This window comes from Pholis gunnellus, assembly GCF_910591455.1.
Source record: "Pholis gunnellus genome assembly, chromosome: 1".
NCBI lineage: Eukaryota > Metazoa > Chordata > Actinopteri > Perciformes > Pholidae > Pholis > Pholis gunnellus.
The window spans coordinates 14,480,546-14,612,664 of NC_136528.1; the positions used below are offsets into that span (position 1 = coordinate 14,480,546).

The 132,119-nt window shown below is 40.7% G+C and overlaps 6 protein-coding genes and 1 long non-coding RNA gene across 12 annotated transcripts; 2 read left to right on the plus strand and 5 right to left on the minus strand.

The window, feature by feature from the left end:
• Window positions 1-1,121: 1,121 nt before the first annotated feature.
• Window positions 1,122-4,106, minus strand: LOC306709575. The gene is made up of 4 exons (XR_013767481.1): window positions 3,973-4,106; window positions 3,484-3,581; window positions 3,121-3,197; window positions 1,122-2,256 (listed from the first exon to the last, which is right to left on the minus strand). It is a non-coding gene; the product is annotated as an uncharacterized lncRNA (long non-coding RNA).
• Window positions 4,107-4,907: 801 nt separating this feature from the next.
• On the minus strand, window positions 4,908-39,651 carry trpm7 (transient receptor potential cation channel, subfamily M, member 7; the record flags this gene model as incomplete). 2 transcript variants are annotated; one of them, XM_079186349.1, is made up of 40 exons in its annotated part: window positions 4,908-5,906; window positions 6,179-6,285; window positions 6,686-6,737; window positions 6,954-7,159; window positions 7,763-7,845; window positions 8,123-8,406; window positions 9,304-9,369; window positions 9,624-9,668; window positions 10,230-10,289; window positions 10,924-10,952; window positions 11,597-11,634; window positions 11,771-11,847; window positions 11,960-12,056; window positions 12,150-12,238; window positions 13,287-14,089; window positions 14,472-14,604; window positions 14,818-14,996; window positions 15,142-15,274; window positions 16,223-16,397; window positions 17,903-18,154; window positions 18,332-18,460; window positions 20,980-21,123; window positions 21,548-21,703; window positions 22,527-22,755; window positions 22,865-23,142; window positions 23,281-23,415; window positions 23,676-23,816; window positions 23,902-23,955; window positions 24,047-24,181; window positions 24,664-24,764; window positions 26,005-26,077; window positions 26,364-26,487; window positions 27,501-27,675; window positions 28,200-28,371; window positions 28,564-28,688; window positions 29,416-29,629; window positions 29,981-30,188; window positions 31,073-31,111; window positions 32,378-32,457; window positions 39,530-39,651. In XM_079186349.1, the coding sequence occupies 40 exons, from the start codon at window positions 39,530-39,532 to the stop codon at window positions 5,791-5,793; spliced, it is 5,739 nt and encodes a 1,912-aa protein (XP_079042475.1). In that variant the 3' UTR covers window positions 4,908-5,790. The 2 variants fall into 2 exon arrangements, with proteins under 2 accessions (XP_079042475.1, XP_079042474.1); XM_079186348.1 differs by lacking the exon at window positions 39,530-39,651 and having other exon boundaries at window positions 32,378-32,484.
• A 1,620-nt stretch (window positions 39,652-41,271) lies between these two features.
• sppl2a (signal peptide peptidase like 2A) lies at window positions 41,272-51,705 on the minus strand. 5 transcript variants are annotated; one of them, XM_079163122.1, is made up of 17 exons: window positions 51,502-51,705; window positions 50,729-50,839; window positions 50,231-50,413; window positions 49,700-49,789; window positions 49,451-49,581; window positions 48,758-48,915; window positions 47,989-48,085; window positions 47,542-47,643; window positions 46,969-47,050; window positions 46,707-46,781; window positions 46,347-46,403; window positions 45,743-45,796; window positions 44,463-44,562; window positions 44,183-44,263; window positions 43,902-44,074; window positions 42,402-42,435; window positions 41,272-41,741 (listed from the first exon to the last, which is right to left on the minus strand). In XM_079163122.1, the coding sequence occupies exons 1-17, from the start codon at window positions 51,553-51,555 to the stop codon at window positions 41,701-41,703; spliced, it is 1,623 nt and encodes a 540-aa protein (XP_079019248.1). In that variant the 5' UTR covers window positions 51,556-51,705; the 3' UTR covers window positions 41,272-41,700. The 5 variants fall into 5 exon arrangements, with proteins under 5 accessions (XP_079019248.1, XP_079019249.1, XP_079019247.1 ...); XM_079163123.1 differs by having other exon boundaries at window positions 43,914-44,074; window positions 49,451-49,584; XM_079163121.1 differs by having other exon boundaries at window positions 49,451-49,584.
• A 9,255-nt stretch (window positions 51,706-60,960) lies between these two features.
• LOC306699363 (putative gonadotropin-releasing hormone II receptor) lies at window positions 60,961-63,614 on the plus strand (the record flags this gene model as incomplete). Its single annotated transcript, XM_079163960.1, is given in 4 exon segments — window positions 60,961-60,996; window positions 60,999-61,547; window positions 61,857-62,061; window positions 62,691-63,614. Coding segments are annotated over 4 exon segments (1,317 nt in total). The 3' UTR covers window positions 63,218-63,614.
• A 3,028-nt stretch (window positions 63,615-66,642) lies between these two features.
• On the minus strand, window positions 66,643-71,511 carry wdr93 (WD repeat domain 93; the record flags this gene model as incomplete). Its single annotated transcript, XM_079160681.1, is given in 16 exon segments — window positions 66,643-66,678; window positions 66,681-66,765; window positions 66,937-67,123; window positions 67,321-67,477; window positions 67,604-67,664; window positions 67,780-67,963; window positions 68,316-68,447; window positions 68,573-68,659; window positions 68,826-68,896; window positions 69,182-69,338; window positions 69,653-69,737; window positions 70,141-70,226; window positions 70,323-70,401; window positions 70,612-70,676; window positions 70,909-71,110; window positions 71,401-71,511. Coding segments are annotated over 16 exon segments (1,785 nt in total).
• Window positions 71,512-73,239: 1,728 nt separating this feature from the next.
• On the minus strand, window positions 73,240-97,412 carry LOC306695360 (RNA polymerase II elongation factor ELL2-like). The gene is made up of 12 exons (XM_079158589.1): window positions 97,274-97,412; window positions 96,640-96,687; window positions 86,014-86,141; window positions 84,690-84,853; window positions 80,499-80,743; window positions 79,060-79,184; window positions 78,821-78,935; window positions 77,812-78,295; window positions 77,058-77,109; window positions 76,492-76,663; window positions 76,321-76,365; window positions 73,240-75,692 (listed from the first exon to the last, which is right to left on the minus strand). Exons 1-12 carry the CDS (start codon window positions 97,409-97,411, stop codon window positions 75,582-75,584), a joined length of 1,827 nt encoding a protein of 608 aa, XP_079014715.1. The 5' UTR covers window position 97,412; the 3' UTR covers window positions 73,240-75,581.
• An 18,870-nt stretch (window positions 97,413-116,282) lies between these two features.
• Window positions 116,283-117,972, plus strand: serf2b (small EDRK-rich factor 2b). Its single transcript, XM_079165645.1, has 3 exons — window positions 116,283-116,439; window positions 117,298-117,406; window positions 117,555-117,972. Exons 1-3 carry the CDS (start codon window positions 116,433-116,435, stop codon window positions 117,643-117,645), a joined length of 207 nt encoding a protein of 68 aa, XP_079021771.1. The 5' UTR covers window positions 116,283-116,432; the 3' UTR covers window positions 117,646-117,972.
• Window positions 117,973-132,119: the final 14,147 nt, after the last annotated feature.

Here is a 132,119-nt window from a genome sequence, read left to right on the forward strand (position 1 = left end):
TAATGACAAGCCACGACCCAAATTATATATATATTCAAGAAGTCTAGTAGTAGTAACGTCTCTGTGTAGTAAACAACTGTCAAATCAAATAAAGAAAGTACACAACTATATTTTAACATTTATTATTCTTATTTTTCAAATTTAACTGGATGGATTATAAATATGACATAGAAAATACATAAATAAAATGTTCTTCTCATTTCACGTAAAATAATGTCTGTATTAATGAATAAATTACGTAACAGAATTCATTTTAGAAAGATTATTTTCACTGACTTGCCTGCAGCTTTAAATTCAGTTCATTCAAGGTGAAGTGAAAAAGCTACAACATTATATTTTTCTCATCTTCTAAAAAGAGAAATTAGTGTGAAAAGAATTCACTTATACTAGTCTGTCCAGACAGAGTCTAACGACTCTGGTCTCTCTGCCCATTTATCTCTTTTGGAGACAGTTCTATTATTTTACTTCAAGAAACTTTCGCTCCAACAGCTCTACTATCTATATCCTCGTCACTCCCCCGTGTGTCACGGTGTGTGTACATCTCACTCAAGTCAGGAAACGTGTCAGAATACCCATATTTGATTGGCTGAGCTGCATCACGTGATGTGATTCACAACGCATTGGTCGGTGTTTTTCCTGCACCGCTGAATGAGTGCCGTAAATGCTGGAATGACTCCCTTCAAAATAAAATCACTTTTTTTTCCTTCTTTTTGTTTTGTCAGGCAAAGGCCCGCGACCCACCAGTTGAGAATCACTGATAAAAGGAAGCCTGGAAGTCACAATCACTGAAAAAAACTAACACGAAACATTCCAATTACATTATCAAGTCTCCACAGACGGTAGGTAAACAAGTACACTTATTCCCGTACTATAGGTGCAATGAATTTGAAATTATATTTGATATTACTACATTTCAGAGGCAAATATTGTACTTTTTACTCAGTTTCTTTTATTTGACACCTATAGTTACTACTTACTTTGCAGAATTAAAAACCTTTAATGAGAATATAAAATATAAACCCGACATTTCTGATTATGAAATAGTTAAAACAGTATCAGTCAGCAATGATGACCACACTAAAGACATTTAAAATTGACGCTCAATGATGATTTCACACTACTTATTTTTCAAAGATATTTTATTGCACTTCAGGAAATTGTGTTTTGTTGGAATTGATTACAAATTAGATAACAGCATTATAACAATACTGTAAGTTGTTTTTTAAAAACTATATGCTCCAAGTCAAATTAAATATCACATATTTAACATTTGTCATTGATTTAATGTTCATCTTAGCTGGTAACATGCTAGAATAACAGAGATGGCAGTGCTCTTTATTACAAAACATCATCCAGGTAATATATGTATTTGAAAAAGTAGAGCATATGAGGGAAGTACGAATATTAAATGTATTTGATATGTTAGAAAAGAAGTGAAGTGATAGAAGGCAGATTTTGTTGACATGAGAGCCCGGCAAGCCGATTTCCCTTTTCCATTCTTTATGCTAAGCAAACAAGCTGCTGGTGGTAGCTTCATTTTCACCATACAACCATAAGAGTGGTACCAATCTTCTCATCCAGCCAACACTTGGCAAAAAAGAGAATAAGCATTTTTCCACAAATACCAAACCAAAAAAACGTGTGCCCAATCAGGGGACCTGAAACATTCAGAATTATCGAAACAGAGAAAAGCTGAATATGAAAACATATTTTTGGCTTGATAAAGATTCCCGAGTAATGCAGCAGTAGAGACGATATATTTATGAGTAAATAGCAGACGGACATGACGAGAGCAGTTCCTCAGGCTCCAGTCATCTGAACAGCTTCTAGACTTTCATCGTGTACACACTGCAAGACTTTTAGTGTGTACATTCATAAACAGAAGTGCAGATCAGTGCCTGGCTCCTCAGAGTTGCCCTCAACATCTTCTCGTCTTTGTCTGTATTCACAGTGAAGACATACGGTCTGATCTTCTCATGGCTGACGGTGACACTTTAAGGTTTTGATTTTGGTCCAAAATTACGTTTTTGAAAATGTCTTAATGTCATATTTTAATGTTTGAATTCCCTTTAGTATTCAGATTAGCAGCCGTGAGCGAATGTGTCCTGAACCATGAAAAGAAACAAACCATTGTTCTTGCAGTGTGAATACAGCTGACGTTTTAACCACCATCTTCTAATGATAGCTGCTTGTATGTTGCCCCCCTTTTCCTCCTTGATGGCCATTCTTAATGATCTTCTTCACCTCCTCCGCTATCTGGTCACATGAAACACAAAAACAATTTTATGACTTATTTTTAGCCAAGCTAGCAATGTAATTCTGGTCCAACTGATGGATGAATTGCCATGAAATTTGCGACACACATTCATGATCCCCATCACTTTGGTAATCCTCATCTAGCGCCATCATCAATACTTTGGGTTACAACTAAACGAGCATCAGCTGGACATTAAATAACATGGCTCGAACTGTTTATTTTGAAATATGAAATAAAGTTGATTTGAATGAAATCTAGTCAAATGCTGATGTATATTCTATTGATGCTTATCCCATCAGTAACCAGAAAGGTGACCAAAGAGTCATGATCCTGGTATTCCCCCTGTAGTTTTCTGCAAACGACGGGCAAACGAAACAGAAGCTAAACTGTGTAGACCATCTTATGCCAAATCGGACCAGGCACATTAAGTGTGGAGGGTGAGTCACACAAGGTGAAAACAATACAAGCATCGCAGTCGTGCCTGGTAATTACGTCAGGTTCCTCTAAAGTATGTGGGTTTGGAGCGCAAACCACAACAACTTGCAATAGCCTGCAACACTGCTTTGAGGACAAGGTCACAAGGTTTTTCGACATTAAACATTGTTTTTGTTTGTTGAGATGAATGTTATTATGACGGTAACCCTAAGTTACGATATGAACAGTTAATTATCAATTATTAATTATTATTAAATGTTGTTGAAGAGCACCAAAATATCGAAAGTCTAAAAATGTGTTTTCATTAGCAAATTACCAGCAGTCCCTTCACATTAACTTCAGCTGGTTTTTTTTATACCATACTTTAAATAAGATGTCACTTTTCACTTAAAAAAAAAAAGAAGATAGTAGCTATATATCTCACTAACCACATTAGGATCAGGAAAACCTCCAGTTTTCAGCTTGGAGAAGATCAGCTGACCATTCACCGACACCTCAAAGCTTCCTGTGTGTTTGTGTGTGTGTGTGTGTGTGTGTGGGGGGGGGGGGGAAATGCATCAGTGTCAATTCATTATATTGTAGTTCAGTATTTACACATCATCAGCATCAACATGTTAATACGGAGTTGACATATAAACAGCCCATGTATTCTTTTGACATATCACAAGATATAATTGAACTGAAACAGTTTTTTGTCTCGTAGTTAATTAGTCATCATATCATTGTATCTTCTTTTCGCAGCAGAAACAGGCCTCCAGAGGAGAAAGAAAGAAAGATCAGCTTAATGTTACCTGCACGCCCTACGCGTCCAGTCACCTCCTTTACACCAGGAATCTTCTCGAGGACACCGGCTAGTTTCCCGTAGCGAGATGAGTAACCTCATCCGCCACTGTAACACAAAACACAACAATAAAACACGTTAATAACTATTAAACACATGAAGGATTTGCGCACGGGTCAAAGTCAAAATCTATAGAATTTGAAGCTAGAGTTCAATGCAAACACAAGTAGGCTATTTTTAGCCAACATTAATTAATATATCTACCTGGCTATAGTTTAGTAGAAAACTAACTTTATAGTTAAACTGGAAAATGAAGCTGTCGGCTACAGTCGCATACGGATATGTGGTAAACGGATATGTTACGCATGCAACTGCAACAGGAACTACGCCCCAACTTCAAATTAGAAATGCATCTACAACCCAACTTTTACGAGTTAATTGCAGTCTGTCCTAACCACAAGAGTCATCAGCACAGTATGATGTTGTAAATGAAACGTACCAATATTCTACAGCCACCGTAGCCATGGTTCTGCGGCTGATTTGTATCGGCTGAGCCTGGAGTTGATGTAGAGCTGTAAAACGCGTCAGTCCGAAGATGAGCTGAATAAAATGCAAGTCATGCTTGTTGGGACTCTTATAGGAGTACACATATGGGAGGGTAAACCAGTGGGAGGGTAAACCTGTCCGTACAGTTTATTTCCTGTCTCTCTCTCTCACACAGTATGAAGCAAGCCAACCTATTAAGAAATATTAAGTTAAGTCATAACAGTGAAGTCAAATAAAGAGGATGTTCTCTGAAGTCTTTGGTGCAAAATTCACACATTCTGTTGATGTTAATCTGCTGCAGCTCAGCAAGGAAACACTGTGGAGGAAGAAGCACATGGACAAGTTTGTGTTGTATAAAGATGCACTTGAACAATGTGAACCTGTCCTTAAAAAGAAAGGTTCAAAAGTGACTGTACAAATGCAAAATGCATGCCAACAGATAACCAGCACAGTGTCCTCAGCTCAACAGTCACTATCTCACAGGTCTATCAGGTCTATCAGGTTGCTCCGAGGCAGCTGAACAGAAGTCGTTGTGTGTGGATTCAAATAGCAGCAGCTGCCGTCCGACTGAAGAATCTGAGGCCTCTGTTCAAACACCAGACTCATTGTCTCCTTCTGCAGGCAGACGGTCAACAATCCTCCAGCCCCCTTCATCAACAGGACCGCTCTGGTGATGATGGGCTCAATGAGATGGCAACATTTTGAATCAACATCTGCTTAATAGTGAGAGCCAGGTTTTTATATCTCCACCGACAGCCCAAATATCCAAAATAAGTTTAAGTGTTTTTTTCTTCTTCATAGCGACTACTACACATCCATTAGCTTTAAACAGAATATTGGCCATGCATTGAAACACAGTAATTCTTTCAAGACTTGAGCAATGTTGCTAAAGCTTTTTTACATTTTTATTTGTTTAAAATGATGTCCAGTACAAAATGTATACAGCAATACCCTTACGTCTGTCAGTTCCCCTGAATAAAATATTTTAATCTGTTCAGCTCATGCCAGATAACAGTATCTATAAGATACACTAGATTGTAATTTGCTCATACAATAGTTGATGACAACGATATAGCAATAGTACCTTTGTAACAATAAAAACTATCTGCAATATTTTGGTGGACACACTTTCAATACAATAAAATGACATACATCGTTCTGTAAAAGTTGCATTGCAATCTGCCCATATTTTACAAGATTTTCAAATTCATGTAGCTCTGTTCATTAACTAAGTGATAAAAGGTTGTGATACAAGTCTTTACACATTTATAAAAATGATCTGGTGACAAACTGCATTGTTGCAGTGACTGAATCCTTTCTGAAGCTGCTGTAACAGATGTACAATGCACTTAGATTTCATCTTTTTTCTTTTTTTTGTTAAAACAAGGCAACTTCTCAAACTTTGTAATAAATAATAAACCCTCTGCAATGATATTGTACCTGTCGATATATCCTGTTCTCATATTCATAAACTTGTACAAAATATGTTTAAAACATCTCTTCCTCCTTTATGTACTAAAAAACAAAAAAAGGTTAAGATGGTTGAATTGTGTTCGACAGCATTTTGGCGGAATCAACAAAAACATGACACAGTCTGCATGCATGCACTGGTTTCCATGAAAATAAGGGATGCGATTCTTCCAGTTGATTGGGTGTGTCTCTCTGCTCCTTGGCTTTGACGAAAATCAATAAGAACATGATGTGATGATCATTCACTCTCTCACTCTCTATCTCTCACACACACTCTCTCTCGCTCGCTCCCTTCAAACCATCACAGCATCAGCCTCATTGATTGGCGGGACTCTCTGACGCCGCCGCCCCCCGAGTTGGGAGGGTCGTCCTGTGGGAACGTCACCTTATCTGGTGTGTAATCATTCCGCTTTAGATCTGGAGGAAGAAGGAAAGAAGTCAACATGTTGCAACAGATTACAATTAATATCATCTTAGATTTGTGTTTTGTAATTTAGGAGATGAAAAGGAAATGGAGGAAAAGTTCTCTGTGCTAAACTCAAGACGTGTCTGAGCATGGTTTTGAACTTCTGAAGGGGATCTTTAAATTACCCAAAAGCCGTCTTGAAGGTTGAAGATTTCGAGCACATTTGTGATGTCATTTAGTTTACGATTAGGTCACTGAACAGCAGCCGGTCAATATGCCTCACCAGGAAGTTTGAGTTTCCGACAGCAGGAGTTGCAGTGGTGTTTTGCTCTGAAGTTCCTAATGGCATCATCCCCGAGGTTGGCAGGTCCAAATATCATATCATAGGACCTGCAAGAGCCACACCGAGGTCATTTAGTGCAACATTACTAAAAGAAGCTGCTGGTAACTTTGAAATGTTATTCAATATTGTAAAGCTGCTATTAACATATTGTTCATTAATCTGAAGGTTATTTCCTCTATTAATTGTTTACTATTTTCTGTCACAGAATTTCGAGGTGCCCATGTTTAAAGGACTTTTTTTGTTGTTTGACCAAGCAACAGTCAAATCCAAAGAAATTCAGTTCATGATCACACAAAATAAGACAAAAAAAGCAGCAAATGTTGAGACTACAGAATGTCTGATCAATTATTAACAATTAATTCATTGTTTCAGCTTTACTATATTGAGCCAAAATAAGGATAAGAATAATAAAGCAAAACGTGTGTGAATGAGAACATGGACTCTTACCCCTTCTCACCGCTCTTAATTACTGATGGATCTGTCAGAATCTCCCCAACGCCTACAGAGAGACACACAAACACACCAGCTTCATCAGCATCATCATATTAACTTTGATAAGTGCAGAGGTAAACAGTGGAGGAAGGTAAACACATCTGTCACATGAGGAACTACATCTCCCATCTCCATGACTGATTCCTGTTTAATCCATGTAACAAAGCGTCATTTCAAACAAACTTGACAGCTTTTTAAGAGTTTCTGTGTGTTGAGTCTTTACCCTGCAGGTCGAGCACCAGCAGCTCTCCGCGGGTGTACTCGTAGGTCCAGTGGCTGAAGGCCAGCATGGTTTCCTCCAGGAGGTTGGTGGGCACGATCTCGTCTCCATTGTTGTTGTTGAACTTCCTGAACTCCCCAGTAATGCACTCCTCTATAGCAAACCACTGTCCCGCCGAGTGACAGTAGAGCAGGAACACCTCCAGAAACCTGAACACAGAGGATTCAAGTTTCATTTTTGTTCATTTAATTTGAGGCTTTAACAGTGACGTTTAAAAAAAACTGCATTGCATCTTAAGTGACTTTACCTTTCATGCATTTAGAACTGTGGAAAAGGAATTATTCATTTGAAAACAAACCATGATCAGATGATGTCATGGGTTTACAAATGTCTTGATCCTTTAGAGGAATAGGTTTGCATTCTTAGAAATGCACTTCTTCGTTTTCTTCCTGATCACTACAAACCGTGTGTCTGTTCAATACGAAGCTAGCTGACAGTTGGCTTAGCATAACGACTGGAAACATTGGGAATCAAAGAACAATGCAATGCAGAGGTGTGTTCCTCAAGTTGGGTGTACAAAGGACTTGTGTTCATGTGTAAATCACCTGTTGTACAGACTACCTCCATTAAATAAGCGAATGACAACCTGGCCTTGCCAAACCACAATGAGCCAAGCAATATTTGTGACTTGGCTGTGCATAGCATCTATAATCATGAGAAAACATATCAAAGAACTTAACTAAACCTGTTTTAAGATATGGGGGGATTTTATGCGTCAGTGTTCTGCCAACCCTTCTTAAAATCGTGCTCACCTCGGTGAGTAAGGAATCGTCTTCGGTCTGATTTGGTTGAAGGCAAACGTCAGCTTCTGAGCAGCTCGTTGTTGTTGAATTTCCTGGAGTGACGCAGAGAAACAAATGCTTTTGTCACAGCTACAGTTTTTTAGGTTAATGTTTTATGGCAGTTCATTTAGGCTTCAGCAGTATGTCGTTATAGCGAACAACTTTTATGCATTTTGAGATTACAACTTTGTAATCTTAAAAGAGGCAGAGACGGATTGTTTGACAGTGGCACATTAAAACATCAAACTAGATCTAACTGAAAACAAGCTGAACAGTACAGGGAATATGTGAATACATGGACTCTTCAGGGGACGTGTCTGTGCTCCCTACCCTGAGACAAAGGTGCAGCACAGTGTCCTCCTTGTAGATGCTCTGCCAGGTTTGAACCACCTCAGGAAGGAAAGATTTGACTATATACAAATGTCCTGGTTTCAGGATGTCGTACTCTGACCAAGTGCAGAGCACCTTGAGGGCCCGTCTGAGTCCTCCTCCCATCTCCTCCTTGCTGAGAAACTCTATTTTAGCACAGAGGCCCCGCTGGGCCCAGGAAGACATGCTGTTGTTGATGGTGTTGGGGGAGCTCTCCTCCAGACGGTACACAGTCACCGGCTCCCCTGAGGAAACACAGAGCAGCAGGTGAGTAATGCCTCGGTTATACTTTTCCACGAGGATGATCGCACGGACGTGACGCATAATCGTGACGAGAAAACGTTTGGAACTTTTATACTCCGTGCAGGTTTCTCCTTTCTCAAAGCTCCTCAAGGTTCTCCATTTTCTCCACCCATCGGCGAACATTGACAAACACAATCTAATGACCACCTTTTAAATATAAAGTAGATGTACTATTCAATTGATGTTATAATACTGCGTGTTTTAGTAGCGATTTGACCCATTAACTCTTTATTAAGGGATATATTTGCCATGCCAGGTATTTGTTTATCTTAAGTCTTTTTTCTTTTGAATATATTTTGGACATTTAGCAAGTACAACAGAGAACCAGACAGGAAATACAACAAAAATGTAAGACAATGGAGTTCCAAGGAACGCCTGACACTGACATCTGTTCCAGTGGACAAGCAAAGATTCTACTACCTGCCTCGTGTTAAACTGGCACAGAGACAGTTTTGTCACTCAGAGAGAGCCATGGAACTGTGCAACAGATGTGTGAAGGAAACAGCAGCTAATAAATATGTGTGATGGATGATTACTTCACTTACTCAGAAGCTTTAGGACCAGTGAGTTGACCCTATATTTACTTTGGTCAGTTATATATATATATATAACACGCATACATACAAGGCAGAACATATACTTTGCTCATCAACAACTTGGGCATGACTGTAAAGCAAGCAACTGCAGGTGTGAGTGGGCGAAAACAATGCAGAGAACACGTCTCTTATCTCCCTCCAAACTTCCTCATTCTCCAACTGCCGGTTGTCTTTTCTCAGAACTGTCTGCGTTGTTTTCACCTGAACTGACATGTCTGGGTATTCCCCGTGATCCAGACTTACCTCGAGGGGGCACAGGGGTGAAGGGGATACTCTGGGACAGCCTCATCAAGTTGTTGCGCTCCACAGCTGCAGGAGGAAAAGTATGCGAGCGCACGTAAATACAAAAACAGGTTGAAAGAACCGTATGAGAGGAGTCAGAGGTGAAACTACTTTGTAGAGTTATTCTTTGCCTCAGTGAAACAATAACCATTTTCATCCGCAGACAGCACTCTAAATTAAATGCATTATTTAAATATAACAAAAAAATCGACTATCATCAATTTTGGGAACTAAAATAATATATAAAAACACAATGACACTTCTTACTCTCGCTTTCTCACCTGAGTACTGGTAGCTTTCCATGGGCTTGAAAGGAGAGCCAATAGCTGTGGAGAAAAAGGAAAGAACCGTTCATCTTTTTACAGAATTAGCAGATCAAATCGATGAACATGCCAATGATAATCACTGGAAAAACATTAGGGCACATTAATGCAACACCCTGAGCTGTCTCAGCATCCACCAGTAGATGTCTCTGTACGACTTCACAACAAAAGATCAAGCTTGTCAGTTTTACTTCCTGCAAGTCATTTCTGTTGCTAGGTAAAAACTAAATTAATATTTATATGCATGTTAAACTTCTTGGAGATTCCTTTTATTCTCATAAATAATAAAACATCAAGTGTAACACTCAAGAAAAAATAGGCCATAGATGCAGACCCATCTTATTATCATCAGTTTATTTTGGGGGGAATAAATGGCAATAGATATTCATTTTGCAATGATAAAAACAATAGCCACATGGGAGAAGCTGGAACTAGCGAATGTTTGGCACTTTGACTATCAAAACAGTCGCCGCTTAATCCTCTGTTGATCAGCCAATCGGACTAAACCTGATAAATGTCTTTGAGTCGGTTGTGCTGTTTGTTCAGTGAGTTTGGGTTACTTACAGTCCTTTCTGGCTCCGAGGTGGGAGTGTCGAGGCGTGTAGAGAGAAACCGCTGCTGTAACTACAGAAGAAGAAAAGCACAGTGAAGCATTCATCCAGAAATATGAGTAGGCATACATGAAGTGTTGTACAGCAGAGTTCACTCCCCTTTCTAGGATTTTTCATAAGCAAAAAGATCCATAATTACTTGCAAAACATGCATGCTTTCTATCTCAACTGAAATACCATCTAATGCAATATCTGCAAATGTCGGGGTTTAAATAGTTTTGGAATATTTTTTGATATTGCTCACTACCCCAGATCTTTCATTAATTTATATTAACCTTTCCTGGTCTGGAATAAGTCTCCTAAAAAAATTCTGTAATATCCGGGAAGTAAAATGACACATCCTCCTTTCTGTTGCTAAAGCCAGATCACAATCAAACAACATACTGTTCTCCAGTAAAACATTAGAAAATGACTGCAAAAAAGGGGGAGAGGAAAAAAAACCCTTTTTCCTTTTTGGTGATGATGTTACAGTATGGATTTTATCACACACAAACATGCATTGGATGCCAAGACAGGCTCTGTTATCAAAGTGACATTTGACCTTTTCCCTGTGAAAATGCTGCTGGACCAGCTGCTCCAGATAGAACGAGTCTGACCAAACTAAACCACGCAAGATGGAGGAACTACAGGGAAACTAGACTTCTTACCATTTGGTGCATCTTCCCCAGGGGCTTGCCTGATAGAGAGCAAGAGAGACAACAGAAAGACATTAGTTTAACAAAACAGATGAAAGAGCTTGTGTAATGCATTTACATAAGGTGGTGTGAATAAAGTGTGTATCATTGAGTGCTGGTTTTAAATAAGTGAAAAACAAATAGACATCACAAATCAACTTAAATCAGACATTAACTGGTCCGACTTTCATTTGAGTCCCAAAACGTTTTAGAGGTGTGTGTTTGTGTGTGCGTAGCCTACTTGAACGTCTATCTTTGTGAGAACCAGATTGAAAATTAGACCTAGAGAATGAGGACATTTTGAAAAGTGAGAACATTATGACGGGTCCTCGCCTTCAGACAGAACTTCAAAGGCCTATTTGAGGGTTTAGACTTGGTTAGAATTAGGTTTGGGTTAAAAGAGAGGCGGTCTACACCCTAAGGGTTCAGCTCATGGTACACGGCCACAGGTAAAATAATATGAACTCCTCTAAATATAGAGTAAGAGGTGGGGTTGGGCATTTAGTTGTAGTATGTTTAGGGTTAAGGTCAGGAGCTGGGGAATGTCTTATGTCAATAAGGGTCCTCCTCATAGGTATAGAAGTACGTGTTGTGCGCATGTTGTGTGTATGTGTATACATCTTTAGGCTTTTGGGAGGACACTTACAGGCTGCTGGCTTGGGCTGATTTGACCTGAACTCTTTCCTGGTGGAGAAACGAGGAGTCGTTAAACACAGAGAAAGCAGCATTAATTAAGTTAACAACAGTTAAACTTTACAGAGCTGTTGTACTTTTTTTTACTTTGTAATCATGAAAGTACATACATGGACACATTTCTTACCAGTACTGCAGCCCGGGGGTCCTCGTGGATGAGGATGTCTTCAGCAGACACTCTGCTCCTGTCCTTCTTCTTCAGAGCTACAAAAACACAACGAACAATCACCGACCGGAAAATGATCACATGTATTCTAAAATGTCTTCCTTAGCAGACGTTTTCTTAATATTATTTGTGTTATTTTCGTGAGCTTACTGGAGTCCGGATGGAGGAAAGCCGGGTGTCTATCAAACTCAGTGAAGCCAGCGTAGGAGTTGACTGCTCTGATATGACCGTGGCCTTGAGGCTGAGCCTACATTAGAAAAAAATATATATACAGTCCATACACCAAATAACCATACAGCTATTCATATATTTATACACACACACACAAACAGATACATACCTGCAATCTGGTCTGTGGGACCGGGCTTTGCCGTCTGCTGGAAGTCTCTTTGGGTGTGGAGTGCTGGAGGTCCAAACTGTCTTTATGCCCTAAAACCAGAAACGTATTGTCAGTGGACATTAGGCCCATTTAAACGGGTCCGTTAGTCTGTAATAAAGTAGAGTAAAATACTTTTCTTTTTCTTAGTAATTAATGTTTGGCTCATGTAACAACATTCCACCAAAACAATCAGAATTATTTGCTAGAACTATTTGACAGAGATTTGTTTGCTACTGCCATTGTTAAATCTAAAGCAATAGTTGGTTCAAAATGTGGTGACATGCTCATCCCCACAAATGTTAAATAATCAGGTTCAAACATTTGATTCTTATGACAAACCCCCTCACCTCCACCTGCCAAACAAATCCATAAATCATAGAGCGCTCTGAAAACCTCAAACCAGTCAACCAATCACTCAAACATGGGAAGACCTCAGAACCACCCAGGAACAGAAAGTAAACAAGACAGACATAGGTCGAGACAGAGCAGAGAAGAAAAGCCACCAGCTTAAGGTCTCCTGGGATCCTGATCTGGCCCGAGCACCCGGCGGACGTAGTCCTCAACCTAAACTCAGACTGAAACTCAAACCTCTTGTGTTTGACTCTCTTGCCGTGTTCCTCCTGTCAAGCGGGATTTCTGACCCGCTTTGATCCTCATAGCAGGACGCTGGTAGGGCAGTTGGTCCTGACACATTCCCTTCCCTGCTCCTTCGTCTGTGGGGTCTCCTGAGCGCCACGGCAGGGGCATGCGCACAAGCAGGCAGGCTGCCGTTTCCGTGGGTGTCACTCAGGGATGACTCAGCTTCAGGAGCCAGTGGGACTTCAGTGTCTGTACTCTGTCCTCTCGGAGAGCCTGATCGGCCTTCGTCGTCACAGAACGCATTGTTCACGTACCCCCAACCCACCTCCCTCTCGCTCCCCCTGCCTCCCAACACCTCTGTGTTCTCAGGCTTCGCAGTGCAAGCAGGCAAGCAGGCAGGCCGAGCAGAGCCCGAAGTCTTAGAGACAATGACAACAGTAGGATACACACACACACAGTTTTCAACCTCCTCTTTAACCTCCTCATCAACACCAGATTCAACCGCAGTCTCGTACTTACCCACAAATGCCCCAAACTCGACAGTGGTGCTGTCTGGCTGGAGGGGCTGCTGGTAAAGCCTAGCTAGGGCGAGTTCTGGGTGGCTGGAGCCACTGGGCTGGGAAGGGGTGCTGCTGATGTGAAACTGAGCCCCGTGGGAGGGCACATTGGGCAGGCTGGATGGGGAGTCGAAAAGAGCCGGCTCTTGTGGACGGGTCAGCTTGCTCTGGGTGAGAGAGTGGCCTCGGAGACGCAGCTCCGGAGGGGAAATGGCCACAGCACTTTGGACAAAGGCACTGGAGTCGACACTGCCTGAGGAGCCGGCCTCTGCAGCAAGGTGCCCGAGCCCAAATAACCCCCTCCTCTCTGGACTCAATGCTGGGTTGAGGTTGGGGTCCAGCCCCAGTCCTGCTCCATGGCTGTGCCCGGCTTTCCGGCTACTTTCCGTCCCAGCCCCTCCCCCTACACCAATGCCAAAAAGAGAATCTGCAATGTTGGCTCCTGCCTGGGGAAAAGAGGAGCCGAAGTAGGCCCCCACACTGCGTTTTCCGATCGCGGACGATTTGGAGTGGGGGCCAGTGTCTGTTGCCACAGGGCCGATGCTGGGGACCAAGTTCTTGGAGAGGCTGAGCTCCCGCGTGATCTGATTGTGGACCTTGCTGGCCTCTGACGCCCTCTGAGCAGTGAGGGTCTTCAGGGTGTCCACAGTCAGTGCTGAGAGGTCCTGCAGGTGGCCAATCTGGGAGTCCAGTGTGTGCAAAGAGCGTTTTATAAAGTTGACCTTGTTGCCAACCTCCTTCAGCTGCAAACACATGGTCTCAACCCTGGAAATGACAAACAGTAGACTCAGTTACCCACAGCTCAGCTCGTGTGTTAAATGACATTATGAAATTGGTCGGGTTTTTCTTATTTCTAATCCTTTGAGGAAATGTTTTCATTTCAGAATGACTGTATATTCAGTAGGCTATGTTACTCATTTGACTGTGGAGTTTTCACCTCTAGTAGCGCTCTGGAGAAGTTTGTTATGAACGAGTTCCTGTTTAGTTTGTCTCTGCCACGAGGACGCACATGCATGCACATTTGCTAGACCTCAAGGATAGACATAGTCATGCATTTTGGTGAGTAATGCTGACTTTAAACAAAGCTTTTGTATATTTACAAGAAAACTCCACAGTGCACCTTTAAGAAGGCCATAAACAGCCCCACCTTTCTGAGGTAAGACGAATACGCTCCTCACTCCCAGAGTGAAACTGATCATCCTTTTCATGAAAGTACGTCTCCACACATTGCTCCTCAAAATCATGAAGCTTCTTTTGGTCTTCCTCTGTGAGAAACAGCTCTGAAAGAAAGCAAGAAGGCAGACATGCCGTACGGTTAAGAGATTTCCTTAATGCCCAGCAACACTTTGTTCAATTGTATTGTTTTGTACACATAAAACATTTTAATCCCAGTTGGTTGTTCTTGAAAAACACAAATATATGGCAGGTTTTTAACAATCAACATTAAGGAGACATGATGTTTCTGCCAGAAAACGACAGTAGCGTGGTCGTACTTGGTCCGTAGGTAAGCTCCTTCTTCCTCTTTCTACACGTACAGAAGAGGGAGTAGATATGGCAGAGGAGGATGAAGGGGGGTGGGAGGACAGGCTTCTCATGGTAGGCCATGATGAAGTGGTAGCGCTGGTACTTCCACACCAGATTAGAAATGGACTTCACTTGCAGATACACATTGCTGGAAAACAGAGAGTACAGAAATTACACCGGGGATGATGCTGCTGTGGAGAATCCCAGCAATATTTGATAGATTCAACACACAACCCAAAGCCAACGAGTACCCACATCTTTCTGGATTTAGCAGTGAAATGTTGTGAACTCACTTGAAGAAGGCGATGAGGAGGTTGACCATTAGTATGTACTGTACAAAGAGGTAGACTGCTTGAAGGAGAGGAGTCAGCCACACTCCTGCCGCACACAGGGGCCTTGCTGATTGTTCAGTGTTATTGGCACACACTGTGAAGAGGAGGAAACTCTTAGCACATGCATACAATCGCAAGTATGCACGGACATACCAATCCCCCAAAATATGCTGAAGATATCGCCTCCAAGTCTTGTTCATTTGTACAATCTCTAACTTACTATCTGAGCCGTGTGGGTTCAAATGTAACCATAACACGCATAAATACATACCAAGACAAAATAGGACAATACTCATTTGAAATATTATTTCTTTTAACATAAAATCTTGTTTATATTTGTAATGAATGTATTCATTGTGATGTTTAAACTGGGGATATGCCTATAAATTAATTGTTATATTGGCTGTAATAATTGTAAATCCCAAAAAAGGATGACACATCGATGTGTAGATTATCCTTTACTTCAACACTAACAGCTGTAAGCTGCGCACAGTTGAGAATAATGCACTCTAACTAGGATTGTTTATTCAAAAACAAACCTTGAGCGTTAAAATTATTTTTTAAATGTATTTGTTAACTTTACAACAAACTTAAGACTTTGTAATTGACAGACTATTCACCACTTCCAGGTCATAGTAACAGTGATGGACCATGTGCTCAATTTCAACGGTGGGTGAAACCTTGGGATTCCAACTCAGGTTATAGAGCACAACCAGGTGTTTTGTTCCACCGAAGCATCAAATGCGCACCGACTCAAGCGACGATCACTTAATCGTTGCCTGTTAGCCAGAGTCGAGGCAGTCGATGCTGTGGTGAAACAAAAAGCCCCGCCCTCCCAAAAGATACCTGCGTTGGCTGCTTCGACGTGTGACCCATGTTGCGTGAAAGACGTTGTGAGGGGGAGGCAATGATTAGGGCATCGTGGGTTTGATTTGTACAGTGCTTGTTTCGAGTGACAATCAGCCATCATGCCAGGGTGAGAAGCCTTGAATAAAACCGTTCTTACCCTCGTAATCTCCCCTACCATCCTCATCGTCCTTACCATCGATTTCATAGGCATACACTTCCCCGTACATCATCCAGTATGGCTGGAAGACCACATCTTTGGCCAGCGTCCAGCTGGGCTCCTCGTTTGGGTACAGAATGGCTTTCCTGGGTACGCCATAGCTCAACAGGACTATAGCCATTATTACCACAATATAAAACATGTTGGCCACCTGAAAGAGATGGCAGACATTCCAAATGAAACGTTTGACTGATAGCATAATCACTGCATGAAATAATATTAGACTCATTAAGGACATCAAGACAGTTTCTTTAGTGCAAACAACGTCTACTTTGGAGATACAAAATCAGCACTATTTTAAAGTCCCTTCACTTTCTATATGGCAGCTGGTTAAATAACGGGAAAATAGACCATGTTCTTCTCGTCTTTGATTTGGTACGGAGTTGCCTGTTTCAACGCAATTATTGATTGTAGCTGCCGGTTAAAAAATCTTTATAATGTCTGTATTGAAATCCCCAGGGCAGACGCATTAATGTTGAAGGGTTTACAACTACTTGACATCTATGAAGGTGTACATGATGGAAACTCGATTGTGTTCTGATCAAATCTAGATTCACTTACAGGAGGAGTTTGATATTTTAGGAAATACACTTATTTGCTTTCATGCTGAGAAATGAATGAGGAGAACACTTGAACATCTCTACAGAAAATATAAAGCCACAGCTAGCAGCTGCTTAGCTTAACATAAAGACTGATAACATGTGAATTAGCTAACCTGGCTCTGTCCAAAAGTTAAAAAACACACCAATTAGTCAATGGCTCAAAAAAGGTATAGTCCTATTTGTATCTCCCGAAAAACTCATCTAAGCAGATTTAATGAGCTGAGGACAGACCCACGGTACTCGTGTCCCCCTGCTTCCTGTCTTTATGCAAAGCTAAGCTAATTGTTATTCTAGCTTCATATTTAGACCTGTATAAAAAAAATTGTCAAACTCCTCTTATAACTAAATTAAACAACACATTTTTGACATGATCTTAACGTATATTTCATCTAATATCTGTTGAAGGTAAGCTTTCATTCAGAAGTTATATAAATACTTGAAAACTACGACATGGAGCACAACAAATGGACACAATAACAGCAGGACGGGTAAAACGTCTGTTCTATAACCGACGGGGCTGCTCAGGATAATACAGTAGGTTTACGATACCTGGTAACAGCATGTAGATGATTAATGCTGTTTAAATATGAATGTTTGAACTGATTAATACATCAATATTGATGAAAACACGTTGTGAATGCACAAAAACAACAACAACTCTCACAATATGTTCAGACTACAGTTTAACCTAAAAAGCTACCAAACAATTTGCATATAATTTAATAAAGTCTTCTGTTGTACAGTCATGGCCTTACATTACAATAACTATCACTATTAAAACATTCTAACATAAGTTCTTACTGTATATATATATATATATATATATATATATATATATATAAATAAGTGTTCTTGGCTTATTACAGTGTCACTTCAACAAAGTAGTGTATGCGTAAAAAATAGAATATTCCTGTTTCATTGCATTTCCGACCAGAAAAAAACCATTGGTTGGAAAAATAATAATAATGTGAAACAACTTTAACACGGTGTACAAAAACATTCTCGTCTGCTTACTCTACATTATGTTGCGGTGAGACTTCTCACAAGAACTCACCATTTTCGCGATCATCATGACATACGGTCCAGCTTGCTGGTTGACAGCCAATATATCCAGTAGTCGCACGTACCAGAAGATGATATTGAGACAATACACCGTCCTCCCGGGGACAAAGGCAGGACCTCCAGCCAATCTCAAGCCAAAGCCGATAAAGAAGGTAACAATGGCCAGAAAGTCAGACACATTGAAATAGTCACTGAACCACACCTTTACCTTCTGGCTTATCTTTCCGGCTTCAGACATAAACATCTGGAAAAAAGCAGAGAGAAGGAACAAAATGTGAAATAACACTGAGGAGACAAGTTCATTTGCAATCTTTGGTGAGTCTTAAAGGACCACAAATACAATGGAATCTTCATTACCCTCACTTTTTAAAACAATATAGAGCCTAATAATGTGTGCTTAACACTTGTATGTTGCACATACCTCTCGAATTTTCTCAATGGCAGAGGTGAATATGTAGAGGATGACCACCCACTCTTGAGGAGAAGGCCAAACAGGCATTTTCACCAGGACCACATACGAGTAGAACATCAAGAAGCCCAGGTAGAAGAGCTGACAATGTGAGATACACAACAATAACAGTCATAAACAACACAAAAAAACAGTACAACGAATGCAAGTAAACGATTCATTCTCCCAAGCATGGGAATGCAGTCATTCTTTTGTACTTTGTATGTCAGAATTGTGGGAAATGTGGATACACCGTATCTAAGATGTTGGACTAAGATGATAACGGGCCTGTGTTGACAAAGAGCCTCTAAATTCAGAAAGCTCCCGAGAGGGGCTTCCTCTATATTTTGAGATGAGGTCAGTTGAGGCCCTCTGAAGGGGCTGAACCTCATCATGGCACTGTGAGTCGGGAGTAAATACTCTGCCATTTTGACTCGGAGGCCTCTGAGCTCTCTGAGCTCTCTGAGCTCAGCTGGCGGTTAGCTGTGTGAGATCTTCTCCGTCTCAACTGAAAGTCACAGTTCCCAACAAAGTCTGCTCTCAGAAGGGAGGGGTGAGCGGTTCAGGGGATTATATAAGAAATGGAGATTGGAATTTTCTACTAATTCAAAGCTGCAATAGTCAGCATTTTTGTCGCAACACTGAATAAAGCTACTGCAAGTAATTGGACTGTTCACTGCTCTCATCAACCACATGTTAGTCGTAACAACTTCTACTAGGTGCGAGATATCTTGACAAGTTTTGAATGGGTCGTGACATTTAGTTCAGACATTCAAACCTCCCTCAGGAGGAAACTGTGAAAACCTTAGTGAGCCCTTAACTTTCCCTTTAGTGCCATCATCCGATAACATTTAAATTAGTCCAACACTTTCCTAACAGCCTCAGATGTACATTGTTTTTAGAACTAATTAGCAAATGTTATTCTGCTAAAACACTAAATTAAGATGGTGAACAAAGCACTGTTGTGCCAAAGTACAGCCTCACAGAGCTTCTGGCATGGCTGTGGACTCTCTCTCTTGTTTTTTTGTTTTTATCATCTCATTAAATAGTTATTTACATAAATGAAAACTCTTGTGCTTTCTTCTATTTCTGTATAGAAACAAGTAAAAACCACATGATAGTCTCCCAATGGTAAATGTATTCCCCACTATTGTTTAACCTGCGCTTGTACAAGCATGCTGCAGACTGTGGGAAAGTGTGTCTCACACACACACACACACACACACACACACACACACACACACACACACACACACACACACACACACACACACACACACACACACACACACACACACACACACACACACGCCCAGTTTCTTGGTACAACTTGGGATTACAAAAAATTGCTGAACCTTGACATGCGAGGTGTGAACTGCTGGAAAATCAGCCATTAACACTCCCGTCTGATCGGTAAGCTATTGTTGTGTGCTGCATTGATGTGTTGAAATGGGAATGGAAGCAGGTACAGCAGATGTAGATAAGCTTGGGCACAGGCTATATTACGCAGAATAGCAGTTTCAGTGATGGTATCAGCACCTCTCGAGTCTTGACCAGCCTGAAAAACGACCCTGTTCCTGAAAATAAAACCCTCAATGACGTCGCCCGGGCTCCTGAGAACCGGCCTCAGGCTTGTAAATAAACATAAGAACAGGCGAGAAAAGAGGAGTGAAAAAAAAGAAGCTTTAACTGCGACCACTGCTTTTTTTCCCTTGACAAATCTGTGGCCCATAAATTAGTATTCTTAAAATTAAGTGTAAAGTCATGCTATCGATTTCAGATTTGCCCTCACTCCACTAAACCAACCAGGAGGAGTGCTGGTGCAGCGGGATGGAAATGGTCCCTCATTTGCATACCATTTGTGAACACTTCCAATAGGCTTTAATGGAGAGCAGAAAATGTAGTGGCTTATACTTTATTAAAAAAATGTAATTAAAAAAAGGTGGCAAAGGGTGGTGTTTCAACTTCACATTGCTATGCCACTCTGGGAAAGAGATCATCCGACTGCTGAGCATTGGATTAAATACTTCTCACAAATAATGGAGGGGTCTAACTAGATGTTGTGGATCGTGAACTGCATGACTGTGTTCGCTGAGGGCGGTGATGTGGGAATATCTGTCCGCTCACAGAGGAAGAGAGCTGCGTTTCCATTCTTAGTGTCTCGCCACTTTCAGTGTGGGCGCCCGATAAGACAAGGTTGCACCTTGTCCCCTTCTCCCATTGGTGATATTCATGGCCAGACTATCGATCACAGCTAGCGTCTGCAGGGCTTTGCGTCCGACCATGCTGGAGGAGGGAACCATAAACATCAAGCAAAGCAAAGCTCAACCCCTTTTTGAGTAAACTGTTCCAGATCCAAAGGAGCAAAAGCAACTAAGCTTTGCAATAAAGTCCCTTTTGCTCATTTATGTTTGCATTTCCACCACATCTGAACCATGAAGATCAGGCGAGTTATCTCGTTTTCAGAGCAGAAATATAAACAATCTGCGTTAAGCGACTGCTCCTGGGTAGCAACATCCTCTTACCCAGAATCCTACACAGCTAAACAGCCATAAAATAGATGGCTGGATGGATGTGTAAATGTGTGTGTGTGTGTGCATTCTCGTCTGTAATCTCCATACCGTGTTAGACCAGAACTTGACAATGGGAGCGTGGTAGAAGGCATATATTTTCCTGGTTAAGGGCAGCTGTCTGGAGCGAATTTGTGTCTCCATGTCATTCTTTGCCTCCACGTGGTCGTGGGATCTGGCCTCCTTGAACACATCCTGCAGGGAGGTTAAAAAAAAAAAAGGCCCAAATTAGACAACAGCAGGCCACAATGTGGAGAGAAAATGAGAGAAAGAGAGAAAACAAGCAGGGGAAAGAGAAGAATGTGAGGGAAAGACAGTAAGCAAATAAATGACTGAGTGAGCAAAAAGTACTTATCAACAATCCTTTTATGTGAATATCCGTCTTGCTACTCTTGTTATTACACAACAGAACTACAACCTGTTCACAGCTCATGAACCCTTTAACACCATCTAAACTAAGGACAATGTTTCATCTTCATGAATTTGGACATTTTCAAAGATGTATTTCATTGTAGGGCTGCTTTGACGCTGGGGAGATGCCATATTTTAGAGTTTCGAAAGAAAAGGAACAAAGTGACGGTATAAAAATACAAAAAGAGAGGGACGGAGTAAATCAAACCATTTGGATTTCTTCAGTTGTGTTCTGGAAGTTGTGTTCGCTGTCCTCCATGGTCATCTGGTGGTCGTCCTGACTCTGAGGGATGTGAGCCATCTCAGCCTTGGATTTGTACTCCAACAGCAGGATGGCAGGCGGCACCAAGATACTCAGGATCACCTAGAGACACATACACACTCAGGTGGGTGGATGCTTCTATATTTGTCAAGAACGTCCTTTGTATAACACGCACTAATGAATCCCAAGTGTTTTATTGCCCAAGTGTACATATAGTATAACACAGGCCTAGCCCTGCTGTGAAGGTCTCCACACTGATGCAAACACTTGAGACGGTTTATCATTTGTCACCAAACACGAAGAAATGACAGCATGATCATTTCATCCGAGTATTCAAATCCAAATTTAGAAAAATAACTTTAGGGAAGACATCTAAGAAGAAGATCAACCCTTTTTCCAGCAGCTTATTTACTAAAAATGTTTGGAGAAAAAGTAAGAGTCTTTTGTAACAGAACTTGAATTTGAAACCAACAAAGTGTTTTTGCAGTGCAGATAGTTCCTCTGGTTTTATGAGAGGGTTTTGATCTACAATTCAGGAAACGCTAGTAGGAGGTCACCTGCGATAAACAAGTTTAAATATTGTTTAAATTCTGTTCCTAACCATGAATCATGGTGGCAGACTAACACCTCAACGAAGTACTTGAAATTAGGGATTAGATATGAAAGCAGACCTTTGTTAAGCCCCAAGAACACTGCATCTGTTGACAAAACTTTACCAAATACAAATATTAAACTACATCATGGTTTAATATTTGTATTAAGCGGCACATAGACTAATAATTCACAATGTCAAACTCATATATATATATATATATATATATATATATATATATATATATATATATATATATATATATATATATATATATATAGCACTTATATAGTCGTTTGTTACCAAAAATAAAAATCTAAATGGATCATGAACCTTGTACCAGGAGTTCTTGCGCATGTTTAGCCGTCCCATCCACATGTCTGACAGCAGAAACTGGGTGCAGGTATGAGCCACAAAGGGCCGTAGGTGGGAGGAGACGGCCAACTTCAAACAGGTGGAGTTGCTCCAGTTTTTCAGCTCGTAGGTGAGCAGCTTCATGGCCATGGTCTCATCCTGCTTGAAGGACTCCTCCAGCAGGTCCACTGCCAACGTCCCAAACTCACTGAAATACGTCAGAGCACAGTTTGTTTAGTCCTTACCTGTTACTGTTATAAAGAAATGTGACAGTTTTATAGCTACCTGACACGAATCAAAGCCACAAAAAAACGTACTTCGAGTGCTCCTTGAGCTCCTCTGAGGTGTCGTCCACCACGTCGCTCTTCTTGGCCTCGTAGGCCATGGATCGGCAAAGCTTACAGGCCACCAGTGCCTTTGCCATGTTCTCCTCGCCGTGCTGCCAGAAGAAGAGGGACATTTTCTGCCTCTTCATCAGCACAGCCCACACCAGCAGCTCATTGAAAGGGTAGGGAAACCGCCGCGTCTCTGGGTCGTCTATGTCCACAATCTCTTCTTTGCTCCTCTTTTTGTTCTGCTCGATGGAAGATTCAAGCTGGGGGGAGAGGGAGACTGACTTAACTTTTACCCCATTTGATGAGATGCAGAGCTTTATCACTAGACCTTTTCATTTTTAGAGATGTGGGATGCTCCAGTCTAAAGGAAGCCCTGTTCCTTTTATTGAAATATTTACCTTAGGTTTGTATGGCTGTGCAGTTTTGATGAAGTGGTTGTGCCTGGTCTTCTCCTTTTTGTCAGCCTGCATGCTAAAAGACTCATGACTTTTCCTCAAATGAGAACCAGGACCTGCAGTGTGGCGCCCCGACCGCTGTGCAGAACATGAACACATTTTCAGATTAGTTGATTTTACTCAGCCGACTGTTACAACAACAGTTTGAGGCCTAACATCAGTAATACAATGCATTAAATGTTACTGTAGATAGTTTCATTTTTTTACTACATACACACGACATTCCAGGTTTTCACTCCAGTGCATCGTACCACTTTAAATAAAGTTAAAACACAGACCAGAGTTTTAAATATCAAACCATAAAAAGACGTTTTGGACATTGCTTCGAAGACACTCACCCTATTGTTGCCATGGAGGTTGTTGTAAATGATTCGGAAGCGTTTCCTTGTGTAGTTGCACCTGTAAGTCCCGCCCATCAGGTACTCAATTACCAGACCCACATCAATCAACGTGATCTTGTAGTTTGGAGGCAGATGACTCTGCAAGCAGGCACAGTGGTGGTGAATGAACAGACTCTGGTTCAACATCAACTGATGAAAACGTTACTTTGCGGACGGACTATACCTGTTTAACATCTCTAACCAGGTGGAGGAGAGTTGGGTTGCTGGGAGATTGTTTCTAAAAATGAAAAAGATACAAAAACATTTATGTGTATATTGTTTACACACGGCTCATCTGGTAGCGGCTGGTAGGCATTTCATAATGTTACCGTGTTGTAGAGCTCCTCTAACCGACTGATTGTCAGGAATCGATGCATGCTCACACCGTTTTCTATGAGCAACTTGACAAAATCCACCCTGTCCATCACGAGTGCATCCAGCATTGCTTGCTCCAGGGAGCTCACCTACACACACACACACACACACACACACACACACACACACACACACACACACACACACAAACATGCTGTTATGAACCATATTTCAATAGCAAATGATTGTTTATAAAACAAACGCAGTGAGGGAAGAGACCAAAAATGTGTACGTTACAAAAAACACACACAAGCAACAGAATTAAATATCATCCATCCTCTCATTCACGGAAAAGCCAGGATTCCCCCCCAAGTTTCAAAATAAACATAAGCACTGAGGGCAGCTTCTAAAGACAATTGTAATAGAGTTCATGTTACAGTCAAGACAAGCAGTTCATGGCAGCCTGCCCGAGTCCAGTCCCCCGGCTCCTCAGACTGCAGATTGTGGTAAGCGGAGGTTCTCGGGGTCATTTTGGGCAAGTCCAACGATTTGGAGCTAATGCTGAGCGAAATAAACATCCATGAACAAAAACACACACACACACACAAGACAAATAAACGCGCAGACGTACCAGGAGCTGCTGTCCATACACGAACACGTGGTTCTTGGCTATGTCTACCCGGTCCCAGGCCAGAGTCAGGACCAGCTGATCGAAGGCTGATGCGTTTGTGCCTGAAACGCAAAAGGTACAGCCGTGTGTAAACAACACATACACAAATATTAATTCCCAGGAGAGTAAAACCTTATTAACTGTGTATTTCCTGTTAGCCAGCCAGCAGGATTCGAGGGGGTTAGTAGAGCAGGGCCAGAGCAGTAATACAGTCAATCACACACTCACACAGCAACGCAGCAGATTAGACGACAAAGTAAAATCCTAGTTCAGTCTGCTGCTCTCTTCCACACTAATCTGCTTATTGTCCTCTAGGAGCCATCGCAATCAAATGATCATAACCACTGTACACAGAGTTGATTGCGTGCCTGTCAAATATGAAACTGGGAATTTGATTGGACTAAAACGACGATTTTAAACTCCAGATAACCTGAGCTCTCAGGTAGTCTGTCTGCTTAAAAATCCACACGTAGAGAAGAGGATGTATTCAGCGATGGAGGTTTCAAACTTCCCTTAATATCCAGCCTGCTAAGTTAATTGAAACACAGTTGAATAGAGTAAGATCTTAAAGCAGCACTCTGTATTCTGTAGCAGGCCGGAGAGCCTTTGTACTCGAGGGTCCTTTTGAGGATGAGTTACTGTTTCACCACGAGGACTGCGCCTTAGGGAGACAAATATTTGCCCGAGTGGACATTTTCAGTCAGACTGTTTGTCAGAACCATTTCCTGCAGTCACTCGCAAAGCCTTTGCTTTTGTCTAAAAACACTTGGATTACAAGAATTACTGCGCCCAACTACATTCAGTACAAAACACTTCTTTCGGGTGAACAAGTTGCTCCACACTTGAGAAGAAGAATGCCTTTGTTCACACAGCAGCTTGTCAAGAGTTTTTTTTTTAAAAATCATTAAGTGGGAATTATTTTTTTCCAACTGCATTCATACAAAATATAAAAAAGGTCCTCTACCGCATCATGACAAAAGGTGAACTTTTTCTCTTCCTCTAACAGAGTGTAGAGAAGAAGAGGTTTAAGACAGACGTGCAGCTCAGTGACCGACAGTGTTGGAATGAGGAGGCCCTGTGAATGTGAGCAACATGATCTCCTCAGGAACACAAAGAGAAGGGCACACAGGGGGAACGCTGTTCTCAAAGCATATCTTTATCACAATGAAAACATTACAAAGTCTTGAAATCTTTATCTCCCAATGCCAACAACCTCAGCACACGAATAGACTGAATCAACGTCATGTGACTCAGTCCCTTCGTGAAAGAAGTTGAGGGTTCAGAGAGAAGTCATCTACTAACCTTGGAGTAAAGCCCTCAGAATGGCTACGTCGATGTCCTGGTGCTCGTCGGAGCTGATGTGAAACACAGTGATCTGTGTTCCAAGAAACAAGATCGCACTTATCAACATGTTCCCACTGAAAATTATCCAGATGTCTCAAGAGTTTGTGATATATCACTTTTTGCAAACTAACAGTGGGACCATCATAGCCGTTTATGCTTCGGTTCTATTTCCTCTTTTTTTTCCTCCAGAAGCTTTTGTGTTTGGTTTCCAGGAATTTTATTAAATGACTCTGATCTCTACTCTCATTTAAATGGGAGTAAATAACTAAAAACTTAAAAGATAAGAAGAGTATGAAAGCAACTTAAAAAAAAAGTACCAATTCTTTGCTTTTCATGCACTCCATCAGAGTCTGAAAGAGGTGGATGGCATGGCTCTGGCTGAAGTTGAAGGTTTTCTTGATGGTTGCGATGATGTCGGTCTCCACTCCAACAGGAAGACTACTGTGGAAGAATTACAGAACAACATGGCTACGGTCACACTGCTTTAAAACACAACACACAGGTTTGATTCCACCACAGAGTGCTTTGATCTCTGGGGAACACATTATGAGAAGGTTTTCAACAGTATATACTGCAGCCGTACAATTCCTCTGGGATTTCCAAAGGTTTTATTTGTTCAATGATGCTATTGTGTACTATTTTTGTAGATCACTTTTATATGCTAGCTGCCTTTTGCTGTTGACTAACCTTCAAAGGAATGGTTGAACCTTAATCTCACGTGCACGTTTCCTGTATCTAATCACTACCTTCTTGTTGATCACCGTTAAGTTAATAAAGATATTGGTCTGCTAATAAAAAGATAGATCTTAAATAGGAGCAGCGCAGAGTTAAGTAGTTAAACTGGATCACTGTGTTGTATAAATCAAACTAAACACAGCAGTAATGTTGGCTGAGGTGGCATTTGCAAGAGAATGAGGGTATTGTTTCAAGTTCATTGACAGACGCATTAAAACTTAAGACAAAGTGTGGTCTTGTGTGATCGTTTGTGCAAATTTCACGGGCTAATTAAGCCCGTCAGCAGAGTCCTTTTAACTGCAGTCTGTCACAAGCTCAACTATGTTCAGCTCTCTTATAACAGACTGGGTTGCGGCTCGGTTGCTGGAAATCCTTCTGGGACAGAAATAGACGAGAGCCACCGACGACGCTGGCATCAGAGGAATTGTAAATAAAGAAAATGAAAAAAAAAAAAAGAACATCGCTGTCTATGGCACGGTAAATGATTCATCACTAACAGCATCATACTGCAAAACACTTGCTGAAACCTTGATCACTCTCTCTGGGTAAATCAATACTACTGGTTCTCCATGCATTCCTTTCTTTGCAATCATCTGACCATTTCTATTGTGATTACACAAACACTAAAACTGTTTTTGGAAAGATTGGAATTTCCCCGCCCACCCCTGTCCTGTGTGTGTGTGTGCGTGTGTGTGTGTGTGTGTGTGTGCGCATCCTACCCTCCCTCCTCGGTCTGCTTGTGGACGTAGGCCAAAATGTCAGCAGCACGGCCGGTCCCCTCACACACCACCACTGGGACAGGAGGGCTCTCCTGAAGGTAGTCCAGCACGGTCTGGATCACATTGGGACCCCCCTCAAAGATCAGGGCCACAACGGGAACACCCTGACCAATTCCTACAAGAAGGAAGACGAAGAGTGAGCTTAACGTTTCGGTTTATGTTACATTATTACTTTCAGCTTCAGTGTTATTCCCTTAATACAGCTCCACCCAAGTGACAGTTCAAGAGGTTTAGATGAGAATAGCCAGCTCACTGTTATCATCTGGTTTCCACCAGACAAAGACAAACTGACTTCTTAATGACTATACCTCAGAGATTTGTCCTATCAGAAGGGTATTTAATGGTTAATTACGAGTATACATAATGTCTAATATAGGAATCAATGATTCCAAATAACCACTCCAAGTTTGGGTAGTTTCCCTGTGATCTGTCTCAAGTTGTATTGCTTGCACCTCAACCCAAGACACATATTACCTCACTGGTGAAAAAACTATGCAAATTATTATTTGGATTTCTTTTGACCTACGACTTGTGATGTACGACTTTCAGAAATGTTAGACTGTGAAGTCTAACAAACATCCTAACAACATATCTGACACTAACAATCTCTTGTTGTAGTGAAGTTACAGTTGTTCTTACGTGCGTGTATTCTTTGGAGGTTGATGTGCTTCTCCAGCTCCCGCCGCAGTTGGACCTCAACGCCGTACTTGCCCACTGTCCCGTCATCCACCAGCAGGAAATGGGAATGCAGGTTGTTGAGAACGTTGAGTTTGCTGAGAGGGTTCAGCAGCGTCTGATACGGAGCGACAATCTGCAGTGTGGACGTGAGAAGGTAGTTCAAGGGAAGTGGATAGGAGAGTTTAGTTAAGAGAATAAAAAAGACTTACGTCATGTAATAAAACCAATCTAGGACAAAATCCAAGGCTCAAGATTAAATAGATTGAGAGGTTATTAAGTATTTTAGGAGATAATAACAAAGGGGATTGCAAGAGCTGTATCTTACGTCTCTGCCAATGAGATCGTTCCGGTTTTCAATGACTCCCCAGGGTGCGATGCCGATAGTGCAAATTTTCTTTGATGATCTTGAACAGTGTTCTTTGAGAGCGTCTCCCACATGCTTCGCCACACCTTTAGGAAGGATACATTAAAACAATCAATACACGTTCAAGTTTTTATTGCCACTTAACCGTTGGCATACCTCAGTTAAATTCCCCTTAATAAATATATTTGGTTGATTTTGATGCAAGTCTCTGTCAAGTAAACGTGTGCTAGATGGTGTAGATTCCATTAACCATGCATGCTTAAAGAAATAGCCAAGACACTCAGGCTTCTGTGACCAAGTCCTCAACAAGTACATTAGTCCCGGGGTTGTTTGTGAACCACAGTCCTCAGCTAATGGATCTCATGGATTCAGCAGTAATTTGTGATCCAGGAGACCATCCCGACTGGTCAGGGTGCCAGAGGCATTAAGAGTAATCACTGGTCTGGGTAATTGACCCTGTGAGTAATGATTTAAACACTATGATCAGACCACACCATCTTAACGTCGCGCTGTGGCTGCAGACACACCTCGGCCACGACACACAGCCAAATGACACGCTTAGAGCCCGGTATTACAACTTCTGCTACATCAGCGCATTACCCTCTGATGGTGTGTGTTTGTGCAGGTTTGAGTACAATACGAGTGTGTGTGTGTGAGTGTTCCTTTAAAGAATATGTAAGTGAGCAGGGGTGGAAAGTAAGAGTTGTTTAGCTGCCATGTCTATTCAACAATACCGATTCTTTATCACACTCGGGCAGTTTAACATTCACACGTGACCTAAACGTTTGTTCGTTATGTTTCAAGACTACAGACCTGTGTTGACCCCTCCGGTGAGGATCCAGGCCCCGGTGGTGACTGCGGCTTTGATGAGGCCCTTGCCCACCACCTGCTTGAGGCGCGGGTGCAGCTCAAAGTTCTGAACTCCTCCATGGACAGAGATGAGGATCTTAGGAAGCTCCATATGCCACTCCTTCAGCATCAGGCGCAGGATGCTGTCCGGCCGCGAGTCGTGGGACAAACGCACATACTGCCCACAGACGCAGGAAAAGCATGTTCACGTGAACACATTAGCCGGGGAAAGCTAGCATAACGATGTTTGGTTGAAGAACTGCTAATTGATTGATCGATTGTGTCAGCACAAACATTTTGATAATTAATAATAAAGACTGGGGATACACTTTTCCAATGATCCTTTTCCCCCCTCTTTTCTACATTTTGTTTGGTGGTTAACGAATGCATATGAACATAATATATAAACATAATCACATTACCACACAGGGTTAAATGTATGTAAAACACCTTCAAATACTGCGTAAGACTGTTTTATATCGATATCACAGTTATTTGACATGAACGGCACGCCCTCCAGCCCTCCTACCTTGGCTCTGTACGAGTGAGACCCTCCCTGGAAATTGATGACACCATAGGCATCACTGGGGCTCGCCTCTGTGTGTTTCTCCACCGACCACTCCTCCTGCTCGGGCATGGACAGGTTGGAGTTATCACCCAGCTTCACGTCCGAGTACTTCGTGGCCAAGCTGGCTGTGAAGCCAACGTGCTGCCGCACCAGCCGTCCACAGCAGCATCTTTAAAAAGGTGAACAGATACCATTTTATATTGATATAATAATGTAGCTATGTTGCAGAACACAGCAGATACAACTGAATATTAACAGTAGCACATTTAAAGTGTGTTTAATTTATGGCACATTTATAAATCACTGTGAGAAACATATTCAACAGCAGGGAAATAATATTAATGGAAAGTTTTCAAACTATCCTGTATGTATCAAGTACATATTTAAGACCATTTAACATGCGTCACACATCTGATACAATCTGCTGCTGACTGTCAACAGTCGCTGGGTTGAGAGGGGAACCTGTTTCTGTCTCCCTTTCTCTGAAATTCTTAGTAATTATGAAACAATGCGTCTTATATTTCAAACATTGGACTACAAAATAAGAGCTTTAACGACCCCTCTCACCCAGCGAACAACCTTTTTATTTTCCTAGAGGGTCATCTGATGTTGCTGCTAATAAAATGTCATCTATGGTGTTCTTATGTGTTGGATTTTATCTTACCCATTAGTTTTGTGCTTTTATGATATGGATCTGTATTATGTGTTTTATGAGTGAGTGGCTTTACCATTTTGACTTTCTCTGTCCTTGTTTAAGATATATATATATATATAAGTATTGAATATGAATGCCTAATCTAAATATCACCGTTAACTGTATATGCAACATGTGAGAATGTGCTTTTCTAGTTCAAGCGTTCTAGTTTCCACACCTCCTTTAATTACCTGAGGTGAGAATGTGAATCCTGACATAAAGCCAGGAGGTAAATTGTTTCCGTGGAATTTGCCTGCATTTCTTTGCTGGTGTAAAGTAAGTGGTTAGCATAGACTCTCTCAGGCTAATCCTGTGAGGTAACAAAGACAGAAGGGAACAAAGACCAAACAAATAATTACCGGACTAGCTGTTGGCAAATCTGGCATCCTGGAAGGCATCTGGAAGGAATTTAATTTAACATAATTAATCATTGATTTAAATAAATACAAAATGTGGAGTACATTTGACAAAGACAGTAATAACGGCCGGATCTCTCCTAGTGAGAAGCAAACTCTCGGCAGACATCGAGGACATTGTGGAAGGTTATCGGTCAGCTGGGCAGGACGCCCGGTTAGATTGGCCTTTAACCGAGAGAGGGTTGTGAAGCCTGCCAAACTCTCACTTCCATCACAGTCACATGCAGGCCTTTGGCCTAATGTTAAATGTCTGTGTTCACTAACACCTTTGAATCATCTTTGAGCAGCAGCACGTACTGTAGTTAGCGAAGAAAACCCAGCGGCAAATAATTGATGTAAAAGAAAACACAGAAGTAACCAAGTGTCATTGTGAGTGTACAAGAAGAATGTTAGGACTGTGACTTCTGGAAAGTGTAACTTAAAAACAGAAATGGCTTACACACACAAAGAGGGGGTTAAAACAAACATCACTGCTGGAAACTTCTTTGCCTCTTTCCTTATAGCTGGATGCATTTTATACCAGCTGCTGTACCTTTAATTGAACTATTTCGTGGGTGCTTCTCATGCACACATGGTACATTGTGAATGAGTGGGCTGCATGAGAAGTCAATAAGAAGCCTTCGCCATACTAGTTTAACACTGCTTTGTAAGATTCCAGTAAGTCTGCAGGAAAATCCTGCTTCACATGATATCTCTCTCACACACACACACACACACACACACACACACACACACACACACACACACACACACACACACACACACACACACACACACACACACACACACACACACACACACACACACACACCTTTTCTTACAATTTAAAATGAATAATAATTCAAATTTAACAGTAAACATGACATGGGAATCGGACTTTATAGAATCCAAACGATTAAATCCAAACTCCCTGAAACAGCTGACAGATAAGAAGATATGACACACAGGTTCATCCCTGGTCTCCCCTCACTTAACGCTGTAATTACAGTGACAAACATATACGTCAAAATTATGTGGAAACAGACTCATTTACTCTTTGGAGAGTAGTGGTTAGGGTTTGGGCCTACTTTAACACACACACACACACACACACACACACACACACACACACACACACACACACACACACACACACACACACACACACACACACACACACACACACACACACACACACACACACACACACACACAAACAAACACCATACAATTACATACGGGCACACTACAGTACCTCTGAGCACATACCTGTGGGGGTCCTTTGACACTGGAAGTATGTAGACACATTCCCGCTTGGTGAAAGTGCTTTCTATCCAGGGTTTCTGGGACTGCGAACAAAAGAGAAACAGTTTCATATTGAGAGCAGTGGACTGATGTTCTGTTGTGTTCACAGCTTTATTTTGTTTGCATTTACAGAATTCATTCCGATAAGAAAACGGTCGCCTGCTCATCTGCGTAGCTAGCGAGTGCTCCTACAAAGAGTGCCGACATGATATCCAACAGAGTTTCACAAAGACAAACATGAGGATAAATCAAAAGTGATAAGCTGTCTGTTTTCTCTGAAAATAACAGAACATCCTTCTAAAAGAGGGCTCGTAACCCCTTAATCCAGGATTTAGTCTAGGAAAATCAAACGGATTAGAAGTTTTAATAATCAAAATATAAAATATATAAAATTAGGATAACTATAGTCATCAGCTACAGGTGCCTGCCGATTTTCTAAACCACAATCAAAGAGCATTCTGCATCACTATTCCTTTAAAACAAGGATTTATGTCCCAGGAATTTTCAATTAAATGCCTCATGCCTTATTGTTCCCACCAGTACGGCTCAGAGCGATTAGCACCATTAATCCCTCCGAGCACAAAAGAGGGAAACCTGCAAACACCGTCACCTGCTTCCCACCAAAGCGTTTCAACTACTCCTGAAACTCAAAACAATAGTATTGCAACAACCAGGGATGGAAAGGCTGTGAACCAGGCGGCTACCAGCAAGTCAACAATTCCACAGAGTTAAAAATGTCTAAATTTCAATCATTTCATCTCTCCCAAAAGTCTCTTATTTCTCTGGTGTCAAGACTCCCGTCCGTAGTGACCCTGGTTCTATGCTGCCGACAACAAATGGTGGTTTTTAAACGGAAACATCTTAACCGACAGGTCATCCCACCGCTTTGACCAGTGTCACCGAGCCTGTACCTGGATCTCATCCTCTTCATCTCTGTGTTTAAGGGCTTTGTACAGAAACATGCCAAGGCTCCTTCATGCATCTCCCGGACAAACCACAGTCGCCACAGCTTCTTCCCCCTGAGCACTGGATCATCGGCAACAAATCGCTGCACTTCCCTCGACCTCCGTCTCTCAAAAGAAGATTTCCATACGGAGTCTCAAAGTCTACAGCGACGCCGTTGCCACACAGATCGACCCGAGTTAAACGCTGAGCGATCCGTGAAAAAGGTGGCAGCCTCCAAACGCCATCCACGGTTAATCTGTAAGAAGCCACTCGGGGGGGGGGGTGAATGTGTCTGAGACCAACTAGATATTATACTTTGGTGTGGGGAGAAAGAGACGAGGGAGGCGGGGGTGTGGGAGAGGATTAGTGGAGAGGCCTCAATGATATATACCTAGTTGTCTACTGAGGACACACCACCAACTGTGACTAACGCAGTACACACAAAACCTCTCCCAACAACATGGGCGTCACACTTCTTTTGAAACTCATTTCCAAAAAAAAAAAGTTTACCCCGTGAACTAAAGAGACATGGAACGTGGGTTTATACGGAACAGTGTTTTTCTTATTCAGACTGAGTCTTCCCTCTGGAAGAAGGCTGCGTCGGGTGTGTCCACACATAGAAATTTTGAGAGATTACTCACTCTTCTTCCCACAACAATGCTGGAGAACATGCATGAGTTGGGAAATGAGTTTCAACAAAGTTTGCCTTCATAATAATGTAAATACTACGTTAAGACAACAGCATCTTGACGAACACCATAGGAAAATGCATGCAGTGATTTGGTATCAAAAACCTTTTGACATTTGGACGATTTCTGCAAGAATTGAATTTCCAGCAGTTTGATGGCGAGCACAGAAAGATCAGAAACTCATTTTTGTTTATATAGACTGCCGCTCAAAAGTTTGGGGTCTCCTGTTATACTGATGTTTTTCTTCTTTCGCTGACTATGAACTTGACTATTTACATTTAAAATAGCTTTGGCCCCAAAAGAAGAAACCTGTGTTTAGTCATGAGGCTGTGATTATCCAACAGGTCATTTTATACGGTGATGTAAAGTGTTTTTAAAAAAGGTCTCACGATGTGAAATGAACAATATGGGGACAAACGTCATCATACATGAATACAATTAGTCTCATTGGCTCAACAAGAGTCTCAGCTTTCCAGTCATACGCAATTAATGCAAATAATGCAATTCCAGGACTGTTTAGCGACCAGTGTGCGGAAACCATTTTAGAATGCTGTAACAAAACCAGACGACAGAAACAGTCTGTGTCGGCCAATATGGATCACCGACAACTGGTATCGGCTTAAAAAAACTAACGTGATCGGGGAATCTCCTAAAGTTATATCTGCTCCCTTTGGTTTAGTTTTTTGTTCTGATCCATGACTCCGTGATATGATCCGAACCGTGAGTTTCATATTCGTTACAACCCTAAAACTTCAATGTGTTTATACGTGTTCATACATTTTACTCGGTAGCCTGCCTAACATTGTGAACTTTGTTATTATCATCACATGCGGCCTCGTATGTGGTCGTTGACTCTTCAGTGGCCCCTTGTTCATTGACTTAGTGACCAAATCAAGGTCTGTCCTGCGCTGTGGAAGAGTGCTTTCAAAGAAAAACTCCGGTGTCGTCGTCTGGATCTAACAAAGTGTTAATGAGGCAGATGAAGCAGGACTGTGCTCTGCCAACCTGTAACCATGGAACCTGAGAATGTCCTGCAAGAAAAGAAGTGAATACTTCAGAGCTCCTGCCAAAAACACCCGTACACACACACACACACACACACACACACACACACACACACACACACACACACACACACACACACACACACACACACACACACACACACACACACACACACACACACACACACACACACACACACACACACACACACACACACACACCACTTCCTCGCTCCCTCCCTCTTCCTCTCCGAGCTCCAGTTTTTATGATTACTTTGTTACTGTAGGAAATGTAACCCAGGACCTTTCCATCTCGCTGGGTTCAACAATGTAGAACGCTCAACGTTATGTCTCTCTGTGTGTGTGTGTGTGGTCATATTCATCTGCACAAACATGTGTTCGTTGAAGTGAATGTATCGGAGACGCACACATCTGATCACAAACTGATGCTCTATCTTCCTGCTGTCACCTCCCAACACACACACACGGTCTCTCTCTCCCACACGCAGTCTCACGCAGTCTCTCACACACACACTCACACAGTCTCACAGTCTCACACACGCTCTCACTCTCACACACACACACACACACACACACACACACACAAACACACACAAACACACAAACGAAACCTTCCTCCTCCTCCCCAACAATGTGACGGGGCTGGCTGGTCGACCCATCATTCCTCTGGCCCTGCCTGACGTAATACGGGCTGAGATAACATCTGGCTTGGCCATTCTACTCCCCATTAGAAAGAGTGGAGGATACGGGGTCAGCACTTAAACGTGAGCAGTAGCCAAAGAGGAGATTGGTTCTCAGAGAACCAACAGAAGCTGTTTTTCCTATTTATTTTGAGAAAGTGTAGTTTGCTGCGTTGAGGCTTCAAGGAGTTAAAATAGAGGACTAACACACTAACTAGTAAGAAGATCATTTAAAGCACAATAAGAGTAGGCTATGGGTTTGTGTTTTGCCTCACCTTTCTGATGCATATTTGATTTTATATTTATATATATATATATATATATATATATATATATATATATATATATATATATATATATATATATATATATATATATATACACACACATATACACACACACACATGGTATATGGCTATATTTATAAGCATGGACACAGAACTAGGGCACTCTCTACGCTACAGTGAACTCCTGTCATGAGTTTTTCAAAGCCATAACCTTAATTCCTCACCGCTGCTTCTCTTTGCATTGAGTCACATCACAGGGGAGCTGCAGTGGTGCCGCACAACCCCCAGAGGTACTAAACATCTGGATATAGACTCAGACATATATTTTGGATTAGTAGATTATTCAATTAGGTGATTTTGATAATCAATTAATAATTTAAGCAATTATTAAAGCAAAAAATCTGCGGTTCCAATTTTTTTTTTTTATGTGAACCTTTGCTGGTTTCTCAGTTTTACATGACGGTGAATTTAATATCCGACGGTTTGTTGGACAAAATAGAATTAATATAAAATTGAAGATGTTATCTTGGGTTTTAGTAAATTGAGATGGAAATGTTTTATTATTTTCTGGGAAAGACCAAACAATTAAATCGAGAAAGTAACTGGCAGATAGTTTGTTTGGTGTCTACAGAAAAGCAAAGTATACCAACACATATGCTGGTGTCAGTCTTTTAGGGAGGACCAAGTTAAATCACCAGTAATGTGAGATCAACGACAAGTCGTTCTTGTGCCGGAGCAGGTCTAGAGTCAAGTTTACCCAAACAAACTGCAAGTCAGGACTCTATCACGTCTCTGAATACCGACCAGTCACATTGATAACATGGCAGTTGTTCAAACATTTGAACATTTCCTTTCAAAGCCGGTTCCACAGTGTTTGTCAATGGCCCGGGCTGTGTTTCAAAGGAACCTTTATTTGACAAAATGGCTGTGCTATGACTTCATGCAACAAAAAGAAAGGATGAATACTCCGAATGTTGCACACTAACCCTCTAAAGGACACAATGTGAAAGGTCTGCTTCAGGTGAATACAACCTTCAGATAAGAAGCAAATTGGTATCAAAGTGTAGCGGCTGCAATAAAGACAGGAAAGCCAGCTAATACAGTCATGAGACCAAAATGTGACCAGCTCTCCCCATTGTGCCCCGTAGGCACAGCTCTGAAAGACTACGCAGCATGAGCCGATACCATGCTGGCACGCCACCCCGAGTCTTGTAGCGCCAAGCAGCTGTATGACGTAGTAATGTAAAGCGCGTGATGGCTATTCCTCTCAACATCTGGAGCTCATGGTTATGTGAGCCTATGAAAACCCAGGTTATAGCAGCAGGAACAGTGCCAAGTTACTGCTTCTAGACCTCTTTACTTAAATAACAGAGAGAGAGAGTGAACAAAAGAAAATACCAAACCTCTCAGTGCACATTAAACACTAATAACTGCAACATATTAAACTGGTATTCCCTCCAGTGTTCTTCGGGTAGCACAAAGCACATGCAAGTCAGCTGCACGCCTGCCCAGGAGCTCCAGCTCTGCAGGGTGAGTGGAAGCAGTGTGTGTGGGTTGGGGGGGGGGGGGGGGGGGGATCAGCTGGGTAACATCTACAGGGGAGCACTCCATTCATAAAATCAACAAACTGATACTGCGACTCCAGAGCCGCTGGAAAAACTTTATCAGTCCTCTTCAAATGGGCTTGTGTTGGATTAGAGCGTGAGATAACAGAGCTCAGAGAGGCATAACTGAGTCACTCCACAGGCTGAAACACGCAAGCAGCTTCACACAAACAAACACGGTCAGTACACACACACACACACACACACACACACTAGTACTGCTAGAATCTATTCTGGAGCACCATGAAGTGATGCAAGACCCTTTTCTACCAACTCACAGAGCGCTAAAGCCCGAGCCGATGACCAGCCACTGTTACGCAAGAGACTGTGACTTGCAGTAACGAAGCTCTATTACGGATTGATGATGAAGTTCAAAACGAGCCGGCTGCTCTGATGAAGCAGACCTGCATTGATGCATCAGCATTAGTTCATTAGACTGCTCAGAGCAGCAGCACAGAAGTCTCAATCATGTAAGCTGGGGCATGTGACCGGGCCAGCACTGTGGGAAATAACTCAGTTCTGCACTGAGGCAAAAAAAAAAAAGCAATGGCTGCTCTGGCGTCTCAGCTAATAAAAAAGGACATCGGCTATAAATCAATATCGCATTACGAAGTTAAGAGATCATCTGTAATGATCTGTAATACACTGTTGGGCTAAATGATACAATCTGACTGTTCAACCTGAGTGAAATCCGTCACATCCCCGTTATACATTTGTAAACGCGGTGAGTTTGTCTTTAGATAGCTGCATAAAAGTGTCAATAATGTCAATAATGAAAATAATGTTAGAGACCATTGTGGGCAATGTTGTAAACGAGTGAGCCGGACTGATAGATTGATCGATCGATTTGATGAAGAACTGTTATTTGTCAGGTCTTCCCCATCTGGTAATTGATTTTCTAGATAATGTACTTTACTACAACATACATAAATATCATGATCTAAAATGACATGTACAGGATACAAGGTTTTGTCCACGGCCGCTCGCTCCCGATCTAAACTTCATATCCAAGCACCGGGTATATTGTGATAGTTGATTTTGTCCATATTGCCTCGTTTTCACACTGTGTAATAACAATAATACTGACTTTGGCTTACATGTCACCTCCTCTCTCTTCAGTCAGCCTGAGCTCTTCCAGAGAAGACTAGACAGGAACTCATTAGTGAAAACATGAAGGCCGTGCTCGTCCCGGAGAGGAAGAGGAACAGTTATACCAAACAAACACAAACGTTGAGACAATGTCTGAAGCCTAATAAACAGTCCACCCTCACCAGACAGCACGCAGTCACGAGTGGGCGTACGGAGCACTTGGCAGCCACACTCAAGGCGGCATTGACTTGTTACTGGCAGTGACAGCGTGTCTTGTCCGACATCCGAGACTATCCGGTAGAAATGTGTCTGAAACTAGTGCCAGCTGCTCTGACGTGCACTCTTATTGTTTGCTTGTTGTTGTTTGTCCGGTGAGGAGAGTCTCTGTCTCCGTCGTTTCGTGGCATAGAAACGACGCTACCGGGAGCTACCGGGGAGCTAGTTAGCTTCCGTTAAGTACCTTAGCATTCAGCGCTAGCGAGCTAGCTATTTAGCCTGCTAACGTCAACGTTACGCCCGTGTGTGTGGGGTTTTTTTTGGGGGGGGGGGGGTTTGCAGCTAAGACAGCGTTGTTTACCTCACTGAGAGAGTCACCGTGTTTTAACAATACAGACAGGCGAACACGACACAAATGCCACCGGGATCTCTGCTGTCTGACAGACAGGAGGCAGCATGCATAGAGAGGGGGGTTGGGGGGGGGGGGGGACCGGACCTGCCACTCAAAACCACCGATCAGTCACGACGGCACATAAAACCCAGAGGAAGGTAGTCCACTGACTAAAGATCGGATCACGTACCATTCTCTTCACCGTTGAGACTCAGGAAGCGCTGCGTGGTGGCTCTTATCCATCTATCGGCGGTGCTCTCTGTTAGCCTTGGAAGGAAAGCCCGGTGGACGTTGGAGAGATCCGCTTCGGCTGCAGCTCCAGCGGAAGGTTGCTTTTTCATAATTGTGCGACTCCAGACTGACGCGGCGTGACGAGCCGGCTGAGTCAGCCCGCACGCTGTCACGTGGCCGAGGCGGAGCCAGCGGGCCACATGTGCGCTTTGTTTTAGTTCCTAATAGTGACGAACGGCCAGAAAAGAGATGCATTGTTTCAACGTCCCTCGTCCTGTGTCACTTGTTGAGCCTGTCTGACTGATAACAGGGTGAATGGCTCGACAATAACAAAGCACGGTTCCCCTTTATGATAAGGTGCCCTTACTTAAATACTTATATTACTAATGGATTTAAATTGAATGGCTTTTAAAAAAAAATCATACAGAAGTTATTTAGAAGAACAACGTTGTGGATGGTTTTAATTCTCCTTTTTTACAACTATTTAATTCATTAGCAAGACCACCTCCTATGTACCCTTAATAATAATAATAACTTTATTTATATAGCACCTTTAAAATTCCCAAAGTGTTTTGACAGACAAAGCAGCAAAAACAAGTCAATAATAACAACAGAAAGCTCTGAGAATAAACTAATAAATAAATAAAATAAAATAATGAAAGTTAAAAGAAAAATTACCCTCCTATGAAAGATTTGAAGACATCTCGACCAAAATCCATGTAATATAGAACAACTTTTACATTTGCAGACTTAAGTATTATAAATATCCTGTATTAATGATTTATTGACATATATAACTGTAGACTTTAGAACCTGGTAGAAAGAGAGAGGGCCATTAACATGTATTAATATTTACCTACATTTATAACATGTTATTCAAGCAGATAACAACAAGACGGGCACATTTTGTTTGAACCTAGTTAACTAAACGTGTTATGACTGGCTTCTAACTGATATAAAAAGCCTTCATAAATTAACCATTAATATTATATCAGTCACGAATGAGTCATGGCACAAAGGAGATATTTAGTGTTTGGCATAAAGACCGTTCCTACAGGACATGTCATGGCGGTCAGTTGAGTCTTTTTTCCCTCATGCTTATAAAAGGACAAACAACTGATTGATTAAAAAAAATACAATTATAACTGCATGATTTAGAGTGTATCTAATTGAAATATGATTTAGTGTCACAAGACTCATGAACACAAGCACAATGTGTGCAATATAAACACACTAATGAGGCCTGAAGACGTCAAAAGAATACAGAAGCCTGGTTGGAGGGATCGTGCTCCTCCTCCAGACAATAAAGGTCTTTTACCATTTTACATTCAACATATTTATAAAAAACTGTTTTCAATGAGCTCCTTAGCACTAAGTCTGTGAGACACAAATAGTGATCTGACGGTCTTCATGGTACCAACTGTTTTATCCTCTTCACACCGTCGACATCCTTTGTTGCAGAATGAATTCAAAGAGCCTATTGATTGCTGCTTGGCCCCGTCTGGCCCCCGGCTACCTCACAGAACATAGAAGGCCCCACAAGTCGCTTAATAAGCCGTCTTTCCTCACAGCTCGTACACTCAATAACAGCTGCGTGGAACAGAGCAATAAGTCACTGCTCGACTTGATTTTGTGTCCCCAAGTATCCGTGTGGAAGTTTCAACAAGGAACACAATACACCTACAACAACAACATTAAATATAAGTTCACTTTATTATAAGGCGATGAAAGAAATCACATCATACAAACAGGTTACACAGAAACCCCAAAACAGTTATCAAAAATGTATCATATTGTGGCTACAAGTAATTTAAACCCCCCCCCCCCCCCCTGATGAAACTGATATCAAGCTGAATATTATAAAGTGCTTCCTCATTTTGTCGTATGCAATCATCACAAAAAGGCAAAGTCATTACAGTCTTCTGAAACGTGAGCCTAACAAACCTCTCAGGCACTAAACAAGCCAACATAATATTTATTAACCTTCTAGCCATTTGCAGCAGACAAATAAACATGTAGAGTTTCACGAATCTGTTGATCAATAACATGTGTCCCCTCGCTCTGCAAATGTAATATTAAAATGTTTTTAAAAAAGCATCCAGCGGTCGGGCGCATTCTCAACCCTCCAAGTCAGCAAATTTGTCCTTCCACGGAGCGGTCGGTTTTTCCCTCTAAAGAAAAAGAGAAAAGAAAGAATTCATGTTTTTGGGGGTTTACCAAATACAATTGACGGACGAAGAGATTTTAGGAAGTTTAATTTTGCAATGCGCACTGCATGTACAACACCAGACGGGCTGCACGTTGTACATATAGCAAGCCACAGAGAGAACACAACCTGGTCCCAATAACTGCAAGCAACATGCAGACAGGTAGGTAACTGTGTGAAGGATGGAGGGATGCAACTATTAATTAACTCCAGCTGGGTGGAAAAGATTGATGAGTGGAGAAAGAGAATGATAAAACAAACAAAATTAAATGAGGAAGTTAACGGTATTCCAGGGCCATGGCTTTAACACAAGGTGTGTTGCTGAGAAGCTCTTCAGACATTTTTCGATTATTTTCAATCAACTAGAGACACCTAGTGGTGAGTCAATGCAAAACGATGTGCTGTCCAAAGGTAGGTCCTCCAGGTTCTTTGTATTTTAAAAAGGCATTTGATCGGTTGTGTCTGTAAATATCGCATTGACCCTGGAAATCAGGGGTTAAAATGTCCAAAGAAAAAGATACAAGGGGGACTAAAAGAAGCCCCGAAGAAAAGCTATCGCAGTAAGCAACACTATAACATGGCGTGAGAGATGTAGGGGTGAGGTCTGGGTTAGAGGGAAGCAAACCTGGCAGCAAAGGTTCCCTTGACGAGTCCAAGACCTGGAGAAGATGAAGCCAGGTCAGAATTATCTCTTTCCTGCTCTTTTTTTCTGTCTCTCACATAAAAAGACGAGCTTATTCATAAGACACATCCATGCAATCTCGGACCTCGAGGGGAGAAATGTTCACAACTTCAAAGGATTTTGCAGGATTTCTGTTAAAATACAAACGTACTATATTAAGCCAACTTCATAACTTCCAAGCAGCCATTGATTCAGTTCATGCTAGTTGCAAATGAAAATACTTTAATAATTAAGTGTGTTACTTAAATTACATTTTTCTTTGCTTTAAATTTGTTATGATACACTGCTTACTATTTGAATCTCTCTCTTTTTCTTTTTTAATATTTAAAAACATCATAAACATGTAACAGGTTCTGCTGCTACATTTTATATAATGCCACTGCAGGACACGTTTCTTTATTCTTATATTCTCAATTATCACAACATGTCCTTAACTCATTGTGGGAGACGTCACCAAATGGTAATGCGTGGGTGTGACACAGCACACGACACAGCACGCACCGATTACATTCGGTTCTTCAAAGACAGCACAACATCTTGGAATAGAGTCGGTCAATACACTACCAGTGGGTGACTCACAGGAATGTCTGAAGTGCAAGCCTGAATTAGGGTGAGTGTAATGACAGTGCAGTGATTCTGTAGTGTTTACTCAGTACCTCCAGCTGCAGAGAGCTGAGCTGACGTCAAATTAAGGTTAGATTCAAAAAGGGGGCAAATAGTAATAAAAAGAAAACATGCCTCACATTAAAAACTGCAGCTTCTAGAACATATTTTCTTTTGGGATTCATGCTGTGGACCATGCAGTCAATGAAAAACAGCAGCGTCTACATTTAAACTTCTACCGGTCACAACAGAACGAGTTCACATACTTCTCAACATCAGGTCAAGAAATGGTAAAGAAACAAGGAAAACTGTCAGGAATCATTTCCCTTGAGGCTGCCATTCAATAAACGGCCTAATCTCAGTTCCACAGCATGACACACTGGCAACGATGAAAGCTGTGAAGCTAAATTTTTACTGTTTTGTTTAAAACATAAGCAGAAAGAGAAAAAGATATCGTGCTCTGCAGAAAGTCTGCAATAATGAAGCCGCAAACCCTTAGAGCAGACCAGGAAATGTCTGAACAGCCATTTATTAATCTGTGCACAGGCAGCACGGCACTAAAGCTTCTTGTTTGTATAAGTAAACATTAACAACATCCTCCTAGTGACTAGCAGTGAGCATATGACTTGTCAATAAGCCTCGACTGCGTACTTCCGTCTTTGGAACAGTGACGTCTGTGTTGACTTTAGTATCGTGAACTGGTGGTGAAGAAACATACGTCACAGATAAACATCGAGTGAAGTTCTTCACAAATACACTAAAAACCTGTATGAACGCAGGAAGTCCCACAGGAAGTGCCCAAATGGTACAGAACAACTTTAAACTCTCTCTCTCTCTCACCGGTCGTCTCACCTCATAGGTGGTTCCCGCCCAGAACTGCCTCATCTCTCCCCTGCACCCAGCCACCACGGCGGAGGTGATCAGGGTGAAAGGCACCAGGTAGAGTAGAGCAGGCTGGCCCATCCCCGACAGCAGCATCACAGCAAACGTCACGATCATTCCCAGCAGATAGGCTACAAGGAGAGAGACGGACAAACAAGCACAGTGATGGTGACGTACTGTACACTTCTTCTTACAGGATCAAGATATATTAATACAATGATAGTTGAACGGTGATGTACCTATGCAGCAGCAGACAAAGTAGATCTTCCTGCTGCTGTTGATCCAAACATCAAATCTGCTGCAGTAGGCCACCAGGAGACCTGTTGGACCAATGAGGACGCAGAGGTTGAGTCATCACACTATAAATGTTGCCTTTATTTCTTGCTTCTCCGCGCTGCTATTTGTATTTCTGCTTTTTGTTATTAACACGTGAGACCTGGGCCACACTGCCTGTGTGAACTCTACACATCAGTATTCACCTGCTGTGTTTAAACACCATCTGTGATACTTTGAACTCACCTGGAACAATGATATCTCCGTAGCCCAGGATGGAGAACTGCATCCCACACAGGTTCTGAGCCCAAGCTGAGAACCGTGGGACACGCATGACCACTGGCAGCTGAGCAGAAAACACATTCGATATGTTTATAAACAAAAAGTGTGAGAGCAGAATTATTGTGTTGTATGCAACCAAATACAGTGAGCTCTACATTGTGTTACACTGACTCAATCTGACGATATACTTAATATCAATTTCTCAAAGCAGCAATTTGGTGTGTATTGCTCGAGACCATAAGCTATGCTGCAGGAAAAGTCCTGCTTCAGTTACCCAACAATCTAACTCTAACTGAGCAGCAGAAACACTTACAGTAGTCATAAAACAATGCTTTCAAATGGAATATACATGGAAATACAGAAATGTTTCTATAAAACAAAGGAATGGGACACCCTGACGGCCAAATACAACACGAAAACATTGCTCAGACACTGATTCAGCTTGAGCAGAACTGCCGTGTTGAAAATACAAATCAAGTGACTTGACCAGACAATCATGTGCGAGTCTGACGTGCGTTTCTTTCCTTTGCTTCACGTTTCCCTTTTGTAAAGAGGTACGGTAAAAGCATTATGTATATCTCGCATGAACATTGTTTTCATAACAGCCAAGAATGTCATAAACATTATAGATTAGATCACATTAGGTGTGGGTGGGATGAATGGGTCTGTGGCTTTAAACTGTGACTGTAGTTGAAAAGACTAAACCCAAATTATCCCCGATCAGGGCCGCTATCTCTCTCTGCTAGAGACTGACCTCTGGTGGCGTGGTCTGTGTACTGCAATCGTCACAGCAATTCAGCATTATAAAAAGCGCAGCATCTGTATTTATGACGGTATTTAAAATCATACCGTCTGGATTTTTTACATACTCTGGTATGTACCGTAGTACAAGCCTAATACACACGGACAGTATGGGCACCAAGACAAAATTGTGGGTACACACAATCGGTCCAGTACAATATTATATATTATGTTTTATACTTTTAGTTGAAAGAATGCTTGCTTTGTTTGTTTTTTCGCCTGTTAGTCAAATTCAAGTTTTGATGTGTCTGGGCAGTCCATGTGTGTTCATAGAATAATAGACAAAACAAAAGAAAGAACGTTCCGCATCATATCTTTAATCACATAGTGATTATAAAAGGGGAGTTCTGCTCATGAGAATCTATCTTGAGACCAAACATCTACGACCGCCTCAGGATGTAGCATTAGGAAAAGGAGGGGGATGTTAACAAGTCAGGCCTTACTTTCTCAGAGGGAGCCTGGGGTTCAGCGGGGATCTCCACCATGTTACCTTGCGTCTACGACAGAGCCCACCCAACCCCAACGCACAGTTAGTCAATCAGTCCATCGGGCCTCATCGGGCATCAACAACAAGCAGTGCAGATCAGCCAGCATGTTAATAAAGCTGACGCCAGTACGAAGGTGAAGGGGAACTCCACCAAACTTAGGTTGTAGATTGTTCTCCAGGACTTAGGTGAACTCTTGCACACTGCTCTTCCTGAACACAAATTCACTCCTTCAATGTAATTCACTCATGGAACCATGTTTCTTCAGTCTCCCAATAATGTGAAACATTTTGGGACTCAAAAACAATCCTAGGTCAGCATGAAAGTGCCTGAGTTGGTTTAAAGAAAATGGGGATTTCCTATAAATCATAATATAAATCATAATTCCAGATATTTAAACTAATGTACAACAATAGGCTGTATGTTAATAGTTTTTCAACCATTTCAAATCTCATGGAAAAACCAATGAAAAGACTGAATGTGGAATCTGATCATTTTGAAAATGCCTGATCGATTTGGTGAAGTTCCCCTGTGAAGGAAGAAGCAACGCAGGAGGACTCACCTTCTCTCCTGATGCGTCCGGGCCCAGGGCTACCTGCACCATGATGCTGACTCCATTCTGTGACAGAGAAGAGAGGCCAAGCATTCTTATTGCGTTACTCCATGCCATCAAACACCTGAGCTGCAAAAACATCTGCTATTCAATGACGTTAGGTGTCAGTGTGCAGTTAAGTGTGTGTGTGTGTGGTATCACTTCTTCACTTAAACTTAAGCTTTTGTGCACATGTGAAATACGTTAACTGGACGTAAACTACAAAGAGGTGAACATATAAGAGGCAGTTAAGTCTGTGAAAAACTACTGCTCCAACCCTGAGAAAATTCAACTAAATAAATACATATACTTATATATACATACTCATACCTTGGTGAAGAAAGGAGTAATGAAAACGAAGAAGACGTCATACACAAGCAGGAGGCTCAGCAGAATCACACAGATCTATGTCATTATGGAGAAAAAAACAATCTAAAATGAATTCCAGAAGTGAGAAAAACATTTATTTGAACATTTCAACACTGCTTTATCAGCATTGACAACAATATCTGGTACAACGGGACAGTGTGTGACATGCTAATGACAGAAGACAATAAATATTGACAATATACTTCTGGCTGTGAAGAGGTACCTTGAAGTTGGACAGAGAAATGGTCTTCATGAAGTTGAGGCAGAAAGCAATGCCAAGGAGGTCCTGCAAGATCCAGATCCAGCTACAAAAGGACAAAGAAAAGCTCTTTTACCTTGTGTTTGAACTTGAACTTTAACCTGCTAAAGAAAATTCTGCTAAAATCATGACACAAAGCCGAGAGCAACGTGAATGAAAGTCATATGTTTGATATTTTACCGAGAGACTTTGACTTCAAATGTTTTTTTGGGTTGTCACTCAGACTAAGCTGTTTGCATAAGACCAAAACAGCAACACAGACATTGTGACAGGTAGGCTGACAATATCTACTATCAATAAAAAGTCCTACAGTCAGCCTGCTGGTGAGTTTAACAATAAGCTATAAAGATACTTTAAAAACCTAACACTGACTTGGGTGATGCAATGTTAAAAGCACTGCTGCTGCTGCAATGTGAGTGTTTACCAGATGATTTTAACCAGTACGCATTTCCTGCTTCACCACCAAAACAGTCCTCTGTGACGGTGGCTCAGCCGTGCCCGAGTGTGTTATGATTGTGTGTTTTCCCCTCACAGTACCTGTCTTCATTCCTGTAGACGCCCCAGACCACAGCAATGCTAATACACACAGCAGCCAGTATGAGAGACCTCACGGAGAAGTTGTAACTTCGGATGGAGAAGCTAGAAAAAGACACGGACACATAAATAAAGACGTTCAGCAGTTTGTCTGCCAGGGTGATTCAGAGACAGACATGCCAACACAGTGTGACCATCATGTCCGTCTGATTTAGATGCGTTACTGAAATGATGGGGAAACCAGGAAAAGCAGTCAAATATTCACACATATTCACTTATCATCAGGTGGTATTGATACATCTGGCTGAAATGGTTGTTTTTACGTTATTCATTTTTGTGAAGTTATAAGACTGTCTGCTGGTCTACATCACACAATCATCTATTTCATAGTTTCCCCAACAGCAGTGGAATGTGTGTCTGTTTAGATTATTTGAAGAACAATGCTCATACCTCCCAGTGCCACAACCAATCTTTTCCATCACTGCATCTAGACAGCTGAACAGTGCAGAGGCGGACGCAAGGCAGAAGATAGCAATAATGACGTAAACTGGGGGAAAAAGAAACACAAATCACATTAACAAAACTTCAGATATAAATCACTCCTCCTCCTTCCAGTACTTGAAGCGAGCCGGTAAGTACCCACGAGTACTCTGTTATCTATAATAATGGTCCATGATGTACAATTACATAGTTTTAAGTCAAAACCCTTCAAATGTTCTTGGGGGAGGATTACCAAACCCAATACCGCCTTGTATCTTTTAGTTAGTTATTAATATGAATGTGTCTCTTAATCCTGCTGCGTAGTATGTACGAGCATCTTGACTTCTAAAACCTGAATCATTAGCTCACATGCCTCAGCTCGGCATGCACACCTGCCTGCCTGACTGGTTGGTGTTGATTCGACGCTATCGTACGAAATAACACAGGAAAGCACTTTAAGGATTAACACTTTGGGTAAATATACAAAAATACTACCGTAACGCTATAATGTTTGAGTTGGGATATTATTGGAGTATTACAGGCCTAGTACAGAAGCTGCATTGCCCAGGTACCAGCACTGATTATGACATATAATAAATAAATATGAAAAAGTAGCAAGACATTGCTGATACAGTGGCCGATACACAAGCCAACATGTGAAGAAAGGGAGTGCTGACACTTATTTTTTTCCACTTCAAGCATTGACTCCTTCGGAGTACATAAGAGCTGTATATATTACCGAGGACGTTGTAGAAGAAGTACATGAGGACCAGCATCCCACACATCAGGGCGACAAAGATGACCACTTTGAGAGGAGAGTACAGGAAAAGCTCTCCGCTGTCTGCTTTGCTCTCTCCTCCTCCTCCTCCCCCTGCAACATCACCCTTCAACCGATCTCTGCCAACAACAGAAAAACGTTTGATTTTTAAAAAATGTATTTCAGACATATTGTTTATAAAACTGGTGGTTCTAAGGGAAAAAAAAGACAAGGCAGCATCCAACACTCATACTCAGGGAGTGGACCGTACAGTTGTATTAAATGTGATATAATAGCACTGCAATAAATATGATATGATCTTTGGGAAAGTATGTGTTGCTTGTTGACAATGGCATCTACTGTATGTTGACATTTCAGTAAATAATACATTCACATTGACACTTAATTACATCGTCACTGCATGCTAACCAGCGTGTCCCACACAGATTTTACTTGGCAAGCCGCCCAGCTATATTAATGCCCATCCCAAGAAAATTAAGCGACCCATTTTAGCATTTTACCAACCCCCCTCCATAAACCGCCACTAATGGAATCTAATTTGGTGGGAAACACTGCTAACAATGCAGCAACTATATTTTCTGCTAATATGTGCTCTAGTGTGATTTAATTAAAATGTATAGATAGTGCACTGTACGTGAAGCTGCAGTGTCCCACCTCTCACACGCCCCGCTCCAGAAGCCGCCCAAGGCGACTGTGACAATGGCAATCAGCAGCATGACTGCAATGCTCACATCAATCTTTGGGTGAGGTGGAGCATAAAGCTTCACCTGCATCCCTTCACCAAACTTCTGAGGACATACATAAAGATCAAACATTTAATCAGAAACTTTTCCAGTTTAACGTTCTTCATCACATTGACCTTTATAAGAGGGGTGGTACCAAGACTGGAAAGTGAGGACTGACCGGCTGTGCTTCAAGGAAGTCCCTGTACCTCATGAGAGCCAGAGGAATATGGACCTTTGTGTACTCTGAGTCGTTGGCTGATGGAGTGATCTGAGAAGCAGAGAAGTAAAAGAGACATTTTCATAAATGCAGTTGTTTAGAATTACTTGTCTAGCTCTAGGTGAGTCATTTTATGCATGTTATATGGTCAAACAACAAGTATGAACAAGATGACACAGTAAACCAATCATGTCATGAAACAAGAACATTTGGTTTCCATTTTAAATGGAAATCCCCACATCCACACCAGTGATATCGTGTGTCGCTTCCTTATTTCTGAGTCACTTCTGAATGTGCATCTTACATGTTATATTCGTACATCTGGACATTAGTATCATGATCACGTACAGATCAACAACAAAACAAAAAGAGCATGGTCCTCCATGAGAGTTATTTGATCATTAATACACCTGAAATATTACCAAAATATCAAATCACATTCCAATGTGATTATTCTACATGACAAAATACAGTTTGACGTGAATGTCCTACCAAAAATGTGTTGGTGGCAATGAGCAATGTTGTAGCTCCAAGGCTCTGAGCAACCAGAGCTTTCTGGCTGAACTCACAGTCCCCCCTCATCACCACCAACGCTTTGCCCTTTACCACATCCGGACTGATCCCGGAGTTGTTACACAGCACCGTGCCGGTCAGATTCACCAGTGGATACTGCAACTGAGAAAGTGAAGACAACACGTAATGTAGCGTTTAGGATGGGTGGAAAGTTTCCTAAAATTTTCCCCATCAAAACACTGGGAAACATAGAAGAAGTCACACAATTGTGGGTGTTAATCAACAGCCACCAGATTATAAATACAGGCTGTATAAGTGACGTTTTGAGATTTTACATTTTTAAATTCTTCTTAAGTTTGTCCATTAGCCACTTATATATATAGCCGCTTAATATGTCAATAAAAGTCAGTTATTTTCCTTTTTCTAATACTAAAGATTAACAGTAGAATGGTGCTTGAAGAGGTTTGAAGAACTTACAGCAGCATCGAGGGTTTGTGGCAACGGAGTCCAGGAATGATTGTAGACGATACAGTACTCCTTGTGTGTACTTCCATTTGAAACGTGCAAGATTGCCTCTTGGCAGTTTATCTGTCGGGCAACAAATGTTATTCTTTTGAGTTCCACACATATTAAAATATATTGAAGAAAGTACCTTACCCCAAACCAGTCATTTCAATGGCATTTGACATTTGACTGTATAGTTAGAGCAGTGACACATACATACTGTACAATAACTGCTCTGTGATCACACAGGGCCTCAGTGATCAATAAGTCTGTCCCTATATGTCATGATTTCTCGCTCCTGAAATAAATATGTAAAATACTTCCTTGTTGATGACGTAGTAGGGGACGTTGTCAAAATCACTCTCGGCTCGAATTAAACTATATAACTTAACGCCAAGTAAGCTCAATTAGATTTTAACTTCCAACACATGGGGTGTATGATTCAATTTGAGTTAAGGGAGCTGTTGCCGAGCTGAACCCCACTAGCGGTCGGGCTAACTGAACAACGGTCGGGCTAACGCTAGCTCACCGACAGCAGCCGTTTGTCTCTCGGTTACCCGAACAACACGGTACGTCTGATACACATATAAGCACAGTGTGTTGACGACATACTCAGAATAACATTTAGACAGTTAACAGCAGTCGTAGCTGGCGTGTTTTTCGACGGTTAGTCCAGCTATAAGGCCCGTCAGTTGGTGACGCATACCCAGTTCACTTTCTGTTATAATAATCATCCGTTAACTTACCTGCGATACAGAGAAAATGACCGACAAAATGATGAATCTGACTGCTCTTTCCATTTCGGTAACATTCGTTTTTTTACGGAGTCTGGCGGGATCCACATTAATTGACTAATAATATGACACGGAAACACTCTCTATTCGCTAAGTTACTAGTACGTTCATTGCGATTGTTTAATCGCCAACAGCAGCTGCCAGGCACTTCCTGTATCGGCTCGTGAGTGACACATGACCACGTGAGACGCTGACCCATTGGTTTCACCTCGCAGCGTCTCAACAACAGAGGCACACTGTGATAATAATGAAGTAGAAATAATGAATTACCAAATGTCATACAGTGAAAATGTAAAAGTAGGCCTAACGTTACATTAATCAGTTTTAGCATAATGTACAGCCTAAATTCTCAATAAGGAAGAAAAGTAGCCTATGGTGTTACTGAGATTATACAGATTGCTCAATTATATATGCAAGAGTCTATCTGGTCCTTTTCAGGTTTTAAATTAAATCCTTCTTTTACACAGATTAATTAATTAATTTATTCTTTCTGTACGTGTGTGTGTGTGTGTGTGTGTGTGTGTGTGTGTGTGTGTGTGTGTGTGTGTGTGTGTGTGTGTGTGTGTGTGTGCGTGCGTGCGTGCGTGCGTGCGTGCGTGCGTGCGTGCGTGCGTGCGTGTGTGTGTGTGTTCAACCTCAGGATGTATTATTAATAGTCAAGACTGGATGAGATGGTGAATGGACTTGAATTTGTAAAGCGCCTTTTAGCCTTCCGACCACTCAAAGCAGTGACCTACTATAGGATGGCACTGGCAGTGTTTAGTATATATATATATTATCCTTGTATGAAATTCACACTGTACACTTGTCACTGCTTATTATCTCTAATACAGGCTACTCCATATTTGTCCCTCTTTTCCTTTTAGCTTTGCTTCTAGCCTATTCAATGTATGATTCATGAAAATCACCCATTAAGGTTAACGTGGGTGAAGATGCAGCCAAGTTATTATCAGTGATCCTTTTTCCTCCAGTGTATTCCTCAGCACTAAATAGCTAATCGCCAGTCATCATACACTGAATCTGCCGATCCTCTGATTGGAGGATGACCCGCTCTACAGCTGAGCCACAGCCACACCAAAGCCTGGTGCATGAGCAGTTCAAGATGCACATGAAATGAATGACCAAGATCTTGGTTAAATGTCTCAGTTGAATAAAGCAGGACTGCACCACGAAAAGTCCTGCTTTATTCAATTTTTCGACAACTCTGAGTCGAAAGTAACGCCTTCACCTTTCAGTTGGTAGTAATCTGCAAACTCACTCCTAGATGCTGTCAGGTCCAACACACGGGACCTTTAATGGGACATTCAGTTATGTGTCATTGGTGTAGACATGACAATTACATTTGTGCATAATTTGTCTCATGGGTATCAATACATATAAAAAATAGGACACGCAGAATAGACTCGGCGGGGTTCCAAAAAAGAGAGGAACACATGAGGAGGAAGCCTTTTCAAGCATAGGAGAGCAGGAGCTGTTGGACAGATAAGAGATGAATCAATCCAGAGCCACATTACTGATCATTGACATCATCTTTTTTTGCTGGTAAGCCTACACATCATTGTTGTCATTGCCAATGTTAATTTCACAGAAATATTTCCTAAAAATGGTGTCAGTTCCCAGATATCCAGGGAAAAGAATAAAACATGTTTGTGCCATAAACGCCCTGATAATATGGTGTATGATGTTATTATATGCATCACTTCTTGACCTACTATAGGATGGCAGTGTATAGTATATATTTATTATCTTTGTATGAGATTTGCACTGTACACTTGTCACTGCTTATGATCTCTCACTGACTAGGCTACTCCATATTCTTCCCTCTTTTCCTTTTAGCTTTGCTTCTAGCCTAATCAATGTATGATTCAGGCAAATCACCCATTAAGGTTAACGTGGGTGAAGATGCAGCCAAGTTATTATTGGTGATCCTTTTTCCTCCAGTGTATTGCACTTCCTCAGCACTAATTAGCTAATAGCCAGTCTGCTCTCAAATTCATCCGTTTCACGAAAAAGAAAAAAAACATTACCAGTTCTCAATGACAGATTAGCTCAAGTGCAGATCCTTTTGTCCATTAGAAGAGACGATTTGTCAATATGTTATGATGGGGTTTATTAAGTAGTGGAAATATTACCACATTATGTATACAGCAGAAACAAATGTATGTGGATTTTCCACAACAAGCACCAGTCTTTTTCATTTCCCCCTCATCTTTATATGAATTTTAGAGCAATATTTCATCTGTCACTGATTAATGTGTCACTGCATGGCCGAGAAGCTAAAGCTACCATATGGTGATGGATTTTCAAGCGTACATGGAGACTTCACCCCTGAAGCTCCATAGCACCAGGACTTGAGATAAACACAGCAGCTGCCTTGCCTTGCATGGCCCTGGCCTGATTACAAGGCTGTTGCAACTACGGCTTGGGGTTTTTATGTGCCACTTTGAAATCTGCCGTCTAACTAAAGCTTTCAAGGCATACTCTAACTGCTGCTTTAGATGATAACAGTCATGTGGTTTTCAATGCATTTCATATTTCATACTTAAGTTACAACTTTAATCTATACTGATTCATGAGTATGTCGCAGTAATCTATTGTGGGAAACGTCTGTTGTAAATCGACAGTGCATTCTAAATTGTTTGTTTTAATGTAAAGTTGTGTTTTACAAACAAAGTTCCTTATTTTCAGAACAGGAATTCATATACTTCATAGATTGCCAAACCAAATCCTGTTTAGAGTTCTGAACCACACATGCTTGCCCATTTGCTCGCCTGAACACACACACACACACACGTACGCGCACACACACACCCATGCATATCGAGCTGAAATCTTTGATGATTGAAATATGCTGATTCCCTCTGAGTGCGACTTCAGAGTGTCCTGAAATTATGCTTTTTCCTTCCGTGTGGGCCACTGGTAGTAACAGAAAAAGTACTACCCAGTGACGGTTGATTGATAAAATCCCCTCGTATAAATCAACACACACAGCATTATGCCCCTGCTGGGCAAGAATCGATGCCTGCCAGAGAGTTCTCACTTGTGTCAAACTCTCCATTGAGAGAAAAAATAATTAATGGTCCTTTTAGGCTAATTGTCGAACATTTCTCTGCTGCGTGCTTAAGAAAGTACGAGCATTTCAAGGTAAGGGGACTGTGATGAAATGTTTTTGTCAGCTTGTCCTGCCTGTGTGCAGCAGGGAGTTAAACATTGCACTTTGCGTTGATTGGCCTTCAGTTCAATCAAACTGTTTACATGCAATTGGAGAGCGCTCTATTCCCATCCTCATTTAGCAAACAAAATGTATTATCATGCTCACAAAATCTGTCTTTATTCTTGGCGATGATGACATATTTCTGTAGGTTTCCTGTCACTATCCAGTAGTTTTGTTAGTGTTAAGGTGGATGCTTGAAACATAAAATAGCATAAAATACTGTAGCACTGGCATTATTTAGGATACTGTACAAAATTCGACATTGCTTTAGATCTGTAAATCCATCACAGTGAACATGTTTGGTTCTATTTCTTCAACTTCACATTACTGTTGTCTTGGGTAAAACATGCAGTGGATTTATTTGAAAGGTATAGGTCTGGTATGTGATGTTTGAAACTCTTGTGATATTTTAAAAGCTAAAGCTTGCCTACAAAAAAACAACAATTAATAAAATTAATTAATTAATTAATTAATTAATGTCCTACATTTTAGAAAATGTAGGACATTAATCTTCAGTAAAAGTAAAGTCTAAAGAAAGGGTCAAATAGATAATTTTTTTTGGTTAAGGATCTCATTTTATCTCTAACAGGTAGGTCAAAAACCAAAAGGCTCAAAAGGGAGAAACAGAGCTTGTGAGTTAACACAGATTATGACTCATTATGGTAGAGCCTTGTGGCCCCATTATGACATATATACTTTTTAATAACAGCACCAAATCAAAACCAGTTGAATGTATACAAGTATGAAATAGTGGCAAATATCTGACCATCCAAGGACCAGTTGACTTCGACATACTGATGATGGTTATAAATGAAAGTAAAGTACACCTGGTCACATTTAGACATGACCCATTATGACTCATTCAGTCATCATATGCGGACCACAAAAGAGGCAAAATAGAGTCAGCGGCCCCATAGACAACATAATTGGCTTAAATGTGGCCTCGTTTGAAAAGGCATGTTTCCAATTTGAGTCACATTAACCTGAAAATGGATACATTTCCTCACGTGAATCAGAAAAGTGTGATCCTGTCTCATCATATTGTCCCTCTCTACTATCATATATTACATCATGATAGACTGTAAATGAGCTGCTGACTTAAGGATGATGAAATGCTGTAAGAGCAACAATTTAGCATCAATATCTGGTAGAATATGAAGAAATAAAGAAATAAAGGTTGTAAGGAGGACACAGAGCATAAGCTTGGCTGGACATGAAGAACATTATACACAAACTCCAAGGTTTACATTTAAACCCTTATGTTTGGATTGTGTACAAAAATTACACCGATAGATGTTGGGAATATAGTTATGTGGAAATAAGGAATAGAGTTCACGTTACCATTAGGAACAGTTGTGTAATATGATAACATCTTAAAATACAAAACTTTTCTTGACAAATGTGCCATTCAACATCACTTTATTGAAGACATATTTAGTTTTCTTGCATCTAACTTTAATCTACAAATAGTTCAATGTCTCTCCTTAAAAACTTAAACTTAAAAACACAACTGAGTAGAAATCGAGAGTATTAAGTTGTATTGTGTGACGCGTCTTCCCTTCAAAAGCTTGTGATGCATGAAGCCGGAGGACTAGGGTGACAAATAACAACATGTTTAGGGTCAGCATGTTCCTTTCCTTCCTGGCCGTGAGTTGAACATCACATAACTATCTTTTCCAAATTGAAACCCGGGAAATTAATCCATCTCAATTAATCAAAACAAATCCTGCAACATGCATACAAGGACATCACAAAGGAAGGGGACATTTACTGATTTGCCAAAACCTTCTCGGTAGATTATGCATCTGGAAATGTTAACGTTTCTTGAATGTTGTTATTTTATGCATCCATAAATTTGATCTGTGCATATTTAGCTGTTCATAACAAAAGTCAGAAAGGTTCAATATAATGCCAGTTGGAAAAATAGGCAGTAAACAAAATAAAACTCTATACCCAGGCACAGTAAACACAAAGGATCACCCCTAATGCACTGTACATCAGCACAGTCCTTGAAAAATGCAACCACAGTTACTTTCCACCAGAGCACTTCAATTATGTTGAGTGCTTCCTTTCAACATACATCTCCAGGCAAAGTCCATATTTCCTGTCCATGTACAAGTCTCCATTTATGTCAGAGGATGTGGCATCTCGACTGAGAAAATGTCATATATATATATATATATTTTTTCCGATCATATTGCAAATTTGTAAAAGATAGACAGACATTAGCAGGTGAAAAAATAAACTGCTATATATATATTTATTTTTTTTTCACGAGGAAGCTTCATGTAAGGGTACATGTCATGATATGAATATGAAGGTGTGCAGATGAAAACAAATACAAAGAAATTAAACATAAATGATGTACAATTTTAAATAAAAGACAAAATAAGAGGACCAAATATAAACGGAGACACTTTATATTCATTTCCAAGTTCATACTTTTATTTTTGGCTTCTACTGGAACATGTTTACCCTCTCTAATGTTAATAAAACTATTACTGTGTGTCTGAATATACCTGTATTCACCCTCTGTCCAAAACACTGTTGGTTTCGTGTTTACTTCCTGTCATTTATGCTGCTTATGGCGTACATCACAAATAAGTTTCAAATGAATAGGAGGACTGCTGTTCGTGTCCCGTGTGAACGAGGTACTTTTGTCGCCTATAAATATGCCTACATTTGTTGTGTTTTTGTTTATTTTCAATTTTGTAGTCATTTTCCACTCATTAACCTTTTAACAGGCTATGCAGGCGTGTCTATTCACACCTGCAGTCCACACTGGATTTTGTAAAACTAAACTTGTTTTCCAGCAACTTTTGGAGGATTTCTGTATGGTTTCAAAGTCCCAACCATACAATAAACCCTTTCACAGTTTTAAATGCAAACATTCTAAATGTGACCCAGTTTATTTCAGGTTGCAGTGTGAATGACATCAGCTGACAGGAAGTAAACATGGACCCAAGCTGTTGCCTATCAATGCAATTCCATTGAAATGCACTAAAACTCAGTTTTTCAGACAGAAGGTGAATACAGGTATTCAGACAGATAGTATTATTTTTTTAAACATTAAACAACTTCTAACCCAAAATATATATAATGAACCTTGAGCAGAAGAAGTCTCCTTTAAATCTCAGGACAAACACTGAGGAGTGTGACAAATGCAATGACTCAGCAGTAGAATGTTTACTTAATACTTCAATAAATTCATATAAATGAGCAGGATGTACTGCATTAATACGAGGGAAAATAGCTGATCAATTTAATTTAAATATGAATGTCTCACACAGCATATAAGCTCCATGTAATGGCCCTTTGAATATGTAATTAGGACCTTATGGTGGCCCTCACTCTTTCCCTTTTATATTTCTACGGTTGTCAAACTGAAATATAATGAGGAGGAATCCGCTATAAGAAGGTGAGAGACCGCTTTAATTATTCCCTGCCACTTCCTTCTCTTGCAGTGACCTGTGTTTAACTTTCAGTGAAACATTACCATGGAAACAGAGCCCAGTGCTAGATGTACCCTGACACATTTATTTAATTGTAATTGCAACCATTATATTAAACAAAGTAGATGCCTCTCAGAGGGCAAACCTCTGCCAGTGAAACACATTTCTCCACGTTCATGTGTATTTTTTTGTGATTCACGTTAATTCCTTCTCTACTGTTGTCAACTTGTTTAATATGAGGTATAAACAAGATACCCTTCTTAAAATGTCCAACACTAAGAATTTTACCTAATGACAGCGGGCAGTCATCAGCGTATTTGTCCCTTAGCCATTACAGCTGCCCTTCTTACTGTCTATGCCAAGAATATCCTAACTACAGTCACCACAATGGACCAGATTTGAGGACTGATTTTAACATAATAGTTATACATAAGACATAAGGAATTTGATTGAGTTGTAGATATAAATTATATAGCCATATATAATGTTAAGACAAACACAATATCAGTTTAGAATATTCTTGGAAATATATCATGGGGGCAAGGTCCTACACTAATGTGTCTCAAATTACCAAACATGCTGTCACAAATTAACATGACAAACATAGTTTTGTGTCAACTAGCCTACAACAAAATGGTGAGCCATGCTTTGTAAAAAAATATCATACACACTTCATTTCGACACAAAAAGACAGGAGACTCTTTCACGACTTCAGGTATGTATCATATCGGGTCTTCACAGCAGCTGTTTTGACATGTTAAACATGGGTGTAATTGATATTATTTATGGTCCCGTTCTATTTAGTGTGTCACAGTCATTCCAATGAGCCGGCATGCACAATACCAGGTCCCCACATTTAAAAATGGCAGTGAAAATGGCCTTTATAGCTGATTTCACCTACAGCAGAAAGACTTGGATCTTCTGTTTGCGGACATGTTTCTCGTGGTCAAAGAGCATATTGTTTTACAGTCAGCAGAGTTTTAGCTGCCTATGCAAGTTTCAAAATGTGATTTAATGATGAATACTTATCCATTATGGTCTCATGCGTCTTATGTCGTCCTGACATTTACTTAGGAAAAAACATGATTGCTTTTTTTTTTTTGCCTTATGGTGATCATACATCATTGTTTAATCGCCCCCATCACATATCTCTTTTTTTCCTAACAAATCTGTCAATGAGTGCGGAGTCCCCGCCCTTGGGTTTCTGTTGCGCGGCTCTGATTGGTACAGATGGAGGAAGGTGGAGCGGCTGGAAGCGGAATGGACGCACTGGATAATAGAGGAGCTGAGCAGTTGTTGAAGGTGCCACTGCCTTGCAAAACTTACAGCAGGCTCCGTTCTGCTATGATTTTGGATCCCAGAATTGCGCTAAAGTCCTGCACATGAACGTAAGTTTACTTTTTTTGCATGCAACGCTTGCTGTAGTTTGAGGTTAACGTTACACAGAGAGGGGACATGCTACTGTAGATACATTATGGTTTTGTTTTAAATGGGGTTTGGGGCTGCGTGCACTTAGTGTCAAATGTGGGAATCAACAAAAAAAAAAACAGCTGTGCGGAACTGAGTCTTTTTTTGCAGACACTAACATTGTATTTGTTTTCTTGAATTTATTTATTTGGGTGTATTTCAAATCATTCAAAGTATGACTGTTTGTCTGTAAGTCCTATCTGTGTGGATGAAGTCGGTAATTCTTACAGAATACCATCTGTGGAGCAGGATAACAGTTTTACCTTATCGGGATGCTCAGCATGTTCTCACCTCGGTCAAAATAAGGACATTTCAAAGATAAGACAGAAACTGGATGAGCGCGTGTGCATGCCCCATGTGCGTAATTGTGCAAAAATGACCGCTGCTTTGCATGTCACATTTCATTTTAATTACTTAATTAACATTATTAGCATGATGTTATGTGTCGTCTATTCAATCAACAATATTATAAAAATATGTCATTATTTGTGTAAAATTAAAGCTCACTTTTTAATGAACGTTAACGTCAGGAGAAAATGGTAAACATGTGAGTCATACATTGAATGGACTCAAACATGCCTTAAGTTTTTGTTATTCACAGCATCAGTCACTCTGTCAGTGATGCTTTGCTGTACAGATGGACAACACAATACTAATGCTTATGAAATGCACAGGACACTGACAATTATTTTTTCCTGTTGCAGTTTATTGGGGAACAATTTTAGTTTGGGCTCACACAACAAAAAATAATTACATATGGAACCCCATGTTTTTAGTTTTCAAATTGTAGTTGATTTATACATATATGTTGTTGGTATAACATAATATTAGCCTTTATTCATTACATCCAAAAATGATTAATAAAGCCAAAATTATATATAATCTTCCCTGTTGAAATGTTATTATGATTACTGAGTGAGGAATTCTGAGCAGAACATGCCATTTGTAAATTGTAGTTGCATATTAGCAATATTACAAGCAAGAAGTTTATATCATAATGTACTATATTCACAAATTCCATGTTCCTTACAGTTTGTGAGCTTCATCTTTCCACTTCACTGATTTGCAAAGCAAATGACACTCCCGTATACACATTATTACTTTCTCTTGATAATATGTAAATAAATGCATTATTCATTCATGGGATGTTTGTGTTTCTTTTGTAACACAAATGTGTTTGGATGCCTGGCGCCCACTTCATGGCCCGTGACTCATTCATCTTTAATTATGCTGATTGTCTTTTTTTTTGCTTTACTCTTGTTACCAGCACTAATCTTTATGGTGGATGAGCAGAATGCTGCTTCCTCTAAAAGCCTCAGAAAATGAACGCCACTCTGTGTGACTCTGCGGCGATCATGTATCACCTGACAACGGACCACCAACTGAATGCCAACTGCTCCTCGCCCTCTTCCAACTGGACGGTGTGGGATGATGCCCTGCAGCTGCCTACATTCACCACAGCAGCGAAAGTCAGAGTAATTATTACCTTCATTCTCTGTGGCATATCGGCCTTTTGCAACCTAGCCGTGCTGTGGGCGGCATGCAGCGATGGGAAGCGTAAATCCCACGTCAAGGTGCTGATAATCCACCTGACGGTTGCTGATCTGCTGGTCACCTTCATCGTGATGCCTCTGGACGCCGTGTGGAACATCACAGTCCAGTGGCTTGCTGGGGACTTTGCCTGCAGGCTACTGATGTTTCTTAAGCTGCAGGCGATGTACTCATGCGCCTTTGTCACTGTGGTGATCAGTCTGGATAGGCAGTCAGCCATACTCAACCCTCTGGCTATCAGTAAAGCCAGAAAGAGGAACAGAGTCATGCTGACTGTGGCGTGGGGTATGAGCGTCGTGCTGTCAGTTCCTCAGGTAAGGTCAGATGTCCACGCTGACGATAAGGGCCAGAGGTCAGGACTGGTTTTCATTAGATAAACAGGTTTTCCTTAAACATGTCATGTCCAGAAAATGTCTTTGTTAACATGCATAGAGAAACATGGCCACTTCCTATAGTCTGATATGATTATTACATCATGGTTGGGCTTAAAATAAGAAGGTAAACTAAATAAAACGTAAAAGTTGAATGAACATGGCCAGTAGTTTATTCCTTTTGAGTCATCTGTCGCTCAATTACCATTTATTGATTGGTAATTTATTGATTTTCCTCCTTTTCTTCCTCAGATGTTCCTTTTTCATAATGTGACCATCATCCTTCCCGAGGCCTTCACTCAGTGTACCACACGAGGAAGTTTTTTCACTCACTGGCATGAAACAGCCTACAACATGTTCACTTTTTCCTGCCTGTTCCTGCTTCCTCTGGTCATCATGATCACCTGCTACACAAGGATCTTCTGCGAGATCTCCAAACGACTGAAAAACGACAACTGTGAGTTCAAATGGTGTCAGTGATTCAGTTTACCTCAGTGATTAACTCATATACAACTGCTGTCGTCTGTTTTACCCTTTTATTCATAGAAGCACATTGATAAAAGCTGGGCTTTGTTTGTAAGGTGATTTAATGCTTTTTTGAGCTTATAAGCAACAGGAACCACATCCATTGTAGTGATGTGAGCAGCATTGAAAAATTATATGAAAAAAGTCAACAAGTCCTGGTTATTCACGATAATTCATAGACCCCGCTGTGCACAATTATTTTCACAGAATGAATCTACTAAGGAAGAAGTCACTCAAATGTTGTCAATTCTGTGGATTATTTAGAGCAGTAATTTAGCTCAAAACAACAGAAGGAAACCTTTTGGCATTATAAGTTAGAACCGTGAACCAACCTTTTAAAATCAATTACAGAGCAATTATTGTGCCGTACATACACTAAATTCAATTTAGCTGTTATCATCTGCTCACATTAACAAACTAGCTGTACCAAAACCTTCCACTACCTTTCCTCTACCACATGAACCACTCCTAACCACGAGGAATGACTATCTTTTACACTATGTATTGTTTGTTTGCATTCAAGCCTTTTATAACATGTGCTGACATTTGTTCTGCTCCCAGTGCTCTCCAATGAATTGCATTTGCGTTGTTCGAAGAACAACATCCCCAGAGCCCGGATGAGAACTCTAAAAATGAGTATTGTGATCGTCTCGTCTTTCATTATCTGCTGGACTCCATACTACCTGCTGGGCCTGTGGTACTGGTTCCTCCCCAACGATCTTGAGGGGAAGGTCTCCCACTCACTGACCCACATCCTGTTCATCTTTGGGCTCGTAAACGCCTGCCTGGACCCACTCATCTACGGCCTCTTCACCATTCACTTCCGAAAGGGGCTCCGGAGGTTTTACTGCAATGCCACCACAGTGTCCGACCTAGACAACAACACGGTTTTAACTGGATCTTTCACTTGTGCTGCAAACTCTTTGCCACTAAAAATAAAGGTGAGCCCTGGCATCCAGGAGGGCTTCATGTTGTGCAGTGATAACCACAGCAAAACAGAGTCGACTTCACCAAGAAGCAGCTTTTTAACAGCAGACAATGATGCAGAGAGAGATAAAAACCAGTCCAGCCCCGAGAGCATCATATGAGGAGAGGACAGGCGGGAGACCATTTTTACTCGTGTTTTATTTATTCCAATGTTTTCTGTGTCTGACTTTCTGTTGTGTGGGGTCCTATATGTATTGAGTACTATGTGTCATTTTGATTTAGTTTACTTATAACATGCTTCTGTAGAAAAACACAAAGCCAGCCATTAAACACACAATTTTGTATTTCCTTGAAGAGGGAAAACTTCATAAAATAAACATGCAGATAAAACACAACACTAACATAATAACCTTCTGTTATAAAGGAATGTTTAGCGCTATGTACATTGCAACTTGTGGTCATCTTGCATTAAATTAAATTGAATTAAATATTTACAGTCTCTTGTGAATCCATTGCTGTGGGAAATGTTGCCAATTTTCAGAAGTGAAATTGAAACAAGCCGTCTCAAATATAACTAAAATTGTTGCACAGGAATGCCATCCAATTTATGTGCAATGTCTTATGCCAATACATTTGTATGTCTGTAGTGATGTGTAACAGTAGGATCCCTGAGGGGACTGCTGCTGTTATTCAGCGATGATTCACTGTGTCCAAATGGAAAGGCCATTTCTACCCTTTAATTGTGACAAATTAATGTGTGGCAGAGATAACAAATAAATGTAAAAACATCCTCCGCTCAATGGAAAAAAACATGCACTTTTCTTCTTTTGTTCAGAACACAGAATGATTAAGAGAGGTAGGTCAAGGTGCAAAGACTCAAATAACCTTATTATAATAAGCAAGAGTATCAAAACTTTATGAAGTTTTCCAATAAACATTATTTATTGAGCAACATTTCATAACTCTAAAGGGAAATCTGAATCACTGAAATTGCAGCATATCTCGCTTCTTCAATGTCTTACAAAATACAGTATTTAGTCTGGGCACAAGGCTGTATTCCAGTCCTCCAGGCCTTATGTGGAAGACTTTCTGTTACTGCGCCATACTAATTGTGAAGTGAAATAAGAAACTCTATCCATTCTTTAAATTGGCCTATATCACCCATCTTCCATTAACGTCTTCTGCATGCATTTCTGCATCTATTTAATCTTGTATGTGACATTGAGGACACCAAATAATTTCATTCATAAATACTACAGTGTGCCACCAGGATCAGAACATTTTTTAAATATGACATTGGGTAAAACATTTTCAATGTGTTCAGCTAACGCCGTATTTCAACAAAATATCTAACTACTCTTTTTATCAACTTCATGTCATCGTTTCAGCATTTATTATTCTTTATGTAGCAAAATAAGCTCAAAGTTTCACCTACTTCACCTACTGTAGCTTTCAACTGTTCAACAGGTTTTCAGTTAGTGAATCCCTGCCACTGTCATTTATGGTGTTTTGTTTGTCTGCTTATGCCAGGTATAAAATAAATGTATAAAAAGGCTATTATTACAGTTAATTGAGTCTCTGGGAATGGGAGAACATATACTCTCATCCTACCAACTGGAGTACCTGCATGCCTCAGACGTATACTTTTTGTGAGCTTTTAAAACCACTTTAAACCAACCACTGCAACAACATTGTGTTTGAAAAAATCCAGTAGGATTTCAGGGCCCAGCACAGAATGGAAACAGCTCTAGTCAAAGTTGGATGACTCCTCCTTTGACGAAATGGACCAGACATGTGGTGTCCCACAGGGCTCTATCTTAGGCCCAATTCTTTTCAGTCTGTACATGTTACCACTTGGCAATATAATTAGAAATCGCAACATCAATTTACATATATATGGATATAATATATATATATATATAAGAGGCCATTGCTGCATTGTTTACTGTCTGATGTTGACAATAACACATGCCAGGCTCTTTGAATACAGCACCTGCTTTGTTGCTTTCATTAAGCTCTAAATTATGTTTGGCTCTTTGGCATCAACACTCAGCGAAGCTTTTTAGAAATTCAAATGAGGCTTTCAAGCGCATATTAAAATCTGTATCAGTTGTACCAGCTCCTTTTCACAGAGAGACACCACAGTATGATCTGATATGACGGGTGAAGATGGAGCACAAATGATGCAATAATGTGGATACACATTTCTATGCCAACAATGCGAGAGACGCCATACAAATGATCCAAAAAGCGCTCCATCAAATGAACACAACAAGCACATTTTGGCAAGAGAATTCCCAGTATTGTTCTGCAGACAATCTAAACTAATACAAAAAGCCAATCAGGAAATATTCAACAGACAAACATTGCGGATTGGTTGAAGGTGAGCAATATGATGTCTCTGATAGATTAAGATCTTCTGATTTATTCTCAACTAACTTGGTGTAACAAGGTGACAATGTTTAGAAGTTGAATACTGGAGCACCCAGCTGCTAATGCTGCTCACCAACCTCCATTTTTCTTATGTGTGCATGAACCTCAAAAGCAGGGTCTCTATTTGAATTATCACAAAGAAAAGCTTTTAAAATTATCATTATTTTCACTTCACATTTCACTACATTATTGGACTAACCTCTCAGTAGAGTAAAGGGGTCAAAGAATTGATTTGTTTGTTTTTATTTCCATTAAATTAAAAAACATCAGTGGCATGAGATAGTTTGGCTGCTCAAGAACATACCTCTTATTTGGTTACTGCTTCAACCCAAACCCAAACTAAACAGATTACACAATTTGAATCAATTTAATTATATTAAGCAAAAATCTCTGCACCCAGCCCTGTTTTTTTGTGTCTTCTGACATTAAAAACGTGGCCTATGAAACATTCAAGAACCCCAAAGGCAACAAAAAGCCTTTGTGCCATGACAGAATGCAGACAAGTCATAATCAGCCTGAATAGACTCATCCTTTAAAAAAACATATGAGAGACGGTCTTACAGCACCACAGATATAACATTTTTGCCAAATTCAACAAAATAAACAATGTCATTCCTTTTTGTACAGCCAGACAAAAAGAGGATCAGTGCATCAAGTATGTTTGATTTGTCTTAAAATGAAGAAAATAAAGCCCTTGAGAAAAAATTACATTTTATTATTTACATAGCAGCAAGCGAAACATCAGTTACTGGATTCAATGCTACTCCAAACCATATAACATTTATGGTTTATTGGAAAAATATGTCTGCCTGAAATTCAAATTTGTCAGAAACATTATATCTGAATCATCATAAGATATACTGTATATCATATATATGTCTTATGATGATTCAGATACATTTGAATATATATTTGTCTGCTTACTTTATACATTTGTTTAAAAATATAAACAGAAATTCACTATTACTATGCTGCACTAATTGCAGGAATTTCACATGGAAAATTACATCTGTGTGTAAATGAGCACTGTGTGTTAAGGAGAATAGTGCAGTAAAGGTGGTGGGAATTAGAAAAAAGCTTTTAACCAACATAAAATGAACATGCACACAAACAAAACCTACAATAATATACAGGTATATGTGCAAAGAAATCGTTAGCTGCAGTTCTTCAGCTGGCTGCAGCTCTGCTGTGTCTCTGTTGTACCATCACCGCAGTTTCCTGAAGCTGCTTCCATGTCTGCATTACAGCTTTGTTCCTTTCATCCGCAGACAGCGCTCTTCACATGAAAACATAGGAAACACATGACAACACACTACTTTAACATTTCAACCATGAATTGTTTGTGCTTCGTCCTCGGGACGGGAATCTACATGTTATCTGACTCATCTAAAACAATTGGATATTCCATATTCAGATTATTGTGGCATAAAGACATAAAGATTGCCACCTTTGCTGGAGGTAGAGATTGCAGGTTTCCTCCAGAGTGACACAGCTCTGTGTGTTTAGTTGTCGTGGAGTTTCTGGAAGTGAAACAATATACCGCTTGATAATGTCAGGCTCTCCAAAACGGAAGATGAAAAGCTGACTCCGGCTTTCTGCGTTAGAAGACGCACTGCAGCTGGAGTCCTGCTCACCTGCTTGAGACATGAAAGCTTTTAGTTACATGTCATATGACCTTGTTTGTGCAGTGTTTTTGCTTACATATCCATGTCAATATGAACTTTCTAAAAAGTCATACTCTTCCAGAAATACACCAGTGATTCCCTCATTAATTCTTTCCTCCTGCTATGGTGTAATGCACAACAAAACAAAAATGTGGCTTTGTTTTTACCTTGTATGAACAGAGTCTGCTGTCTGGTGTTCAGAGCATAAACAGGATTACAGGGAGTGGCAATCCGATGAGTTGTGGGAAGAATCAAGAAGCAAACACTGGTTCTGTTGATGACATCTTGGAGGAACATTTGTCCATTTCTTTGCACCACAAGCGACTGGTTCAATCAAGAAAAATACGACAGCAGGACTCAAAGAGTTGAAAATGATAATACTATAAGTTATATAGAAATTACTTTTGTATGAGCTTTAAACTTTTTTATCAAAAGCGTCAGTGTTTTTACCAAACTCTGCAGGAATGGCACTGATGCAGTGACAGTTGGAAGGTCCCCGCTGTCTTTTGGCCTGTAGAGATATGGGTAAAAATGTGTTTTGTTCGCTATAATATGATTGTATTTCATTTGACAGAAACAAGTTAGATGCATCCATTAAATAAGGAAATATGTAAAACTCAGGTAACCTTTTAGAGAGCTGCACTGTACAGGATTGTGTCCCTCTTCCTGCGGTGACTGTATGAATCGCTCCACTTTTACACAACAATAAAAGACAGACTTTTGCTGCGGTAAAAGTCTGGGAAACATCAGCCGGCTCAGGACTGTAACCCACAAATTGCATCCTGAAGAAGGCACTGTCTGTTGCTGGCACTAAGACAACCGACAATGGAGACCCTAAAGGAGTCACACACACACACACACACACACACACACACACACACACACACACACACACACACACACACACACACACACACACACACACACACACACACACACACACACACACACACACACACACACACACACACACACACACACACACACACACACACATGATGCTTGCAGATTATTTGAATACTCAAAATTGTTTAAATGTGCAACATTACAATCAAGAGCTTTCAATCAAGAGTAATCTAATACATTGTAGTGCTATAACTAAACAACACTGGGATCAGATTTGATAATATTTTAGAGATACGTCAACGTAGGATTTGCTCACCAGACTGCCTGTCCCACACACACACCAAAGCACCCTCGAGCCCAAGAGCTATGTGACGGCTGCATCTACTAACAGCAGAGCAGAGGATTTCCTTTGCATTTGGCCACAAAACATCTGGCATGGGTTCCACATCTGCGTCAATAAGGGAAGAGTCAAAACCAGAAAAGTACGTCTATTACCTCTCTAGTACAAAGAAAAAAGTACAGTGGACTAAAACTATTAACAACAGCCATCACACCGAGCAGATAACACTATACCTGTTTTGTTGTTAAGTGCTTTTGGCAGCAAATACTGAAGAAGATTATGGCTGCCACTCCACCACACACAGACAGCAACAGGGAATCCTGCTGAGATGAAAGGTGACATTAATTAGCACATGGGATTTATTAGCTAGCAACTACTTTTGGCAAATGTTTTAGTGGAAAGGGCTCTAAAACAGCAGACAATCATAGAAAATTAAAATCACAGATACTGGAGAATTAAAGCTAACCCTCCCCCTCCAATACAAACCTGGCTGAGACTTTGCTTTACTGCCACCAGGAAACTGACCACAAGGCAGAAGGAAGTGTTGGGTGCAACGTCTGAAAAAAATGTAATGTAACTGATATGAGAAAAGAAGATTGCTGAGCATCTGCAATTAGATTTAATGATTTAAATGATTCACAGGCAATATAACTAACGGCACAACTTTGGTTTCAGAAGTGTGGATGGACTCAGAGGGTCCTAAGCCCGACCAAACCTTAAATAGATACTTAAAGGCTCAGAAATATGCAAAGACTTCAGTCAAATATCATGTATTTATTAAATATATTAAATCTACAACAGGGCTATCAAAGCATCATACATTTGTGTGAACTTTATCGTACCTTGGGCTTTCATTTTTTTCCTTTGTTTTTCCTGCATCTCTGTTAAAACTATGTTCCTCCCATTGACGACTGCTGCTGGTGTCGACTTCCAGAGCCAAACAGTGTGTACAAAAATCTGTCATCGTGAACACCTCAAGTGGAACATCCAATGCCGTCCCTGCCAACGAGCAGAAACATGATGGGGTATTGATTATTCACTGTAATGTGTGCTCATGGTTATTCTATTAATTGTATTTGTAAGAGCAAAAAAACTGATATAACTGTTGGGAATCATCAGTCATTAAAACAATAGATACAGTTTATAATTACTGCCAGAGATGCATACAGGCACCCTCACATCTGCAGCTACACCGTCACTTCCACTTCCACTAACACCCACTAACACCCACACATACTGTACATCGGATTGCTGTTCTGTTCAGTTATAACACACTATAATTGTAAACACTGTTGCACTAGATATAATTATACCTGCTGGAATTGTGGGTGGCTTGATTTTAATCACAACTGCAACTGGAGACCATTTCACATCCACATCTCCAGATGAGTTTGGGTCCTGAGGAATAAAAAAAGATTTCAACTGCCTAAACCTGACCTTGTAATTCGATGACATAGTAGTATCTAGCAGCAGTTAAACAGGCAGAGATTCTATTTAAAACTAGGAATCCCCCAAAAGCCAATTGGTAATAACGGTGAAGAAAAGAGGGAGTAATGTATTATGTATTATGCTAAATATGTGCACAAAGGCAGCCACTCTGGATTGCAACAGATTTCAAAGTTATTGCTCCTCCTTAGGCAGCATCGAGTCCAAGCCTTTTGTATTCACGCGCCTGTATTTGTGCGCATATTTAGCTTTTTTTTAATGACAATGAAATTTCACTGTTCATAAGATGCCTAATTTAAAGCCTAATAAATAATCATGTTCAAACCAGCCTACAAATCACATTTCAGTACACTACCTGTTTTTGTGACAGTGCCATCTCCATCTCTTTCAGCCATGCTTCTGAAGGGAAGTGATAAACCTCGAGCCAAACGGCACCGTTACCTGTTAAACACAAGTGGATGAATATTTCAATATGAAATCTTTAATTAAAAACATAAAATACTAATAGCTCAAACAGGAAGTAAAGTCCTTCCTTACTGCTGATTGACGCAGCTCCATAATCGCCCCCTTCAGACAGTTCAAATGTCAAGCAAATGCTCCTTTTGTTGATATTTTCCTGGTGATTAAATCATATTTTTAATCTGTTATTTTTTAAATTCATTCCATTCCTAAAAGTATTACATAAATATACATTACATTTTACAAACTATCACACAAAAAAGAACAAAACAGCTTGATTTATCCTCAACATTCTGAAGGTATCAACACTTGAAAGAACATTGTATTTTTTGTAGTGTATTAAAAACAATACGATTTCTATACGCACCATGATGTTAATAACACTAAGGGGGTGAATACCTTCACCGTGATATGCAAAGACTCGGGCAACACCTGCAGTGGAAGATGAAAGCAACTGACACATTGTATGATGACACATTTTGAACACTTTCTGAAAACCTCACGGGGGGGGGGGTGTTCCAGTTTTAACCTTTCATTCCTGTAATTTACAGCCAAGTGTTATTGTCTCAGTGCAGTACAGTAACAATCCATGACTTCAGGATCAAACATGTCAAGTGTCAGTCTGTATTTGTTAATTTGTGAAAGTCTGACACGGCGTACACACCCATATCATCAACCGTGCCGAGCAGATAGGCTGCCTCAGCCATTCTTGTCATTTGAATAGATGTAATTTCCAGTCCGTCCTGCTGCCACTCTGCAGCACAGATCAGAGAAGATGCGCACCACACGGACAAGCCCTGGGAGTGACCCACGCCGAGGTACCTGCCGTCCTCCGAGCACGCCAGGCAGTTGGTGCTCACTGGAAGCTGACAGACAAGGCAAAACAGTATAAAAACATTATTCCCACAGTTCCTTAGAAAACACTGATCTTTTTATTCAATAACTTTTATTTTCACTAGAATCAAAAGCAAGGGCTTTATGTGCCTGTAGAGAATTTTGGACATATTTGTTACTGGGCTCCACAAATAACCGTATTTGACATTAATTCAAAAATAATACACAGTTTAAGAAGAGTTTTGCAAGATGGTTTGTCAAATATTTCACGTTTAACATCTCTGTCATGAACTGATTCAGAAATATCTTCTCCCATCTGTACCTCTGTTGCACCAGATGGTTCCAAACTAGGTGTTTTCTTTCTGGATGTCTCTGTTTTGCAAGCTGCTCCCATCTCTGAGTCTGGAGCACCTTCTCTTGTGTACATGGACATCCTATGAATAATACAAAAATAATGTAAGCAAAGCATTTTGTTTTCTGTAACCTGATGAATTCATAATAGATGGACAAGAGATCACGGTAATCTACAGGATTTATCATTAATACAGTTTTAACTGTCATTTAGCTGTATACTCTAGGTATATGTCGATGCATTACAATCATAGGATAACGACAAAATGAAATGACGTCAGCTACACGTAGGCCACTCTCTGTATCCTGCAGAGAATACATTCATGTTAGCTTGTTAGCACATTTAGCGCTAACTGTTTTTCACACCAAACACACTCACGCTAAGCTAACGTTGACGTCACATCATGAACGGAAGTGTGAGCTCATACTAGTTACCTTTGGTTTGTTATCTGTGAATTCAAAAATACTGTCACCTCGAGCCAGCGGTCTCACTTTAAATGTGTCACACGATCAAGGTGTTAAGTGTCTCACTGTCGCCGTGGCAACGTTTGCCCTGCGGCACGTGGGTCCACGGAGGCCTGCGGAGCAGCTGGTAGTAAAGTAAACCTAGTTCAATCAATCAACACCTCCAGGGCCTGTCTGCCTTTCAGTTTACAGTTCGGTCATTTTCCACTTCCGATATCTGTCAAACCCGAGCTTCAAGCTTCGATCGTATTTATCTCCCAAGATCAATATGCACAATTTGAGGCTTTGTTTTTTTCTCCATCTCACAGCCCTAAACAAATCAGCAGAATCAATAGTGGGGCTTTATTTTTTATATAGGCCTCGAATAGCTCTGGAAACTGGATTTAAGTAGCTATTTTGTGTGGGTACCACTCTCCTTCTTCAATAGTCCATTTATAAAAGGTGTATAACTAAGATAAGATAAGATAGACTTTATTGGCCCGAAGGAAATTTGTCTTGGACATATACAGTATCTGCTGTTAAAAAATACAAACATACATACACAGACTGCCACCAGCCAACAAATAAATTGCACACTGCCCATCGTACAACACACCTGTAGTCATCGTAATAGGGTACATAATATGTAGAGTAAGAGTAGAGCAGCCTCATCAACATATAATCATAAAAAGTACACTTATACCGTTAACTAACAGTTTAATTAATGGTTGATGGGACTATTGCGGTTGAATAACAACTTCTGTGTCCTCTGGCCCTTTAAAATATTGGGTACTAACTTGTAAATGTTGGGTTTCAGGGTTTCTAATAAGCCATCACGTTTGTAGTTACAACAGTTTATAATTGGGTAATGACTTGATTTGAATCCAGATTCTCCTCAGGTGTTCCATTATAGATCCTTAGAGATTAATTGAAGAGCTAGAAAGACCTTGCTGTCAGATGATACTTTCTTTCACAATCTGGAAAGCCAAAAGTTGCATATGGTTTAATACATTATGCATTAACTTTTACTAAACCCTTTATAAATGGTGACTTATTAGAAAGCAGTGCCATTTTGTTTACAATGTTGGGTTTTATGCAATATTGCATGTTATTTTGTGTCTATAACTCTTTTTTGTGTCTCATCATTCAACGAGCTATTTTGTTTCAGACACTTAATCAATATACCAGCAAATGCAGCAAAACATCACAGTGCAGTACATTTGCAGACAACTGCACAGCTGATCAATGTTGTGATTAAAGAAAACATACATTGTACGATCAATGAATGATGCAGGTATTACCAGCATCACAAATTCAAAGAGAAAGACTCAAAACAAAATAAAATCACTTTGATGTTTTTATTCCTTTGAACAACAGAGCAGGTATACATCTGTAAAATGCAGTTCATAAAACATATTCTCTCTTCTCTGACTCCTCTGTGACTAAGATGAGATTTTCCCTTCAGCAGGTATGTAGAACAAGAAAAAGAACACCTACTGTGCAGCACTGGTGCTTTGTAAATATTCAGTCCAAAAAAACAAAAACACTTTAAGAACCTTTTTTTGTAGCTTGTGATTAAGATTTGCACAGATAAATAAAATGCATTTAGTGATTTTGGAAGAAATATTCTGTCTTCATGACCAGTGATTCATTCATCCTACTCGCATAACCCACAGATAATTATGCTCTTCAATCAACCACACCATTATACCTGTCCCCTCCCTGAAACCTTATAATAATTACCACCCACTCCATGATTGGGATTGAGTATTTTCACTATGTTGTTGTGTGTGCTTGAAATATAGCAGGAATCACTGTAGACGATCATCCAATCAAACTTCTCCATGTGCTCAGAGCTGATCAGATGGAACGCCGACAGGAATAACAGCCGCAGTATAAACCAAAGTGGTATTCCTAACGATAAATACCTGACCATACATCTCAATGATGATTATGAAAAACAGAGTACCAGAAAGATCACAAATGCAACTGATGAATGAGCAATGCCGTCATAGCCAATCAAGCTGTGCATTAGACATTGTTTTTTTAAAAATTACATTATGAAACATTTCCTTTAGAAAGTAATATTCAAACGTGTGGGAAAGCCACTGTTGGCATTCATTTGAACAGAGAAATGGCTAGGACAGGTTTAAATGTTACAGCTAACAGTAATATATAAGGCAGACAACAGATGTGTGTGGATAATGACTCCTTGTTGATATTGGCAGTTTGAAGATTTTGTCTTATTAAAGTGTAAATTAAGGCTTTCCAGGTCACTGACTGCGTGGTAACATTCTGAACAAAAACCACGAAGATCAATTACAATCTGCATGGAAATGTAACTAGTCTGCTGTCCCCCCTTTTCAGACTGGGTTTAGTGCAAAAAACAGAATGGGCAATGACTATTAACTGGAAACTGACGGATATAAACCTTCAAGGCTAGTAATTGAAATAGTACCACGACTTTTGATGACAATCCCATTCACTCTCCACAACTGTGTCAGGTCATACAGTGACGTAACATGTTCGGCGAACCTTTGATCTGCTCACAATTTCCAATCCAGCTGCTTGGAAGAAACAAACACTTTGATCTAACAAGACCTGACGCATCAAGCTGAGGAGACAAACAGCTCAGAATAAAGGCAGGTGGCTTAAAAATAAATACATCAGTAGTTCTAAGGAGGAAAAAAAGAGAGAAAGACACTTCTACCCAGTGGGTTAGAATACTGTAAACTAGAATTAGGGCCTGATAAACAATGTCAGTAATGGCTTTGGGGAGGAAATCCTCCTCCTTCACCAAACTATTACAACAGCCATCAAGGCCAAGCATGTTGGTCCCTTTTACCGGTCACTCAAAAGAAAGGGGTGTGGTGAATAAATACTTTAAACACAAGTGCATTTGGGAGATAGCCTCAACGAAAGCTTAACATGTCAAAACATTTGTATATTTTACATTTTCTTTTCAGTGGAATCAGCTGCTTTCAAAATGTTAGCAAGTCTTTTAAGAATTTGAAAATGTAAGGACCATATCATGAAGCAAGCTAATCAGGTGAATTCAGGTGGAAAGTACGAGCCCCTTACTGGCTGAATTGCAAAAAAGAGCTTAATTTTAATACATCACTTTATATATACCCTAAAAATATTATTTTCTGCTAAGAAGTAAAAATATTTCACTTGTTTTCTATACAAAATGTAGTTCTTTAAAAGATTGTATGAAAAATCAAGTTTCAATATCTTGATGCAAATGCAGCAACGGCTTTAAACTTAGTCTTGCTTCACGATAAACGCCTGAAACATTAAGGGGGCAAGTAAAACGATCTCACACCATTTATATATAATAAGACATGAAGGCTAAACCTGAAATAAAATAACTTCAACCATTTCAGTTTTGTTTTGCACAGGGCCGCTTCAATCGAATATCATTAATGAGGCAACTTTGATATGGAATTAAAAATTACACTGCATGTCTTTGAATCTATAAAAATGGAAAGGAGAACACTGCCTACAGCAATGTTTGACAACATGTGTCAAAAACAAAAGTAAATAAGTAAAACTCATATTTGCTACACATTTTACATTTTACATATTTCCATTAAAATGGCTGACACTGACACTGGTTTTAACAACCTCACAAAAACCATTAGGGCAATTTTGTTCCAAAGAAGAGCGTTCCATATAAAATAAATCTGATAAAGGGGAGAGCCAATGCTACGAAGAAGCCTGAGAGACATCATAGTCTATGATTAGCTGTTTGATGTAGGAGAGTTTCTCATGGAGATATTCGCAGCGTTTCTTCTCTTCCCGGTAGCCTGGGAACTTCTATGGAGAGAAGAGAGAGTTTAAAAAAAGGTTTTCACACCACTTGGTATATTCCCTTATTCTCAACCAGCAAATAAGTAGTTTGCCCTCAGCCAAGAGACGGATAATATCTGGAGGATGAGAAATATCTTAACTGATGAGGAAGAATGGAGCAAAATGCAGGGCAATTGCAGAATTTATTTTAATATCAGAAGGGTCAAGAGGGGTCAAGAAGGGGGCTAATAGTCCTTTCCCCCACTTCCCCTCCTTCCAGCGGCCTTCCTCGGACCACACTCATCTGCTAACTTGGCCTTCATTTTGATCTGAAGTAGCTTCTGTTGAACCTTTATGATTTCATCTGTTTTCGCGCCGAATCCCACCCGGTGGCACCGATGACGAGCATAAAACTTAAATAAATCTTCTCGCTGGTGGCCTCGTTTGCTTATGTAGTTCATAGAGAGGCATTAGCATCAAATTGAGATTGTTTCATAACCAATTCAAAGTTCCTAAACAGTAACTTTAAATAACATGTAGGTCTCTTGACATGTATTTCAGCTCTGATGTGATGTGAAGCTACTGCATACAATTTAAAAAAAAAAAAAAGACTCCGGTGTGATGATAATTTAAAGCATTTGAATGTTTGACCTACCTTTCGATACTTGTTGTACTTTTCTAGTATTTGGTCTTCCATTATCTAAATGATACAAAACACAATTGTATTATTTACATACTTAATATTAATTGAGCTGCATAACACAATACTATTGAAATGATTGCATGCATGCCATGTATCAGATCAGATCTGGTTGTAAATATGCACCTTATATTCTTGTGTGCCAGGGGACAAGCTTTTGATCTTGGATCCAAGCTGAACAAACATGTGAGTTATGGTGGCGATCCGGGAGTGGAGGTCTTTGTATTCATCATACTCTGCACAGAAATCCCCCTGGTACCTCCCACGCTGCTCCAAACTCATGATGGCGCCATATGTTCTACAAGAAGACACACAGACTTTAACTTATACAACAATACGTTCTCTAAAAGAGGCCATTTCCTCAAACGTTGTTTTTATGTAGCACCTCTTTAAGACACAAGATGGCAGCATAAAGATACAGATAAGCTGTGCGCATACTATACGCAACAGTATGTAGTTTGTAAGGGTAACTGCAGTATGTACAAAAGGAAAAAGAAAAAGTATGTGATTTGTAACGCAGCTAAGGATAAAGATACAGAGGTGCCCCCATGTATCACCACTGGAGACAACTATTTATTGAACGTTTCAGTAAAACCAGTGGATGGAGAGAAATAAACAGTGAAAGATTGGGATGGTTAAGATCGTTGCATGGTGAGCAGAACAAAATGATTTTAAAACATGTTTACACTCACAGCACATAATCCGGCTTCTCCTCAGAGGCCACAGCATTTGTGATGTCAGGATCTGGAATGAAAGCACGGGATAAAGAAAATGACATTAGCTCCAGTTGAGTCATTACAGTCATCTACAGGACACTTTGCCATTGTCTGAATGTTAAGCAATGTATTTTTGTTTTGCAAAACGCAGCATGAGAGTGTGTGTGTGTGTGTGTGTGTGTGTGTGTGTGCCCGCCTCTGTGCAGACTAGCTAAGAGCTTGTGGGTATCGGGACACCTGCCAGCTTAGGGACGCAAAGCACTGCTCTGGCTGTTGTTGAGTCAATCAGCCACATAACACACTGAGGACCCAAGAGAATGGGCTTAAGGGAGCCAACACAGTCATGCTTATGAGATAATACTGTATAAATGAACCAGTGGGCACGGTCACTCAGAGAGACCTCACACACAATCGCACCTGGCCATCAGCTCACAGTCTGTGTGGTTAACATGTGATTCTAAGTATAGAGGAGGGTTGTTTTGTTTTCAGTGTTTTGGAGATGGGGCCACTGCCATATAACAGATGTAATATTCAGACAAAAAAATAGTCAGAGACGCAATAATGTGATATCTCCGAACTGTCTCCAAGTCCGACCGCCACATGGAAGTCAAAACGGAGGAAAGAGTTTATCACACAATATGAAATGTTAAAATCTATGTTGACTTTCAGGACGCGTTCAAACGGTATAAAAGCTAATATCAGTCACAAAAAAAAAAAAAGAGGGCCTTACTGTCAAGTTTGTCCAGGTTCTGCTTGAGATCAGGACTCGTCGCTAACCATTCACAGCCCTTGTTGTCTTTTAACCTCTCCCGCTCCTTGTCTTTGTGCTTTTTAGATTTCTTCTTCCTGTGCTGGCTGTTGGCGAGCTGCTGGTGAGCGCAGTCAGAGTCACCCTGTGGTGGCTGGTGGCTGCTTACTTTGGGTTCTTGATCACTGCTCTCTGAGACAGGCGTGTCAGAGGTGCTGGGCAGTTTGTGCATTACAGGAAAGCCATTGTGGACCCCTGGTAAGCTGTTTTGGTTTCCAGTATGGTTACTTGTCCGTTGAAACTCAGTCTTTGTGTGGAAACTGGGGCTGAGCATAGGAGCTGCAATGTTGTGTCCTTTGTTGTTTAACACTCCGTTTACTGTGGGCTGCTGTTGCAACTTCTGGTCCGCAGGTCTTTGTCTCTTAAGAGCTAGCTTTTCCAGTGAGTCAAAAGGCACGGGACGTTTCTGGAAGAAAAAAAAAAAAAAGACCAAAATGAACCTCAATATGTCCTGACAAAATATCCTGCAACCTAGCTTGTGGAGCTGATAATACTTACAAAAAAACATACACAGCCTTTACTAATTGACTTCACCTGTACGGTGTAAAAGTTAGCAGTCATCAAAATCCAATCTATAATATATACTTACATATACATGCATAGAATACTTATATTACAAACCGCTATGAAAAAGTTAAAAGCAGATTGGTAATTTTTACTTCATGCATCACTGTGTACTATTGTGAAATGCTTTGGTGTGTAATGCCAAGGTGGGGTGGGGGGGGATGGATGGCATTATTTCACTTTTAATATTCAGATTTTTATTGTATTGTATTCTTTTTCATTTCTATTTGTGTGCTATTGATATGACGGTGAAATGTATAACTTTTATTTCTGTTAAAGAACAATACATTTGTTTAAGAACAACAACAAAACAAATTGGTCACTTTCACACATTTAAAGTTCACTGAAAAATATATCGGCCATTTACCACAGCAGGATTTTTTGCTGTGCTGAGATGTAGTGTCGTATCCTCTGAGGTCTTCAGCGTTGACACATTTGCTGGAAGATTCCTTGATTGGTGGCCGATGTGTGGCTGCAACTTCCTGTTAGAACGGAAAGAAAGAAAAAGACAATTCACAGGTTAGACCAAAAATATTAGTGAGTTAATTATAAGTTTGTTGAAATAGATGGCATGTCCGTTTGGTTCAGCTTGTGCCTCTGACCCACCTGGCCAGCAGCCTGCTGATCTGCTGCCTCTCCTCCTCGCTGTAGCCTGGCCAGTCCCTCTGCACATGCTTGTAGAAGTCATCCCTCAGCAGGTAGCTGCTGTCTTTGGGATTCACTTTTGCCACCTGAAATAAAATACCCCGTATGATGTTACTTTAAAACTCCCATTAAAGTCTTTAATTTCTTTATTTTATAACCCCCCCCCCCCCCAAAAAAAAAAAAACATTTCAAATCTTTTGCCTTGATGTTAACTTCGATTATGTGAATTAATGCCCTGGGATTTATGGCAAATGACCAGTGATCTGTCAGAATCCAGTCCAGAATAAAAAATATGCATGGACCAGTATACATTTTGAAGGTCCGTGTAAAATAAAATGTACACTTGTAATATTCCCTCTTATATTTTGTCAACCCCCACATTTGGGCTGGTTCCAAACTTGTGTTATCAAGATAAATCAACCACCACATTTATAGAAACTATAGTCTATTTTTAAACGGTATTACGAGGAACTTTGTGGACAAAAGGGTAATGTTTCCGAGCACCAGAATCCCTCTCGAATTATCATTTTACTGCAGCAGTGTCTGACAGTCGGCCCCACTCAGTCCTGGTTCTGGTTCTCCCGTGCCTCCCTTCCCTCCAGTGGGCCCAGCGATATGGCCCTTATTTGTAATAAGTGAGTAAAATATTAACACTGTCACTAACTGGAGTCCTGGACGTGCTGAAAGTGGCACATCCACATTCCTAAAGAGCAAAAACCTTTTTCTGAGATTCTGTTCCCAACTTAGAGTCTCCGGCTTTAACCTCCTCTCTAATCTCTTCAGACTGACTTTCTCAGAGGACATCTATCTTTCTGGGGCCGCCTGACAGAGCGGCCCGCCCCACTGCAAACACAATCTCTGCAGAGGCAATTACAGCATCGACCTAATTACACACATGCACGGACACGAAAACCACATGCAGGCACACACATCAACAGGCACATGGGCAGTAAATACTCAGACAGGCGCACACACACACACACACACCAATGCTGACACACAAACATCATTTAGGAATTACACAAAAATGTATACAGGAAAGTCACATGAAGTAAACTTTTAGATCTCATGTTTAATCAAAGCACAGCTGGCAAACTTCTTTATCATTCTTTTTTTTTTAATTCGATGTTTTTAATGGTGTTAAATGCCTTTTACAATGTGTTAATGGCTGACCGTAAAGCTGTAGTATTTGTATACATCAAACACGTAGGCAGTGTGAACATGTATAGATCAACACGAAGCAAGAGTGTCCACAATGATTTTTAAGATGTGTACAAGGATTCTACACGTCCTATAAAATGTACAAAACCTCTATGAGCAACCTATTTTGCATGCATGAAAGTATGTACAAACAGTACAATATGTTTATATGTACGTGCACACAAGTTATTTCTGCATACCTCCTCCAGTGTAGCACCCAGCTCGGCCTTGTCCTTTGGGCCGGCTCTCTCTCTCTCCAGCCACAGCAGCAGCTCTGGTTTCCTGTAGGGTTTGAGAGCTAGTAGGTGGATGATGCGCTCCCTCAAGGGCTTCTGGGTTGGCGTGGCCATACCGCCGTTCTTCCTGTTGTTGGTGGACTGCTTATAGAAGCTGCTGTCTGATGCAGACAGAGGAGCTGGCTTCTTGTGGAACTTGACACATTTAGCTGAACACACAAAAAAAGTAGATAAGTGTAAGTGATACTCAGTCATACAGTGTAATTCTTAAGTTGTATTTGTATTGCATTGCCCCGAAAACTGTTGGAAACTATTTGTTGGCTTCATTTTACATCCAAATCAATTCTTCGCTTTCAAATTTCTCTCAGCAAGTCACAAGACATCTAATCTTAGGAATTTCCGGAAATTTAGAGAGATTTAAACTCAAGCTAATTGGAACTGATTTGTAAGCCCCGAGCAAGGAAACTCTACAACAGGACTTTAGTGAAATGTGTCATGCAAGCTTTAAAAATAAAGCATTCCAGGTCAAACAAAAGCAGACGACAGTTAAAGACAACCAGATTTTACAATTCCCACCATTGCTTTTACCTGTTCAACGTTTGAACATATACTCTCTGGTCCTAACAACTGGTTGACTTGACTAATGGGGCGACATTCATTAAATATCCTCTACTACTAACCTTTAAATCAGATCAAATGTACATGTTGGCCTGCAGCTAGTTGTCATTAGAGGTAAACACCCCATTGATCATTGCTTACATCTCTGCTGCAGGCAGACGGGGCAGTGAAAGCTATCCCTCTGTGCTAATCCCATTACAGGTTAATCTGCTCTTTGAAGGTCAGAGTGGGGCAAAGATACAGAAAAAATAACGCTTTCCTTTCAACCACAAAAGTATGTCCTGCCAAGTGATAATAACACCATGCAATACCATTACTCTACTAGCAGCCATAAACGCTGATGAATAATACACAGAAGTATGTGCTAAGTGTAGTGTGGAATGTATGGAGCATCAGATGCATGCTGTATAGCTTTAGGCATGGTTGATAATATGTACACTGTTCATGAACACCTCCTCGGGCTAAAAGGTGCATGTTGGGTGCAGTTATGAAAGGTTTCCCTATGGCCATATGTTGCTATGCTATCTTCACCTTACACCAGGCATGTCCAAAGTCCGGCCCGCGGGCCAATCACGGCCCGAGGTCAGATTTTATACGGCCCGCGCCTTCTGTCTTAAAATGCATTATTTATGGCCCGCCAGCACAGTCAAAACGGAATGAATAAATCATACAAATTCAACATGCAATTCCTCTTTTCACCTCATGGTGGCAGCACCACTCTGTAACTGTCTGGCTTTTTTTAATTGTCTCTGACCCTTCAACTGTCATGGCTACGGCAAGTAAAATAAGGAAAGTCGAGACCGAGGGCCGCCGCTTTCATATTTTTTCACCGATAACCGAAACAACTGTGTCTGCCTAGTTTGTCATGAGACTGTTGCCTTGTTTAAGTGATATAATGTAACAAGACACTACGAGAAAAAACATGCTAATACTTCAACAAGCTATCAGAGAGCGACTGTGCTAGAAAAGCGAAGCAAATCCAAGATAACTTGGCCACACAGCAGCGGTCTTTTTCGCGGGCCCACGAGTCAAATGCATACCTGCAAACTTGTTGCTTTTCAGCGAAATTAGCCGTTTTGAATGAAAATATATCATCCACGTGATCCGTAGATGTTTTCTCTTTAGGGGGGGGGGGGGGGGTCATCTGGCCAGCCAGCGTTTCTCAGATTGGATTGAGACGAGGAAAAAAGGTGATGACGTGATCTTCGCAATAAAACATCTTTGATGTGTCGAGTCTTGGCCAATCAGCGTTAAGATGTCTACACCGTCTTTCCCTCCGTTACAGTTCAGACTTGCTCGGTTAACGATAACGTCCACTGCATGCGGAGCTTTGTTTGTTAACATTCGTCATTATCGCGATTTAGGAGGGAAAAAAACGTAACGCGATGAAACATGCCCGGTTCAGTTCACGCGGTCACTCGTTAACGTTAAACCGGAACACCGGCGGATCTGCTGGCAGGTTGTTTTTTTTAACTCAAAGTAGAATGAGGATGATTTCGTGGTGACAATAACTTCTAAGACCACGATGATGAGGCCCAGATACTGATGAGATGATGAGGTCAAAGAGCTTCAGGGAGAGGACGCTGTTTGTGTAGCGCAGCTTGATGCAGGGCTGAGATGTGGAGCTGGGCCTGGATAAAGGTGGAGGTCTACTCTAAACAGACGTGAGTACAGCTTCCTGCTGTCGCAGTGTTTTAGAAATATTGATAAGGCAGGGTATGCTAAATGCTGCCTCTGCTCCAAGGAGATGAACTACAGTAACAAGGGCTCACGTGCCCTCTCATCACACTCCCAGACACTGTTCACTGTGATGACCACAGCCAGTGTACTTCCGGTCCCAACAGGGCCCTGAAGTATTGATAGAGAGGGTTAAGGTGCCTGTATCTTCATTTCAGCGGGTTGCTAATGCAGAGGTGTGTATAGATCACAGCTATTACTTTACTCTTCATTCTAATTTAAATAATTGAACTGGATTGAATGCATATTATTTGCAAATAGAAGATAGGCCACAATTCTAACAGCTTTACAGTAACAGTGGAATTTAATACAGTAACGGGGTTCAATGAAAACTAATCACTTTATTTGTACAGGCGATGGTTCTCGCTACTCTTGCTATCTTTGTTTTTAAATGACAAACTTTTGAAAATGAGACCTCGTTCAATGGATTTTGTCTACATAAAAGGTTAATAATAATAATAGATTGAAAAAAACTATCCAGCTGTTCAACCAGAGCTGAAATACTGATTAATAACTGAATAATAAATTAGTTTTTTGCTTAAAGTAAATGTCTTATCACTTAATTTTCTTCTCAGAGTACACCAGAATGCTACATTTTAAAGATCATATTTAAAATAAAATTATCCCTGCTGTGTCATTGAAAATATAATTATTAAATAATAGTGTATGTATAGGCAACTTGTATTGTTTAAAATAATGTCAGCAGGGACTGTTGGCCCTTGGGCATCTTCACATTATCAAATCTGGCCCTCTTTGAAAAAAGTTTGGACACCCCTGCCTTACACAATCGACACAGTCTAAATTTGGACTGAACCACCCAGAGTCTCATCTTCTCTGGAGGGGTCCAGAATCAAGCCAAGAAGCATTCCTATTACATAAGAACGGCAAAGGTTGAGTAAGAGAAGAAAAAAAGAGAAAGAAAGTAGCTCCCCAGTTCATATTTCTTCTCATATCATTAATATGTTGCAAGGTATAATTGATGATTACGGTCTGGGACACATCAACATTTTGGTAAACGCTGCATGAAATGTGTCAAAATTCAAATGGTGCAGCAATAAATTGTTCCCTGTGAATTTTTGCTATTCAGTTTCGTGGCAAACCTCTAGTTAACTCTTTTTTTTGTATTTGTTTTGCAACAACAGGGAGACATTTCTGCACAAGAATTAAGTTAAAACATAAACTAGTTACAGCCCTATGGAGCTAATATTTCATCTTCGTAAGGCAAGTTTTAGAGATTCAACCCCCTGCAAACTACATTTTTCAACAGCATAAACAGAAAGGACCTGGCTTTGAATCTTTGAATTGGCCTTCTTCCTCTGAAATGATGGTTAGAAACAGATGCTGACTTTGACCAATACAAAACTTCCATTTCGCCAACCCTTTTTTCAAAGCCAGATGTAGAGGTGAGACTAAATAGGACTTAACAACCTGACAAACAAATGCCAAAAGAATTGTACAAGATAAATAAAAAGAGGAGAGTTCGCTTTTAGACTTATTTCTATAAACTAAAGTGCGGCCTGCACATCTGGTTTCATTTCACATCAAAATAGAAAAATATCTGGTTTCCAGCTTAAAGCAATGAACACAGCATTATTTTCTCATGTGAGGCACATATCCCAAATGCTTTTATTGGCGCTATTGTATTTCTATTTTTGTTTTTATATGACATCATTGAATCCACATTCAATTTACTGATCCCTCTCCAAGCTTAAAGCTGTTTGGCCTCTCCCCCACGAACATCTGCAGATGTATCATCCTATGATCCTGTTTGCACCTCAAGGACCTCTGGTCTATTCTTACTTGGATGTGTGGCTCCGGGTTTGATCTCAATGGCAGAGCGGCTCCAGCTGTCCTTCTCCACCTGAGACATCCTCTCACGGGTCATCTGGTAGGAGTCGTCGGTGGCGCACACTGTGATCTTGTCCTGGATAATGCCTTGACCTTCCAGCTGCTCGCGGCCGTCACTGCAAAAACAAAAACACGGAGCCGTTGAACCGCAGGGCTTTCTGCTGGCTGTACAGTAAACACTGTAAAGACAGAGGCCTATAAGCTATCTCAGGGCAGCATACCAACATGGACGCCATGCAGAATAAAGTGGCTTTGTGGTGAGAGCTGGCAAGGACAGGTCTATGGTTACTGTATGTTATGTCACACACTACATATAGCTCTGCAGTCCTCTGCCTGTGAGAAGGCCACATATGCTGGTTCAAAGCAGGATAGAGCCTGTGGAAAACCACCAGGATTAGCTTGCTTCCTGCCAGCACACTTGCAAAACAAAGATTGTCTTGGACAAAAGAATAAAAAGTTGAATACATGAAGCTGGTCTGCATTAATGCTGTAAATAAATCAAGGATCTACTATGATGCCAAAGTCTTTTGTGTTCATATTTTAAAAATAGGAGCCTTTTCCCCCTGTTCCCAAATACATTTTCATAACGCAATAATAAACAGGACTGACCAGTGATGATTTTTCCCTCTTTATCCTCTAAATATCAAAACTAATGTGAGGGCAGAGAGAGCAGGATCTTGCCCTCACACGGTTACGTTGTTTGTCTTGGCTCCAGCAGACAACTTTGACCACAGTTAGCCATCTGGCAGCAGGAGGCAGCAACAGAGCATAACTCTCAGTTTCCAGGCATATCCACTCCATAAACAAGGCATCACAGGTCTCAATAATGAGAGGGTCAGCCCAGAAATATACAGGAAATTTCAATTGCCCCATCCTGTGTACAGCAAGCAGTGAGCTGACTGTCTCTCTTGATGCCCTCAGAGACGTGGGCACACGGTCACAGCGGAAAGACCGACGACTTATGAAGATGACAACAAGGTACCGTCTGGGGTCACACGTTCAAACACATGCATCTAAAATTGTTGTGACTGATAAATCTGGAACATTAGCTAATTAAGCTTTGCTTGATTATTTGTTTCCAGAATATATTTGCCTTTGCTAATCTATGTGAAAAAAATCTATGTGTTTTCCAAGATCGTGAATCAGGATAAAAGTAGGGTAATGTTTTCTTAAAAAAAAAAAAAAAAAAAAAAAGACTAAATAGCACTTAATTTAGACTTTAATGCATGAACATACAGTAGGTGAAACAACAACTTTCAGCTGATTAACTCCATACCTTGAAACATATTGATGGATGCAGTCAAAGCTGGCTTGAGGTTGGTCTTTGCTGTCGCTGGATAAGTAGAAGGAAAAGACGCGAAGAGTAGAAGGGGACTCTGGTGTGGGAGCTGGGATCTTGATGTACTACGCAGAAGAACAGAAGAAATTCAGATTTTAATGAAAAACATACAGGCAGATGATTGGCAAAGTGTTGCATAGGCAAACAAAACAAAAAAAACACACAAAACTAAAGTACAGTCACCCATAAGCCAGGTATGTAAGTATAAACAGGTTATGTGTATATGTGTCCATAATAACACAGGACTGAAGAAAATGACAGTAAAGTGTATTCTTAAGACCAATCAAGGTCATGCATCTTTTGTTATCTTTCAAACTGTCAACTTTTTGTAGGGAAAAGCAGTTATCGACTCAGCAGAATTTCAGAGACAAACTCTGCTGCCAAACGCATTTTAGCCAAAAGCACAGAGCCATCCAAACGCAAGGCTTATGCAATCAACATAAATCTTTTTTCTTTACAAATTAACAGCCCACTGCAAAGACTAGACACTGACAAATGTAGCTAAAATATCCTAAATAAATAGTTAATCCTAAAATAACACTACCTCTAAAAGCCTGATAGTATCGAATAGATGTTGCGATGTTAAATGGATCAAACTGACATACCAGAAGTACAGCTAACAAACACACAGCTTGTGAAACAAAAAAGGTAACATGGCCATTGAAATGTAACGTATTTATCCTCTTGGGAGCATGAACGTACTCAACTAATGTAATGGCAGTTAGCCCAGTAGATTATGGGATATATCGTGTGCCGATCTTATATTCTGGCACATGAAAAAAGCATATTAGTTTCTTAAAAGGACAGGATGAAACTAATGAGCTTGTTTCATATTTTGGGAAAAGCGTACTGAATACAGATGACATGCATGCAAGTCTTCCTTCAGCGTACAAGAAGAAAGTACACGCATGACCTGATAATTGTCACTGGAGACAACCTGCGAGATAATGAGAACTTGTGAACATGTACAGCAGTTAGACTACAAAGTATTTCGTTTACAATGAATGATCAGTTTGGAAATATTACAATGAAATAAAATGTCATATATGCCTTTAGGAAACACCAACCCACCACTTGCACATCTTGTTTTCATCACATCTCCACGCAGACTTGCATGTGCAAATGAGTCACACACACACACAGACAAAAGATCTAGAGTGAGACTTTGTGCCGCTCTGTAACTTTAAATAAATCTCCTTGGGTAAACAGTGTTTTTAAGAGTCCGCTCCACTGAGGCGTCCATGAGATCTCCTGGCAGACTCAGTGGAGCGCAGCAGAGCCAAGGCTGCAACCTCCAGGGCAGACAAATGCACACATGAACACACACGCACACACATATAATAACAGATCAGGAAAAATGAGGATCAGAAAAAAAGAAGAATCTACACTGATTTGACCACTGAAAAAGATGTAATTGCACGTTTCTGAGAGCAGAATTCGGAAATACTCCTCTACTTCACTGCTATTTTCATTTAGCTTTATGGGAAGTTTCAGCACTACACTGCAGAGGCACTGCTGGAGTTTCAGGAAGCACATGAGTGAGAAATGGCTACAGAGAGATACTCCAGCTAGTCAGGAACTTCAGTAACTTCAGTAAACATACTAGAAAGGTCCTTGTGCAGAGGAGATCCACACTGTCATCACAAGTATTCTTTACTGCCTCCTAACTGTGTCGGCGAGGTCAGCAGTTACCCAGCAATCCCATTCTTCATGCCGCAGGCAGCTGTGCCATTTTTTTTTTGGGGGGGGGGGGGGGGCTTTAAGCGTAAAGTTATCCTGGGGGATTTCCTCTACTTTCTCTGGCTGTGTCCCTCTGCTCCCACATGATGCCAACCCACTCAGTCAACCATGTCCACCTGTGTGTGTGTGTGTGTGACACTGGCCTCCACATAAGCTGCAGGGGTGGACTGTATGACCTCAAATGAATGGCATACGCTATGTACAGTGTAATATAAAACCACTCTACGATACCGATAGGCAGCGAAAGTTAGCGACTAACTGGTGAACAAATATAAGCATTTAACAACTTAAGACAGAAAGTTATTATTGGAGTAACATTCAGAAGAGCGCAAATATGACACCAAATGAATGCGTATGTTTCTCTGTGTCCAGTGGATGTGTATAGGCAAAGGTTTGCTAGCATGTTCGCCATATCAAATTAAATATGTTCGTGTTGTTTTTATAGCTCGTTCCTGCTGCCCCAAAATAACCAAAAGAAACAGCAGATTTAAGGACAATATACATCAAATATTCCTCATAATGCTTTTATTATTTATTTTACTAATGTAACAAGAGTCCACGTGCTGCTTTACAGAATGTTTTTTTTATGCGTGTGCACAATCAATAGGCAATTACAGTTGAACTTCTCTTGGTGCAAACCGTCCGGTAAACTGGTTATCACTTCAAATATTTTAAAAGGCTGTGAACTCAATCTGAACTAATTATTTAGTGAACATACTGTGCAGCCCACGTTGAGCAGGGTGGCCCTTTGCTTTTGTGCTGTCCTTAAAAGTCCCATCAGATATTTTGATGAAAGTGTGCAATAAAGCAACAGAGACGTTGGCTCTCCTGTCTTATCAGGGCGCTGCACATGTCTTTACAAGCAGGTTTTCACCACAGGAATTCATGCTCACTATATACGGCTGAGCGCTGATAGCACTGAAAGATACAGACCAGCTTGCTTGTAGCATTTGTGACACTACTTATGATCGAATGAGTTTGTGATTATTTAACGTTCAAGTTCTTATCTCCCTAAAAAAAAAAGAAAAAAAGAAAAAGAGGAGCAACAGGGCTAAGGCTTAGGTTGATGTCTATTTGGCTGCTTTATTGAGAAAGTACATTTTCCTGAATGAAAAATTCACTGTCTACCTAGCAAATGCTGCTCATGTGGATTTCTTGAAACAGCCCAGACAGATGGTGAAGAGCCTTGTTGCTTGTTTTGAATTCCACTTCCAGTGAAATCCAACTTGCAAGTGTGATTAGCATTTCCTGGGAAGTATTGGTACATTGAAAGGTTAAGTGTATGGCTGAGTGCCAACGGGAGCCAATCTGTGAGATGTAGGAACTCAACACAGTTGAACGTTTTTGTCAGAGTGAGTTCACGCATCCTTATTTGAGGATACCTGGAAGAGCTGCAGATGTTAATCACTTCTTGGTGAAAATTAAGTGTTTTACAGAAGTTTGTAATACATTTTTGATACACAGTCTGTGCAACTCAGATCATCCTTCAATCTTCCTCCAACAAAACAATTAATAATGTATAGACTCTGTGTTCACAGGATTTCAGCTGTTGCGAATGCCCAGTCATGCATCGCACCCAGGAGCACTGGTTGGCATTAATCCAGTGGTGGCTGCTCGTATGACCTCTGCGGGCAGACTTAAAGACCCCCACTATGCAAACTACAACAAGCACTCTCGTTCCCAGACGCTGGGGCCCGCATCAATGCCTGCTGCATTCTCCTGAGAGGCACACATGGCAATTCAAACACAGAGAGGCGCTCTTACAAAAGGACTTAAAGAATTCAACTGACCATGAATAATGAAATATTTATTGTCTTCCTTTCAAGTAAAATATTCAGGGAATCTGTGGCTTGATCTTTTTCGATTCTTGAATAAAGCAAGAGAAAACTGAAGCAACAAAACAAGCACGAATAAAAGTTACCAAGATGGCAAACACACTTGCTGGCAATTGTCCATGCATTAGAATTGAATATAAATATTGCTCTACGCTTGGGAGTGACTTACGACCTCAGCAATTCTCAGTGACCCTGAAAGGCCAAAAGGCAAAGAGGCAAACCTAAAAAAAGTGTGTTTCAACATATAATACATTCTTTGAACCGAAATCATGGCCCCTGGTCAACTAACTAACATATTCACCCCCAGACACGCCAGTCTTAACCCCAAAACCTGCCTCCGTTACTCTTAACATTCCCCATTCTCATTCTAATTAACGAAGCTAGGACAGCCTCCCCCTGGTCGATCTGTCTTTTCAATATTTCCTCCCCTGCCTCCGTCACCAGAAAATGTCTCAACGTTCCCATTTTTGTTCTGTGCCATCAATCTCTCTCGAAGGCATTACTCTTGGCGTATGCCTGTGTGTCCATCTGTTTTCTCCGTATGCAAACTTTTGGCTTCAATTCAGCTGTTAAGTTGTTTCTGTGTGTCTGACAGACTCCTTTCAAGTTTTAGAATTGTAGAGCAAAGGAAAATGATCTGAAGGCTTGTTCTTTATGCACATACAGATTCGAGGAAATCAAACAGATGTAATGAGATGTTACCGTTTCACTGGTGACCAAGCTTGCAGGAGAGCGATGTCAATCAATCAAACGCTCTAATTAGCCTCATTAAGTTAAGTCTATACTGAACTGAACGCTCCCTCCATTTCACACACGCATAAATCAGCACACATTCATTACCTCAGGGCCGCCAAGAATTGTTGTTCATGCTCTAGTTATATTAATCATTTTGGAGGAACAAGAGGAACAAATGTGAAGAAATTTAAACTTTTCACCTTATCAGCTTATGTAAGAGAACGTAGCAGCAGTTTACGGTTTGGTAAGTCGTTACCTGCAGTTCTGGCACCTCTGTGCAAAAACCGGAAATACTAGTACACTGCTATCTGTGATTGTGTGTTCAAACGTTATTCTGCAAATGTGTGCCTGCATGTTGGTGTGTGTCTGTGGTATTCATGTCCCTGCACATGTACACCACATAATAATGGGATCTTGTTTCAGATAAAGGCAGTTTAAGCTAAAATGTTTTCATCTTAATCGTTCGACACTTTAAGGTGGTGGTTCCATTTTCCCCCTGACCCCAAGTTCACCCTGGTTTTATGAAGGCTTTGTCATAACCTAAAGGAAACTTCAGCACAACATATAAAAAAGAGAAAAGAGGGAAACTCCAAACCATTACCAGCAACTACTTTCCATCTCCCTCACTCTGACGTCTAATAAAAGCTCTAAAAAGCAACCTAAACGTACCACAAGACAAACAATCAGTTAACTGGGTCTTCCTACAACCACAGGGTCGGCTGTTTGATCCCTGACTCGTACTGTCAATGCACGTCAACGGGTGCTTGAGCGAGACACTGAACCCCGAGTTCACAGCAGCCCACTGCTAAATGCTTATGGGTTAATACAGATACAGAGAAAACCTTGTTTTGAAAATCTGTAAAATCTGAGTATTCCCTTAAAATGATTCAGTTTTAAATTATTGGTCTGCTGATGTCATGGTAGTTTCACGTGAAATTGCTATGACATCATATTAAATCAGCTATGAATCACATTGATGGGGAACTATCTGCAGGAGAAAGAGAAATCGATAAAAAAATACTTTCTTTAATTTGGTAAAGTGACAGAAGACAATAGTCAGTCTTTACAATTAGTTTTCAACATCATTACATTTCACATTTCTTTTTATTATTATGATCGTCCTCTTGTTAATTGTTTCTCTTCTGGTCTGTTTTTTAATGTTTAAAATGTTGTCATTACTGTCTAATGGACACACAAGCCTGCTGAGTTAACTGACTGATAATTACTTTCTGTGGTATATATATATATATTCACAAGACTACTCCATTGACCTGAATCAGAGTAACCACACTGCTATTTAAAAAAATAAATAATTCAGCAGCTTAATTTTCGAAACAATAAAAGTAAAGACAGTCAGTATGTGTGGCGACAGTATCTTAATGAGCCACAGTTCACTCTCGACTGTCATAAATGACTCCACACGTAGAAGACGCAGGACGGGAGAGGCTCATTTTCCTGGCTTTATCAAACTATAAAGTCGATTGAACAAAAACTGTGAGAGACTGCTGTCGGTGCACAGGGCTTATGTTTCCTGCTAGCTTTTGGTTGAATGTGGGGTCTGGGTGTAGATCTCATGCAGGCTATTGTTTCCACATCCTCTGCAGCCTGAGTAATGGCCTTCTGAAAACAGCCAGTCTTTTGTTCTGGCCTCCTCGGCTCCAGAGTGGGATGCCATGGCACTGCTTCCCCTTTCTGGTTGATAGGAGGAGAGGGAGGAGGTGCAGGAGGAGGCAGTGAAACCTGTCGCCACCACCGCTGTCTGTTATCAGCAGGAGGCAAGTCCCTCTGGGCCCGGTGCTAATGCAAACCTTGTGCAAGTGTGTGTGTGTGTGTCTGTGTTAATCCAGCGTGAGCAAAGAGAGGCTCAGCTCCAGCTCCTCTCACCAGGGTGTAATCAGCATTACTGCCACTCATAAGGCTGAGGAGCAAGAGAGGCCAAAGTCTAGCTATCAGCCAAATATCTCCGCCACTGGCTTAGAGGCTCACACAAGGACAGACACAAACACATACATACGCTCAGACAGCCAGCCAGCCAGCCAGCCACCACCCTCATCCTCACTAAACAAAACTTCTCATCATCTCATCACAAACAAAAGAGACGAATCGTTCCCAGGGCCACAAGTTGACACATGCCATTTAAGAAGAGTCCCCTCCCCGATGGAGGACAGCCATACAAAACACAATGTGTGTCTGTGTCTCCGGCCGAGTGGAGGAGCAAGGGACGGGGGGGGCAGCAGAGAAGGACATACAAAGAGAGAAACTAGAGATTTTGTGTGCTTTCGTGTGTGTTTATGATCCCACAGTCAATTAGTCAATGCTTGGAGCTACGCAGTGTCTTCTCCCTAGCCGAGTTCCACATGCTGGCACTGGGTGATTAATGTGGCTGCCTTTAGTGGGAAACAGTGCATGTAATCAAGCCCCAGCCTGTAATCGCCTTCCATTCCTTTTCATTTGCAATTTCACAGAGGGACAGAGCCACTGCCAGAGCTGCTAGCTCCAGTATTTGGGGGAGAGGAGGTTGGGCATAAATGAGGAGGAGGGGGGAAAGGAAGGGTGCACCCCCCCCCCTTCCAATGCCAAGAACGATAAATCTCTGGCAGGTGCCACAGGGCCAAACACTTCAACAAATTGTGGGTCACTGTTTTTGAAAAAAAGCTCCTCCTTCTCTCCTCCCAAGAAAAGTGGGTTCTTCCAGTGAATGCTATGTTTTCACACATGCAGGGTCATACCATGACACACATATGTACGTGTGCGTGTGTGTGTGTGTGTGAGGGGGGTGAGACAAGTGCCCTTTTATGCCTCATTAGCTCAGTGTCACAGGACACGTTCCTCAGCGAGCCAAGATGTGCTCCATATCTCCAAGCTGCTTCATCGGACAGAGAGCACATTTTTCTGCAGCCGCCGCTGCTGGATCTCAGAGGGCCACTTGTCCGCGCCTTGCACTCACACGTTCGCTAAATAAATATGTAATCCGGCCGGTGCACAAGATTTTCATTCTTGGCTTTTTTTAGAGAAAGTAGCAAGCTATAACCACCAGTGTTTAAAACATCATAATCACTCAACAATCCCCCTCTTTGTGGGCACACACACACACACACACACACACATTAACGTGATCTGAGAGAAAACAACACACATTTATAACAAGTGGCAAACACAACCTATAGCATACTGAAGAGATCACTGAAAGGCAGTGAAAGCTAATTTGCAATGTAAAAAAAGTCTGCTTACATTTTATCCATGTGTTAAGTACCTTCATTTTATGTGTTAAGATGATTTATGCAGAACCTTTTTAGAGAGCATTATATTGCAGTCCAATTTCTACACCTATGTCTTTGACAATTTAGCGACCCCCCCCCCCCCCCCCCCCCCCACAAACACACAGAGATGTCAGATTCAAGTCTAGACTTCAAACTTTGGTCATGGGTAAATAACTGGATGTCTATGGTGGAAGATGTTTGCAGTGCTCTCCATTTGAGTCTCCACTCCATTAGATCCACAGCAGGGAAGTTTCTATTATGTTGGGCACAAACAAACCCTGAGGGCAGGCCACAACACATCTGGGCTGACTGTACTCGATTCAATTTGGGTGATCCAAAGAGGTTGACAACACACAGCCTGCATTCCCCCGCTCATTGTTATTCAAATCAGAGGAGACAACACACATTCAGAGGGGGACTCTGGGGATCTCAGCATAGACAGCGTAAACACACACACACACACAAATACACTCAAATGCAGACACTCGTGGAAAAGCAAGTGCCAAAGATTCCCTCTCTCTTTCATACACACAGGCAAACCAAACAAACACACACACACACACACAGATATACACACACACACACACACACACACACACACACACACACACAGAGGGTCTTTGGGGGATCCACTCCGGTCCTGCCGGGCAAAAGACTGCTGCACAATGGGAAGAGGAGGCAGGACAGGAAAAGGGAGGTGGGACATGAATAAATCATGCCTTTAGACCACACAGGACACAGCATAAACACACACATAAAAAAAACTTAAAAAAACAACCTGCCACACCCACGCAACAGCAAACGAATGCAAGCATTTAACGCATAATAATGCAGACGCGTGCGCACACACACACACACACACACACACACACACACACACACACACACACACACACACACACACACACACACACACACACACACACACACACACACACACACACACACACACACACACACACACACACACACACACACACACACACACACACACACACACACGAAAAGTGGGACTCCAACCTGGGAATGGGCCAGGAAAATTAGCAGGGCAAAGTTCATGTCATCTGCCTAGCTATTACTGCAGCAAAATTGTGCCAGCGCTACACACACTCCCACATACAAAAACACACATTTGTGAAAGTCTGAGTCAGACAGACAGGGAAAGCTAATGCAAACTGAAGTCATGATGCCTCACGCTGTAATCAAGAGCATTATGCCTCCTGTAATTACCTCTAAACATTCATTTGGCTAATAACCTTGAGCTCTTAGTGCCACATACAGGGAGCGGTGTGAAATTCCCTGCAATCCCTCAGCCATCACAGTGACAGCAGTGGAGCAAAGATGGACTGTTGATGTGTAAAACCTCAGATACAGGCCTCTGGTCTCCAAGCATGTTTTGATGCAGTATCTGTATCTAATACAGCACTGTGCTATATTTGATCTCACTAGCTCAGTAGTCTCAATCCCTGTTTAATGTTTCTTTTGGTTGGCACTTCACTCTTACACGGGGTGCAGGACAAAGCCAGTTAACTAATATCCGAAGTAAACCAGATTGATGTGTGTCCATGTAAAAACACTTCATTTTACAGGAAACGATAAAATGGGTCTGAATCCAATCATAAAGCCGTGTTTTATGGCTGACTACTTCTCGGCACAAACTGTGAAGCTGTGGATTGGATTTGTCGTTTTTCCTCCTAATTTAATGCCACACATATTCCTGTCAAGGCCTTGTGCCTTTGCAGTTGGGATCTAAAGAGCCGGGAAAAAACCCCCAAAAGCAGCAGCTGACCAACTGACCTCTAACCTCCAACACCCCGAGCAGGGAAAGACAGTCCTGTGGTATTGTTGCAGTTTATGCAGGCGCTTGTGTCGAGACTCTACTGAAACTACCTGGATTAATTAGAAAGCCCCGCCCACCAGATCATAATAATAGCAACGATGGACAGGAAGTTAAAATGAATTTGACTGCCCTCAAGGAAAGAATAAAGATGTCTGTGCAACACTCTTTTCAGTTAAAACGAACTTTTAAAATGTACCTCAGTGCATCAAATTCCACGTAAGGACGAGAAACGCACACTCCGAGATCACGCACACACTTACAGGTTCAATCCAGTCTGTTAACCACACAAGGCCCCTCACAAAATGCACAACCACTCAAGCTCATCTTGTCGTGACAGGAAGGGGGTTGTAACTCTTTCCAACCAGCCCATGCAATTAGAATTGACTTAAAAGTAAAGTATTCCCCAAGGACACAGCTGCTCCTGACTTTAGTCAAAACACACATAGTTCAGGCAAGATACGGCAGATTATGATTCAGTTTCAAGAGCACAAGAGTATTGCTGATGCCCGAGTGTCCAAGTGTAGAACATGCAGTGAATACGCACTCATTTAAAAGTTTATTTCCCCAACTGAGAACAATGTGGTGCACAAAGGTAATCTCTGTCACTGAAGGCTCCTCATTTGACTTATGATAACTCCTTTCTCTGCTGCAGACTCTGCCGCTGTCAGTGTGTGCGCACACACACCCCTCCACCCCCTCCGTCCTTTTCCCAGCGCCACTCACTGACCTAACAAAGCCTCTCCACAGTCACCAGTCTGACCCAGTAACCTGCATGCCTCTTATCTACCGGGGACGTCCACCTATAAGCTCCCATCTGAGCGCTCCCACTAATGCAGTATGTTGAGACGTGTGAGTCAACAGCCATGGGTGATGAACGAAAAGCTTCTTTGAGTTTTTAGAATGAAAGAGATGATTTGGCTCTTGTTTAAACTTAATATCACGGTGATATGTTGCCTTCTTAACAAAACCCTCTATTTAAACAACTGAGCTAAGGCCTTGGTGTAAGCTGATGAATATCCCTTGGTTTAAAAAAAAAAAGTGATCTGCATTGTTATCTCCTTCTCCTTCTTTGTTGCTAGATTGGATTTAACAAGATCACACCTACTGTGCACAATGCGATAAACTCGTAAACAAGTAAAAAAAAAAAACTTACCCCTTGGTTTCCTTTGAAACAAATTGATGGCTCACTTGGCAAAGAGATCTGAGGTAAAAGAATGACAGAAGCATTTATTGTGACTTTGTTGCACGCATTAACACAGCTCTGTAATTTAAATTAGTCAAGATAACAAAAATGATGCTGTAATGTGTTTACATGCAAGTTACACAATCAATAATGCCTGTGTGCTGTTAATGGTATCCACTGGAGCTAATTACGAGCCTAGTCTACTTGTCAATTAACTTGGCAGACTGCAGGCTCTCTGCTTCACTTTGAAGCACAAAGAAGGTTTCCCAGCAAACAGCTGACGGGCTCCTCTTTCCCGACAGTCGCAGGGTTCAGTCGTGGTATGCTACTCAGCGATGTAGCCAATTGATTCAGAGGTGACTGTAAACTAGTTGGAGCGAGTCTCATTTACATATTTATTATTTATAGTCTACTAAAATAATCTAAAAATAAACAAATAGGAAAAGCTATATATATATATATAAAAAAGAAATTCAACAAAAATGCGACAGTGAGACAACTTTGACAACACAAATAAGCTCAGCCGACAACTTTTACAAGAGTAGCTAAATTCATCTCCAAACACACGCGCGTACAAACACACAAACACCCGAGGTGAAGGTACCTTGAGTTGTTGGTAAGCCTCCAGTGCTCGGATAGCCGTGTCCGTGAGCTTGACATGGTACAGCGTCCTGTTGGGGCTGTTTTTGTTGTTTTTTCCACAGGAGAGCCCGTAGTGGTGCTCCTGCCTGAGCGAAGCCATCGCTGGCTTTTCTCTCTGCCCTGCAATTAAAGCTGCTTTCCTCTCTCGGCTCAGCACTCTCCCTGATACGTCACGGAGTGGGCGGAGCCTCGGTGACAACGGCACAGCGCAGCAGACTGTACACTGCATTTCTTCATGACATTTAGGCCTACTGCCAATTTAACATCGAAACAAATATTTCTTTCTTTAAAAAATATCATAAAAATGATGTTGATATTCATTCAGTCGATCTACATATTTATTTCCTGGTTTGTCCCTTGAAAATTCATCTGTAGGATTTGTTGTATATTTGTATACATTATTCTTTACTCATGTAGAGCTGCACTATCATTTTCTGATACATACAATGGGTCAAATGGCAACGTATTATGTGAAAGGGTTGATGACAAACCCAATTCTTCTGAGCTCTACGGAGCGTTTTAACTTCATTCAGCTCATTGTTTTGGTTTTTGTCATTAACCTCATTACCAGCAGCAGCAGGCAGCTGTTTCCATGAAAAAGTGCTAAAAGCTCACTACACGCTACCTGCCCAGGACCCAACGGTAAGCAGATACAGTTAATGGCTATGGTGTAGTTGAGCATTAAGCTAAGAGCCTGGAGATCAAAACAAAGTTAAAGAGAGAGTAAATATTGAACTTACATTTGTCAGGTAGACAGAGGCCTGCCATTGATTTGAATCTCCTTTTGCAAAACGTGGGAAATGATGTGATATGATGCATGTAAAACATGGAGAGAGTTGAGTCACCACATTGTGCAGGCTCTGTTATGTCTAGTCAACTACGTTAGGAACGACCAAACAAGCCGATCAACATCTCTAGCAGTGTATGTGCCAAATAATGAATGTGCCAGATTATGTGTTTAATGATAGGCCAACATTTAATTGGATAATGATTTATTAATGAAACAAGACAAGGCTTGTTAGTGAGATTGTTTACCTTATCCAAGTCATAGCACAAGAGAAACACACTTACCCTCTCTCAGTATGACGGAATATTTATCAACCCATCGCATCATATTATTTTTTTCAGCAGTTATGGTAGAGACAGTATAGCTTATTATGTGTGCAGCTCCTCAGTTGACCTTTCATGTAAGTTCTTTGTGTGTCAGTTGCTCTGTAAAAGGACATTTACTGCAATAGGCCACACTGCCTATAAACCTTATGAAATGCTGGCTTCCGGGGAAAAGACAGACTCTGTTAAACCTCAGTATTAATATAGTGTTAGAAATCTCATTCAGTGATATATAATAGTGATAACCAAATGTAAAAGGTCGACATTCACAATGTGGGTCAGTTTGCGAATAATCCTTGACACAAAAGATGCTTATCCTGAGGGGTTAATGGGCTTAGTTATCGTAATTTTTGACAGTCTGTCCAACTTTTAATTTCTCTTGTTGGTTGTTGGAACCAACAGAAACCGGAGCGCCTCAAACTGATACTGAATCCACTGCTGGGTAGATCTGTTATCTGTTATGAAAAGCCTCGTGTTGAATTTATGTGTCTCACACAGCTCAGCAAACATAACCAAGCTGAATGACGACAAAATCCAAGCAACTTAAGTGTTTGCATAACTGCGAGAAAGCGCACAGGTGAAGGTGGAGGTTGGCGAAGCAGATGAGTCTGACATGTAAGCCTATTTAGTTAAATTGCTAAGCTACTCTCTGAATGAAAGTACATAACAGGAGGGGGAGGGGTTACTGGAGGTCAACAGAGAACAGGTGGTGTTGAATCTTTACATCATGCACTTCTATGAATCTGAGATTTAAAAAAAAAAACAGAATCTTCTAACCGCCATGTAATTCTCTATATCTAATAAACCTTGTGTTATAATAAATATATGAAAATTCAGCTCCAGACGAGACTGCATAATAGTACTTAAAACAGCAGTCCTTCCCCCCCACTGATGCATGCAGGTTTGAAGTCGCTCCTCCAACAGCCAAGCAGTGCAAGATTAACCCGTGTCAGCCCCTCCCTCTTCTTTACCTGGCTCGTCTGTCTCATCCACTCATTGTCTCTATGGCTTGCCATCTGCTGCATGGGAAACCGCTAATGCACACCGATCCCCTGGGAGTGACGTTTCACACCTGAGGTCAGTGACTCCCAGGACACCTGCAACTGGTAAGAGGCGGCTTGTTCACATTGTGTTATTGTCCCTCAAGTTTCCTCTTCTTTAGTGCAGAGCGGTGTGAGCTAAAAAAACTGTAAGCGTCTGATAACATGAGGGTGAAATATACAGATTACATCAAAGCCTCATGAGGAGAACATAACGGTCTATGAAACATGATATGTACACAGGACTTTTTTTGTCTGCATTAGGTTATGTCTGTGAAGAGATTGTGTATTAGTTTTGCAGAGCCATCATAAATGCAGTAGTGTGAATATAGAACCCCTTATCTATTACTCAGCATCCAAAAGAGAAAGAAAGAGTTGATTCCAAGAGCATTCCCAGTGAGTTTTAGCTACTTCAGTGTACTTCATGAACAAAATGGGATAAAAAATAAAAGCTGCAGTTTGTAGCAATTGTAAAGCCATTATATGGAGGATGTGATTATAGCATCACTACATTTTGCAAAGTCTAAATGATAGTTGCCCAAAGTATAACAGACTAAATTTAAATGATAAAGTTACAAGGCATTGGCATTCATAACCAGACAGGTGAGACTCTTAATTAATCAGCGTTTCTAGTTAGTAGACTGTGGAGAACGCACAGTAAATGTGCTGTTTCCATAACTTTCCACTAAATACATAAGAATAGTGCACTAATTAAAGACATCACAGATTCCATCTTTAAAGTCTTCTATATCTAGATCCGTTGCTGGGTCATTGAGAGGAAGTCACCTTTTTCTACTTGAAATGTTCATCTATAGGATTTGTTGTCCCCACAAACACACATATACTGCATATGTAAACACATATGACATATGTTTTTCATATGCATTCAATGATACACACAAAAAGAATGCACACGCAGGATGAACGCAGTACGCAGTCACTGTATATTTCACTGTGAAGATTTCCACAAAGACAGTGCAAATGACTCAAAGACTGAGGCTTTGAGTGAGTGTGCAGTGTGCTCATTTATATTCCAGCGTGCATTGCGCGCACGCACGCACGCGCGCGCACACACACACACACACACACACACACACACACACACACACACACACACACACACACACACACACACACACACACACACACACACACATTGTTATTTCAGCTGGCAGAGATGGTGTATCAGTCAGAGTGAGAAAGTGCTTACGAATTTGGGAACGGTATCGGGTTAGACACACCAACGCCTTTTCTGTGAGACGCTAACACTTTGCCTGGTGTCAAACTTTCACCGGACGAAATTTTAGATTTTCTGTTTTTGCAGCTGCTTCATCAGAATATTTAAGTTAACAATTGATTTGTATTGTACTGACCTTCAGCATTCAGAGAAAATGAAATCCTAATAAGTATTTCTGTTTTTTAATGACCTCCTTTGATTTATAGCAAAAAGTTAAAAAGGACGCACTGTGAGAGAACTATAGATGCTATATATATATATATATATATATATCTCAAATTGTCTACTCTGATACTTCAAAAGTCAAATAAATGTGGAAGCTGACACACGTTATCAAATCTTTCAAGACCCATTTATGTCCGTTGTATCTTACACCACATTTTATTCATCATTTTCTAAAGGACAAGCTTATTCCTCCACTGTATTTAAAACCAGTCATACAATTTAAATTAGGTTCTTTTTAATCCATGTGCACTAAACTTTAGATTAACAAAAATGAATTTCCAACCTAATAAAGGAAAACATTATGGCACAGGTGTCGTCCAATACTGTAAGGTTCTAAGATGTGAAGATGTCATTCAAATATTTGCAAAAACAAAAGCTCTCTTTCCCTAACACCCAATTTATCAGCTGTGGTTGATAACTGAAATGTAATGGTGAGTTTAGTTTGTTGCAACTCATCCACTATACTACTGAGCATTTGGTCAAACAGTCTTGTTGTATTTTACAGGATTATCTGAAAGTCTTTTTTTTATGTTTTCATGAATTGGTCAGTAGCTTCTGGTCATGAGACGAGAGATTACCGTTGGTTGAAACTTCATGACCCCATGCACAGGAATGTGCCCTCAAAAGTGAAACCCAAAGTTTTATGTTGGTTTAAGATATAAAATAAAATAAATAAACTATAAATCAACATTTCTTTGTTTTCTTTTAATTACCTGAACAGGTAAAAGAAGGTAACTTATAACTGTGTTGGATAAAGCCTCAGAGTTAAAATCAGTTAGGAATCCTAAAAGTGTTGCATAAAGCCACACTCGTCTGTGATTCAGAGGTGGAGGAATTTCAATGCAGTGTGTTACTTTCAAGGCATGTTGGCAGTAGAATGGCAACAAGACCTCTCCATGTCTGACTAAAGGCTGTCGTAAGCAGTCAGGGCCCCACAGAACCAACACGGAAAAAAGTTAATCAATATTTGTTAGCTTCAAAGAATAGTTTCACTTTCTGGAAAATACATGAGAGATGAGAAAACTCATACAGTACAGTAAATATGAAGCTGGAGCAAGTTAGCTTAGCTCAGCACAAAGACTGAAAACGGGGAAACAGCTAGCCTGGCTCTAAAATCCAACGATCTGCACCTATAAATATCACTACCTATCAGTATTAGGGAATGTTACTTTTAAATGTGAATTGATGAGTCTTTCCTACTAAGAAAAGTAACTTGTTAGAATAGGCTACTTGCTCCTTGCGATTCTTTGCACATGTTGGTTATATTGTAACCTTCCGTACCTTTTCATATCAAGTACCCCTACACTGGCAAAAATAAGACCCCCATTTGATAGGTTTTGTCACAGGGCTTCCCATCTGATTGAAGTTTGTCATTTTAGATGTTTATCACAGAAAGTGTATGAAATCGATGACCAAAGTAGCCATTGATTTTGTCATTGTGTTACTTATGGATGGAATTATTTTGAAAATGATTCACCTTTTGCTGATGACACCATGGAACCCCTTTAAGGACCCCTGGGGGTCCCTGGACCCCAGTTTGAGAACCACAGGTCTACGGCATCTCTAACTCTGCAGGCAGGAGTGAGAGACACGTATCCCCCCAGGCACAGTTTTCATTTCACTGCGATGCTCTTGTAACCGATTGCTTATTTCAAAACATAAGTAAATAACTGACTCCTTGAATTGCAAACGTTTCTCTTTACAACAACAAGTAATCTTGTTGTTACCCCACGTTACCCCCAACACTGCAAATGTTGACATTAGATCTTGTTAATGTGTACAAGAACCGAAGTGTAAATACAACAATGCCTTGTTTTACCGGGGGTTATGTTCCACTTGTTTCCCCGTTTCCTGTCTTTACGCTAAGCTAACTAGCTGTTTGCTGCAGCATCATGAGTATCGTACAGAGAGGGGTATTAATCCTCTCATCTAATCCGAGCCAAGACAGAGAATAAGCCTATTTCCCAAAACGTCAAACTACTCCTTTAAGGAATGTGATGAGACGGCATGAGACCTTATCTTTTGCTCTGTTAAGCATAACAAAATCCATGTCGTGTTTTCTTTAACTTGGGCCCAAGGACAAAGGCTACAGGTTTACTCAGTACGTGGATTATGCTCACATCTGAGATTTGCACATTTATTTTCACTGTCTTCAAAGTGAAGGTGGTTGCAAACTTTCCCACAAAGAAACATAATCAGAGTTTGGATTCAGCTCGTCATTTCCGCTGTGTGTGTGTGTGTGTGTGTGTGTGTGTGTGTGTGTCTGAGCCATCCCACATGCATATATACACTCGTTGCTAAGCAGACCCAGGTGTTTGGTGTGTTTATTGAGCTCACAGGATCTTTACAGCCACCACTTTTATTGTGACTGTACAGGTGTGACTGATTATTCCACGCATGAAAAGAGACAGCAGTCAAACAAAAAGTGCTCTGTGTTGGAAAACATCCTCACAACATCAGTGATCGGCAGAGCCTTTGTGCCGCCACGTAGACAACACTTTTAAGTATTCAGAGAGTTGTTGGCATCAAGGTTTTATTAATGGCTCGGGTTTGAACAATTATCATGAAACAGATATTAAGATTCTCCTCATCTATGTCGTCTGTTTTTGTTTTCTTTCTGTCTTCAAACTGTTTTGTGCAAACACTCAAGCAGTGAATACCAAACCACACTTAGCTGACAGCAAAATCTCAAAAGTAGCTAGAAGGTTGATGTCTGTGTCTTTACAGCATAATTGACATAATTGCACAATTTCTAGTTCAAATATCAGTCTGGTCTGGCTTAACCAGCTCTCTGCCACCACACATACAATAGACAACAATGAATGGCGCCTGCCACTGGAGCAAGATTAGGTAATTGTGAGCAAGAGCTGATTTCCCACAACCACAGGGGCACAGTGACAGAGCGATCCAATAAAAGTCAGACACCAGGGCTACTGAAGCATATATATCAAGGGACCAGGAAGGGGCCTATGAAACCATGTTTTGGCCAGGCGCCAACCTCCGGGACTGAAGAGTGAAGCCAATGAGGAAGTGCCTTACACTTGCATGATTGTATAGAAGTCTATGAGAAAAAGACTCTACTTCTCACTTGATTTATTACCTCAGTAAACATTGTAATCATGAGTTTATGGTCTCAATCGCTAGTTTCAAGTCTTCTTCAATACAACATGATGTTCATTTTGTAAATTGTGGTCCTATTAGCAATAAAATAGACCATAAAGCAGGGCACGCTTTAGGGAGTGGCTAACTTCTGATTGACATGTTGTCCGGTCTGGATGTTTTCACTGACTTTCACCCTTTCACAGTGTGTTTTTAGTTTGTGAAAGTTAATTGTAACCTTTTGTTGTTAGGTTATCCTTAGCTCCATCCTCTTGTGTCACTTCTGGTTGCCAAAAAACAAGATGGCAACGACCAAAAACCAAGACGGGCTTCAAAGCGTCAGTTCACAAACCAATGTTTGAAGTCAAGGTAACTACGTTCACAGTCTGTTTCTGAAGGAGCAGGATAATGTAGGGACCAGACTTTTACACTCAACTACAATCTAATGCCTTTAAAATCCAAGTAGGATGTAGGCTGTAACTGTATTACACATCTACAATATCATTTTGGGGAATTTATTGTCTCAAATGAATAATGAACTGGTTCAATCTTGGATCAGGCAAAATTTGAGTCATAATTAAAACATCTGAGAAAAGCCTTCTGGCTGACTCACACATCTCCGTGTTTGTAAGAACTAGAAAAAAACAGATCAGTGTGTTCTTTGAGTGTGTGAGTGTATTCACCACATGATGCTACTTCCTTTGAAGCTTGATTAAAGTCCTCGCCTTGTCAAGAGCTGTATTATGTACCGTGACCAGGTAATCACACTTGAAAGTCAAAGGACTAGAGACATACAAAAGAGTTGCACAGTGTCTTAACTCGAGAGTTTAGTATCCTACTCCCTCTGTGAATGTTGTTCAGCTGGATGATTGGAGCTGTCTCATCCTGAGCTTCATGGGGGGAGAGGGTGGGGGGGAAGGCTGTTATTCAGCCCACTAGTTTCCCCGTAGCTCTTTAGGGTCTCGATGAGTCACTCGGGCCACAGACGTCATCTTATTCAGGGCAGGTGCCTTCATATTGCCACAGCTGCATGACACTTAGAGGAGTGAGAGAGAGAGAGAGAGAGAGAGAGAGAGAGAGAGAGAGAGAGAGAGAGAGAGAGACTGAATGTTCAAAAAAGGAACAAGACGAAGGAAGAAAAGGAAATATCAGCCTCATATCTTGCAAATATATCTTATTTAGGTAATTTTGGTCGTGGATTATTGCTTCTTGAACAATGTAAGACACATGTTGTGTATGCTTGTGAAAGTTCAGATCCAGCTGATGATGAACTAGCTATTGTGCCACAAAGCACAAAGGACACCATGCAGCACAACATGATTACGACAGCGGGTGACTGTCAGCTAAAGGGGTTTGCTGGATTTCTGAGGCTGGACGGAGAGCACATTAATCCTGCCAAAGGACAAGCTCTTCTTCCAGTCAGTCTGGGACACAAATGAGCAGAAGCAGTTAAGGTCAACCTGTTTTGGATCTGAGTTACAATTTCATATTGGCATCAGTTCAGCTGAAGACAGTGAATGGTAACCTCTGGATATCAGCTTAAAAAGACACGTTTTGACACAATTCTATTAAATATTTTTTCATTGATCATTAAAATAAAACTGTAGATACTTTAAAAGTATAATGATATCATGAGCTTTGGAAAGTGGCCAGAAATACAAAATAGCTAAATGAAAACTGCAATAATGCATTTTTGTATTAACAATTGATGGTAGTGACAAACCAGATTATTATCACAGGACTCTGCCATTCCCTTCAGCTCTACAGAGCGTTTTAGTGTCAGCTCATTGTTTTGGTTGGATGGTCCACAATTTTACTATCTTGGATTATTCTCGTCAAATTTGTTTCCAGTTTTCCATTTTCAGTCAAAAAGCTTTAAAAACACTACCTGTAAACTTCTTCAGAACCAAACAATAGAGTTACCACGTTAGCAACTAGCTCAGGGGTGGCCAACCCGCGGCTCGCGAGCCGCATGCGGCTCTTTGCCCGGTTTCATGCGGCTCTTACGTTCATATCGAAGTTTGTATTTGTGTTTTTTTAATGTTCGTGTTCGCTTCGCTTGAGTTAAATACGGTATTTTCGTCAAACGCGCATGTGCGGCCACAGATTACGTTCCTCGTCGACCCATTTAACGCCGAGACGGACTGTTTGAAAGCCCCGCTTTAAGTAAAAATGTAAAAGTCGGACAATTTACAAATATCCGTTGTATCGCGCAAGGCGGAGCTCCTCCCCGATCCGCACGCGCCGCGCACACCTCCACCAGCGTATGTGACAGCAGCAGCAGCAGCCACCCTCCCCGCCGACAACCGGCCCTTTGGGGGCAACCATGATGCTGATGTGGCCCCAGAGCGACAATGAGTTTGACACCCCTGGTGTACACAATGTTCATTGTTGAAAATGACTGGCCTGTGGTCTTAGGAGTCAATTTCTGTCATTATCATATTGGTGTGTGACATTTACAATAAATCTGGCTGAGCAAAGGTATGTGTGTGTGTGAGGAAGGGATAGGGTGATGTTCATGTGTGCCCATGTGTATGATGTGGCTCTTTGCGGTAACACAGTAAAAAATGTGGCTCTTGGTCTCTGACTGGTTGGCCACCCCTGAACTAGCTTGTGAACAAAGAGGGGCATTAAGCAGCTAAAGAGAGCTTTGAGTTCACCATACAGTATCAACTCAAAGGTGAACATATGGCAGGGTTATGTGCATAGTTTGAAGATTATAGTTCAAAGTTAAATTAGATACTATGTGCAGTTTTATATCATTCAACCTTCCACACCAAAATGTACTGTGGGTATCTGTAAAATGCTAATAGCGTTGTCATGTCTAAAATCTGCTTTGTAGAATTCAAACAATGAAATAATGAACCCCCGCACAACACAGACTGTGTTAAGTATTCATCATTATAGACATTACACACTTATAGCTGAAGAGCCCTGGGAGCAGGATCAAGAGTTAAGGAGAACGCTACATCTAATTCCACCCTTCATAATATTTGTCTCCACGTGTCCTCTCAGGGAAAAGGCACTGTGTGTATTTGTTAGTCCTCAGACCAACCATAATAGGCTTGAATGTACAGAACCAGTGTGCTGTGCTCATTTCCCTCTGCTCTGGTCTCAGGAGCCCTCTCTCTCGAGATGGGTAAGGGCTCCCATGTGTCCTGCCACTCAGCTAATTGAGGCCTAGTGAAGGCAAGTAGCCATGGAGGAGACTCCCATGTATGGGACGCTACTTATAGTCTCGCTCTTTTGGGAACACTGGTAAGTTCATGCTGAACATTAGTATTTATATTTTGCACAAAGAGGAACAGTAGAAACTTTGCCTTTCTTGTCTGAATGATTTCCTTCACATTAATCACATTTTCCCTTATACATGGAGACAAAGGCATTGATGAATTTATATACAACTCTTTGTTTAAAGGCAAGATTGATATTCAAAATCATGATCACGATCATATTGCGTCCAACAATTTCAGTTTTACACAGCGATTGACCAGATGTGTGGAGGGGTTTGAACGTGTCTCTTAAGCGCTTTTTCTTCTTTACTAAACTATTTCTGTCACTCTCCTTGTTTAAATGCATTGTGTGGAGAATATGCATTATCCACATATTCAAACAATCACAGTGTCTTGTCCCTCTCCATGACGGCAGACACCCCACCCCCCCCCCCCCCCCCCCCCCCCCCCCCCCCCCCCCCCCCCCCCCCCCCACCTTCAGGTGTGGCATATTGAAAATGTTACTGGCCTTAAAGCACAGTGGTGAGCTAAATGCTAATGTCAGCATGTTAACATGCTCACAGTGATAACATGCTGATGGTTAGCAGCTATGTTTACAATGTTCACCATCTTACGTTAGCGTGTTAGCATGCGCCGTCTTCGTGTTAGCATGTGCCGTCCTCCTGTCTATTTCTCCAAACTGCAGGCTTGACTACCTTCATCTACTGTAGGTAATAGACTGACTATGGATTAGTACCTCATACAACCCTTCTACAAAAATGTAGTGTTTGTTTTTCAGATTTTTGGTCATAAACCTGACCAAAGGATTTTGACCTGATTCACCTAATGTCACAGCAATCCATCCGATAATTTCGAGCCATTTTATTCAACCACAAATGTCAACCTCATGGTGGCCCGAGAGGGAGAGTCACGGGAACATAGAGGTCTATTATCTGTATACCATGAATGTCTTTACAAAACGCCAATTCATCCAACACTTGTTGAGATATTTAAGTTAAACAGTGGCGGGCCGTGGATTTTATACCTGGGCCTTCAGTGCTGTTCTCCACTTCTAATAACCTCATTATGACGTCACAGCTACGGGTTATTATTCGTTTCGTGTAAAAGCCGCATATTCACATAACACTGCAACATTTGACAAATGAAATAAATGTGCAGATACATGAATACGAGCACATATTATACGCTGCGTCATTAACGGACAATATAGTCCAAATCAATGTAACACAATGACAAACTCACAAGAGCAGTCGCATATATTCATATGACAACAAAGCAACAAATCAATCCAGCAGACCTGCAGCGGATCCACGCATTCCACCACACAAGCACGAGCCATTCAAATACTATTCATAAAAACGACAAATGAACAGTAGAGGTAAACAAACGAAGTTCACTTACCAAATGCTGTCTATGCTGACAAAGAGTTTAATCCCAGTACATCAGTTCCAGTAAGAAGTCCAACCGGATCCGCCGCGGGTCGGTGGTCCGTTTTCCGCCGCAGTTCGGTGGTCGCCTTCGACCGCGTTCGGTGGTCGTCTTCGGCCGTGGACCGGCGAAGGGCGGGCCGCGGTTGTGAGTTGTAGATCCACTCGAGTCTCTCCAAAAGTACCGACGCTCAGTTAAAATGAAACGCATTCCCAGCCATAACATGTGCAACGCTTCTGACGCTGCATACAAATCCTTTTCCTGGCTGGTCAGGGCTGCTAGCTGTGGGGTAATTTCTTACTGTCCAGTTTGTTCAGAAATGTCCTTCTTGAGAAAAGCGTTCCCAGTAACTCCGCCACTAAATCCGTTTCTCCTCCTTCCGCCATTTCATATTAAAAAAACAAAGCTAGGTAAAATGTCTTTCAAATATTTCCACTTGAACTCTGTCTGCTACAAAGCTCTGCTAGCAATCATGTTTCGCGGGCACATAGTCACGTGCCCGCCCACTGACCAATCACAGCACACTCTGCACCTTGCTGGCATCTGGACTCTGAGCTGACATAACTTGGCCTGCAAACCGCTCTGGTGGGGCCATGAATCCCAAACTAAAGATCTGATTGGTTGAATCAACAATATCGTCCCCATTCAACTTAAACTGCATATGCCAGCACTGGGTGAGTCTGCAGGCTGGGGCCTCTCTTCTTACTAGAGACACAGAGGTGAAATCTGATTGGATAAAAGCTCTACTTAAAACAAGCTGCACTGGAAGCAGAGCAACTGAGGAGCACAGTAGCTGTGCAATGAGAAAATAAGATAATGGGAAAAATATTTGTATAAATTATAATACATATAAGAAAAAATTAAATGTATTTAAGAAAAAATATTAAATTATAAAATAGCTATAACTTTGTGATTCTGTTTAGGCCAGCAGAGAAGGCTTTGCAGGCCCTGACGGCCCGCCACTGAAGTTAAACCAAAGTGGTGGACTTAACAAGTAGTATTTCCCTTCATGAAAGCCTAACTGCTAGCTGCGCTAAAAACTCCCGTCAATAACGTTTAGTTTTACGTACTTTGCTTTTACCTTAATTTGAGCTGCACATGTAACAACATGTAATGCATTGAACAACATTTTGTTGCGTCTTCTTGAAAGTAACTTTCTGTCACATCCTAGTATGTGTTGCACATTGTGTACTAAACACGGTGTCAGCCACGACAATGTGTTGTGTGAGACGCACCGATGAGCTCAGTGGAATGAGGGTCATCTCCTGCATACAGAGTATTTTCAGTGAGGCGTCACTGGTCGTCCTCTAGATTTCACAGAGATGGAATAATTCTCTGTGCTTTACATGCAGAGTGGGAGCCGTTAGTCAGATCGTCTGTCACTGGAACCAACCAAGACGAGTCAGCCAGGAGACAGTGGTGAGCTCATGCACAGCAGGAGGACGAAGAGACGGAGATGACAACAGAGACATTTTAAGCAGAGAATTAAGGAAATACGTTAGCACAAATAAATAAAAGCAGACATGGTCTTATTCTGACAGTTGAGGATGTTTGTGTGTATCCCATTTCCCAAATCAATTTGATGTAGAACCAGGCAACCTTGTCAGAGGCACTTGGTATGATCCACACCAGCCACTGTTATCTAGTCATCCCTATAATCCTGGACATCGTGCATTAACAGAGAAATAGCTGTGTTACCTTGGCAACCATTTGAAAACACATCATCTGGACAATGTCATGATTTCATTTCATTATCGTAATGAGACCAGTTTGGGCTTAAGTCCATTTTAACAACGTGGGCAATGAAAATCCATAAAGCAGCATTATGGATTCGTCTGCAGGCTTTGTTCTTTTTAGTCAAAGAATCAAAGTCGAGGACTTTTTAACAGCAGCCTGTTGTGTTTACAGTTGATTTGTCCCACTCAGTCATTTGATGCATTTACTTAAAACTAGGATACAAACACAAGACACACACGGAAGACGACAGAATGTACGTCTGGTGTAAACTTAGAGAAATAAAGCCATCATTTTCTCCCTTGGATGACTGCTATTGTTCCACGCCAAGTGAAAGAACATTCAATTAAGCTGTATCTAAAGGACACGCTGTCACGTTTAGCTGCACACTGCAACGTAGCGGTGTCAAATCTGCTGTTTACATGAGGGAAAACTGATTTCTGAATCAGCGGATCAAATTGAATTTGTTGCTCTTTTCCTGCTGATCTCACAATGTTCACTTGGTGTCACAGCTCATGTCATAGGCATTGTATTTGTGACAGCTCAGATTCACAGAGAGGAGAAAAATGCATGTGAGTGAGACTCCGGCTTTTTGCCTGAGCCTTTTTCACATATTTCCTTTGTTCTCATGCACCTGAGTGAAACTTTCTCTGTGCTCTCAACAAGTTACATCCATAGTTCTGTCAGTGAAATTGAACACAGCCTGATTTCCAAACCTGCTGGCTTGTGCTTTAGTGTTTCCACTGCACAGGGTCAGCCAGTGCAACATCTGCACTCAGGAGAAATTACCTTGACGCTCACATGTTTTCTTTTTTCCCTAAATAACTTTTGATCAAGTTGACTAGTTCCCCGCAAGGCCGGTAGACCTCAGATAAAAGGGGAAACAATGGGTCTACTGAAATGGCTTCAAGTATACAACGTGAGAGAGGGAGGGACGATTCTACAGACGAATGTAAGAAGGTCATTCTGTCTGGCTCCCAAACAGCAAAACCTCCCTCCTCCACCTCCCTCTTTAGTCAGTGCAAGAAACAGACGAATTAAAGCTTCTTTGTGTTTCTGACTGAACAACCTTTTATTGTTCACGTGGGTATTTTAATATTATTAACAGTGATGTTTCCTATATGTCTTAGCCGTAAAGAGAAGAAAAGGAAAGGACTATGAGTTAACTAAAAGCCTAAAAAGCTAAAAGTGGATCACATGATCAACTAAAGGTTATAGACATTATTCTTTGTAATCAATAACTCCATCCCCTCAGACTGTGCGCCTATACATCAGACAATCTCTGTCTTGTCAAGAAATCCCCTCATTTCGGCAGAGGAGCCAACTCACATGCACACATGCCCCATTTCAACTAACAAAGTAACACATTAACCCACATTGTGATCTTTTTCACAATGTAAACTGTGCTTTTTTTGTCAAAAGCTTTATGTTCATTGTAGAGCAAAACAAAGGCCAGGTGAAATAAATCCCTGCATTGCACAATATAGAAGATGATACCCATGAGAGCTGCATACATTTAACTGATACAGATATTAATCTAGCGCCATCATCAGGTCAAAATTTGACTTTGTTTCATAATTTGGTTTATGGCCAAATTCCTGCAAAACTTGTGACATTTCCACCAGCAAATGTCAACATGCTAACACGCTAAACTAAAATGGTGATCATGGTAAACATCATACCTGTTAAAAATCAGCACGTAGCCATCGTCATTTTGAGAATTTTAACCTGCTGATGATAGTATTTAGCTCAAAGCATTGTTGTGAACTATAGCCTCACTACTCACTGCTAGCATGGCTGTAGACTTGGTTTATTTAACCATTCAACTATATTCAACAGTATTTTGCAATACAGAATACAGAAATATTTAAAGGTATATAAAGGTAATACCACCTACATTGCATCTTGTATCAACATTTTCAGGAAAATGTTCATTTTGAACATGTTAAATGCTCACAGTTAATGGTTTAAAAATATCTAAATATTGAGAAGTTTTGGAAGGTAACACGTTACTTTGGTTAAAAAATGCAGTAAATAATAATGTATGTAAAGACCGAATACAGCTCCTTTCAAAATATTTACAGTTACAACAGTCAGAAAAGAGAGGTTTTCAGTAGAGAAGAAAAATAAATGTACAGTAGTTTGCAAAACAACAAACAGACAACATAACAATTTCACAGGCAAATGTCAAAATTAGCTCCAACAATCAGGACACGAGGGACATTAAGGCGATGCAGAAGACGGGATCCGCAAGTCCCATCAATCATTCATGACAGCAGGCAGGACTCTGGCAGCGTGATGGATGACAGCGGTGAAATGAGACAGAGAGGAATGCACCATACATCCAGCTTGTCACACTATACTGCCACACATCAGTGCCTCAACCACCTCATGATCAGCAAAGACCGCTCCAAACAGTGCAGCCTATTCATGAAGACGGTGCAATCAAATGTTGGAGGAGAAATTAATGAGGGTTGTCTTGTCATCGCATCATATGCACTCAACAACTCCACTATTTCATGATTCATCTATCTCCTGTTTGGACTGAAAAAGAAAAAGAAAATCCGAACACAATAACAGTTAAAACAACGAATCCCCTTGCTTTTGAATCTTGACATAATTATCCCACATACTTAATAGTCAAACATGCACGCACATGTCGTTGTGTGAATGTTGTGTGAATGTCTGTCACTAAGTAGTCAGTGTGGAAAAGTGCTGGAGGTAATGAGAGGGCAAAGATTCTTACTGTTAATATGAAATCTCCCCGTTAAATTTAGTATGAAATTAATGAAAAACATAGTTTTTCCTCCCCATCATCTCCATTTGATTAAATTGCAGACACAACTGCAGCTGCAGCTGCAGCTCACACAAGGACCGCATTAACATTCGGAGGCTTTGTAAATACAGAAGCAGTCAACATTGTCAAAATTACCAGGTGGCGATAATTGCGTATGGAGACAAAAATAGTTAGCTTTAAGCAGGATGCTGTCACTGAAAGCAGCTGTGGGGAAAACAAGTCAAAGGCAGACATCCTGGGCTGTGCTGTGTCGCCAGCAGCCCAATAAACTGACCACAGTGTTTGACATGCTGTTCTACACGCTGTTAAAGTCGTCATGCTCCAGCACGCAAGTGGCATGAAAAAGCCATTCCTCAATTCTCTTTTTACCAAAGTTCTCACTTTCTCACTCTATTTCTAAAATACAAGGCAGTCAGGAATAGCTGAGCCCGTATGAGCGACTGAAACTAGTAATAGAGTAATGTGAGTCTATTTCACAGAAATAGATCCGTGGTAAAGTTCTGTTCACAATGTGTCAAATAAACCATATCAAATAGTATGCAAGAATATAAAATGTACTGTTTATGAGTAATGGAAATCATTAATGTCCTGACAAGTCAGAGCAATTAGGAAAGGATTATGCCACAGATGTCCATGGTCATAATATGTCATTACAAAGCAGCTGTTGGATGGGTCATCATTTTTGCAAAAGTAAGATATTTCATAAAAACTAGATATCTATTCGGTGAATAATTCCTGAAAAAGAAGTAAGATGATTTGTTGAACTATTGAAACCTAACCAAGCTGTTTTCTTGCCTAAACCTAACTGAGTAGTTTTCTTGAACTTGATGATGATTATTATTGACATCCTTCTCCTATTAATGTGGCTGCTAGTACTCAACTGCAGTCCTTCATTTTGTACAGAAGTTTGAGCTGCAGTGTCTTTGTCAGGTCAATTTGTTTGCATAATATGCTGCACTTGTAGCCTACAGTGAAAATAGCACAGAAATGAACATTTCTGTTCAGTGATAATGTGTTTATAGTGCATTCCTGTCAGTGATGTGTGACCACCTGTCAAAAGGACATTTATAAATGATTGCTCATTATGTTTGAGGATACATGGTTTTGATGTCTTTGATAAGAAACATGACAGAAGGTTTCTGGGCTCTACTTTTATTTTTTACTTTTAAAGTAAGTTTTTAGCTGAACATCCTTAAATAAATAATATCCAGAGCGCTGCAGACCAGAAGAATCTTATAGCATATCATTAAACTCAAAGAAGACCTTTTTCTTAACCCAAATAGACTGTTGGCTAGACAATCACAGCAGTAGTTTGATGGCTCATTGTGCTCAAACAGTAATTATGTCCTTAAAATACAGTATTTTTCTTTCAGCAAAGAAACCCTGTCTTCATTCTCCTCCGACTCACTTCCACCATTATGAACACGTTTTAGGATTTCTATTCCAGATGCAGTATGCAGGCTGTATAGTTGCTATCATCTCGACAACCGTGAACTTATGTTTGCAGTACTTCTCTAAAACATACCATTTTTTTTATTTTTTTTGTTGATTCTGATGACTTTTAGAGAAATATCTTGTTTTTAAACTTGTCATGTCATTTAACCAAATGGAGCTGCAGACAATCAGAAGTTTCCCTCCAGATGAAACAGATGTGGTGACTTGGAAAATACTCCTGATGCAGTTGTTTGACTGTGGCATGGCCTACTGCATTAGGCACACAGGAGGTTGTCTTCTATTCATAGTTTCAGTGTCTGGGTAGTATTTCACTTTTGGGCAGACATGAGTCAGTCATCTAGCATATTTAATTGCCAGACGTTCCATAAAATCACTGTACCAAAACTGCAAGGGAAACATCATGTGGTTCTTATTGTAGAACCGAAATAAAACAATTAACAACATTCTATTTCACACTTTAACCCAGGGCAAGGCAATACTTCAATATTATCACTGGAATCATACTGTGGTGTTTTGATCACATTTGTATCAACATTTATGTTAATTGTCCAAGCATTTGGTATTTATCAGTAAGAAAATCAGTTACTCTGTTTTTTACCGGTCTGAGTTTCGTCTGGTGTAATACACAACAATGAAACACACTTGATTGCGCTGATCATCAGTTATTTTGCATGTAATCTATCTATTTTAGTATTTGATACTTTTATTATGACATACTTTTGAAATGGTTGGTAGTCCTATAGCTTCTGTGTGAAGAATGCCAACGTAGATGTCAGCTTGAGTGCCTTCATTTCTAAATTTACTTTGGCTTGGTCTGCCACCTGCTGGCCCTTTTGTAGTAAGTTTTTAAGAAGATAGCTGTGGATTGTGATATAAGTTAACGTCTCATTGAATGGAGTTTATTGAATCTGCATTACAAATGTGGCCAAAGTCAAATTTGCTAAATGTTTGTCAGTAACAGAAGATACACCCATGGGCATCTATGTACACCAAATGCAACACATTGAACGTAAATCAAATGAATCTGAATACTGTTTTACACTGGATACAATTAAGCAACTGCGTCTCTACGTGTCTCCCACCCTGGCATTGACCCAGGATGACGGAAGAGGAGAAGAAAAGCCACCCAACGACAGTGCCAGGCTTCATATCCTTCAATCAAAGCCTCAGATTCAGTAGGCTTGATAACAGTCTGACAAACCTTCTTTGTGTGATTGCTGGAGCCATAGAACACTACAGAATGAACTACAGATGCAAAACAAACTAAGAAATCGATTATGAAATTGTAATTATGACCGCAGCTACAGTCATAATTTTTCTCCGCTGCATAAAAGCTGTCTTTGAGCGGATTTGGCAATATGTAAGATCTGTCAATTATATGTATTTATTTATATAAAATAACTTTAATATTACATCACGGTATACTTAATTCATTTTTTTTAACGCATGCCTTTCCGTCTAAAAAGTTATATACTGATTGTGCTATTCCCAGTCTTACTCATATAAAGGATTTGAATGATTTAGTCTGTATTATTGTTCCGCAATCGCTTTTGTAGTATAAATTGACGATTACATCGCGCACGCGCAGTACAATCTGGGAGAAAGACGTAGCGTTCTGGTTCTCGCACGGAAGTCTCGCGCATACTCGGCAGCCTCAGAGGCGCAACGAAACAGCGACTGGAGCGAAGAGAAGGGAACCGACGGCCCTTTGGCTGAGCTGAACTATTTGGACTTTTTGGACGAAAGAAGCGGCGGTTACTAAAATGACCAGTGGGTATCGACATATATTTTGACTGTAAGGCCTCCGTGTACTTTGTTGGGTTGCATGTAGTATGTGCGCGTTGTTTTCTACCGGGCATTAGCCATGTCCACCGCCGACCCGGGACCGTCTATTTGCTGAAGAAGAACGTAACTTAATTCATGCCAGTGTTGTCACCCTTGGTTTATGAGTCACGCACACCGATGGACGTGCTGTCTTTTGTCGGGTGAAAAGGAGTAGATGGGCTCATGTTAATGTCACATGTCTGTGTCTGAACGTTACATTATGTGCGTTGAACGTTTGTCAACAACAACGTGCCAATGGGTCGTTCACTGTCCAGCTGTTAGTCTGGGCCTCGGCCCACTGTCAATGAATAGTTACCAGACTTAACACGGATATCGGTGTATCAACGCGGCTCGTAGCACACAGAATATTTTTTATTTACGAATACGTGACTCTGCCTTCGTTGCTTGTCTTTGATTATTAGTGTGGTTCGTCGATCCGTAACAACGGAAGAGGCTTTGCTGCCCTCTGTGCTGTTGTTCAGGCATGAAGCTGCTCTTCAGCGCCTCTCTGCCACGTCGGCTGATTTTTTTTTGGGAGGGGGGGGGGTTTGCACCATTTTTATTCCTGCCGTCATACAGTCGTACATTGTGAACTGACTGCGTGTCACTTTAAATCATGTCTTGTAAACACTGAATGTCCTTTTAAAGGTGTGACATTTGTTTTTGTTGTTTTTGCTGTTGAGTAATGGAGGTGTGTGTGTTTTTTTTTTTAAGGGTGTAGCTCACATTCCCGATGAGTTGCTCATTTAAATGCCATTTGTTCTGTTCATTTGTTTTTCTTCCACCCTGTTGTCTGTCATGCAGGAGGAAACCAACGTGAGCTTGCCCGTGCCAAGAATGCCAAAAAAAGTGGTGACAGTGGTAGAGGGAAGAGGGGCGACGATGGACTCTCTGCTGCTGCTCGGAAGCTGAGGTAGACACAGCTCTGCGTGACAATAAAGAATTGGGATGCACACTTAAAAACTAGATTTTTTTTTGCAGCATCAAAACAAAGTGTGTTGTACAGTAGAATCTGTCCTACCAAAGTCTATTCTCTCTTTAAATGTCCCTCTCTCCCCAAGGGATGCCGAGATAATGCAACAGAAGCAGAAAAAGTCGGGTGGAGGGGGGAAAGAAGAAGAAAAGAAGCCACCAAGTCCGACTACGGAATGAAGTCGGAGACAAATTCAACTCAGTGCTTCAATAACATCCCATGTTTAGCATTCTCCCTGATATTTATAAGAATGGTCATTTTTATCTAGCCTCAAGAATCTAGGATCCTACATTCTTCCCTATGGCAAATGACATCACTTGTTGGATTTATTTTCTGAGCAACTTAACGGTTGTCCCACATTGGTGCTGCATGCATAGAAGCATCGGTGGTGTAAGCAGCAGCAGGAGAAAGAACAATTCTTGACACAAGCACCTACCTAACAGTTGTGTATTTTTGTACAAAAATGTCCCCTGCTGGTTTCAAATAAAGTGTATCTTTTTAGTTCATGCTTGCTTGAGTTATTCTGAATGTCGAAGACAGTTTGTGTAATATTATTGTTACATGATCTGTAACACTGTTGTTGGGCATTGAAGGGCTGGCGTTTACTTTTTAATTGTGTTAGCGACATCTCGTAGCATTTTCTTTTAATGGCACCGCGTTGACTTTCAACTCACGTAAACGTAGTATGGCAGAGCGGATTAGGAATCAGCACTAAATAAACTATTACTTGCTAGTGTATTTGGATAGTTTGACTTCATGCTTTGATTCAGTCTTTACAGATAGAATTTTTTTTTTTTAAATACACTGCAACTACTTTATAGATTTCAACAAACAAAGGTGGATAATTGCTGTGATGGACATAATTTGAACCCAGGCCCTTGAAACCAGTTAAACCTTCCAGGCACATAACTAAACAGTTCAATCTAATAATAGCATTTGCTGGACGGACAAGTTGAAATAAAACATTATTACTAATTCACTAATGCTGAACCTGCTAGTATAACTGAATGATGAACTTTTCCCTTATTTACATATCAGTTTCTGTTAAAATAGGTGCATCGTCAGTGGCTTTAATCGCAAAGAGTTTGTTGAGATGCACTCAACAATCTGGCTAAAGAGCCAATTAACTTACAGACACTTAAAGTTGTATTATGATCTGACTTCATGAATGCAGATTTAAAGTAGTCAGTCAAATAAGCCAAGGCAAATGAAGAAATGAGCATAATCATTAATTAGGGATTGCCACAGCTTTTTCTCGCAGCCTGTGACGGTAAGGAATATGACTTTACAGGATAAACTGGTTGTATCTGTGCTGCACGTACAGAAATCACCGCATGGCCTCCTACCACCAATGCTGTCAGCGTCTGTGCATCCCAGAAAAATAGTAGAGTTGCCATTATGAGCACATACTAAGTAGACAAATGTATGCATAACTGCTGAACACAAGAAGATATTCATCCAGTCTTAGAGTCAGGATGGCAGCAGTTTTTGACAGTTGGCAAACAAGTGGACATACTCACATTCAATAGTTTTCTCTACAAAGTACGTTTGTCACTGTACAATAGGGTTGCGTAACGAAATGCCGTCTGTTTTCCTATTTTGCTCAATAAGATAAAACACAAAATAAAAAATATATATGTAGTAAAGAATAGCTCTTATTAGAGGTCCTATTTACCATAAGTAATACAATATATAGCATCATGCGGTTAAGGAAAGGATACATCTGAGTTCTGTCTCTGCTCTGTCTGGGTTGTGTAACACTGGAGCCTGCAAATCTACTGTAATTAGACCAAGTGTGCCAGCAGACAGGATAATACTCTAGTACCATTCTGACCACTAGGTGGAAGCACACATCAAGGTATTTTTAATACTGTATTCTTACCGTTGAACATTGGATTTGTTAGAATTATGTTGATTATTTGCTTAAACCAGGTACGAGAGAATTTACAGTTTGGTAGTTATGTGTCAATTCAAGATATAAAGGGTCTTTTGAAGTGGAAAAAAGCTTTTTATTAACATGTTATTGATACTATTGAAATTAAACGAGCACACACATTTTTTGCTATTGCAGAACATTTGTATTATGACTGTCGTCCTCCAACATAAGCACAAAGTGCATATTGCTGATATTTCATAGTGTGCAGTAAGCTACAGCTCAGCCTATTTATAGCCAATAAGCTGTGTCTCTATTTTTTGAAATCCATTGAGTTTGTGTCCTCAGTTCTCAGATTACAAGGCGTATAATTAAGTCAAAAGTTAAGCTTTTTTCCATCCCAGATAGCAGTGAAAGTAGCTGAAGAGTTGAATAGTGATAAGGGAACAAATGCAGAATCAGCAAATGCTTAAATTCAAGAAAATCCAAACCTCATCCGCTATCATCCATGATACTCTGCTTGCAGCTTTGGGGAGATCTCACTTAAATTCAAACATAAGGCCGAACAGACTTTACTGTGGATTCTGGCAAGTTTTCTTAAAACAGATGAAGACAGCAGCTCAGTGGTAATGAGAGACGCAGAATGCGAAGAAAAGACGAGAGTCAGCTCGTCTAATTAAATTCATACAAGAAGACTCGTCTCTTTATGCCTTCTCTGCTGAATTCGTTGAGATAGGGGAGCACTGCGCCAAAATGCATTGTTGTAGCAGAGCGGTTGCAATGCTATTTAAGATGTTGAATAGTCCAGTGTCAAAGAACAAATTGGGGAGAAGATGGACAACAATGTACTGTAGCTGTTTGGCTTTTCATATGTTAAATACGGCCATAAATTACCCACAGCAAGGATGGGTGTAGTCATTTAATCTAAGCTAAATGTAATCCTATTTACATTTGAACCTCAGAAATCCAGTCAGTGTCAGCTGTGTACTGTGTGTAGGTAATGGTACAATACAGATATATAGGTTAAAATAGAAGCTGTCAATGTATAAATCCAAAATAACCTTCAAGTGAAATAACTTAATAAATAACTTAAAAAAGAAGAAGAGAATTAAATAGTTGGGTCAAAGACAGCAGAAAAGGTCTGTAGGTCTGATGGGACATGCTGAATGCTATCCAGTCCCATAAAAGAACATTACGTTTGTATGATGGTTCAGGATTTATTCACAGGTTAGATGTCTTGTTCTGATGTAGTCTAGCGAGTGAGTAGTCTTCTCTAGTGAAACACACAGGGCTCAGAGCTCAGTCACAGCACACAAGATCTGGCCCAGACATGCTACCCCCTAATTACAAGGTCAGTAGCCAACAGTGTAACGCTATGTTTGTATTTGGGAGCTCAGGTGGGAGTCTCTGGATGGCCACGGCTAGAGAACTCCCTATTTGTCACGTGGGCTGACCAAAAAGTCCCTGAGAGTGTCAAAAACCCAATTTCCCCAGATTAAACCTCCTCCAGACTGCTGCTGTGATAAGGATTTAGTTCTATAGGGTCTGTTAGCCAAGGCACATACAATAACACTATGGTCTTGGGTTTGGAACCTTTTTGTCACACACTAAACAGACTGCAGAAATCCAGTCTGTTCTCTGCAAATCCATCAGTGTGTGCTTTGGATCAGCCTCCAAAGAGGACCGGAAGAGACGACAACGGACAGTCAGGACTGCAGCGAAAATCAAGTGGCAACCGTCCCTACATTCAGAACTGGTCACATCACCGCAACCTGTTACAACTTCTCCCTTCTGGTCGGCGCTACAGAGCACAGTACGCTAAAATAACCGGTTTCTTTCCATAGGCCGTCACTCTGATGAACATTTAACATGCGTTAAATCGCACTATATATATTTAATATGTTATTGTTTACATATACACTGTCTTTTGTGACATATCACTGCGAAATAAAAATCTAAGCCGACATATACTGAATATAGTGCACTGACTGATGTATACATGCATATACTGTACAGGTCCACTCATTATGTATATTAATATATACATAACTGTGTGTGTGTGTGTGTGTGTTATGCACACACACACACACACACACACACACACACACACACACACACACACACACACACACACACACACACAGTATATAGACACAGTTTTATATACATTTATCTTCTTTCACCCACTGGTATATACATAATAGCTAAATGTTTATGTATATCCTTTTTGTCCTTGTTTTTGCAGTATTTCTGTGTATAATAAGGGCAAATGTATGCAGAGTCAAACTCCTGGTATGCGTACCATACCCGGCCAATAAAACGGATTCTGACTCACCATCTCAGTCAATCTTATTCAAAATATATATCTTTCAAATATCCAATAAAGCCAGACTTGTCTATCATGTTCATCATATGGTTGATAAATATAGCCAGGGACAGGCACTTAAAATGCTTTCAAGACGCTAATGACTGTCGTGACCTACAACACATTCACAGAGCATGGTTTCAATCGATGCTGTGTGTATGCAGAGGAATGAAGAAAATGTGCTTTTCCTGCCCGGCTTCACTCTTTTTTTTAATGGTCTTGCACCTCTTAACCCTTGCACACATGAATGCTTCTCATGATGCCAACCCAGAAGCTCCTTTTACTGCTGTATGTATGTTTCTGAAATAGAGAATAGAGAGAATAGAGAGAGCCAAGCTCATGGAAAGCAAATGCTAAAATTCCTACATGCCTGCACACATGCAAGATCGTATGTGTACATGTGTATGTGTACACACCTACAGTATAATGCATATGTGTATCTGTCCACATGAAAAGTGTAATTGATCGTGGATTGTTAGAGCTGAAAAATAAAATATTAAAACACATTTCACACAAAACGCTTGTAATCCAAGAGGTGCTGCAATAATTGTTGGAATGCTGTCAAGCATTCCAACTATTGTTATCCTGTTTCTTTATTGTTGGAATGCTGTCAAGCATTCCAACAATAAAGAAAAACGCATCTCCTTCTTCATATTTTAAGCTACAGAAACCGTTCAACTATCAAAATGTTCAGCTCTTTAAGGACGTTTATGCTATGTCTCTTCATATTTCTAATCTTTAAACTTTTTGAATTATTAAGCTTTTTTCAACTTTTTTTTGAATGGGATGTCTATGGAGAATATTTTCAAATCCTCTTAAACTTCTTCAACTTTCAAATCCTTCAACTTCCTCATACTTTCAGCTACAGACACAATTTAAACTTTAAACTGTTAAGAAAATTCGGATCTATTGTTGCTTAATTCAGCTTTTTGATATCTTGTATAGTTTTTGAACTGTCCCATTTTAACTTTTATGATTTTTTCAGTCCTTTTCTGCCTTTATAATGGGTGTGTATTGCGCAGCTTAGAGTGCGTGATGTCACCGCTAGAGTGAAGAGCAGCTTCAGATTCTTGTGAAAAAAATATTTGTCTTTTGCCTTTGCCTCCACAATTTTCACTCTTCATATATATTTTTTAGTTCATACAGTAGCTAATCCTGTCTTCTCATTAAAACGTGATTGTGGAATCCCACAGATTTACACATTTGGCAGAAAATGACTTAATTGAGAGGAAAACCAACTTTCTGCTCCATAGAGCTCAATGTTAAATCTTGCTGCAAAAACATCTTCCACAGAACTCGGTACCCCATTTCTACATCGCCAGTTTAGCCACATTTTTTACACTACAGACACAATTTTCACAGGATCTGTTGTTCAACTCATCCTTTCGCTCATGTATTGATATTGGAGCAAAAGGAGCTACGGTTATGGGCTTTTTGAGGATTTGTTTGAGAGGTGTTTCACAGTTTTATCTCCATTAAAATGCTGCAGGCACACAGGTGTTTCTAATTAGGGATGTTTATAAACACACAGACTCACAGACACGTGCACTCACACTCCTCTCTCTATCTGTCTGTGTGTCTCTGTCTGTGTGTGTTTCTCTCATGCAGTCATTCAGGTCTTGGAGACTTTTAGAGGACTCCCCCTAATACTGCTACAGCTAATAATACTTCTACAACTAAAACATTTGAACTACTACTACTACAAATATCACTACTGCTGACATTTCTTTAAGCCACAGAAACCGTTCAAATATCAAAATGTTCAGCTCTTTCAGCAGAGGGGTGCTATATCTCTTCATGTTTCTAATCTTTAAACGTTTTCAATTTTTTGCAATCTTTTTTGAATGAGATATCAATGGAGATTGATGTTTTTTGAGATTGACTGGTTTTGGTATAAAGAGCATATGTTCGACAGGTAGTTTTGTTGAAAATCGTTTCTTAATCAGTCTGCTTCTAACACCAGGTGCGTCCTCACCATGGCAACCAGTTACGCACGCAGGCACGCTCTCTCTCTACACACACACACACGACTTGGAGATATTCAGTCAAAGGCATTTTTAGACCTCCTGTCTGTCTGTCTGTCTCACTCACTCAGTACATAAAACTGTCTGTCTGCCTGTCTCACTCACTCACTCAGTACATAAAACTGTCTGTCTGCCTGTCTCACTCACTCACTCAGTACATATAACTGTCTGTCTGCCTGTCTCACTCACTCACTCAGTACATATAACTGTCTGTCTGCCTGTCTCACTCACTCACTCAGTACATATAACTGTCTGTCTGCCTGTCTCACTCACTCACTCAGTACATATAACTGTCTGTCTGCCTGTCTCACTCACTAAGCACTGTTAGTTCCTCTTGGGCACTGTTAGGCACTGTTAGTTCCTCTTAGGCTCTGTTAGGCACTGTTAGTTCATCTTGGGCACTGTTAGGCACTGTCAGACACTATTAGGCTCTGTTAGGCACTGTTAGGCACTGTTAGTTCCTCTTAGGCACTCGTATGCACTGTTAGGCACTGTTAGTTCCTATTAGGCTCTGTTAGGCACTGTTAGTTCCTCTTAGGCACTCGTATGCACTGTTAGGCACTGTTAGTTCCTATTAGGCACTGTTAGGCACTGTTAGTTCCTATTAGGCTCTGTTAGGCACTGTTAGTTCCTCTTAGGCTCTGTTAGTCACTGTTAGTTCCTCTTGGGCACTGTTAGGCACTGTCAGGCACTATTAGGCACTGTTAAGCACTCTTAGTTCCTCTTAGGCACTCGTATGCACTGTTAGGCACTGTCAGACACTATTAGGCTCTGTTAGGCACTGTTAGGCAATCGTAGTTCCTCTTAGGCACTCGTATGCTCTGTTAGGCACTGTTAGTTCCTCTTGGGCACTGTTAGGCACTGTCAGACACTATGAGGCTCTGTTAGGCACTGTTAGGCACTGTTAGTTCCTATTAGGCTCTGTTAGGCACTGTTAGTTCCTCTTAGGCTCTGTTAGTCACTGTTAGTTCCTCTTGGGCACTGTTAGGCACTGTCAGGCACTATTAGGCACTGTTAGGCACTCTTAGTTCCTCTTAGGCACTCGTATGCACTGTTAGGCACTGTTAGTTCCTTTTGGGCACTCGTATGCACTGTTAGGCACTGTTAGTTCCTCTTAGACACTCCTTGGCACTGATAGTTCCTCTTGGGCACTGCTGGGCACTGTTAGGCACTGTTAGTTGCTCTTGTGCACTCTTAGGCACTCTTAGGCTCTGTTAGGCACTGTTAGTTCCTCTTAGGCACTCTGACCAATTACACTGCACATTAATGCTGAGCTGCACGTTAATGTTGACAACTTCACAGAGTAGTAATGCTACTGCAGATGTAAAAAAACCAAAAGCAGTTCACTTACCAAGTCCGTTTCTCCTCCTTTTTCAGCCATTGAGTGTTAAAAAAACAAAGCTAGGTAAAAAAAAATTGAATCCGCACCAAGCAAAATGATAAAAATGTAGCCCACTGACCAATCACGTTAATGCTGAGCTGCACGTTAATGCTGACATATTTGCCTAGTCCACCCAGGGGCGTGGAGGTCCTCTTCGTCTGCGAATGGTGGGTCTGAGTGTGGGTGGCGTTGTCAAAAACCAATACCCTAAAAATGGGTAGATGCTCTGTGAAGCCACTGTCATTTATGATATCAAAGGCAACATTCCGTGATGTCACTGATGATGTCATTAATGATATCCAAGACAACATTCCGTTATGTCACTGATGATGTAATTTACGATATCAAAGTCAACATTCCGTGATGTCACGATGACGATGTCCACCTCTTATAAACAGAGATGTTACTTTATTATAGTAGGCACTGTTAGTTCCTCTTAGGCACTTTTAGGCACTGTTAGGCACTGTCAGACACTATTAGGCTCTGTTAGGCACTGTTAGGCAATCTTAGTTCCTCTTCGGCACTCGTATGCACTGTTAGGCACTGTTAGTTCCTCTTAGGCTCTGTTAGGCACTGTTAGTTCCTCTTGGGCACTGTTAGGCACTGTCAGACACTATTAGGCTCTGTTAGGCACTGTTTGGCACTGTTAGTTCCTCTTAGGCACTCGTATGCACTGTCAGGCACTGTTAGTTCCTCTTAGGCTCTGTTAGGCACTGTTAGTTCCCCTTGGGCACTGTTAGGCACTGTTAGTTCCTCTTAGGCACTCGTATGCACTGTTAGGCACTGTCAGACACTATTAGGCTCTGTTAGGCACTCTTAGTTCCTCTTAGGCACTCGTATGCACTGTTAGGCACTGTTAGTTCCTATTAGGCTCTGTTAGGCACTGTTAGGCAATCGTAGTTCCTCTTAGGCACTCGTATGCTCTGTTAGGCACTGTTAGTTCCTCTTGGGCACTGTTAGGCACTGTTAGGCACTGTTAGTTCCTCTTAGGCTCTGTTAGTCACTGTTAGTTCCTCTTGGGCACTGTTAGGCACTGTCAGGCACTATTAGGCACTGTTAGGCACTCTTAGTTCCTCTTAGGCACTCGTATGCACTGTTAGGCACTGTTAGTTCCTTTTGGGCACTGTTAGGCACTGTTAGTTCCTCTTAGACACTCCTTGGCACTGATAGTTCCTCTTGGGCACTGCTGGGCACTGTTAGGCACTGTTAGTTGCTCTTATGCACTCTTAGGCACTCTTAGGCTCTGTTAGGCACTGTTAGTTCCTCTTAGGCACTCTGACCAATTACACTGCACATTAATGCTGAGCTGCACGTTAATGTTGACAACTTCACAGAGTAGTAATGCTACTGCAGATGTAAAAAAACAAAAGCAGTTCACTTACCAAGTCCGTTTCTCCTCCTCTTTCAGCCATTGAGTGTTAAAAAAACAAAGCTATTTAAAAAAAAATGTAATCTGCACCAAGCAAAACGATAAAAATGTAGCCCACTGACCAATCACGTTAATGCTGAGCTGCACGTTAATGCTGACATATTTGCCTAGTCCACCCAGGGGCGTGGAGGTCCTCTTCGTCTGCGAATGGTGGGTCTGAGTGTGGGTGGCGTTGTCAAAAACCAATACCCTAAAAATGGGTAGATGCTCTGTGAAGCCACTGTCATTTATGATATCAAAGGCAACATTCCGTGATGTCACTGATGATGTCATTAATGATATCCAAGACAACATTCCGTTATGTCACTGATGATGTAATTTACGATATCAAAGTCAACATTCCGTGATGTCACGATGACGATGTCCACCTCTTATAAACAGAGATGCTACTTTATTATAGTTAGTTATGTTGCTTTTTGCAACTTTTTTTTTTAATTGGATATCTATTTTCAGCAATGTTTTTGCAATTAATTTCAGCTTTCAACTAGTACTACAACAAATATCACTACTGCTGACATTTTTTAAACCACAGAAACCGTTCAAATATTAAAATGTTCAGCTCTTTCAGGAAAGGGGTGATGCTGACTTTTCATATTTGTAATCTTTAAACTTTTTGAATTATTAAGCTTTTTGCAATTTCTTTTGAATTGGATATCTATTTTCAGTAATGTTTTTGCAATTCATTTCAGCTTTCAGCATTCCAACGCATTTTCAGCAGGAAATGCATTTTCTAGTTGGTAACCTTCTTCCAAAGCGAGAAGCAAAAGCTGCTGAATTTGATCACTATTATTAAATAGGCTTTCAACAGTTATGAGTAAAAATAAAGCTATCATAATCAAATAAGAATTTAAAGGAATAGTTTGGCTCTTTGGGAAATGTGCCGGCTTTTTTCTTGGCCTCCGCTGAATGTCTAGTGACTCCAGGAAGTTACTGCCAGGAAACAGTCGGGCACATAATCCCCTGTAAAATGTTCAATTCATGTTTTTACACTCCGTTCGATACAGAATCTCAATTAGTGAGGTGCTCGTCGATGGATTTTGTTCGCTTTGGAGAGAGCCAGGTTATCACTTTGTGCTAAGCTACAATCATATCTGTCGTACAGACATGAGAGTAAGTGAATGAGCATAGTTCCAAATATATGAATCGATTTCTCTAATTTGGCAAATAGAAAAAGGAGCACAAACGGAGGAGGCATTTGAACTGCTCCCTGCTATTCTTTTGTATATTGACACAAGCTTGTGAAAACAAATCCCCCCTGGGACAATAAAGACTAAAGATCTACCTATCTCTGGCCTACTATGTGGCACAACACTAGACACAAACACTCAGTGTCTTTCATTTGAATGTGTCCACAAAATCTATGTCTTATACTCTGAAATCATCATTGAGCCTCTTTAATTAGGAGATGTTTTTGATTTATTACTAGATGAATTACAATCAGCATCCGTTAAATAAAATGAACTACCATGTGAATAACCAGTTCTGGAGAGATGACATGGTGTGTGACCTGGGAAGTTGGGTTTGGACTGATTTAAAAGACCTTCCAGCTCCTTTCATTGACTGTGAAAAGTAAATCTGCTTTTCAATTTCCCCATCAACGAAGCGTTGCCATGAAATATGCAATGCAATCACAGCTGAAACACAAGCCGACTGTAATTGTTTTCGAGGCTGAGGCAAACAAAAGGCACTTTTCACAGCGCAGTGATTTGTTAATAATGAATAGCAAATTACCGTCTTTGCGCTTCATCAAATGGTCGATGACAGCAGATGAGCGGCTGGCGTTGGAAGTAAATGGGATCTGTCACAGACAATCGAAAGAGAGAGAAAATGTCAAGATTTTGCTGGATTCGGAAAAAGAGAAAGACAGACAGACATGGGCTGAAAGGGTGAGAAAAAAGAGAATATTTTAGTTTTTATTAACCCTGAGTCATTCTGAGGAAAGATGCTGGATGAGAGTCCTCTGCAGTCAGCTCTGGGTATCCCCTCCTTGCTATCCTAGAACATCAGAGCTTTCACACACATGGGCAGTCTGTGAGGGAAGACTGTTACATTATTCCTGCTGGCAACTGATCTCTGTCTCAGCAGGAGTGTTGGGACATCAATAAGGTGCGGTTTATTCGCAGTGCATTGTCCTGTCTCAGCAGTTTCCTGCAGAACTGAGGCTCAAAAGAACATTGACTCCGGTTTCGCATGTCCACGAACGTGCACTTTGTCATTAGTGCATAAAGTGAAGTAAATTGTAACTACAATTCCTGATGCAAGCACATGAAGATGTAATTTCCCAGGTTTGCATACAAGGGGAAGGCTTCATGCAATTGGTGGATTGGAAAAGTGGTATCGACCACAAGATTTTAAATTGGATAGACAGACCGTCAGTGATATCTGGATGTAAGTAGGAGCATCTGTCATTTCTTTATACAGCAAGACATTATTAAACCCCATTTATGTTTTATGGTCTTATTTGCTTTCAGTTTTATCTTTGTCCACTAATATTTGATGTGATCAGCTTGATTTGATTTGAAAACTATCTCTATGAGGGACAATGATTCAATTGTTGCTTTGGGAAACACACCTGCAAAGGGAAAAAAGAATAATAATGCTTGCTTTCTGTACAGCTCTTCACTCTGGTCTCACCTGCCCTTTTCAACAGCTGACATGAATGCCAACCAAATTAGTCTAGATAATTATCACAATTCATCTGTATTCAAACCGTCCCAAACAAATTAAATAAATCGTGTTCACCTGTCAAAACGTCTTTTTGTAAATGGGTGGTGGATACCACTGATTATCAAACATTTTGGAAGCAATCAGTCTGACTGCTGTAAACACACAAATACTACGGAGACACCCGTGATGTGTTACGTTGAACGATAGATAATCTGACACTGTTAGGGTTGAATGGAAGAATTGGGAGGGAACGGGTGTTCTTCCTCTCCGTGGTCTTTGATTTGCATTTATTTTAATTTTTTAAAACTTTTTTAACACAATAAAACAGTCCCTGACATACGACCTCTAAAAAATAAAAGTAAAGGCACATGATAAAAATAATAACAGTACTAATAGTACTAATAGTTTGGCTATTAGTGAGTACCTGTCTAATCATATATGTACCTATACATGCACTTATACACGGATATACACTTACATATATGCATCTATCTTTACATAGCCACCTACATACACATAGATCCACGCACAGCATACCAATACATATATATTACTACATACATTTTACACATGTACTCAAAAAGGAATAAAAAAAAAAAAAGTAAATAAATAAAGATAATTAAAGAAACAGTCTTTACGAAGGGTTGGCATTCATCACAAAGCAGGATTAGTTACAAGTGGGCCTAACAGTTGTAGTCCTGATAGTAGAGCACAGTTTTGTTACAACATCCCTTCTCGGTTGTTTAAGCATGATTTAGGTATAATGTAACACAGGTCCATCTTCTTATAAACGTGTCTATTGTCAGTTGTAGATTTGCAGTAATGTTTTCCATTGTAAGAACCTGTTTCAATCTCTGTAGCCACTGAGTTATGGTTGGTGGTTATTATTTCCCTGGCAATCATTAAAGGTATGCACAGAATACCCCTGATCTGTGTCACCTAAGTCTTCCGGTATAGAGACTAGCAGAAATAGTACTGGATCTAAGGGGATATCCGCTTGTATCAATTTCTGCCTTGGTTGATTGGGGATATATAAAAGGAAATAGCTCGTAGGCAAGGTTTCAAATATCTGAATATGTTTTGGCGTACGAGCATTTCCTCCTTTGAACATACGCAGACATTTAGTGGGGATCCTACGCACTGTTTTATAAATGACACCCCTGGTCAGGTCGTCCGTGATGTGCACCCTGAAGAACTTATGGCTGAAATGGTATTTGTTTATGAGGCCAGATGGTCAACACTTACATTCAAAAACTGCACTCACTCTTGTTTCTTTAAAAGCACTTTAACATTTCCAGAGGATCATCGAATGGTCAGCCAAAATATTTGGTTACTAAACCATGACAGATGATACAATTTTCCCCCAGAAGAGACCATCTGTAACCTGGCCTTAATATGATACAGTAAATTGTGAGTCATCTGGCCAGATGTTTGCAGATGTTTTGTGCAAATGGTGGTCAGTGATATGCAGTACACAAGCATATAAGGAAAAGAAGAGTCCTTTAATTTTGTTTGCAGCAACTCTGATCAAGAATAGATGAGGGAAACTAAATAACTGACTGTGGTTAACTGTAGGAATAATACATGTAAAGATGTACGAACTGTTAATAAGGGCATGGACAGATCTCGTAGAGTGACCTCTCTGAAGGCCAGGCCCTTGATATTCAAGTAATTTTCAGATGAAATCTGGTTTGATATGAAAACAGTGCTGGTGGTTGACACTGGAAATAAAACCAAACCCAGTGTTTACCTGTGCTGTCGTGATCAAGCAGAGCAGCAGTGTGACACACAGTCACTGTGACATGCTCTCACTGTCCCTACTGAGTAAACGTCATTCAGCACTGGCTGGCAGCTACACACAGTGTCCAAAAATAACTATGTATTGATTCACACAGCTGACGTCTATGACAGGGCTGCCCCAAACTATGTGTGTTCATGTCCAGTGTGCAACTAAACGGATGTGCAGTAACTTGGGGGGGGAGCTCAAGCGTTCCTCATATCCATCATTTTTATGGTTGTGAGGAAGAGGCTATCTCATCACCATAATCAGCAAACAATAGGATTTATCTTAAATTAATCAACAACAATAATTATAAAAAAATCTACATATAAATAACTACAAAAATTAAATGAGATTTTAGACAAACTTTTTTTTAAAATAAAAAATGCTACTTCATGCAAATTGCAACACAAACAATTTGCCGTTTATGAAAGACTCCACCGACTCCAACGGTTTTAACATTCTACGACCAAAACTCACTGAACCAGCAGCCGAAGAAGAGAAAAAAATAATAAACCTTACAGCTATAACCATAAATGATGTCTTACCTTTTCTGTTTTTGTGATGAAAGAGAGTATGTCAACACTGCTAATAGCTACTCTGATGCATTCACTTGCAGTCCTCCAGCATCGACCATCGATCAGCTTTTCCTCTGCCTTGCCTGAAACACGGTCCGTGTCTCCTTGTGGTGGATGATTTGTTGGACTGTACTCCTCCTTCAGGCTTTGGCCTTCAATATAGACATGATCTTTCCTTATAAAGCAATGGGTTATGTTTTTCTCTGAATGGGAACATGTTTCGGGGTCTGATTGATTGATTTTTCAAAATAAAGTCTAACACTGTTAAATGAGTTTAACGGTTACCTGGGAACATTTCAAAATGGTACCCAATTAATGCACCCAAATGTCCAATTTAAAGATTCCACCTCCTACTTTGCTCTGCTTCCCTCTATTAGCATCAGTCCGTGCACAGGACAAGTTCAGATCTTCTGACATGGTCTGCTCGAGGTTATGGGCGGCAACTGCATCATTCTAAAGGGATATTAACTGTAAAACTGTACAGTTTTGTTTGGCAATTAAATCTTTCATTTATGCCGTGTTCCACCTTACACCTGTGAGATACAAGTGTATCCTT

Excerpts from the sequence above, each read along its gene's own strand:
- LOC306695360 (XM_079158589.1), bottom strand. The coding sequence starts at position 97,411 with ATGGCTTCGCTCAGGCAGGAGCACCACTACGGGCTCTCCTGTGGAAAA. Across the intron at positions 80,744-84,689 it reads ACCCGGAGCCACACATCCAA|CTAAATGTGTCAAGTTCCAC; the intron begins GTAAGAATAGAC and ends TTGTGTGTTCAG. Across the intron at positions 79,185-80,498 it reads TGGGTGCTACACTGGAGGAG|GTGGCAAAAGTGAATCCCAA; the intron begins GTATGCAGAAAT and ends ATTTTATTTCAG.
- serf2b (XM_079165645.1), top strand. Across the intron at positions 117,407-117,554 it reads GCTGCTGCTCGGAAGCTGAG|GGATGCCGAGATAATGCAAC; the intron begins GTAGACACAGCT and ends TCTCTCCCCAAG.
- sppl2a (XM_079163121.1), bottom strand. The coding sequence starts at position 51,555 with ATGGAAAGAGCAGTCAGATTCATCATTTTGTCGGTCATTTTCTCTGTA. Across the intron at positions 50,840-51,501 it reads TCATTTTCTCTGTATCGCAG|ATAAACTGCCAAGAGGCAAT; the intron begins GTAAGTTAACGG and ends GTTGCCCGACAG. Across the intron at positions 47,644-47,988 it reads ATTGGTTGTGGCACTGGGAG|CTTCTCCATCCGAAGTTACA; the intron begins GTATGAGCATTG and ends GTCTTTTTCTAG.